Raw genomic sequence first — 144,179 nt, 5'->3', positions numbered from 1 at the left:
CATCACGGGCAATGGGAACATCAGAATCCAGGCAGCCAGGCGTCTCCCTCACGGTGGGTCATCACAGACTCCTGTAACAGGTCCGGGGGATCCCCTTAAGGTAAGCCAGTTGTTCCCTTCTCCAGGAAAAAACCTCCTCTCAGGATGGCAAAAGTGCTTTCTCTATGGGAGTGAAAGCTCCAGATAGGAGCCCCAGAAAACAAATGCCCAGAATAGTGTAGTATGTTCAAAATCTCAGGTTTAATCATCAAAATAGCAGCAGGGCAGTAAGCATATGGTACATCATGATATGTGAAGTACATAAAGTAAACAAATGCAGTACTGACCCCCAGTGGTGTAAAACGCCGGGCCTCCTCGTGGCTCCGGCGGGTATAAGACGTCACGCTCTGTGCAGTTCCTCCTTAGGCCTTTCGTGCTAGAGGCACATCATCAGAGGGGAGACTGCACAGCAGCGTGACTGACGCCAGTGTAAGAAATAAGGGAACTGGCACATGCGCAATGAGCCGCGGCCATTTTCCCGAAGACAAACGCGCACTGCGCATGCGCGAGCACGGCAGCGCCATTTTGCCGTGGATCCGCGATCTACCATGTAATGAGGAGGAGACAGAGAAGTCTCAAAGTAAAAACCCAGACACGATTGTTAACTATGTCACAGACCCCAGGGAGTGAACTGTAAACAATATGTCACAGACCCCAGGGAATAAATAGTAGATGCTATACCTTTATAGGGAGTGAAAGTGCCAGTATCTGTAATCTTAACAGTGCACAAAAATGAACTATGGGGTATAGAGATCCCCTCAGTGAATGGCATAAGTTATATAACGGACCACGGCAAGATGCAGGATACAAACGCATACATGCTACAAACTTTAGATATAAGGAAATAAGATGAGGATATAAAATTTTAAAACACAGATGTTAAATATATCGTGTATTGGATCTGGCAGAATAGCATATCCAATATCTCAGTGCCAGACCCAGTCAGGATAACGAATAGAAGTCCCATAATAAATATATATGGAGACAACAGAAAGTCAGGATAAAAAGAGGTAAAAAAACCCAAAACACTTTAAAACCAAAAAAATGAATAGAAACCGTATACTCCTTCCTATGCCCGTCGCCCAAATAAACGCAAGAAACAGGGCGGGAGGAGGTAATTAATGATAAAAAAGACTGGTGTAACAGTCAGATTAGATATATGCTAAAACGCCAAATACTAGAAGTTCATACATAAGGAAAAAAATCTCCCATGATACATTTCAAACGCTAAAATGTTATACACATAAATGATATATGCTTGGGAAAATAACTCTCATGCTGGAAATAAACCCAAGGTAATAGTCCAACATAATTAAAGCATAATGTGCAAAGAAAACTCAAATCACAATATATGATTAAATAAAAAATAAAAAATATAAAAGATATGAAATGAGACCGTCAGTTGTTAGCAATGAAGCAATTGACGTCTACCTCAATGTTGTGGCCCAGAGGATGTAAAGTTTGGAGCTCAAACACCCATTTGGTTTCGGCTTGGGAAACTGCCCTGGTTTTATTAATACCCCTCCAATGGTTATTGATTACATCAATCCCAATGAATTTAAGTGAGGAAGGGTCTTTATTATGGTGGAGGCGGTAGTGGTTTGATAATGAGTGCTCCCTGAAACCCTTCTTGATATTGGAGACGTGCTCGCGTAAACGGTCACGTAGACGTCTTGTTGTCCTGCCAATATATTGTTTTTGGCAGGGACATTGTAGTAAATACACTACAAATTTGCTATGACAAGAGATGAAATGTTTAATGTTATAAATTTTTCCAGTAACTGATGATTGGAATGTACTGATTTTCCTCTTTCTGGTATTGTCACACTTACAGATGATGCATTTATTACAGGGGTGAAATCCTTTTAGATCCTTAAACAGAGAAATGTTATTAGGAGGATCCACAACATTTGGTGCAATCATATGCCTAACAGCAGTTGCCTTCCGAAATACAATTTCCGGTTTCTCCGGTAGTATTGCTGTTAGAACCGGGTCCATTTTTAAAATACCCCAATTGTTATTCATTATTTTATTGATTGCCTTATATTGGGTTGAAAAGGATGTGACAAATGGGCAGATTTTTTTCCTTTGATTGTTCCTTGTTTTATCAATCAGCATGGTGTTTCTATTCATCTGCGCCACTACCCGAATAGTATGATCAAGGGTTGTCTCACTATATCCCTTCTCCAGAAACCTGTGTTTTAAGATATTGGCCTGAACGTGAAAAGTCTCATAATCCGAGCAATTGCGCCTGATCCTCATTATCTGTCCTTTAGGGATATTAGACAGCCATTTGGGATGATGACAACTCCCAAGAGGAATAAAGCTATTGCGATCTGTTGCCTTAAAGAAAGATCTAGTGGTAATCCTGCCCATGTAGTTGACAAGAGTCAAGTCCAGGAAATTAATCTCCTCCCGGCTATAAACATATGTGAGTTTGATGTTAAGGGTATTATTATTTAATGAGTTAAAGAAGTTTATGAGAGACTCCTCCTCCCCATTCCATAGAAGCAAGATATCATCGATATATCTTTTGTAAAACAACAGTTCAGGCCAATCTCTGGCAAAAATAAGGTCTTCCTCCCACCTGGCCATAAAAAGGTTTGCCAGGGAGGGGGCAAACTTTGCCCCCATTGCCACGCCCCTTATCTGCAGATAGTAGTCTTTATTAAACCAAAAATAGTTCTTTAACATAGCAAATTCTAAAAGCTCTAGAATGAAATTCTTCTGGGTGACAGGTAAGGGACTGTATTGTGTTAAAAAGAAATCAGCCGCTTCCATGCCATCATTATGGTTAATGTTTGAGTATAGAGAAGCGACATCCGCTGTAACCAGAAAGGTGTTGGGAGAAGTAACTAGGGAGCTGACCTCATTTAGGACCTGTTTGGTGTCCTTTAAATACGCTGTAGTTTGTAAAACGAGTGGCTGGAGGAAAAAGTCCACATATTCACCAATTCTAGAGGATAAAGAACCAATACCGCTTATTATTGGCCTCCCCGGTGGTTTTATGGGGTCCTTATGAACCTTCGGTAATATATACAAGACTGGTAACTGTCTCCTCCTCATTACATGGTAGATCGCGGATCCACGGCAAAATGGCGCTGCCGTGCTTGCGCATGCGCAGTGCGCGTTTGTCTTCGGGAAAATGGCCGCGGCTCATTGCGCATGTGCCAGTTCCCTTATTTCTTACACTGGCGTCAGTCACGCTGCTGTGCAGTCTCCCCTCTGATGATGTGCCTCTAGCACGAAAGGCCTAAGGAGGAACTGCACAGAGCGTGACGTCTTATACCCGCCGGAGCCACGAGGAGGCCCGGCGTTTTACACCACTGGGGGTCAGTACTGCATTTGTTTACTTTATGTACTTCACATATCATGATGTACCATATGCTTACTGCCCTGCTGCTATTTTGATGAATAAACCTGAGATTTTGAACATACTACACTATTCTGGGCATTTGTTTTCTGGGGCTCCTATCTGGAGCTTTCACTCCCATAGAGAAAGCACTTTTGCCATCCTGAGAGGAGGTTTTTTCCTGGAGAAGGGAACAACTGGCTTACCTTAAGGGGATCCCCCGGACCTGTTACAGGAGTCTGTGATGACCCACCGTGAGGGAGACGCCTGGCTGCCTGGATTCTGATGTTCCCATTGCCCGTGATGCATAATCACACATGCGCATAACCCATGCGTTTCCGGTGAGTGCGCATTTCTGTCATTCTGATAAAGTGGAAGCCGTGGGATTCCGTACCTCTACAGTACACCATTGTGATACCAGATTATCACTCTATTGACTTTTTTCTTCTTAGCGCTGCACTTCATTATTTTAGTTTGACTGTTTATATTTAAGGCATTGTGGTTGCCTATTGTGTTCTAGCTGCTGACATCTATTAGAGCGCTCACTACCTATTTTATATGTACTTCTATTTTACCATTATCAGTTTGTAGCTGCTCTTCATTTGTTTTTACAGAGTATCCTACTATAATATGGGGGACATTTTTGATCTCAGATCCTCAAGGGGCGCAATCCCTGAGGATTTCTATACATTAGATAATGATGACAGTGATGACTTAAAGGGACTCTTTGTACATCTAAAAAATTTAACTACTGCCGAAATTAAAACCTTATGGGATGTATCTTTCTTGGAAAAGTATATTAAAGAACAGATGGTTCCCAGATCACTCCGGTGGGACGTACGCCCAGATTCGGAGGATCCCAGTAGCCATTTTGAGTGGTACCAATTTTTTAATAACACTGGTATTGACCTTCTAAAGTTTCTCATTATACGCAAAAAGAAAAAGTTAGCATATTTGGATAAAGAAATCAATTTAGTGCGAGAGAAATTAACCCCCTTTAAAGATAATGAGAAATATAAATTTGAATCCGATAAATTAAAGGTTCATATGGAAGGGGTGGAAAAAGAACAGAAAATTAAAAAGAGGAAAAAATATAATAGAGATTATAAAGATTATTCTGACAAAATGGTTTTTGATTGGCAGAAACAATTAGACCCTGTTAACCAACCAGTCCCTAACCACATACCTCCTATGATGGGACCGAATAAAAATCAAAGCAGGCCAATTATGAGAGATCATGAGTATCAACATTATGATCTACCCACCTACAATAGATATGAACCTTTGCAGAACGTTCATGATGAGAATATAGGATCACGAGATTTCCGTTGGTATTCAAATACCACTAATGCTCGATCTGACAATCACCATCCCTATCCTCATAATGAATATGATAGGTCGTATGGGAATCAATACCCCTCGGGGTCGTATAATTATGACCAATACCAACCTCAACAGTTTAAAGGGCAACATAAAACGCAATACTCATCTCCCAGGAATAATAAAGGGGGTAAAAACTACAACAAAGGTACTTACCATAAACCCAAACATGACAACTCCCGATCAGGACCAGCTAATTATAATAACAATAAGAACAATAATAAACCATTTAACAACAACTTTAGACCACCACCTAATTCGGATTACTATTACAACCAGCAACAAAATCCTGATTATTATCAGCAAACTACCAATTATCCCCGTCAGCCTTTTTTAGGGGTGAGCAATACAAGAAAAAGAAGGGACACAGGAGGGGAAAGAGAGGAGGGAAGAGAGCAAACGGACACTCCAAAGAAAAGGAGGGTGTAAAGACACAAGGTATCTTTAACCTTAGTGGAACTAACCTTACAGAAAAAGAGCTTCACTTGCTTGATAAAGGATTGAAATATGCTCCATCAAAAAGCCTTAATAAGTTTGAAACCTATATGGACATACATAAGTTCGCACGACAATTGTCCCTGAAAAGGTATTTTGCGAATAATCCTATCAATGGGGATGTATCGATTGGAAAATATACTCATTCTAATCTACGCAATGCATCCACCTATAACCCTCCCCCACAAACTCACTCGTATGTGAATCTATTTAGAGACAAGGTCCTGAAAGAATTGAGGGAAATACCATTTAAGAGACCTTTTGACAGAACAGGCGATACTAAAGCCATTAAATCATTATTAGAAAGGAAGAATTTGGTAATAAGACCAGCAGACAAAGGTGGGGGTGTAGTGGTTCTCAACAAGGAAGACTATATTAATGAGGTTAACAACATTTTGAGCGATAATACCACTTATGCTCGTTTACCTAAGGATCCTAAAATAGAGTACAAACGTTCTCTTAAAAACATCATTAACAAGGGGTATGTAGAGGGTATTCTGAATAAGAAAGAAAAGTCCTTTTTATGTCCAACAGCACCCAAGTTACCAGTCTTGTATATATTACCGAAGGTTCATAAGGACCCCATAAAACCACCGGGGAGGCCAATAATAAGCGGTATTGGTTCTTTATCCTCTAGAATTGGTGAATATGTGGACTTTTTCCTCCAGCCACTCGTTTTACAAACTACAGCGTATTTAAAGGACACCAAACAGGTCCTAAATGAGGTCAGCTCCCTAGTTACTTCTCCCAACACCTTTCTGGTTACAGCGGATGTCGCTTCTCTATACTCAAACATTAACCATAATGATGGCATGGAAGCGGCTGATTTCTTTTTAACACAATACAGTCCCTTACCTGTCACCCAGAAGAATTTCATTCTAGAGCTTTTAGAATTTGCTATGTTAAAGAACTATTTTTGGTTTAATAAAGACTACTATCTGCAGATAAGGGGCGTGGCAATGGGGGCAAAGTTTGCCCCCTCCCTGGCAAACCTTTTTATGGCCAGGTGGGAGGAAGACCTTATTTTTGCCAGAGATTGGCCTGAACTGTTGTTTTACAAAAGATATATCGATGATATCTTGCTTCTATGGAATGGGGAGGAGGAGTCTCTCATAAACTTCTTTAACTCATTAAATAATAATACCCTTAACATCAAACTCACATATGTTTATAGCCGGGAGGAGATTAATTTCCTGGACTTGACTCTTGTCAACTACATGGGCAGGATTACCACTAGATCTTTCTTTAAGGCAACAGATCGCAATAGCTTTATTCCTCTTGGGAGTTGTCATCATCCCAAATGGCTGTCTAATATCCCTAAAGGACAGATAATGAGGATCAGGCGCAATTGCTCGGATTATGAGACTTTTCACGTTCAGGCCAATATCTTAAAACACAGGTTTCTGGAGAAGGGATATAGTGAGACAACCCTTGATCATACTATTCGGGTAGTGGCGCAGATGAATAGAAACACCATGCTGATTGATAAAACAAGGAACAATCAAAGGAAAAAAATCTGCCCATTTGTCACATCCTTTTCAACCCAATATAAGGCAATCAATAAAATAATGAATAACAATTGGGGTATTTTAAAAATGGACCCGGTTCTAACAGCAATACTACCGGAGAAACCGGAAATTGTATTTCGGAAGGCAACTGCTGTTAGGCATATGATTGCACCAAATGTTGTGGATCCTCCTAATAACATTTCTCTGTTTAAGGATCTAAAAGGATTTCACCCCTGTAATAAATGCATCATCTGTAAGTGTGACAATACCAGAAAGAGGAAAATCAGTACATTCCAATCATCAGTTACTGGAAAAATTTATAACATTAAACATTTCATCTCTTGTCATAGCAAATTTGTAGTGTATTTACTACAATGTCCCTGCCAAAAACAATATATTGGCAGGACAACAAGACGTCTACGTGACCGTTTACGCGAGCACGTCTCCAATATCAAGAAGGGTTTCAGGGAGCACTCATTATCAAACCACTACCGCCTCCACCATAATAAAGACCCTTCCTCACTTAAATTCATTGGGATTGATGTAATCAATAACCATTGGAGGGGTATTAATAAAACCAGGGCAGTTTCCCAAGCCGAAACCAAATGGGTGTTTGAGCTCCAAACTTTACATCCTCTGGGCCACAACATTGAGGTAGACGTCAATTGCTTCATTGCTAACAACTGACGGTCTCATTTCATATCTTTTATATTTTTTATTTTTTATTTAATCATATATTGTGATTTGAGTTTTCTTTGCACATTATGCTTTAATTATGTTGGACTATTACCTTGGGTTTATTTCCAGCATGAGAGTTATTTTCCCAAGCATATATCATTTATGTGTATAACATTTTAGCGTTTGAAATGTATCATGGGAGATTTTTTTCCTTATGTATGAACTTCTAGTATTTGGCGTTTTAGCATATATCTAATCTGACTGTTACACCAGTCTTTTTTATCATTAATTACCTCCTCCCGCCCTGTTTCTTGCGTTTATTTGGGCGACGGGCATAGGAAGGAGTATACGGTTTCTATTCATTTTTTTGGTTTTAAAGTGTTTTGGGTTTTTTTACCTCTTTTTATCCTGACTTTCTGTTGTCTCCATATATATTTATTATGGGACTTCTATTCGTTATCCTGACTGGGTCTGGCACTGAGATATTGGATATGCTATTCTGCCAGATCCAATACACGATATATTTAACATTTGTGTTTTAAAATTTTATATCCTCATCTTATTTCCTTATATCTAAAGTTTGTAGCATGTATGCGTTTGTATCCTGCATCTTGCCGTGGTCCGTTATATAACTTATGCCATTCACTGAGGGGATCTCTATACCCCATAGTTCATTTTTGTGCACTGTTAAGATTACAGATACTGGCACTTTCACTCCCTATAAAGGTATAGCATCTACTATTTATTCCCTGGGGTCTGTGACATATTGTTTACAGTTCACTCCCTGGGGTCTGTGACATAGTTAACAATCGTGTCTGGGTTTTTACTTTGAGACTTCTCTGTCTCCTCCTCATTACATGGTAGATCGCGGATCCACGGCAAAATGGCGCTGCCGTGCTCGCGCATGCGCAGTGCGCGTTTGTCTTCGGGAAAATGGCCGCGGCTCATTGCGCATGTGCCAGTTCCCTTATTTCTTACACTGGCGTCAGTCACGCTGCTGTGCAGTCTCCCCTCTGATGATGTGCCTCTAGCACGAAAGGCCTAAGGAGGAACTGCACAGAGCGTGACGTCTTATACCCGCCGGAGCCACGAGGAGGCCCGGCGTTTTACACCACTGGGGGTCAGTACTGCATTTGTTTACTTTATGTACTTCACATATCATGATGTACCATATGCTTACTGCCCTGCTGCTATTTTGATGATTAAACCTGAGATTTTGAACATACTACACTATTCTGGGCATTTGTTTTCTGGGGCTCCTATCTGGAGCTTTCACTCCCATAGAGAAAGCACTTTTGCCATCCTGAGAGGAGGTTTTTTCCTGGAGAAGGGAACAACTGGCTTACCTTAAGGGGATCCCCCGGACCTGTTACAGGAGTCTGTGATGACCCACCGTGAGGGAGACGCCTGGCTGCCTGGATTCTGATGTTCCCATTGCCCGTGATGCATAATCACACATGCGCATAACCCATGCGTTTCCGGTGAGTGCGCATTTCTGTCATTCTGATAAAGTGGAAGCCGTGGGATTCCGTACCTCTACAGTACACCATTGTGATACCAGATTATCACTCTATTGACTTTTTTCTTCTTAGCGCTGCACTTCATTATTTTAGTTTGAATGTTATCCTATGTGTCCATGCACACATAGATTGGAATCAACATTGTTTGGCAGGGACATGTTTTGGCTGGAAAAAAAACCCAGGACTAGTGGATTTCTAGAGTTTTTTAGCTGTAAAAATGCTCTAACGCTGATAAACTTGGCAAAACACGGTAAAACGCCACAAACCAGGGTTTTTGGACTTTTTTTTACCAAAAAAAGATATTTTTTGGTAAAAAAAACAGCTAAAACATGCAAACGCAGACAAATGTGGGAAAACGCTGCTAATTGCGGCAAAAGCCAAAGGCTAATGTAAAAACTCTAATGTTACTGGCGTTATCAAAACATCCAGTGTGCATGAGGGCTAAATGTTCTCATTCACTAAAATGCTTAATAAATGCATTTCTTTCCTTTGACTGCATGCTTTCTGAATCACGGTAAATCATGCAAAAACAAAAATTACAGTGATAGTATCTTTTGGTGCAGAAAGGGTTGAGCTTCCTAGTTACGTATTAAGTAAGGTTGAAAAAAAAACAAACATACTGTATGTCCGTTGAGTTCAACGGATAGACAAAATAATTAAAAACCTGCAAATATATGAGTCAACCCTGTGACTTTGTAGCAAACAAAAATACCAACCATAAAGGATATAAATGTAAATTAAAAATGTTATTATACAATGTATTTAAAAAATTGAATAAAAGCTCTGGTCTCTATACATGCAATTTGTACACCTTCCACAATACAATGTATGAAGAGCATCACTACATATCAAAGTTCTTATGCACCATAGGGCTCCCAACGTGTTTTGACTATCAAATAGTCTTCATCAGGGTAAAAGTGGTAAAGTGGAAAGTGCTACTTTCCCCTGAAACGCATTGGATAGAAACCTTTCCGTATTTGGAGATTATATCTCTTTTCCTCCAGACATAAGGAGTGACCCTTGTCCTCTGTGATGACCTCAGGTTGAATAACTCTACACCGAGTTCACTATATGAACCACTGATGACAAGCAAAAGATCCAAAAAAAAAGTGATCTTTTGCTTTGAAAAAGAAAAAAAATGTTTACATCCGTAGTGAACCAGATGTGAAGTTGCTCCAGTCCGCCATGATGATAGAGGTGATCAGAGACAATAGAGTCTCTCACTGAATCTATCTTCAGACAGCTGGACCGTAGGATCGGTTCTCAGGTGCTCCGGTTTTAACAGTAAGCCTAAGAAACACAGACGCCCCCCCACCCCTGGCCCCTGACCGTGCACAATAGTGCCCACAGAGCTTTGTATCTCAGCATGAATAAACATGGGTCATAGAGATTAGCGCAGCTAGTCAGGGGCATAGCTACAGGGGTTGCAGGGGTCATAGAGATTAGTGCAGCCAGTCAGGGGCATAGCTACAGGGGTTGCAGGGGTCATAGAGATTAGTGCAGCCAGTCAGCGGCATAGCTATAGGGGTTGCAGGGGTCATAGAGATTAGTGCAGCCAGTCAGGGGCATAGCTACAGGGGTTTCAGGGGTCATAGAGATTAGTGCAGCCAGTCAGGGGCGTAGCTACAGGGGTTGCAGGGGTCACAATTGCAACCCGGCCCTCTGTACGCCTGGATAGGAGAAGAAGCAGGGGCCACTGCATATAGAGGAACCGATCTCTCCATGTTCCTCCTGCAGCAGCTGAATGCCTGTGGGAGGGAGAGAAGGAGGCAATCAGTGGCTACAGCATGCAGAGCTCTGAGCTAAGTTAGCCCTGACAGTTTCCCCCCCTCTTCCTGCATGGATTGGGACAGGAGAGAGAGCTGCGTCTGCTTCTCCTCTTTCTGCCCCTCCCTCTGCTCCTGTGTCTGCCCTGCCCACACTGCGTGATCGGGAGGTTTGAAGCCCAGGCAGAAGAGGAAAGGTGCGGCCTGACGATTCATCCATGCCCCTGTAATCTTTTTCCTTTTCTTTCCTTCCCCTTCCTTCCTTTTTAGGCCCCTGATATCTCACCTAAGCTCCCCAACGGGGCTCCTAAAAAAAATTCTAAAAAATATTTAAATAAAAAGAAAAAAAAAAAATTGACATCAGTGGAGGAACTAACGGAATCACAAAAGTCGCACTTGTGGTTGGCCACTGGACTCAGAGGGAAGGTCCCCGGTTGGGGGTCAGGGGGGCCCTTCATGATTTCTTGCACCGGGGCGCTGAAGGTTCTAGTTACGCCAGTGCAGTCAGTGTTCTCATACCCACAGGGCGGCTCCAAATCCTGTACGCGTTAAGCTCCTGTACCAGAGCTATCTTAGTGTAGCGTAACTATTTTTGCATGTCATGTATCCGTGATGATGAATACTGAGGAGGAAGGTGTAAGAGGAATAGTTGATGCTACAAATGCCCAAAAATCACATCACGGTGGTGGAGGAAATACAGCTTTATTGGATACTGAAGGACCATTATATTGTTTTGAATTAAGGGCTGTCATGTTATTTGATAGGATTGCTCTACATCATGGGGGATATTATGTTGAAGTGTGTTAGGATTACAAGGAGCATTAGTGAGAAAGTTATAGGCAGGATTAGTGTAAGGCCCCTTTCACACGGGCATTCTGTTTTTTTAAGTCACATTTTTGGGCTCTTTCACATGGGACAAACCCATTCAGTGGATCTGCTTGCTCAGCCAGGGGAGCTCCCCACTGAGCAAGCGGATGACAGCTCTGTGTCCACTTCGCTGCTGCAGAGCAGACACAGAGATGCTCGCTCTCCTCAATGGGCTGTCGGATGAAAACATCCCTTTTTGGCAGATCGGATCAGATCGTATGTCGGCGGGTGTAAACGGACACATGCAGGCCAGTCACATTCCACCACCCCAAACTCACTTATCCATGTCTTAATGGACCTTGCTTTGTGCACTGGTGCGTAGTCATTTAGGAATAGGAAGGGGCCATATCCAAACTCTTCCCATAAAGTTGGCAGCATGAAATTGTCCGAAATGTCTTGGTATGCTGACGCCTTAAGAGTTCCCTTCACTGGAACTAGAGGGCCAAGCCCAACCCCTGAAAAACAACCCCACACCATAATCCCCCCTCCACCAAACTTTACACTTGGCACAATGCAGTCATGCAAGCACTGTTCTCCTGGGGGCAACCACTAAACCCAGACTAGTCCATTGGATTGCCAGACAGAAGCGTGATTTGCCATGCCAGAGAACATGTCTCCTCTGCTCTAGAGTCCAGTGGTGGCGTGCTTTACACCACGGCATCTGACGCTTTGCATTGCACTTGGTGATGTAAGGCTTGGATGCAGCTGCTCGGCCATGGAAACCCATTCCATGAAGCTCTCTACGCACTGCTGTTGTGCTAATCTGAAGGTCACACGAAGAACTCCAGAGAACGACCCATTCTTTCTCCAATGTATGTAGAAGCAGTCTGCATGTCTAGGTGCTTGATTTTATACACCTGTGACCATGGTGGTGATTAAAACACCTGAATACAATGATTTGGAGGGGTGTCCCAATACTTTTGGCAATATAGTGAATATTGTTGCTGCGGAAAGGCTTATGTTGCTGGGGGCTCAATTATTGCTGGGATAGATCTACTGTTGAGGGAGAGGTCTATTGATGCTGGCTGCTGGGGATCTAATGCTGCTTGTGGTCTATGGTTGCAGGGAGATTTTGTTGTTGCTGGGGGATCTATTTTTTCTGGGATAGATCTACTGTTGAGGGAGAGGTCTATTGATGCTGGCTGCTGGGGATCTAATGCTGCTGGTGGTCTATGGTTGCAGGGAGATTTTGTTGTTGCTGGGGATCTATTTTTGCTGGCTGCAGAGGATCTGTTTTACTGCTTTACTTAGTACCACAAAATAATACTTGGCTCTGTATTCTCTGAAAGGGGTGGTACTGGGTAGTGGGTAGGGAATGGAACCAAGGAACAGTGCTCAGAGGTGGGTAGGGGGTGAAGACAAGGGGTGACTTAGAATTGGGGGGTACCTGCACCTATTCTCTGAGAAAAAAAAAAGCCCTGTGTGTAGCTATGCTGGTTAGGAATCAATGCCCTGATAAACTAGATGTAAACTGACAATGTGAAACAATGTAAACAATAAACTAATGTAATATAATGTCAAAATATGTAACAGGCGAATACTGTGGGTAGCCCAGAGTGCTATACAACACACTACTGGTCTAACCCTGGAAGTGCTGCTTTGATCCTGCATGGGCATGCTATGTGGCCATGGAGTTCAAGAGGGAGAAGGGAGAGAGCAGCACAACAACCATAGTCTAGCGTTAAAAGATAGATTTAATAAAAATTGTAAGTAGCACTCACAAAGTTAAAGATGGAGATCAGCCCGACAGTATCTGAGGCAGGGAACAGGCCAGCAACCAGAATACCTTTCCTTGGCGATTGGCAAGGGAGTAGAGGTGGAATGGAGACAAAAAACTGTCACTGAGGAGACAGAGCTGTGGATGAATCACAGTGCCCAGGTATAGGAACCGTCTTCTGTTGCTGGAGAATGCTGGAGCTGGAACGTGTTTCAAACCTTCAGCCTTGAGGAGTAAGTCCATAACCTAAAGGTGTCAAAATCGCTTTATTGTGAGTTTAAACACCTTAATAAAAAGAATTCTAGCTTTTATTGTATGGTGTAACACAGCCCTTGAGAGAAATTGAAGGTGGTCATATTGATTATATACCTTCTGGTACCTATTGACACAGGAATCCCAGCACCAAAGATCAGGCCCTAAGCCCTCCAAACCCTTAAACTAGATCTATGGGCAAAATGTTTTTTATCCATTTTGGATAGAGTAATGGAGGGTTATAACCTCCGTCAGATTTTTTTTTTCGCCATCTGTGTTCCATTGCAGAGATTTATCTTTACTTCTTGTCCCACAACCAAACAGCAAGTGAAAGAAAATTCTTTTGGACCCTCAGGTCAACAGAACTAGTGTCCCATTGCAGGGGTGTCAAACTGGCAGGCCTCCAGATGTTGCGAAACTACAAGACCCATCATGCCTCTGCCTTTGGGAGTCATGCTTGTAACTGTCAATCTTGCAATACTTCATGGGACTTGTAGTTTGGCAACAGCTGGATGGCCGCCAGTTTGACACCTGTGCATTAGAAGATTTCCACTCTATTACTTTTCTGGGGGCAACCCAAAATTTGTGATTTTCTTTCACTTTCAATGATAATGGTAAACAAGACAAGTAGGGGAGGGTGAATCTCCTTAACGGGGGCACAGACTGCAATAAAAACTGACAGATATTATAATTCCTCCGCACTCTATCCAAAGCAAAAAAAAAAAGTTTGGACTTTAGATATGCTTTAATTTTGGCCTTCACCGTTCCTTAGGAATAGAGTAATACTTCCCTTTCTTTAGCTACTCCTCAAGACGCTCTCCTTCTTCCATTTTTTAGATTCTGGTGTCTACATGTTAAGAGATTCATTTTGGTGTAGCTGCCTGAAAATCTGAGTTTTCATGTATTTGGTGATTTCTATCCTGTACTGTTACCTCAGAGCTCCCTTGTAGTAGCAAGGTGTTTTTGTACATTTGTCATTGCAGACTTTGCAGAGCTGAAAATAACAGTAGGAATGAGTGAAGTTATTTTTATGAAATTGATTTTGCTGCTAATTTTGCTGAACTGGCAACTCTAAAATTGTATTAACTAAACAGCTCAAATGAAGTTTGCCTAAAAAATTTTTTTTTTGGTGGTGGAGGTGCTGCTGGTGTTTTTTTTTGTTTTTGTTTTTATTTAATGTTCTTTATATTTGTGTTTTCTTCATTTGCTATGTATTTGACAATTGTTTGTGTACTGTGTCATACGCTTTTTTCTCCACTTTTTTTCCACTGATTTTTGAACATTTCTTTGAATACAGTCAATCATTGAGGCTAATTAGGGACTATTTGACCGAACAACAGATCCAGGGCCTTTAAAAAGAGCCTCTGTAAAACTCAGAAACTATTTAAAGCCCGTATCACTCTAAAACAACCACCTTTATTTTGCTACTTCCATCACCTTCAAAATATTTTGCCAAAATGGTGAAATTTAGCCCAAATCTCTAGATTTTCCCTGACTCTTTGGAAAAATTTAAACTTTCAGTTTTGTTCATCTCCATAAAAGAGATAGGAAAATTACTGGCCAGTGATCAAGAAAAAAAATGTAAACGATATATGCATTTATTGCTGGGATGTAAATACTGTTTTAGCTTGCAAGCTCATTCAGAAGTGCAATTCCAGTTTAATCACAACATTTATTTCCAAGTTTCCAGGATGTCAGTCAGTGTAATCACATCGGAGGATGGGAAGGTTTCTTGCAAAACTGCAGAGGGATCAGTGATCAATATTACCATATCGCAACGATCCATCTGGGACTCTATCAATGACCGTCTCGATAACAAGAGGAAGATTCCAAGTGAGGCCTCATCTACAGTACCAATGTCACCTACATCCAATGTGAAGGCTACTGTACTGCCTGTAGTACTTGGGGTAAGACAACTAGTGGCAGTAAATACATTAAAATCGCATATGAGCATCCTTGGGAACTTGCCAGATTAGCTGGCAATGTTAGCATTTCTATTGCGTTACTGGCTGAGCTCAGTTTTTTTACTTTAGAGATGTAAAGGTTAAAAACAAATATTGCTAAGTCAGCAGCAGTGGTGCAGTACCAAGCAAACATTTCCCTTTCCACCTCACTCGAACCAAAGTGTTCCTGTTTGACACCCGCACAATCTCAAGATTGTCATCCCTCCAACTCGTAGTGCACTGCCTTCCCGAGCTGGTAGAAGGCCAACACAGTCCACATGATCATTAGGAATAAGTTAAAGACAGGACAGTGTGTGAGAGTACCCGAATAACACAAAATAGAGGTGTGAACCTCGAGTCCAAGAGATGCCAGACTTTGGGCAATCTCTTTCACTATAAGCTTTACAGCTGTTTCCTAGCTGTAGTATGCCTAGCCTATGCTTCTAGTGGAATAGTATATATTTCTGTGCTAGTATTTATGTCAAAGAACTAAAGGTGGGCATAGTGTTACTTTTACAGACAAAATTACATTGACTGGCTACTTTATTGGGTACACCTTGCTAGTGCCAAGAAAATCTCCCCCACACCATTACACCACCACCACCAGCCTGAACTGTTGATAAAAGGCAGGATGAATCCAGGCTTTCATGTTATTTACTCCAAATACTGACCCTACCATCTGAATGTCACAGCAACTAGTCTGCCCATTCTCCTTTGACATCAACAAGGCATTTTCGTCCTCACAACTGCCGCTCACTAGATATTTTCTCTTTTTGGATCATTCTCTGTATACCCTACACATGGTTATGTGTAAACATCTCAGCAGATCAGCAGTTTTTTAAATACTCAGACCAGCCCATCTGGCACTAACAACCATGCCACATTCAAAGTCACTTAAATCTCCTTTCTTCCCCATTCTGATGCTCAGTTTAAACTTCAGCAAGTCATCTTCACCATGTCTAGATGCCTCAGTGTGGCTGCCATGTGATTGGCTGATTAGCAATTTGTGTTACCAAGCAGTTGATCAGGTGTACCTAATAAAGTGGCTGGTGAGTGTACATTTTTTTTCCTTTAAGCTCCTTTACAGGTGAATGATAATCTGCTCAAACAGGTTTTACAGGTTTGTGAACATAATATCCCAGTAACCCTAGTCATAGGGAGGAGTTGGAGAACGTTGTGTTTTTGTTCTTATATATGACCACCACACTGCATGAACCAAGAAATATCCGCTTCTAGGATACAATGCACCTGTATGGAGGGAAAAAGAAAACTAAAGTGAGCTTGATACTGTGTAGCCACTCTGTTTGTAGGGTCCGTTAATGTGACAAATATATATATATTTTTAATAAACATTTAGGTATACATTTTTAACTTTAAAAAGTATCTTCTATTGCTCTCAGCCCCCTCCAAATCTCCAATCTCTTTTTTTTCTGCTCTGATCCAATTTCCTGTTAGAGGGTGGTACATTTGTTCTCCATAGTCCCACCATTTCCCTGTAGGAACGTATCCACTCTCTCTTGCTTGCTCCCCAGATTGACTAGAGACTATGGGATTTGTAGTGTGCATAGAGCAGTGGACATGACCACAACTAATGTGTACTACTCATTCCAAACAAATGGGGGGATGGGGGGGGTAAAGGGGAACAAAAGAGGTTTGTTAGCCCAACAGGGACATTACACAGAGGTAGAAAACCTCAGTAGGAGATAATTTCAGTCTGTTACCAGGGTGCCCTCTTCTGGGTCTCCAGACACATGCTCTGGTTCAGTTCAAGACCCAGACAGAAAAAGAGTTGCTGTGATTTCGATTATTCAGTCCTGCTTAGACAGTCCCTCTTTTCCTTCTTTACTAGCAGAGGTAGTACAGTTTGATCACACACCTTCCCAAGCAGAAGGTTTCCAGTCTATATCCTCATCCTCTGCACACTCTTTATTTAATAAAGCTCACTTTATTCTCAGAATCTCATGCATTTCTGCATAGAAACCAATTGGCTTCCAGGTTTTATTGCTAAAGCTTAATTGAACAAGCTGAGGTTAGAAGCTGATTGGCTACACATGTGCTGACAAGGAACAAGAAGGGAGTAGAGGGATGAGCCCATTAGCCTACTGCTAGGAATAGGTGGTTCAGAAAAAAATCCCAGAAAGGTCAGGATTTAAAGAAAGATAGAGAAAACATGGTCAAAATCTTCGTGAGGTTCACTGATTGGGGCAAGAACTGGCTACACCAAAAGAGAAAATACTCTAGTTAGTAGCTAATATAACTGTTTAAAATGTGTTAAACATATATATTAAATCATAATATTGTTTTCTTTATTGCTGTAGGTCTCTCAGTTCCCCTTGGGCCTAATGGGTCTTGCAGTGGGTTTGATTACAGTACAGACAAGAAGCTTTCCTGTGTTCTTTACAGGTGCCCCTTTCTGGATGGGAATTCCGGTGAGTAAAACATTACCAAGCCATTTTTTCATAAGGGAACTGTCACTTTGACCATTCAGGAACCAGACAAGGTGAAGGGTTCTTTGACCATTCAGGAACAGGACAAGTTGACAGGTGCTTTAACCATTCAGAAACAAGACAAGGTGAAGGGTTCTTTGACCATTCAGAAACAGGACAAGGTGACAGGTTCTTTGGATATTCAAGATCAGGACAAGGTGATGGGTTATTATTATTATTATACAGTATTTATATAGCGCCAAAGGGTTTGCTCAGCGCTGTACAATAGCAAGGGGCACAGAACATGAGACAAAACAGTAACAATACAATACACGAGGGGTTCGAGGGCCCTGCTCTTTTGAGCCTACAATCTAGGAGGGAGGGGAAGTGTTACGGGAGGAAGTGGCTGTGAGGGATGGAGTGGTGGGAGAAGTGGAGGAGATTGGCTGTTAGGTGAGGGTGGGGTAGGCTTCCCTGAAGAGATGGGTTTTCAGGGTGTTCCTGAAGGTGAGGAGGGTAGGTGACAGTGTGATGGATTGGGGTAGGGAGTTACAGAGGATGGGGGAAGTCCTGGAGAATTCCTGCAGTCGGGCGTGGGAGGAGGAGACCAGGGAGCTAGAGAGTAGGAGGTCCTGTGAGGAGCGAAGGGCACAGGTAGGGTGGTATTTGAGTATCAGGCCAGTTAGGTAGTTTGGGGTGGCGTTGTGAATGGCTTTGTAGGTCAGAGTTAGTAATTTGAATTTGATGCGCTGGGCAATCGGGAGCCAGTGAAGGGATTGGCAGAGGGGGGTGGCAGATGTGGAGCGGTTGGTGAGGTGGATGAATCTAGCCGCTGAGTTCAGGATAGACTGGAGTGGGGATAGCATTTGTTTGGGTAGGCCAGTGAGAAGGGAGTTGCAGTAGTCCAGGCGTGAGATGATGAGGGAGTGTATGAGTTGTTTAGTAATGTCTGGGGTGAGGAATGTATGTATCTTGGAGATGTTGTGGAGGTGGAGCCTGCATGACTTTGATAGTGATTGAACATGAGGTTGGAAGGAAAGGTTTGAGTCCAGGGTGACACCCAGGACTTTGGCGTGTGGGGTGGGATTGATGGTGGTATTGCTAGTAGTGATGGAGAGGATGGGGGGGGGGCGCGGGCTGGGGGGAAAACCAGGAGCTCGGTTTTGGACAGGTTTAACTTGAGGAAATGGAGCGACATCCAGTCTGATATGTCATTCAGGAGGTGGGCAATGCAGGGGAAAGTGAGGGGGTGAGGTGGGGGGTGGAGAGGTAAATTTGTGTGTCGTCAGCATAGAGGTGATAGTTGAAGCCGTGGGAATGTATCAGTTTGCCAAAGGAGGAGGTTTAGATTGAGAAGAGGAGGGGTCCGAGGACAGAGCCTTGGGGGACTCCAACAGAGAGGGGGAGAGAGGGGGAGGTGGCAGCATTATAGGTGATGCTGAAGGAGCGTTGGGATAGGTAGGAGGAGAACCAGGAGAGAGCAGCGTCCCTGATGCCAAGGGAGTGCAGTTTTGTAAGGAGAAGGGGGTGGTCGACTGTGTCGAAGGCCACGGAGAGGTCAAGGAGCAGGAGAACTGAGTAATGGCCATTAGCTTTGGCGGTTAGCAGGTCGTTAGTGATTTTAAGTAGGGCAGTTTTGGTGGAGTGTAGGGGACGGAAGCCTGACTGTAGTGGATCAAGGAGGTTGTTATCAGTGAGGTGGGTGCTTAGGCGATTGTAGGCCAAGCGCTCAAGGAGCTTGGAAGTGAATGGTAACAGGGAGATGGGTCTAAGGTTGTTTGGGTCAGTGGGGTCAAGGGAGGGTTTTTTGAGTATGGGGGTGATGTGTGCATGCTTTAGGGGGGAGGGGAATGTGTCAGTGGAGAGGGAGAGATTGAAGATGTGGGTGAGGGAGCGAATGATGGAGGAGGGGGGTGACTGGAGGAGCTGTGAGGGGATAGGGTCCAGGGGGGCAAGTGGTGAGGCGGGCTTCAGTGAAGATCTTATTGACCTCCTCAGTGGTAGCTGGGCTGAAGGAGCGGAGCGTTGGGGAGGTGATAGTGTGCGGGGTGTTAGGTATGGTGGGGGGCAGTTCGGGTATGAGGTCGGAGGATGGGAGAGTTGAGGGGGTGATGGAGGTGGGGGGGGCTAGGTGGAGAGGTAGATTGTGAGTTGACAATGTTCTTACGGATTGTGTCAATCTTGTTTTGGAAATGATTGGCAATCTCATGGGCGGTGAGTGAGGTGCTGAGTGGAGGTGGGGGTGGGAAGAGCAGGGATTTGAAAGTGGAGAAGAGCCAGCGAGGATAGGTGGAGAGGGTGTTGATGAGGGTAACGAAATAGTCTTGCTTGGAGGGAGGTGGTGTAGGTGAGGAAGGTAGCTTTGTAGAGGGAGAACGCACTAGGGGATCTGGTTTTGCGCCATATTCGCTCCAGCGCGCGACAGCGTCGTTTGAGACATTTTGTGTCGTCGTTCTGCCAGGGTTGAAGCGGTCGGGGTCTGATGTTACGCGTGGTTAGGGGTGCCAGGGAGTCGAGGGCAGACGACAGTGAGTCGTTGTACGCAGTAGTGGCCAGGTCAGGGCATGACAGAGGAAGGATACTATCGTACAGACAGTCAGTTGCCTGGTGGAGATGGGATGGGTTCAGGTTGCGGAGGTTACGGCTGGAGATGGTTCGACACTTTGGGGGGGGTTAGAGGAGGGGGAAATTGAAAATGTGAGGAAGTGGTGCTCAGAGAGGGGGAAGGGGGTGTTAGTGAAGTCGTGGGGGGTGCAGAGGTGGGAGAAAACAAAGTCCAGGGTGTTTCCATTGGTGTGGGTGGAGGACTGTGTGTGCTGTGTGAGCACGAAGGAGGAGGTTAGGAGGAAGAGTTGGGAAGTAGCCGGGTTGTTGACCTTGATGGGGATGTTGAAGTCCCCGAGGATGATGGTCGGTAGCTCGGAGGAGAGGAAGAAAGGTAGCCAGGCAGCAAAGTCGTCTAGGAAGAGGGATGCGGATCCTGGAGGCCGATAGATTACTGCAATCCTCAGGGGGGTGGGGGAGAAGAGCCAGATGCAGTGGGCTTCGAAGGAGGAGAAGGATAGGGAGGGGGGGTTAGGGAGGACCTAGAAGGTGCTCAGTGGTGCCAGGAGCTTGCCGACCCCATCGCATCTGCGACCACTCGGTCTGGGTGAGTGGGTCCAGACGAGGCCTCCATAGGTGAGTGCTGCAGGGGAGGTGGAGTCAGTGGCTTGGATCTAGGTTTCGGTGACCGCTAGGAGGTTGAGGGAGTGGGAGACAAAGAGGTCATGGATGGCGGTGAGCTTGTTGCAAACTGAATGGGCGTTCAGGAGTGCAACCGAGAGAGGAGGGATGGATGCGGGGAGGAGGGGGATGGGTATGAGGTTGAGGGGGTTGCGGCAGCTGGCGGAGCAGGGGGGTGCCGAGAGGGGGAGTGGGGAGGTGGGGGGCCAGGGTTCGGGGAGATGTCCCCAGCGGTTAGGAGAAGTGTGAGGAAGTTGGCATCGGAACGGGATGTGCAGGAGCGTGTGGGTCTGTTAGTGGTGGCGTGTGGGTCGGCGGGAGAGTGGAGTATCAGGAGGAGGTGGTGGGAGCCGTAGTGGGGAGAAGGAAGAAGTGAAGGAGCAATGTAGAGCTGTTTTGGGGGAGTAGGGGGGTAGAGGGAGGCGATTTTGGGAATGGAGAGGAAAATGAGGAGGAGTGCAGGTGGCATGTTAGGGTGAGGGGAGTGCTGGTCAGGTCGGGGAGGTGGGAGGTTTCAATCAGGACGTGAGGATGCGGAGAGTTTGTCATGACATGACGGAGTTCATCTGTGTCCATCTGTAGGAGAAGAGTGAGAGTGGTGGGCGGCTGGGTCAGCAGCTGGCTGGTTGCAGTCTGTGGGTGCTGTAGGTCGGCGTCCGTGGGTGTTGTGGCACGGTGTCTGTGGGTACAGTGGTTCGGCGACTGGACGAGCCATAGGGCGCGGTGTTTGGAGGTGTTGTAGGCCCGGCGTCAGAAGGTGCTGGGAGCTCGGCGTCGGGAGGTGCTGGGTGCCCGGCGTCGGGAGGTGCTGAGGGCCCGGCGTTGGGAGGTGTTGAGGGCCCGGCATCGGGAGGTGCTGAGCTTCGGCGTTGGGAGGTGCTGAAGGCCCGGCGGCAGGAGGTGGTGTAGGCCGACGTCTGGAGGTGGTGTGGGCTAGGCGTTGGTGGGCGCAGTAGGGCCCGGTGTCAATGGGTGTTGTGGGCCAGTGTGTGTGGATGCTGCAGGCCAGCGAATGAGGGTGCTAAGGGGCCCAGTGTCTGTGGGAGCGGTAGGGTCCAGCGATCGTAGATGTTGTATGGCCCGGCATCAGGGGGTGCTGGAGGCTGCGTGGCAGGCTCGCCTCCGCAGGTTGGGACGGGGCTCAGGGCTGTGCGGTGGCAGGGGCACAGCTGTGTGAAACAGGGAAGCAGATGTGGTAGCGGTGGCTTACCCACTCGGGGCCGGTGGCGGCTTACCCTCTCTGTGCCGGTGGGGGTGGTTGCTGCTTCCCTACTCTCTGTGGCGGCTGTAGGTAGGGGAGGCGGTGGTGCTTCTCCTCTCGTTGGCGCGGGCGGCGGAGTCCTGGTTCAGGCGTTGGGGGGGTAGGGAGGCTTAGGCCGCAGGGGACAGGGCATCCAGTACCCCTCCTGGACGATGGCAGGACCTCCGGAGCAGCAGGTGAGGGTACCGACGGGACGGGGTTGGTGGTGGAGTCCCCTCTGGAGCGTCCCTTCTGGTGCGGGGTGTCTTGGTCCTCCGTGGTTCACCGCGGCCGGCAGGAAAGGCCGCGGCTTCAGGGGCCGTGGTAGGCCGCATATCACCGGGGCTCTGCCAGAGGGACAGAGCGCCCAGCACCACTTCTGGGTGTTGGGAGGACCTTCAGGTGATGCTCCGGAGCGGGGCGTCTCAGCCGGCGATGGTCCTCCGCGGTTCGCGGTGCTCCGTGGTTCGCCGCTGCCGGTAGGAAAGACCGTGGCTTCAGGGGCCGTGGTAGGCTGCGAGTCGTGGGGGCTCTGCCCGGTGGGACAGAGCGCCCAGCTCCCCTTGTGGGTGTTGGGAGGATCTCCGGAGGACCCTTCTACCGCCCGGATGGCGGCGGATTTGGCGGGGGCGCCGGAGCTGGCCGGAGCTGGTGGTTATGCGGCCGCTCCGGGCGCCATTTCTGAATTTGATGATTCAGAAACAGGACAAAGTGACAGGTTCTTTGACCATTCAGAAACAGGACAAGGTGATGGGTTCTTTGGCTATTCAAGATCAGAACAAGGTGACAGGTTATTTGACCATTCTGGATCAGGACAAAGTTATAGGTTCTTTGACCTTTCAGGAACAGGACAAGGTGACAGGTTTTTTGACCATTCAGAAATAGGACAAGGTGACGGATTTTTGTTGACCATTCAGGAACAGGACATTGTGACAGGTTCTTTGACCATTCAGGAACAGAACAAAGTTACAGGTTCTTTGATTATTCAGGAACAGGACAAAGGGACAGGTTCTTTGACCATTCAGGATCAGGACCAAGTGACAAGTTATTTGACCATTCAGTGCCAGTTCCCATATATGTGGATTGGATACGGTTTGAACCATATCCAGTCCACGACATGCAAAATAACATTGCTTCCTATGGTGCTTGTTCACATATGTCTGATGCACTGGCGGTGCAGTTTCAGTGCGGCTTGAAAAAGAGTCAAGTTCGAGCCATGCCTTCAGGTTCAGGTGCAGATTACAGGCTATTGACTTCTATAGGTACCGTTTCTAAACCACATATGTGAGAACAGGATAAGATTCTGAGCTAATCCTGTTCTGAACCTGATGTAAACCTGACATGAACTGCTAAACAACTACTGGGTCAATTAGCTGTGAAACCTGAGCATCAATGCACATTGGACATGTGTGAATCAGCTCTTCGGATCAGGACAAAGTTATAGGTTCTTTGACCATTCAGGATCAGGACAAAGTTACAGGTTCTTTGACCATTCAGGATCAGGACAAGGTGACAAGAACATTGACCATTCAGGATCAGGACAAAGTTACAGGTTCTTTGACCATTCAGGATCAGGACAAGGTGACAAGAACATTGACCATTCAGGATCAGGACAAAGTTACAGATTTTTCGACCATTCAGGATCAGGACAAGGTGATAAGAACATTGACCATTCAGGATCAGGACAAAGTTACGGGTTCTTTGACCATTCAGCATCAGAACAAAGTGATGGGTTTTTCTAGTCCACCCCTCCACACAGTTATTCACCCTTGCTTTATTTAGCTTGCCTCAGGAGCCCTCAGAAATGTATGGTACTTATGGGTAGGAGGGAGTATGTGGCTGTCACCTGGGGAGAGGATCATTAATAATTAATGGCAGTAGAAGCATTGCTAAAGTATCAGTGGATGAATGGTGGCTTGTCAAGAGGACCTGTCAGTTTGTGAAGTTCCTTTCCCCATCTTCCTCCTCTGAAGGAAGATTTTTGACACTTCTCGATTTATTCTTTCTTGTTACCAGCTTGTAAAGCAGCCGATCAAACCAATAGCAGTTCTATCGGATGCTTTGGAGAGCAGAGGAGAGATCTGAGGTTTAATAGACCTCAGATCGCTCTAAAGAGGACCTGTCAGGGCCCATGCTATCACAAGGGATATTGTTCAATAAATAAATAAAGTTCAATAAAAAAAAAAAGAAAATGTTAAAAAAAATAATTGTAAAAAAAACCCCAAAATAACACATTTTTAAAGCATACTTGTTATCCCATGCTCATGTGCAATTGCCAACGTAACATAGGTCCCACACGCATATGTAAATGGTAATCGCTCCACACATGAGGTATTGTCATGAACATCAGAGTAAGAGCAATAATTCTAGCACCAGACCTCCAGTTTAAATCTAAACTGGTAACCTGTAATGGCTTTTAAAGCATCACCTATGAAAATTTTGTCACCATTCCACGGGTGTACAAAATTTTAAAAAGTGTGACACGTTAGGTATCTATTCACTTATCATACCATCATCTTTTATATTTTATCCCCCCAAAATGGGCATTATATTGTGTTTGTATGCACAAAATTTCATTAAAGCATATTTTTTCCTGAAAATTTGCATTTGATAACCACTGTGTAAATATTGTACTAATTATCCCTACCATTTTATTATCTGTATCCTCTGCTTAAAAAAATATATACTGTATAATGCTTGTGGGTGCTAAGTCATTTTCTATAAAAAAAAATGGTGAATTGTACATGTATGAAAGAAATATCTGAATTGGCCCAGACTGGAGGTGGTTAAAGAAGTATAAAAAATACAGACAATGAGCCAAACCTTGCTCTTAAAGTATACCTTAAAGGAGTTTTGGCCCCTGCCACCTTCCAAAAAAAAATTAAAAGTCAGCAGCTACAAATACTGTAGCTTCTGACTTTTAATAGTAGGGCACTCACTTGTCCAGGCATCCAGCAGTGTCCTTACCACGAGTCAACTCTTCAATCGGTTGTTGGGTCCTGGCGCTGCCAACTTTACTAAGGGAAATCGGCAGTGAAGCCACAAGCCTTGTGGCTTCACCGCTGGTTTCCTACTGCGCATGTGCAAAGCATGTCATGCTTTGTGAATGGGCTACAGTCCTCTGGGACCTTGAAAGTGTCCCAGGGGGCTGTGGTGGGTGTCGAAAGTCCAGCCCAGTTCACAACGGCAAACTCAGCCAGAAGAGGGAGCGGGTACCTGTCAAAACCAGGTATCTGCTCCGCCCTCCTCCCTCCCCCCTAAAAGGTGCCAAATGTGGCAGTGGAGGCAGAAAAGCAGAGCTTCTATTTTTGGGTGGTACTGCGCTTTAAGGAGAGAAAATGGTACATGAATAGAATGGTAAGCTCCTCCAGCTATTATGAAAATATAAAGTCACCTGAGCCCTTCAAGTTCCCTATTAGTCCACAATTGTCAACACAATTATCATAGGCTTCCCAGCTGACCAACTGGAAGGCATAGATTGAAGGAATAAGAATAGCTAAGCTTCCCAGTGTTTTTTTGTTTACCTATAAAGTGGATCCTCTGCATAGTGAATCTGGATTGATAAAAATTATCCCTAGACACTAGGGATACATATGTTTTTTTCAAAAAAATTGGAAGACCCCAATATTTGTTTAACTGTTTAATTTTTGTTCCCACATTCTGTTGGGGTCATAAGTAAAGTGTATTTAAACTCAAGAAAAGAAAAAACATTGTGTAGCTTACCATTTCATAAATGTATCGAAAGTACATTTTCTGCAGGTAAAGAAATATACTGCAAAAATACTGTGTCCTTGCAACCTCTTGTACATTGAATTAAAATCTGAAATAATGTTTTCACTCTTCTCAGTTCTCTTCTGTGAACTACAGAATTTCCCCCTCAAGTTATGAAGATCAAGGGGGTGAGAAGGTGTTCTGCTGTTTTGCCCTGGGGTGACAATAGATACAGTACAGAGTAGGCATTGTCTCCCTAGGACAGTAAGAGCTCATTTAGACTTGTTGGAGGGCAATAAAAACACACAGTTGAGCCATGTTTTTAGTGCCCCCCACCCACCTCCACTAAGCTACAATGGATGTAGACAGGGGTCTTCACGTGGTACTGCTATCAAACATGGGAGGGGGGGCAGAACAAGCTTTGACCATTGGAAGACAGGTAGGCTGAGCTCCCAGCACAGCTAATAAATGGACCATGCTGGAATGGATGTGCTTCCCTAGCATGGTCATTTTGACCTAGGAAAGCAGAGAGATTGACAGGGTCACCAGGTATTTCACAAGATGGAAGAAACACAAAGCGAACTGGATACTTTTTAACACAAGTACATGGTACAGTGTATACATATTAGAAATATGAATTGTTGGGGTGACATATTCCTGCCCCCGCCCCACCCTGCCAAAAAAAAATAAAAGTCAGCAGCTACAAATGTAGTAGCTGCTGACTTTTAACATTAGGGCACTTACTTGTCCAGACATCCAGTGGTGTCCTCACCCAGAGTCGATTCTTCAGTTGGCTGCTGGTGCTGCCATCTTGACTAAGGGAAACAGCCAGCTTCCTACTGTGCATACACAAAGCGCTCTTCGCTATGTGAATGGGCCACAGTCCTCTGGGACCTGTGAAGGAGCTGTGGGGGGGGGCAAACTTCCGGCTCTGTTTGTAATGGTGAACTGAGCAGGAGTGGGTATCTGGTTTTGACCACCTGCTCCCCCCCCAAATGGTGCCAAATGTGGCAGCGGAGGGGGGAGGAGGCAGAAAAGCGGAACTTCCACTTTTGGGTAGAACTCTGCTTTAAGGCTCTTTTTTTTATTTGGTGACAGTTTAAACCCCACTTCTACCCCAGTGCCATTTTCTCAAGCTACCACTAGACATAGCCAAATGGGACAATATTCTAATTTTGCCTTAATGCAGGAACACCATTGCCTTTAACACTGAAAGTTATGTAAAAAAAATAATAATGATCACATTCAATTATTTTTAAACTTTTAGTTGATGCTCGCAGGACTGTGTGAAGTTATGGCCTACATAAAGAATCATGGATTTTGGGTAGGTAGACCTCAGTACCTATTAAATGTTCTGTTATATATGCACTTGGAATTTACCATTGTCTTATGCCTCAAACCTTAAAGTGTTTACTCCATATTCTATGTTGCTTGTTACATAGCCCTGACTGCTGTGCTGTTAGATAGTCCTGACCACTTCAGTTAAAGATTGCATTCAACTCTTCCTCACTAATAAGCAATGGAAGAGCATAAGTCAGGGACATACTGTATGTATGGTCTGCACAGAAATCCCACAAACTACGAGCCATAGGCTATGAAGAAGCACACTGCTTTTTGACCAAATAACACATAAAACCAGCGCAAGGACAATGGAGTATGATGAATGTTGGTGGCAATATCATTGCTAGCCAATATTGAACTTACGCCACTGCCACGTGATCCATTGCCACATAAAGTGTTCACCTGCATTGCTTGAGCCATGAGTACACTGTAGTGATGGTAATATATTATATGAACTTGACAGGATTTCCAGTTACAAGAAATGTCCAAAAAATGCACTTTATTGAATCAGAACAAGTGGATTAAATAAAAAGTCAGACAGGAAGCGCATCACCGATGGACAGGAAGTCCTCAGGTGGCCATTTTTCTGAAGTCCTTAATGCCAGTAAGTGTAGGGTCTCCAAGATGACATGTTTAGAGACATTGCAGCTTTCTCTAATATTAAGATTTGAGAAAGAGGCAATCAGTGATGCACTTCCTGTCTGTGACACACTTCCAGTCAAACGCTGCACCTCTGGTGTCTCTGCTGGCTTGTTTGTGGCCACATCCTTCCATCATATCCATTCTTACTTTGGATTGCAGACCTTGCTATATCTGCTGGTTGAGTTATTCACAGGAGTTAAAAATAAAAGTAGGCACTAGTCCTTTATCTAAAAAAACTTAAACACGTTATAATTGTGAAACATAAATAAACCATAACCAGCACAGTGAAGAAAATGCACACTCTCCAGCCACTTTACTAGATACACCTTGCTAGTACTGGGTTGTACCCCCTTTTGCCATTAGAACTGCCTTCATTGTTCATGGCATAGATTCAACAAGGTGTTGAAACCATTCCTCAGAGATTTTGGTCCAAATTGACATGAGTTACTGTTACTTTTCTATCATCTTGAACCAGTCCGCCCATTCTCCTCTGACATCAACAAGACATTTTCGTCCACACAACTGCTGCTCACTGGTTATTTTCTCTTTTTTGGACCATTCTGTGTAAGTCCTAGAGATCGTTGTACATGAAAAGTAGATCATCAGACCAGCCTGTCTGGCACCAACAACCATGCCACATTCAAAGTCACCTTCTTCTTCATTCTGATGTTCAATTTGAACTTCAGCACATTATCTTCACCACGTCTAGATGCCTAAATGCATTGAGTTTCTGCCATGTGATTGGCTTATTAGCAATTTGTGTTATCAAGCAATTGAACAGGTGTACCTAATAAAGTGGCCAGTGAGTGTATGAAAAATCATAAAGTTCTATATTCAGAAATGTCCATCTTTGTGAAAATTCCCAGTCACCGTGTTCTTGATTAATGAGAATATATTTAAGTGAAACCACCAATCTTCATAAATAAAGTGCTCCACCACGTGTAAGTGAATCACTCCCTTGCCAGAACCCCTTGGATGACAAAGCAGCCTCACAGCATGAAGAATCACAATCCAGGTCACCCACTCACCTTTTCCAATCAATGGGTAATAATAGACAGCTCACATCCACCAAACAGGAATAAAAAGATCCAGAGAGAAGAGACTAATAGTGAAGTACCTATTTAATTATTCCACAATAGTAAAAACATAAGGTATTGCACTCACATTGGGGGTGCCAAAAACTTTGCATGGTGGCACCCTCTCACATTTTTTTGATTAGATTATTCACAGGAGTGTCTTCCATTTACAGTCCCACCATGATAGAGATGGTGCATTTTCACTGCACACCTTGAGATGTTCAAAGCCTAGGATATTTTTCTTATACCATAACCCTGCTTTAAACTTCACCACAATTTTATCCCTGACCTGTCTGGTGTGTTCTTTGGCCTTCATGATGCAGTTTGTTCATTAATGTTCTCTAACAAACCTCTGAGGGCTTCACAGAACAACTGTATTTATACTGAGATTAAATTACACACAGGTGGACTCTATTTACAATTAAGTGACTTCTGAAGGCAATTGGTTCTACAAGATTTTAGTTATGGGTATCAGAGTAAAGGGGGCTGAATATAAATGCACACCACACTTTTCAGATATTTGTAAAAATGTTTGAAAACCATTTATCATTTTCCTTCCACTTCACAATTATGTGGCACCTTGTGTTGGTCTATTACCTAAAATCCCAGTAAAATACATTTACGTTTTTGGTTGTAACATGACAAATTGTGGAAAATTTCAAGGGGTATGAATACTTTTTCAAGGCACTGTATGTGGCACTGAATCACGTGGCAGTGGATCAAGTTCAATATTGGCTAATGTAGTCAAGCAGTTCAATTTACAAGGACATTGTCACCAAAAGTCATCATACCACCACTGTCATTGTGTTGGTTTTGTGTCTCCTATCCTCATGTGGGAATTCCTAGCAGCAGGACTTTGGGGGCTAAGTTGAATATTAGCTTCACAGGTTTTGCACCTTGGTTCATTTGCTGTGACTATTTGTTGGCCACACCCACTTTTGACATTGCTCAACAATTGACCACGCCCACAAATGTGTGCCATATCGGCTCCTCCCTTATACTTCTAGCACCAGCACAGCAAGCGCCCAAAAATGTCTGGAGCCGCTCCTGTTTGGACTGCAGCAATGTTTCCTGTTTATTAAATAGCAGCAGGGCTCAGCCCTGACATGTTTCATGCTTTCTCAAAAATTCAATAGGTGAAAATAAATTTTTACAAAGTGAGGGGAACTCCCCTCTTAGACAGCTGTCACCAGAACATGTTTCCCTCTCAGCGCTTGTTCTGGTGACAGCTCTAATATTTTGAATTTCCCATAATTTTTTGTTTTAGGTAACTAATCTCTGATTACTTATGAACAGAGAAGAAGGGGGGGGGGGGGTTCCATTGACACCAGTGAATAGGGACTCTATAGTCAGTGACACCAATAACAGGGCCCTTCCGTCACTGAATCCCTCTGTAATTGGGTAGGCATTAGCCTAAACCACCAATATAGAAGGGAAATTAGTTAAATTATTAAATTGATTTAAGTTTTTTATAATATCAACTATAGATATCGAGTAGAATCCCCTTGGGATCCCAGTGCCATTCAAATCACTGTCCACTATTACAATATATTGGAGGCATCGGTGAACAGTGTAGATGTCCCTTTTACATTGGTGGTCACTATATCACCCTTTTACTTTAAATGTCTTTTCACATCGGTGTAGTGTGTAAATACCCCCTACTATAGGGAAGGAATTTGATGAATGCCAGAAACTTATTGGGGGAGGGATCCAAGTTGTATTTTAGTCCCTTTCTGACTTTGTTTGCCACTGCCAAAAAAAAGAAAAAAAGAAGAGATGGCTTCAAAAGAGGGAAGCAAAATAAGAACACAAATTATCCTATTTTGTACACATGAAAACTTGGTGCTGTTTCCTTCATCTTTGATGCCCTAGGCAATAGGCTGCAAGTATATTTTGGTGAAAACAACACTGCATATAATACAACATAGGGCAGAACAGGAAATGCTTTACAAAATTATATGATACAACGCATTTTCACACAACATAATAGGTTTTTTTTAACAAATTACACAACCTGGGCACTGATTGGCTCTTTATTTTGTTCCGTAGATTAGCTTGCCTAACACAATTTTATTTAAAGGGACAATTTAACTTTCCCTGGTGTTTTGGGTAACAGAAACTTTCCTATAGACCAGGGGTGTCAAACTGGCATTCCCCCCAACTGTTGCAAAACTACAAGTCCCATCATGTCTCTGCCTTTGGGAGTCATGCTTGTAACTGTCAATCTTGCAATGCCTCATGGGGCTTGTATTTGGCAACAGCTGGAGGGCTGCCAGTTTGACACCCATTCTATAGAGGGTGATACTTAAAGGGATCTGTCTATAAAAAATAAATAATCATAATAATAAAAATACCGCTAATAAATGTTTTGCTTCATACTGCAGCTGTAGGTTTGTTCTGCAGAACTTCCATTTGTTCTGCCATTCGTACAGGATTGTCCAAAGACTACACACAGTGCAGAAGTCTTTATTTGTGAATGTAAATGCTCATGGTCAAATGTTCTTTTGGCTAAAAAGACTCTTAGATCTGTTAGGGAATGTTACCTTTGCTCCATTAAAAGCAACTATTACTCACCTATTACAAACATTAAGGGTATTATTCAATACCCTTGCACAAAAGTTAAGACATTAGCAAAGCAAATAAATTATAAATAGACTGTTAGAGTGTATGGAAATGCTAACAAAGAATGCATTTTTTCTTCTCTGTTCCATTTTGGTCTGTTCAATATACCATAGAAAATATTTTGTTAAATCCAATTGATAATTGCAAAAAAAACCCAACAAAAATAAATACTTCTCGATTCTGCTAGAAATCTAGGAAGCTCCTAATTTCCTTTGTTATTAGCCTGTGCTAGAATGAGTTTGTAATTTTTGGGTTTAGAGAAAGGATTTGAACTTTTCTTCATAATAGGGTTGCTACCCTGCTTGTCTAGAGCAGCTTTTTCCAAGCTTTTTATGCTAGAGGAACCCTTGAAACAATTTTTAGGTCACGGGGAACCCTTGCTAAAACCAATTCAGTGGGGAAAATGCCCCTGACATTAGTGGTCAGAATAAAGCCCTACAGCCTTGGACAGAATGCCACCACTAAAGAATGTTGGTGTCGTGCCTCTGACTGGGACAAGTGGTGTTAGCCCCAAAACTATGTAGGCTTCATCAAAGGAGATCAATCAACCACCACTGAAAAAAACCCCTAGCAACCTCTTGAGGAATCCTAGGGTTCCACAGAACCCTGTTGAGAATTTCTGGTCTTGAAGCTATTGTATGTTATTTGTTTTACATTTTTTTATTTGTATTATTTATTTTCCTTAGGTGTTCCTCTCCTATATCTGCCAGTTGCTGATTTTTTGTGTCTCTGTTGCTGGTCTTGTACTTACTGTGGACTCGAGGCTTTACGGCTTTGAATACCACACTGAAAATGACCCATGTGAAAGACTCCTAAATAATATGCAGTCTAGAACATATCAATCTTATGATCAACCGAAGAACAACTACGGCCAGTATGATCAAGATAACTCTAACCAGATCCTGAAGCTATGCCAGCAAACTTTCAATCTATTTAAGGTAACAACATTTTATAAGTAGCTTTCATTACATTACTTTTTAAGGCCAAACTCCAGCAAACATTTTATCTTTTCACTTTTGGGTAGCTTAGAAAAGAGATAAAATATCTTTCAGGCTTTTTTCTTCTAACTGGGAATTGATATCGCACAGATATCACAAAATAATATAACCATGAATTAGTGGAAACTATAGCCTTCAATTATAAATATAAAAACAGAATACAATCAAGAGGCTTAAACAGTATACGTCGCCCTAAATAATATAGCAAAACCATTATTTACATTTAAATATGATATTGAAAATCTTGAGGACCCTTATCCAAAACCATAACAAGTTTCATCTAAACCTATATAGAGGCTTATCTGTAAAACTCAATGGTGATCTCTTGACAACTAGTGATGTAATCGTACATAGCTGGACTTTGAGTGGTTATACCAGGATGACGCCTGCAGCTTCAGGCTTCATCCCAGTATTGTTTTTTCACCTTGTGGTCATCTTTCTTGTAAAAGCAGTTCTAGTGGCTAATTAGCAGCAGCTCTCTCATCTCACCAGAGAACCTGAGAGTGCAGCCAGCGATTCCACCTTCTGACCATAGAGCTGATCGGAGACTACAATGGCTCTGACCATCTCTATGGTCTAAGAAACTGGAAACGATGGGCATTTTATCACTTACAGTTTTATGGTTGTAAACAAATCCTTAGTGGATTGAAAAAAGCATCAGATCATACCAATCTTGGTATGATCCAAAGCTTTTATAGGGCAGAGTGGAGATCTAGAGCTCCCCAGATTTCTCAGTAAAGAGTAGTTTTCACTGCCTATTGCTATCACAGTTAAAATAAAGGGACAGTGTTAAAAAATAAAATAATTGAAAAAAACAATTAATGTGCTCCCCTGTTGGTCCCGCACATGCGCAAACAGCAGTTTCACCATGAATATCTATTGAGGGCAGTCAGTCTAGTATCAGACCTCCTATGTAAATTTAAAGTATAAATCTGTAAAGGCTTTTAAAACATCGCCTCATCATAACATCATTTTTATATTTTAACAAACAATTGGGCATTATATTGTGTTTTGTGCATTCAAATTTAAAAAAGTGTATTTTTTTTTTTTAAATTGTGTTTGAAAAACCACTGCGCACATACCATGTGCCATAAAAAAATTGCAACACCCACCATTTTATTCTCTCTGGGCTCTACCTTAAAAACATATCATGTTTGGAGGTTCTAAGTAGAGATGAGCGAATTATTCAAAAATTCGATTCGGCTGATTCGCCGAATTTGCGGGAGAAATTCGATTCGATGCGAATTTATTCGCTGCGAATTTAACTTATTAAAAGGGTTTCTAGGCTTCAGAGAGCCTTCATATTAGTGCAGAACACTGTACCTTTAATTTAAATGCCCTTGGAGTCTGCTGGGGAAGAGAAATAATACTGTCAGTCAGTATGACATGCAGATGAGTGCCGTCGATCTTAGAATCACCGCACACTTCACTCATTTGGGCAGTCACGGGGCACGATGAAGAAGAAGAAGAATGAAAAGAAGAAGAAGAAGAATGAAAAGAAGAAGAAGAAGAATGAAAAGAAGATTGAAAAGAAGAAGAAGAAGAATGAAAAGAAGAATGAAAAGAAGAAGAAGAAGAATGAAAAGAAGAATGAAAAGAAGAAGAAGAAGAATGAAAAGAAGAAGAATGAAAAGAAGAATGAAAAGAAGAAGAAGAAGAATGAAAAGAAGAAGAATGAAAAGAAGAATGAAAAGAAGAAGAAGAATGAAAAGAAGAAGAAGAAGAATGAAAAGAAGAAGAAGAAGAATGAAAAGAAGAATGAAAAGAAAAATGAAAAGAATGAAAAGAAGAATGAAAAGAAGAATGAGAAGAAGAAGAAGAAGAATGAAAAGAAGAATGAGAAGAAGAAGAAGAATGAAAAGAAGAAGAAGAAGAATGAAAAGAAGAAGAAGAAGAATGAAAAGAAGAATGAAAAGAAGAAGAAGAATGAAAAGAAGAATGAAAAGAAAAAGAAGAAGAATGAAAAGAAGAATGAAAAGAAGAATTAGAAGAAGAAGAAGAATGAAAAGAAGAAGAAGAAGAATGAAAAGAAGAATGAAAAGAAGAAGAAGAAGAATGAAAAGAAGAATGAAAAGAAGAAGAAGAATGAGAAGAAGAATGAGAAGAAGAAGAAGGAAAAGAAGAGGAAGAAGAATGAAAAGAAGAATGAAAAGAAGAAGAAGAAGAATGAAAAGAAGAATGAAAAGAAGAAGAAGAATGAAAAGAAGAATGAAAAGAAGAAGAAGAATGAAAAGAAGAAGAACAAGAATGAAAAGAAGAATTAAAAGAAGAATGAAAAGAAGAATGAAAAGAATGAGAAGAAGAAGAATGAAAAGAAGAAGAAGAAGAATGAAAAGAAGAAGAAGAAGAATGAAAAGAAGAATGAAAAGAAGAAGAAGAATGAAAAGAAGAAGAAGAAGAATGAAAAGAAGAAGAAGAAGAATGAAAAGAAGAATGAAAAGAAGAAGAAGAAGAATGAAAAGAAGAATGAAAAGAAGAAGAAGAAGAATGAAAAGAAGAATGAAAAGAAGAATGAGAAGAATGAAAAGAAGAATGAAAAGAAGAAGAAGAAGAATGAAAAGAAGAAGAAGAAGAATGAAAAGAAGAATGAAAAGAAGAAGAAGAATGAAAAGAAGAATGAAAAGAAGAAGAAGAATGAAAAGAAGAAGAAGAATGAAAAGAAGAATGAAGAAGAAGAAGAAGAATGAAAAGAAGAAGAATGAAAAGAAGAAGAAGAAGAATGAAAAGAAGAATGAAAAGAAGAATGAGAAGAAGAATGAAAAGAAGAATGAAAAGAAGAATGAAAAGAAGAAGAAGAAGAATGAAAAGAAGAAGAATGAAAAGAAGAATGAAAAGAAGAAGAAGAAGAATGAAAAGAAGAGGAAGAAGAATGAAAAGAAGAATGAGAAGAAGAATGAAAAGAAGAATGAAAAGAAGAATGAGAAGAATGAAAAGAAGAATGAGAAGAATGAAAAGAAGAAGAAGAAGAAGAAGAATGAAAAGAAGAAGAAGAATGAAAAGAAGAAGAAGAATTCCAGTACAGCAAAAAGTGTATCTGCAGAGAGCTCCGCTATTTCTGACAGTTCTCTGACAGTTCCTTCACATTTACAGCGGTTGAAACATTGTATCTATTTGTTTCCGAATAAAAACATCTGTATCCTAAATGGAAACAAATAGATACAATGTTTCAACCGCTGTAAATGTGAAGGAACTGTCAGAGAACTGTCAGAAATAGCGGAGCTCTCTGCAGGGACACTTTTTGCCGGCTGATCGGGGAAAATTCGATTCGTGCATCCGAAGTTTGCTAATATTCGGATTCGACACGAATCAAATTTTTCCTAATATTCGAAACGAATTCCACTTCGCCAAGTTCGATTCGCTCATCTCTAGTTCTAAGTAATTGTATAGCAAAAAATAATTTTTACAACAAAAAGTGTCAGAAAAGGCCTGGTCTTCAAGTGGTTGGTTTGTCCTTTTTATCGTTATAATAAAGGTATGGTTCAGATAATAACAGGTATGTACTATAAGTCATCTATGGCATCAAAGAAGTCATTCAATTCTTCAATCGCTGGTTTCGCTTACATTATCCATCTATACTGTGCACTAGCCTTGATCCATGGTACCTAGTGTGATTTTTGGCTGTGCTCTCCTTACTATGCTATCTGTGTGAATCACTTCTGACACTCTGCAGCACATGGAAGGTGGTGGAAAAGCTCAGCTGTACATGTTTCCCAATGAGACTGGTTAGAAAGGGGTGTGTCCAGTCCCTCCACTCAGGTCTCATATTACATTCAGCAGTGTGTAGCATCAGATTCCTGTCCACTGCCTTTTGAAGCTCAGAAATGCTGTGTAAATTCTGGACTTTGAATGTATGTATTCTGCAGATAAACAGGTACAAATTAGGAGCAGGAGGATTTGCTTCATTCCTTTGTACCATCGGTGGATAGTCACAACAGTAGTTATTTGTAAGGGTTCACAGCCACTTTAAAGCTGACCTTCAGCCTCTTTATTCTTGTACAGCTGTACAGGGAAGGCAACCTTGCTGTCCCTGGTCCCCTGCTATAGAGAGAGTTACCCTTGGGGCTGCATCACAATTTTGCTATGGAACTCCATGAAAAATTGTTTTAGTTCATTTTTTGAGGTGGCTTATACTTTCTACACATTTTTTGATTGCATTCTGTTTTTGGATTTGTATTCTCCCCCCATGACCCCATTGGAGAGATTCTTCCTCATTTATTTTCTTAGAAGAAATGAGGACATGGTTATCACTGGGGCAGAGACGAAATACAGTAAAAAAAATTACAGAAGTTCTAACTTGGCTCTACTCTGATAAAAGTATGGGTGCCCCTACTGGAGAAATTTCTCATCATTTCTTGTTAGTACAGACATTGAGGGGAAACATCCCCAAAGGGGACAGAAACAATTTAAAAAATCTAATTTATGTTCTTACATTTCCATGCTCTATCAACACTAAATAAAAAGTTTTGCCTGGAGTTGGGTTCTGAAAAAAATATTACCTTTATGAAATCATGCATGTGTGATTGTAACTACACTACTATCCTTGCCCTCTGGGCATTATCAAAAACAAGAGATTCACCCCTTCATTAGGAATTTGTTTTCATAATGTTATATGCTTATATTATTGCTTATTCATGATCCATCATCCTCCAACCAAATTCACTTCATTATGTAACACCACACATAGCCATCATTCATCACCCATTATTATTTGAGTTATGTGATTGAGGTAGCTAAAGTAAACAAGTCTTTGGCTGGCCATATACTTAGACCTTGGACAATGTACTTTTAGAGGTTTGCAGGTGTCAAAAAGAGAATCTGTAGCAAGTCTGCGTTTATATGCTTCTTTGAGAACGTCACTGGATTGTCAAGAAGTCAACATTGAGTTTTACTGATAAGCCTCCGTATAGTTTTAGATGAAACTTGTATGGTTTTGGATAAGGGTCCTTTCTGCTAAGATATTTGTTTGTGATTGGATGTCCATACCAGTGGTAAATATACAAGGGCTGTACCGATAGCAATGCAAAAGTGGGCATAGCCTTTTTATTAACTTACAGGTCGTTCAAATTTCACATGTTGTTAGAGTAACTCTTCCTTTGTAACAAGGGTCTCCAAACTTTCTAAGCAAAGGGCCAGATTACCATCCTTCAGGCTTTGGTCGGGCCGGACTGTGGTCAGTGGGAGCACGCAATGCCTCATCATTGGTTTTGAATGGTACCCCTTGTTGGTATCAGTGGGAGGAATAGTGCCCCACTGATGCTGTCAGTGAGAGAAATGGTGTCCCATCATTGGTGTCAGTTGGAGGAGCAGTGCCCCAAGGGCCGGATAAAGGCAATCAAAGGGCCACAGTTTGGAGACTACTGCTCTAGTATAGTAATAGTTCTTTTTCATTGCAGGTAAATAATTGATATCAAGCAGAGGCAAAATGCCATCACTGAGTTCTTGATCAGAGTCCATTCACACTTGTGTGACTTGCCAAGCGACTTTGGGGTCCAAAGGCACACAACGAGTCGCACCCCATGTTTCCCAAAGAGTACCATTCAAATCTGTGTGACTTCAAGTCGCATCAACTTGAAAGTAATTTGTACATACTTTGGTATGACTTTTGATGCAACTTTAATCCAGTGAATGTAAAGTCAGATCAAAGTCACACCACAAGTCGCTAATGTGAATGGAGCCTCAAGGAGGGGTGCAGGCTGTCTGACATCCACAGAAGGCTACTGAATGTTTAACCAGTTCAGGTCTTTGGACGAGAACTGTTAATCGCAAGCTGATGGCTGCTACTGCATCACCTTGTGATCCATTTGTTTAGCAGGCTGAGGACGTGAAAGTGAAAATGATGCTATGGGTCCCTAGCCGGCGATTACTTTCACACAGTGGGTGGTGTGGTCCCCCCTTTGGTTCTCAAGCTCTTCTGCGCTTACTGGGAACCTGGAACCATAACCATCAACTTCTGGAGGGAGAGACATATGAAAGCAAGGCAGATCCATGTCTCGCTCTCACAGATAAACAATGAAATCATTATCACTTCTGATTTCAGATACACCATTTTCTGGCTGGTACAGCCAGGGGACACATCTAACCAAGCAGATCTGTGCTTGGTTAGATGCTATGAAGGGCTGGGGAGACATTGAGGTCTATTAGACCCTTAATGTCTCTAAAAAAAATACCTGTCATCTGCCCAATGCTATCACATAGGTGCTTATTAACCCCTTGTAATAGCAATCAAGTGAAAATAAATAAATAAAATAAAAAAGTTAAAAACCAATAAAATCACAATAAACTGTCTAAAAAAAAATACTGCTGTAACCCATGTTGGCCTACACACATGCACAAACGTAAACGCAGCTCAGGATGTACTTAAAACCACTGTCACACCACACATGTGAGACATTTCCACGAAAGTCAGAGTGAGAACAATCATTCTAAAACAAGAGCTCCAGCTTAACTTTAAACTGATTAACTGTAAAAGCTTTTACAACGTCACCTGACATTTTGTTTGAAAGGCGTGCACAAGTTTAGGGCTTGGCATGTGGTATCTATTTACTCGGTGCAACCTTATCTTTTATATTTTACAAAAAAATAGGTAGTATTTTAAGTATGCTTGCACTAAAATTAATTTGATTAATATTTTTTGCAAAAATTTGTGTTTAATAAACAGTTGCGTAAATCTCACGTGACATAAAAATTTGTAACTATCAACTTTTTATTCTACAGGGCCTGTGTTTCCAGAAAATATATATTGTTCTGGGAATTAAGTAAGTTTATTGTCAAAAATTAAGATTTTTACACAAAAATGCCAAACTTTGCTAAAGAGCCAAACTGGTTAAGGAGATGACACCATTAACAAAAGAAATGTCTTGTCATTGGTGACTCTTGACGATGGTGTCATCTCCATAAACATTCTGTAGCCTTCTGTAGAGGTCAGTCTGTATCCCACCTTTAGCAAGAATGAAAGCAGTGGAGTCACTAGGGTTGGTATCATTTGGAGTGGTGGAGTCAAACCCCTCCCCTTGATGGCCTGCCACAGTGCTCTGTCCTGCCACTGCAGAGTGACATTAGAACAGGCAGTAGGGCACTGAGCAGGCTACCACAGCTGCGTGGCTCTCCCCCATTTACCTGCCACAGTGCTACTTGATGGTTCGGCCTGAATCCCCATAGAGGTGCCACTAAATGACAGTTTGTTGCTTTTGCTTGCTCATGCTTTTCCTTGAGTTACTATAGAAGACAAGTTACTTTACCAACATGTGAAATTTGACCAACCTATGTAAATTAACAGTTACGCCCACTTTTGCATTACTTTCGGTACAGTCGTTGCAGTTTAGTGGTGGCATTGGTACTTGCTGTTTATTGTTCAATAATTTTTATTGAGTAATTTTGTCAAAACATAGTATATCAGTACGGTTCATGTTAGATATAACAGTATAGTTTAGTGTGCTATAAGTTCCCCACCAGTTGGCTGGGGACAATATATAAGTATATTGCATTGACATGCGATGTATGTTTTGTTTGATCTGAACTGTGTTGAGGTGAGTAGGCTATATCGAAGGGCTAAAGTACAGGGATGTAGGGAATGATGGGGGAGAGGAAAGGGTAAGGGGGTGGGAGAGTGGGGGGGGGAATGCACCAGTCTAGGGGTAGGAGTCTTGGTAGTTTACAATTAGATTATCAGGAATTTACGGAACAGTTTGGATTTTGTAGCCAACGAGACCATTGAAATTTAAATGAGTGGCAGGTGGAATTATTCAGGGCTGATCTTCTTTCCATGTCACATTGGAAGTTAAGGTCTGTTATCAGTGAATTGAGGGAGGGGGTTTTAGAAGTGTTCCACAATTTGGTAATATTAATCTTGGCTGCCGCTAATGTGTGGAAAATGATGGTACGAGAGTCTTTCGGGAAATTGGCAATTCCAATGTGGAAGAGGGCTAGAGCAAGGTTTGGGGTTACTGAGGTTACAGTTAGTGTTGAGAGCAAATGGAAGACGCTATTCCAGAAAGATCTGAGTGATTTACACGTCCATAATATATGGAATGTGGAGCCTCTTTCACTGCATTGTCTCCAGCAAGAGTGGGAGTGTTGTGGGTAGTAAAGCGAGATTTTGATGGGTGTTAAGTACCATTGGTGTAAAATTTTCATGTATGATTCCCAATGGGAACTGCATCTAGAAGCTTTATGGTACTTGCTGTTTAAAGGTTCATTTAATTCAAAAGTGTTATTTTACAGTTATTTTCCAAACAGAGTTGGGAAGCTCCTAGCTCTTCAGTAGTATGAAGATTTCACTTGCACTTTCCAGAGAGGAAAGCATTTAGATTTTTCCATTAGAGGACTACTCCTTTTTATAAAAGGGACACAGTTGCTTTAAAGTGGGCATGTAGTTAAGCCCTCAGATATCTCAACTTGGAGCTCCACTCTTTCCCTTCTCGCCATACACATGGCCAATTCTGAGGCTGTCTCATTGGCCAGAATAATGACAGATACTGGTAGGGAAAATGAAGATGGCAGTTACATGTATGCCCCTGGAATTGGACATCACCTCAGAGGTTTCAAAATTTGCAGCCATTTGTAGACACTTGCAGATACATATATTTTCTTGGAGGAGAAGGGGATTAAGGTGTTGCACCATATTATGCAGGTGCAGAGGCATCCCTAGGGTTGGCGTCACCTGGTGCAGTAACACGTGGTGTTACCCCCTCCAGAGAGGAAGGAGTGGAAGAGAGGAAGGTATCCCCTGAAGCAACTGCGTATGTGCCAGTTTCAGACCAAAGGAGCTGATCTCCGACTTTAGCAAAGAGCAGCCACAGTTAACCCCTTACAGGCTGCAAACCGCTGAAGCTGATCCCGCAGATTACTATGGTTTGCAAAATCAGTTAACCATGTATAGGTTGAACCTATATGGGGTTAACTGATTTTGCAACCCTTTGTGATCTGCGGGATCAGCTTCAGAGGTTTGCAGCCTGTAAGGGGTTAACTGTGGCAGCTCCGTGCTAAAGTCGGAGATCAACGATCGCCTTCATCGGCCTGAAACCAGCACATGAGCAGTTGATTCAGGGAATACATATCTTCACGGGATACTCATTTTACCACCACACTGGGGGCAGCTGTCATGGTGTTGGGAATCTGGGTTCACCCCAAGAACTGGCCAAGACCTTCACAAAGCCCAGAAACTCTGCTGGCATCCTGCTCCTGCACCCCCTGTGATGGTGTCACCCGGTGTGGCCCGCACGCCCCTAGGGACACCACTGTGCAGGTGATCAATCTCTGTCAAGCCCCCATAATGGTACAGATATGACAGTAATCCAGGAATTAGAGGTAGGTCTGCAGCAAGAAAAGACAGCATCAAGGAAAGATAGAAAATTAGGTAAGAGTTTTAGCAATGAATTTTGATTGTGTGGTTACAGTGAAGGACAGAATTGGGTGAGAAAAAATCAGTTCTCAGGTGTTCTATAAAACCAGTGAGTGGGTAAACTTACTAGTCAACACAAAAAAACTCTCATTTATTTAATTAAGTTTAATTCCCTAATATTTGTGTTGGCAGAATCTTTCATATGGAGTCCTGATCGTGCTGCTGATCATCGGTTCCTGGGGAGTGATCTCTTCCTCCATTACTATCATCTACAGACTGAAAAGGCTGTGTGAATTCTGCTGCTCATACAAGGTACAAGACATATGTAAATGCCAAAACTCCCTATGCTGCTATCACCAGGATTGCCCATCACTACAGAATGTAAGATCTAACAGTAGAAACCTCACAGCATGTAGCAAGAGGAGCAGGTATTTGACACAAATATTGTCAAAGTATTTGTAGGTGATGAATACCTGCAGCCGCTCAGGGAGTAGAAAAGCTACAGAACTTGAAGGCATAGGCCAGTGGTCTCTAAACTGTGGCCCGGGGGGCCAGGTGTGGCTCTTAGCTTGCCTTTATCTGGTCCTAGCAACACTATTTCACCAACTGATACCAGTGATGGGCCACCATTCCCCTACTGACACCATCAATGGGGCACTTCCTCCCATTAAAACTAATTGTGGGGCACTGATTCTGGGGGAATGTTCTACACCCACTAGCTACAGTCTGGCCCCCCTAAAGCATGAAGGACAGTAAACTGGCCCTTTGATTAGAAAGTTTGGAGACCCTTGACATAGGCCATCAGAAAGGTAAGTATGAAAATATTTCTGAAGTAAATTAAGAAAAAATCTGAGATGTGTTTGATGGCAATGGACTGTTAGAAGTGGGGATATGTTCTGATGAATACACAGTGGAGTGCATGCTCCTTGAAATGAGCTGATCTATGATTCTCTATCTATCTATCCATTCAGTTGTATCCGACCCTTGGTGATTGCATGGACCGTCACTCGTAAGCAACTTTTTCCATGAATTCTCTTAGCAATTATTTTAAAGGGTAGGTTGCCAGGTCTTTCCCAAACCCCCACCATGCAGGAGATCCAGCATGGCCAGGGATGAAACTAGGACAATTTAGACAAGAGTACCCGGAGTACCCAGAGGAAACCCACACAAGCACAGGGAGAACATGCAAACTCCATGCAGGAGGCACCATGGTCAGGAATTGAACCCATGACCCATTTACTGCAAGGCAGATGTCCTAACCACTAAGCCACTGTGATCTATGATTAGACAAGTGCAATTTGTTTTGAAATTTGGACGCAATTTTCATTATTCAGAGATTCAAATGTATCCGAATTTCCGAACCACAATAGTAATTTCACAAATCCAAAATAAATTATAATGAAATTAATTATCCGAATTCAAAAATGAATTTGAATTTGCAAAATGAATTCAGAATGGAAACATACTGCAATAAATACAGTAAGGTATAAAAGTGAAATAAAATGATGATTCCAAATTAGGCTGCTTTATAAAATAGAATAGAAAAGAGTAGAAAATGGGGAAACAGAAATACAAAATAAAGAAATAGAATTTAAAATAATAGAATAGAAAAGAATACAACAAAATAGAAAATAATAGAATAAAATAGAACAAAGATAGCCATCTTCTGAAATTTGAATTTCAAATCGATTTTAAAATAACGAAAAAACAAAATGAATCCGAATCAACAAAACAAATTCCAAAACTAATCATTCCAACATAACAAATATGACAAAACAAAATTATTAACTTAACAAACGAATGCGAAAAAAAAACCAAAACAATTTTTCCATCGTGCACATGTCTATCTGTGATAAAGGAATAGTGTGGGTGGACCTGGTTCTGATTCTAGGCTGCTATCCATCAGTGTGCTCAGTGGATGATAATAAACTCTGGGTGGGTACTACGTAAGACCTCGTACAAAAGAGGTCTTTTTGAAATGTTTATTGGTTTAAAGCCAATGTGTTTTAGAGGAAAGTCCTTCCCTTGCTCAAGGCTTAAGCAGTGGATGTTATCACGAGATGTAATAGAAGACCTTTGTTAGAGCTTGATAAAGACTGTCAAATGTTACTACACCCTGGACCCTGCATTCACTATATCTGGTCTCCCCGGACCCTGCATTCACTATATCTGGTCTCCCCGGACCCTGCATTCACTATATCTGGTCTCCCCGGACCCTGTATTCACTATATCTGGTCTCCCAGGACCAGTATTCACTATATCTGATCTGCCCGGACCCTGCATTCACTATATCCACTCTCCCAGGACCCTGCAGTCAGTATATCTGGTCTCCCCGGACCCTGCAGCAGGGGCAGACAGACAACTCATGGGGCCCCCGGGCAATAGGGGATCATGGGGCCCACTGTGTTCTTGCCCTAACTCAAAAAAGCCTATGAAAAAGGTACCAGGGGCATCTCATGGTACTGACCCCTGGGCCCCCGGGGCCCTTGGGCAGTGCCCAAGTTTCCAAATGATCAGTCCGCCCCTGCACTGCAGTCACTTTATCCGGTCTCCCCGGACCCTGCAGTCACTTTATCCGGTCTCCCCGGACCCTGCATTCACTATATCCGGTCTCCCCGGACCCTGCATTCACTATATACAGGTGAAACTCGAAGAATTAGAATATCGTGCAAAAGTTAATTTATTTCAGTAATGCAACTTAAAAGGTGAAACTAATATATGAGATAGACTCATTACAGTACATGCAAAGCAAAATAGTTTAAGCTGTGACTTGTCATAATTGTGATGATTATGGCTTACAGCTCATGAAAACCCCAAATCCACAATCTCAGAAAATAAGAACATTGTGAAAAGATGCAATATTCTCGGCTCAAAGTGTCCCAATCTAATCAGCTAATTAAGCCATAACACCTGCAAAGGGTTCCTGAGCCTTTAAATGGTCTCTCAGTCTGGTTCAGTAGGAATCACAATTATGGGAAAGACTGCTGACCTGACAGTTGTGCAGAAAACCATAATTGACACCCTCCATAAGGAAGGAAAGCCTCAAAAGGTAATTGCAAAAGAAGTTGGATGTTCCCAAAGTGCTGTATCAAAGCACATTAATAGAAAGTTATGTGGAAGGGAAAAGTGTGGAAGAAAAACGTGTACAAGCAGCAGGGATGACCGCAGATTGGAGAGGATTGTCAGGAAAGGCCATTCAAAAGTGTTGGGGACTTTCACAAGGAGTGGACTGAGGCTGGAGTCAGTGCATCAAGAGACACCACACACAGACGGATCCTGGACATGGGCTTCAAATGTCATATTCTTCTTGTCAAGCCACTCCTGAACAACAAACAACGTCAGAAGCGTCTTACCTGGGCTAAAGAAAAACAGACCTGGTCTGTTGCTCAGTGGTCCAAAGTCCTCTTTTCTGATGAGAGCAACTTTTGCATCTCATTTGGAAACCAAGGACCCAGAGTATGGAGGAGGAATGGAGAGGCACACACTGCAAGATGCTTGAAGTCCAGTGTGAAGTTTCCACAGTCTGTGTTGATTTGGGGAGCCATGTCATCTGTCACCAAAACCTGGATCAATGACCGTGGGATTACTGTGCTTGATTGACCAGCAAACTCGCCTGACCTGAACCCCATAGAGAATCTGTGGGGCATTGCCAAGAGAAAGATGAGAGACATGAGACCGAACAATGCAGAAGAGCTGAAGGCCGCTATTGAAGCATCCTGGTCTTCCACAACACCTCAGAAGTGCCACAAGCTGATAGCTTCCATGCCACGCCGCATGGCGGCAGTAATTGCTGCATAAGGGACCCAAACCAACTACTGAGTACTAATGCATGCTTATACTTTTCAGAGGTCCGATATTGTTCTATGTACAATCCTTGTTTTATTGATTGCATGTAACATTCTAATTTTCTGAGATTGTGGATTTGGGGTTTTCATGAGCTGTAAGCCATAATCATCACAATTATGACAAATCACAGCTTGAATTATCTTGCTTTGCATGTAATGAGTCTATCTCATATATTAGTTTCACCTTTTAAGTTGCATTACTGAAATAAATGAACTTTTGCACGATATTCTAATTTTTCGAGTTTCACTTGTATGGTCTCCCCAGACCCTGCATTCACTATATCTGGTCTCCCAGGACCCTGCATTCACTATATCTGGTCTCCCCGGACCCTGCATTCACTATATCTGGTCTCCCAGAGGACACAGAACATGGAAATGTAATTATTTTAGCAAAAATAAACCGCTAGATACCTTTTCTCATCAGCAGTTAAAGCTTGTAGGAGGCGTTTTCATTTTGCTGTAGGAGGATGCAGAACCACTGACATCTGCCTGGACCTTGCTGATTGGCCCTGTGCTGATCACATGCACTCTCCCAAGAAAAAAAAAACATGTCTCTAGCGATACACACCAAACTGAGCATGTGCAGAGGGACTCCACACATTATGTCTTATCAGTAGATAAGAGGGGGGCACTGGAAGAATGGGAAGATCAGAGAAGACAGGATCAAACAGCCTTTTTACACAATGCAGCATATTAACCCCTTAGGTTCCACAGTGACTATAACAAGAATGCTTTACTACATAGACAGACTGATTTTACTGTTGTGGGTTTAGTAACACTTTAACTTCTAGCTGGATTTCTGGCACAGGACCTGAAAGGAAATCTTCCAAATAACACAAATTGTAGACAAAAAAAATAAAACCGACAAGAGTTTTACCTATTCCCTAAACCATACTCTCTCAACCAGAAACCCCAAGGTTTCTCCAGAGCAGGGGCAGACTGACAACTCATGGGGCCCCTGGGCAATAGGGGATCATGGGGCCCCTGTGTCCTTGCCCAAACTCAAAAAAGCCTATGCAAAAGGTACCAGGGGCATCTCATGGGGCATCTCATGGGGCCTCGTACTGACCCCGGGCCCTCCAAATGGTCAGTCTGCCCCTGCTCCAGAGGTTTTTAAGGGTTCATTGGGTAGTGGCAATTTTGTCTCCTTTCTGCAAACACCACCAATTTCCCACGAACATCCAATGTAGGTGAATGCCTTCACTCTAACCGCCAATGTAAAGGGGCTTTTTTACTCACCATCATTGTAAGAGACACTTATCCAATGGCCACTAGTGTAAAGAGACATTACAGTTTTGGAGGTCTACATTTCATTTTTGCCCATTATTATTATTAGTTTTATATTAAGCGCTTTACTGCCGCCCTATAGCAGAAATACTGCTACAGGTACGGCAGCGGTGCGCAAAATAATGTTATGCATTCGCAGCCTTGGCTGTCAATCACTAGGTCCCTGCCGGTGATTACTTGCCGGCACCTGGTGATTTCCGAGCATCTCCGATGGGGGGGAGGGGGAGAACTGTTTGCAAACAAAACAATTCTTTCCAGTCAGCTCCTGCACACTGCTTTGCATGGCTGTACACAGTACAGCCATGCAAAGCAGTGTGCTTACACTGAAGCACACACAGTACACTTAGTAAAACGGCACACAGCACACAGTTAACCCTTTGATCGCCCCACATGTTAACACTTTTCTGCCCAGTGCCATTAGTACAGTGTCATTGCTTTTTATTAGCACTGATCACTGTAATGGTTTCACTGGGGGTGTCAGTTACACCAAGTCAGTCCCCTCCCCATGTCAGAATGTCCGTCGTAGTCCCACTATAAGTCGCTGATTGCTACCATTACTAGTAAAAGAAAAGAAAAAAATCCCAGTATGTATACTGCCATTTGAAAACACTATAGTTTTCACGTAAACCAATTCATTTACACGTATTGGGATTTTTTTTTAGCAAAGACATGTCACAGAATACATTTTGGCCTAAATTATGAGGAAATTTGATTTTTTACATTTTTTTTACTGGACATGTTTAATAGCAAAAAGTCAAAAATATATTTCTTTCTCAAAATTGTCATTTTTTTTTTTAATAGCGCAAAAAATAAAAACCACACAAGCGATCAAATACCACCAAAAGAATGCTCTGTTTGTGGGAAAAAAAGAACGTACATTTCATTTGGGTGCAGCGTTGCATGATCGCGCAATTGTCAGTTAAAGTAACGCAGTGCCGTACCGCAAAAAATAGCCTAGTCAGGAGGGGGGGGGGATAAATCCTCTGGAGGGCAAGTGGTTAAGAATTGTATAGAGTGTGATATAGAGTGGGGAGTGGTGCAAAATGCCCTTCTCTGGTTGTCAAATATATTAGCCATGTCACTTCCTTATCTTTGTATTTTGAACATTAAACCAATTACTGAACATGTTAATATGTCATGAGCTATAGATAAAAAAAATACTTTGCAGTGCTTCCCTGAGACCTGGAAATCATTTCAAGGGTTCCTCCAAAGTAAAACAGTTGAGAAAAGCTGTACAGATAAAAAAAAAAAATTTAAAATATGAAAACTTTTTTTCATTTTTACATATACTTTAACCACTTGCCTACCAGGCACTTCTACCCCCTTCCTGCCCACTCCAATTTTTAGCTTTCAGCGTTGTTACACTTTGAATGACAATTGCGCGGTCATGCAACATTGTACGCATATAAAATTTGTATCCTTTTTTTCACACAAATAGAGAGATTTCTTTTGTTAGTATTTTAATCACCACAGGGTGTTTTTTTTTTTAATCTTTTTTTGCATTATTATAAACAATAAAAAGATAGAAAACTTTGAAAAAAACTGTTTTTCTTAGTTCCTATTATAAAATTTTGCAAACAGGTAATTTTTTGCCTTCACTGATGTACGTTCATCAGGCTGCACTGATAGACAGCGCTGATGGGCACTGATAGACAGCAGTAATGGGCACTAAGACAGCACGGAAGGGCACAAAATGGCAGCACTGCCAGATGGCATTAACTGGCGGCATTGATAGGCACAGATTGGCAGCACTGTTGGGCACTAATGGGCGCTTGCCCTGATTATCAGTGTAGATGTCTCCTTTGACAGTTGCTGGTGATCGGCAGTACTTTCCTCACAGCTGGTCAGATGGTAAAAGGCAACTATGATTGGCCTATACTATGTTATGTGATCAGTTGTGTTCAAAGGATACATCGATCACAGAGAGTGCTGGGTGAACGCCACTAGGGACACATCATATGATGCCCTCCCAGACCTGGACGACCACACTGTAGCAGTCATTTGGCTATAGCGTGGTCAAGAAGTGAATATGGAGCGTATTTATAAAATTGTAATAATCACCAAACAATCACTAGTGGTGAATCAAGCGCATACACCAGATTCACCTGAAATGCATGTTTGGTGAACGTCAGAACAACTACTTTAATAAATATGCTCACTATAGCTGTAGGAGTAACATGGAGGTTCATTCTAGGGTTTCCAATGGTGGTCATACTGCATAGTAAATAATAAACACACAGTATTCGTTACTGTCTATTCACATAATTTGCTGTTTTTTTCCCATATGACAATCTGACAAATCTGTATTCTTCCTTCTTCTTGTTTATTAGGAACTTGCTGAAGAGTATAACGAACCCCTGGAGAAGACTGCTCCTGCTGCCATCACTGTGTAAAGGAAAGAATTAGAACCCATAACAGAATATCCAGTTATACTTGCTGATATTTTTCATATATTATTCAAAATTTAAATAGTTAAATCAAATAATGAATGAATCAAAATTTTCAAATTATATATATATATATATATATATATATATACACAAACTATATAAACAACTTAAATATGTATTCTGTTATAGACAATTTCACATCTTTGTTTAATGTGATAATAAAAGATGGTTTTGTCATCCTATATGTTTTTTTAAGTCGTGACACCTGAATAGTCTCACTTTAAAATGCTATTTTTATAATTCTATGCATAATAATCCAATTTGGACCTTCTAAGAAATATTTAAAGATGAATTCCAGGCACGGTATATGTTTACATATCATGTACTGTATATACCATACCTGTGAAGAAAGAAATGTTGCACTACATATCAAACAAGCATAATATAAAATGTAAATCCTAATAAACAATCATCAAATATAGTGATAACAAATGTGATCCACCTGTGTATGTAAATAATAAATGATGTTCAATCCAGTTTGTGTCCAACAATCTTATCTTCCAAATTTCATATCAATTCCAAAAAACAATATCCAAACATATCCATAAATCCATGAAAGACTTAGAAAAATCCATAGTGTCCAAAAAACATCATAAATGATGTAATGTTTTCCACAAGCATTGAAAAAACTTAAATATTTGTGTTCCTGTGAGCCCAGTCACCACTCACATGGGCATACTCTTACCTGAAAGAAATGACCTTTCAGCAACAAGGTCTTGTAGACAAAACCATTTTAGAGCCGGGATAAAGGCTATCAATTCTCCAATGGTGGTAAAGATGATGAAGCTTCCAGGACGTAAAACCACGTAGACAAACTCAAGGAAAACACAAAAGGAACAACACAGTGCTCACCGCATAAAATGCACTTACATCTCATAGTGGGATCATTAATGCAAGAGTGCCTTTTTAATTACATGTAACACTCGGAAAGCTGCACATTGAGCCAGGCTATGTGTCTTTCAGCTTTGCGCAGAGCTGGTCTACTCCCTCTCAGGGCAGTTCCTTCTCACTCCAGAGTCTTTGCTTTGCTCTTTCCAACGCATTTTGTCATAATGATTACCTTCTCTTAATGGTGCCCTTGCTGAGTAGTTGACTTCTCATGTTCACAATACATCAGGCTGGCCACTCAGCACTACAAGAAAACACTGCAAGAGAAAGAAGCCAACCTGAAAAGGGAAACCTGGGGCAGCAGTCATGGCACAATGAAACATAGGCAAGAATTAAATGATAAAGGAGCTCAGCTTGATTACCTCAGCTTGAACTGCAGTCAATGGGAACACAAATCACAATAAAAACCCTATGGAACAATAATGAAGTTCCACACCATTTGTTATAAGTCCAAAACCATAATAATGTATTTCTTCATATTCTCATATAAATATTTTAGTTTTGGACTTGTACCAAACTGTGTGGCACCTGATTGACCATCAGTGTGTATTTGACTTAAAGTACCCTCTTGTGCCTCTGTTCTGCATTCGGAGCTGCCTCACCAAGGATATTATAACTCCTGCCCCATAGATTTCCTTTACTAAAGAAGAACTCAACACAATGCTGCGTGTTGTGGATCCATCACCTCCCACAAACCAGACCACAAAACAGTAAAAACCTGACTTAAAGCCCTGCATCAGGCTTGAGCTGAAAATAAATGTTGATTTCCTGCAGCGCCTGCATATAAATATACTTATTGTGTCATTGGGATTTTATTAGAGACACATATTTATCTTATACCTTGGTTCCACAGATGGCCTACCGGTCTTCTTTTCTCTCCTCCTTAAAGTCATTATGTACTATGCAAAGCTGCTTAACTTTCATTGTTCATGATATGGGTGAGGATGAGGTCACATAAATGACAAAGAGGAGGGGCTTTGGGTGAATGGCCTTCCAGCATATAGATGACCTGTGGGGATGTGGAGTATGGTATGTACTGCACTCTGTTAAAGTGTATGCCCAACCAAAACTTTGTTCTTAGTTTATGGTGAAGTGGATAAGGGTCACAGTCCATGCTGGGTTTTTACTGCTGTTGCGCTACCCCTGTAGGAACTACTGTTTAGGATGGGTCTAAAGCTCTTTGACTCAATCTCTTTAAGGATTTCAACCCCTCTGACACACTAGTTTGAGTATACAAAGCATGCAATATCACATAAAATCAATGAAAGTAATACTTAGTATCCAGTAACAGTACTACATCAAAGTGATACTAAAGTCTTGTTTTTTTTTTTTTAATAATAAACGTCATACTTACCTGCTCTGTGTAGTGGACTTTCACAGAGTAGCCCCAGTCTTTCTCTTCTCTGGTCCCCTGCCAGAGCTCCTCCCTCCCCCCTCCTGTCAGGTGCCTCCACAGCAAGCAGCTTGCTATGAGGACACACGAGCAGGTGCGGCTGCAGCTAGGGGAACATGTTACATGTTCCACCCTAAAAATGGGTGGAACATGTAACATGTTCCCAAAGGTGAACTAATCCTTTATAATGACACTTGGGGGTTTATTTACTAAAGCTGGAGAGTCCAAAATCAGACTCCCTTCTGCATAGAAACCAATCAGCTTCTAACCTCAGCTTGTTCAATGAAGTTTTGGCAATGAAACCTGGAAGCTGATTGGTTTCTATGCAGAAGGGAGTCTGATTTTGGACTCTCCAGCTTTAGTAAATAAACCCCTTGGTGTCCAGATCAGCATAAACAGAACACAGGAACGATACTGCCAAAGTGGATTGATGGCGATCAAGCTAGGTCTAGACCAACTGGATATGCATTGTCCATAGAAATTAAGGAAATGGGAGAAGGGAACAAAGGGGATTTGCAGGATGGTTTTACGGGAGGGGTAGATCTTTATTTTGTTCTTGTGCCAGTTATCAGTGGAGCTCTTTAAGAAACATTGATGCGCTTAACAACAGTTTAAGTAAACCAGCATGCAGTATATATGTGGTAAAGGTGCAGAATACTTAATGTCCTGCCTATGGAAACGCGGTCCTTCCTAGCAGTGTGAACAATGGGAAGTGCCCTCTCACCAGTCCCTGTGGTATAGAAAGGGTGGGGCCCTCAGTGTTTCCACAGAATTCATCCAGAGATTCAGGGGATGTATCACTGTGATAAATGATGAAGGGTATTATCACAGCTTATCGGCTGTTTTTTCACAGATTTTTAGTCAATCGTTTATTTTTTGCATGATGCAAACGTTCTCCTTTGGTGGCTAAGAAGCAGATCTAAAGTCACCCAACAAACTAAACAGCAAGGTGCTCTAGCATTATCACAGCTCAGAAACACGTTTGTATTGCAAGGAATAAAAGATTGAACCTGAGGGTCAAAGCCAGGCAGATAGTATGTGCTATCACGCTTAGATTTTTATAAGTAACCAGCAAAACCATGACTTTTGTTGAAAGCCATGAATTTAAACACAGCAACACACACAAAACAATTCTAAATGCATTACATTTTTTACAATGGACATGAGACACACAATTTGGGGGAAGATGTAGTTGAAAACAGGAGATGCTGCACCTGGATTTTAGGAGATGGAGGTCAGAAGCTTTACTAGATCCATCACTCTGAGATGGTAGAGAGGAAGGGCAGTGAAGTGTAACAGTTGAAAGTATACAATAGACCAGTCTTTTTCAAGCATGGTGCCCTCAGGTATCTTCAGGGGTGCCTTGGCAAAATGCCTCAAAATTGCCCAAAAATGTTATACAAGCCAGAGGGTGGATCAAGCATGCCTTTTAGTTACACAAAGCCAGAGGTTTTCATTGTGCACCATTACAACTCTGTAGCCGCCAACAACATAAAAAACAATGATGTTGTCAGTTAAGAAGGACATCGGGCACCTGCACAGCATCCTTGCATGCCCCTCCCCTGCCCCTCTCCTTCAGCACTGGGGTCACATTAGCTGAGTGAGAGAGAGAAATTGAGGGAGAAGAGAAATGGAATACTAGTCAGTACCAGTGTGAAAATACTTTGGAAAAATAAATCACCTCTGACGTTGGGTGTCCCACATGTTGATGCATTCTGTAAAATTATTAGTTTACATTTTTTACATTTTGTAATGGGTGCCTCGAGAATTTTAAAGGGTGCCTTGACTGAAAACAGGTTGAAAACCACTGCCAGAGACCATCCGAGAGGCAAAATGAAATCTTAATGAGGTGTTAAGCAGCATATACAGTATATAGTATGTGAAAAAATATTTTACACTCTTTCCCCACTCTGTCTAAAACTAATTCCTTTAAAAAAAATTCCTTTTTGGTTATGGTTGAGCTTTAAAGATTTCCAGCCCAAAAATATTTTCAAGGAATTCTAATTACTTCTGAGTCACATAAGCTGCTTTAGCTTGTAAAATGTGACCAGTTTTCCTGCCTCACCATGTGGTCTCTGTTGTCAGTGATCCACCTCCTGCTGTCCAAAAGTGGTTATAATGTCTCAATGGTCATCCAAACAGTGCACCTTGCTTGATCATTTCGCAGAAGTGCTGAAGAAATTTTGCATGTCCAAGGAGCTAATTATGGTGCTGTTTGGAGAATTGCAATGTTTTCTGGAACCCCCCACACAGCACAGCTATGCAATTCCACCAATGACCAAGTTGTTGGCTTTCTCCACTTTCTTGGAAAGGCCTCATTTCAGATGGTTGCTGGAGAGGTGGTTGGAGCATACCAGTATCATTTCAGAGTATCCCTCCTTATTAAGACCTTGCAGGGTTTCAGGCAAATTGCACTCAAGTATGTTTACATGCCTATCACACATCATGAATTGAATCCAATTAAGAAAGATTTTTATGGGATATTTGGTATTCCAAATGTCATGGGTGTAATATATGACACTCATGTGCCTTTTTTTGCTCCATCTGTAAAAGAGCACATACACACACCGACCACTTTATTAGGTACGACTTGCTAGTATTGGGTTGGACCCCCTTTTGCCTTTGGATCTTCCTTAATTCTTTGTGGCTTGGATTCAACAAGGTGTTGGAAACATTCCTCAGAGATTTTGGTCCATATTGGCATGATAGCATCACACAGTTGCTGGAGATTTATTGGCTGCACATCCATGAACCATTGATACAAGGCAGGATGGATCCATGCTTTCATGCTGTTAACGCCAAATTCTGACCCTGCCATCTGAATGTTGCTGCTGAAATCCAGATTCACCAGGCCAGGCAACATTTTTCCAATCTTCTATTGTCCAATTTGGACAATTTCAATTTGAATGTGAATTTTAGCCTAAGTTTTCTGTTCTTAGCTGATAGGAGTTGTACCTGGTGTGGTCTTCTGCTGCTATAACCCATCTGCTTCAAGGTTTAACGTGTTGTGCATTCAGAGATGGTATTCTGCATACGTTGGTTGTAACAAGTGGTTATTTGAGTCTGCCCATTCTTTTCTGACCTTTGACGCACATTGTTAAAGTATAACTAAAGATATTTTTTTTTGGGGGGGGGGGGGATTTTTGATAGAATAGAGAGGAATTAGAACACCTGTAAGGCTTTTTTTGCAGTCTGTGCCCCATTAGGAAGATTCACCCTCTCTATTTGTCCTGTTTACCTTTATTATTGAAAGTGAAAGTAAAAGTAAATCCCAAATTTTGGGTTGTCCCTAGAAAAGTAATAGATGGGACATCTTCCAATGGGAACACTAGTCCCCAAGAGAACTTTTTAATTTGCAGGGCTTTCCTCTCGCTTCCTGTATCAGCTATGGGAAAGGAAGTGAAGGTAAATCTTTCCATTTGGACACAGATGGCAAGGCCAAACTTGATAGGGATTCTAATCCTCCCTTACTTTACCCAAAATTAAATTACAATAACTATAAAACTGAACATTCCTACAACCCCCTTTTGTAACACCTATACTAACTACACAGTGTAAGAAGAGTTATCTCACAGAAAAAGCCACTCCAGGTCTGTGAGGAGTGCCTTCTACCCTGTGTTAGGCATTACAGAAAAGTGTTCACAATGCCTGGTCAAGAAGCATAAATTTACCATGAAGACTTCTTTGCACAAAAACTAGTTTGTAATGCTGTTTACTCCACATGTGGCTGCATCTGTCTGATAAAGGGTGCATCACTAGAATAGAAGGTAAGTAATTAGGAATAGACATGTATTCTTACAATGATAAGGAACTTGAGCTGTTAGGAGAGAGGTGTCATCAATTTGACAGATGGATACCAGAGTAAGACTTTCAAGATCAAGAGAGAATGACAATTACTATTTTCTAGGAAGACAGTGCCTGCTGGAGATAGGACCAGAGCTAACCCCCATTTATGCAAATAGTTTTGTGTACTTTTTAAACATGAAATATGTTTACTACATTGTGCCGCTTAAAGGAAGAAAGTGAAGTCAATGACATACTGTAGTGCTAGTCAATCTATGTGATATATGAGGCCTCTGGGGCAGCCCTTGATATCAACAAAGAGCCAAGCATTATATTCAGTGTGTTTGTAATCTTACAGAAAACTGTCAGAAACTGCTGGAATACTGGAGTACATGGTAAGTGATGGTGGGCCTGCTACAGGAGATGATCAGAAACAGCAAACATGCTACTGGTGTGGTTCCAGATGAAAGACTTGCTGCATTTTACCAGAAAAACACCCACCTCAGAACCCATAGATTAATCAGGATTGGGACCCATGTGGTATTGAGAGTGACCAGCTTTTCCCCATGTGGAGATGGAACATTGTCTCCAGCTGCATTCAAAGAAGGTTGTGTGGTTCCCCCACCACAACCTCACCAGATGTTAGTCATTTTTTTTCTTTATTTTTTTTGTTTGTCATACATGAGGAAATAACTAAATAACTACATTTAGATGATTTAGTAGTGGACCTAATTGTTCAGTGCTTATCTGTTCCTGTCCTAATTTATGATGCTGGCCAGCTTTTGGAATGTGCGCACATTGGAAGGGACTCACGCTGACACACAAGTTCAGTCTATGAATACTTCTAGTTTATTATAATGAGAAAGTGAGCTTATATATGCAGAATGATGCGAGAGTCATGTGACAACAGCATAAGCATTATATTAGTCTTTGATTGGTCATTTCCACACAAAAACAATCTCCATCATGGTATAGGTGTGATCTTCTTCAGTCTTATCTCATAGAGAAGAAAAACATTCCTTTGTTTCCCAAATCACACGGTGGGAGGGGGTCTGTGTGTGTGAGCAGACATTTCTTAGGCAAGGATTTCTTATAGTACCACAAAGCCCAGCAGGCAGAAAATATTCACACAACATATGTATTAAAGTAGAAAAGTAAATATTTATAAAACTTATAGAAATAGCGTATATATATATATATTCAATAGGAAACGAAATAGGCATTTTACCAAATCCATCACATAGATATATACTACTCTATAAGGGATCCCCCAGCTCTCCCCTCCCTTTTTTGGGTGGATTCCTTGAGTTTTTTAATGGATCTTTTTTTTAGTCTCACCTCTCAGATCTATGAGACCAACACTGCCTGAATCTTAGATTTTGTTCATATGGCATTTTGTGTGGCTTTGTCATTTTTCACCTTTTTATTATAGAAAATACAATGTCTTAGACACAGTATTATTATTCAAATGCAAGTCTAAAGTAAACTGGCTGGAAAATCCTAACAAAAGAGGAAGTAGGAAGATTTTAACTAAAAAGCTCAGATATCTGACACCTGAGAAAATAGTGGTTTCCTTCCTTCTCCGCCTCTGCAATCTCTACATTTTTTATTCCAGGAAGACAACAAGAGGCACAAACACAGGTACATGTAAGCCACCATTTGAAAGAACATAATAACAACCGAGACTATTTCAAATGTGAGTATATCTATTATAGAATTTAAGAGTGTCACCAGATATATAGAAGATGTACAGGTATCTTTTGGTGCAGAAAGGGTTGAACTTCCTAGTTACATTTTAAGTAAGGTTGATAAAAGTCATATTGTATATTTTGTTTCATTTCTAGTGGTAATACACTGGAGGGGAGGACGAGGAAATGAAAGGCTTTTGATATCCTGGTGCTGTAACAAGTGGCTAACACACCATCTGACTGGTCTGTGGAGAGAAGAAGGTGGAGGGAGAGGAATCTTTATTTGTTAAAGAGAGTTCTAATAGATCCATTTACTGTTTAAGGGGTCAACAAAATCTGGTAAGTGTTTTTACATACAGGGGTGGTATGATAAGCACTAATAAGGAGAACCATAGCACAAATAAGGAAGAAGAGAGAAGATTAAATCACACAGGACATTACATTTAATTTTGAACAAATACTTTGCCACATGGATTTCTGATTGTAACACAGCATGTATAACAAGTTTATTTGAAGGCACAGGAATTTGCACATTATATATTGGTGTATGATAAGCAGTGCTACCCCATAAGGACAGGTGGATATCGCTCGTCCTCCTGTGCTGCCCTGACTCAGCCCTTTTGACACTCTAGGTTCTGGCATGTTGTGTACCCCTTTAAATGAACCACAGACACAATGTAAACTGAACACAACAGACATCTGTATTGACCAAAGCAAAACAATGGATTTGAAGGTGTTAATCAGCCAAACCCTGGGACAGCATCCATGGCTGGCTGGATGGAACTCCAGGTAATTAAGTGCTTTAGCATAACAAAAGCAAACAGTAATGAACAATAATGCTTGAATATGCAGAGAATGGCAGATACTAAATAGCTGAATGTACCCAGAGGACTTACTGGTGGGAGGGGAGTTATAACTAGAGAGGGGCTTGACTGCAGGGAATCCTAATCCTATGGTGATGGATTAAGCTCTATTTGGGCCAGCTCACACTCTGTAGATAAGTGGATATGGGTAGTCCAAGTATTAGGCCTGAACACAGTCTTCACTAGCACATTGGAGATCACTGACATTGAAGGGAAAATCCTCAGAGGTGGGGGAGAAAGAGTTAAGAAGCCAACAAACAAGTATATACTTGAGTAAAGCAAAAGTGGCAAGTTCCTTTGCAACATAGTTACATAGTTAGTCTGGCTGAAAAAAGACAAAAGTCCATCTAGTTCAACCATAAAAATAAAAAAAAAGTTATTATCCTATACCCACAGTTCATCCAGAGGAAGGCAAAAAACCCAGCAAACCATGATCCAATTTGCTCCTGCAGGGGAAAAAATTCCTTCCTGATCCCCCGAGAGGCAATCGGATATTCCCTGGATCAACTTTACCTATAAATGTTAGTATCCAATTATATTCTGTGTATCCAATAAAGAATCCAGGCCTTCTTTAAAGCAATCCACTGAGCTGGCCAGAACCAACTCTTGAGGGAGTCTATTCCACATGTTCACAGCTCTCACTGTGAAGAAACCTTTTCGTGTTTGGAGATTAAATTTCTTTTCCTCCAGACGTAAAGAGTGCCCTCTTGTCCTCTGTGATGACCTCAGGGTGAATAGCTCTACACCGAGTTCACTATATGAACCACTGATGTATTTATACATGGAGATCATATCCCCCCTTATGTATTATACATGGTGATCATATCCCCCCCTTCATCTCCTCTTCTTCATAGCTGAGCTCCTCCATGCCTCTTATCAGTTTGGTTGCCCTTCTCTGTACTTTCTCCAGTTCCCCAATGTTCTTTTTGTGAATTGGTGCCCAAAACTGAACTGCATATTCCAGATGTTGAATTCTGAACAAAATTTCTTTAGAAAATTGGAAATTTTGTGCTTTTAGTAATCCAATGGTGCCACCATTGATTTCGAAGTTTCGACCAACCAAGCTTTTAATTTCACCTCATGTTGCTACAGAAAATAATTTTTGTGGCCAAGACTTTTTTTCTTTCCAGGTCACAGCTAGAGTTGCCACCTCATCTCTTTAAAGCCGAACACATATTGATTACACAGGTTTTGAGGATAATTTAATGCAGATAAGGCACTAAATTAGTTAAATTACCACCTTACACAAAACCTGTGTAATTAATACTTGTTTGGTTTTAAAGGATGAGGTGTTCATTTCTTTTTCAATTACATTTCTCGCACGATTCTTCCATCATTGATTAGAAATTAATTAGCTTTTTTAAAAATTTCCAACATGCCCGATCACTCAGTTTCGACAGTTTCTCAAAAAGCGGCCAATACTGTGGCCCACTGATGGTGTGAAATTCAAATGTAAATTCTTAGAAAAGATTTTCAAATGAAAATTCTTTCGGAATTCGACCCATGTATGTATGGCTGGCTTTAGATTAACCACTTCCGTGCCGCCCTATTGTAGAAATACTGCTACAGGACAGCACGAGTGCGCAAAATCACGTATATATACGTGAGTCGCGCTTCCGCAGTTTTCACACCCCTCCCAGCTCGTGTCAGATTGCTCGTCAGTACACCAGTAATCAGATTTAACACCTTGATTGCAAGGAACACGCTCACATACACAATAAACCTCCAATGCTAGTATAGTGTCTTAATGGATCAATATCTTTGACCAGATCAGCACTATACCAGCGTTCACATTAGTATAGTGTCCCCAAAAACGCAGCGTTAGCGGGATCAGCCCCGACACCTACCAACACCTGCGTTTAGCCCCTAAGCTTAGCCCCCCCCCCTTCTCCCCCAGCAAGTGCAGTGTCAGTAGATCACTGTCACTTGATACATTGCACACAAAACCACAGTGATCGCAGAATTAGGCCTGATCTCTATTAGCACTTGCAGGTAAATTGTCCCGCAGCCACCAAGAATTCACACACAGGCCCATAGAGCCCCTAGTATCCTTCTGGATTGCTTGCAAATCTCGATTGGTAGCCCACAAATTCTGCAGCACCCATACTTCCCCCATTACTACCCAACCTGGAATTCAGGTGGAAACAGCAAATTTAAATACTCCCCTTGATTTTTTGGAGCTGTTTTTCACGGACGATCTGTATGCATTGATTGTGGATCAAAGCAATTTATATGCACAACAGTTTATCGCCGCCAACCCAAATTCAAACCTTCCCAGACCATTCTCGCATGGAAACCCATTACAGTTTCCGAATTTACATTTTTTGGGGCCTAACCCTCAAAATGGGCATTACTAAAAAAAATGAATTGCAGTTGTATTGCTCCACAGATCCGGTTCTTCATATGCCCGTGTTCTCTTCTGCCATGGCCAGGCATAGATATGAGAGTATAATGTGTTTTATGCATTTCAATGACAACACACTCTGTCGTCCTTGGGGTAACCCTGAATTTGACCGGCTCCACAAAATTCGGCCCCTCATAAATCACCTTAACCAAAAATTTGCAGATGTCTATACTCCCCAGCAAAAGCATCTGCATTAATGAGTTCCTCATTAATTTTTCTGGCTGCCTTCCATTCAAACAATTTCTCCCCAACAAGCATGCCAGATATGGGATCAAGATGTATAAGACCTGTGAGAGGACAACAGGCTATACATATAAGTTTTAGATTTACGAGGGAAAAGATAGTCACGTGGAGCCCCCTGAATGCCCATACTACATGGGGAGCAGTGGCAAGATAGCTTGGGACTTGGTGTCATCCTTTTTCCATTTGGGATACCACTTAGACGTGGACAATTTTTATTCAAGCGTGCCACTATTTAGACATTTGTACAATCTTGGAATTGGCGCATGTGTTAGAAAGGGGGAAAAAACCTTCTTGAGAAATGAAGATGTCATTCAGCTGGAGCAACGACTTGTTTATTCTGACAGCAACAGGGTCTTGCTCTAAGAACATACATAAGTCAGTGTGGGCAGTGCTGTTGGATGAGACTTTTTAACCGCAGTTAAAAAAAGAGCATATATGCTGGAGCATGGGGGCCTGGGGTGGCCAGTCGGTGAATGGCCCCTATTCTTTGGAATATTATTATTATACAGGATTTATATACCACCAACAGTTTGCTCAGCGCTTTACAATATAACGGGAGACAATATAGCAAAATTACAGTTCAATACAAGAGGGATTTGAGGGCCCTGCTCCTTGGAGCTTACAATCTAGGAGGGAGGGGCTAGTGGTACAAAAGGTAGTAACTGTGGGGGATGGACTGGTTGGAAGAGTAGGAGATTCCAGTATTAGCTGAGGGCAGGATAGGCTTCCCTGAAGAGATAGGTTTTCAGAGATTGCCTAAAAGTGAGCAGAGTAGGCAACAGTCTGATAAATTGGGGTAGAGAGTTCCAGAGGATGGGGGAAGCTCTGGAAAAGTCCTGGAGACGAGCATGGGAGGAGGAGACAAGGGAGCTAGAGAGTAGGAGGTCTTGCAAGGAGCGGAGAGTACGGTTTGGGTGATATTTAGAGACAAGATTGGTGATGTAATTTGGGGCAGAGTTATACATGGCTTTATATGTTATTGTTAGTGTTTTGAATTTTATCCGTTGGGCAATGGGAAGCCAGTGGAGGGACTGGCAGAGAGGGGTGGCAGATACAGAATGGTTAGTAAGGTGTATGAGTCTGGCAGCAGCATTCATGATGGACTGAAGAGGGGATAGCCTGCGATGAAGTAGGCAAATGAGGAGGGAGTTACAATAGTCAATATATATTTGTAGTATATTTTATAGTATTTTTTGACCCACCATTAGAAGTGAGTGGATGCAGGGCAGTATATTCAAATGGTGGGCATACCACACACTTTTTCTAGCAGAGATTCCTTCTCTTTTTTTCATTTAGCCCACAAAAAAGAACATAGCATATACACCCAACAAGGACCAGCGACGTACTGGTACATCACTGGATGTCAGGGCTCCGGGTATGACCAGAGGTCTGTGGACTGACACAGGGAAACGCAGGCTTCAGATATAGTATAAACAATATAATTTATTTAAGACTAAACAATACATAAACGCAGTGAAAGACTAAACATAAACACAGTGCAAACAAACCAAACCAAAACCCCCAACAGATAACAAAAGAACAATACTAAGCGTAGTCGGGAAGGCCGGGTCGGTAGCAAACGGGCAGGCAAGGTACAAAGGAGCAGGCAGAGCGTAGTCAGACGGGCCGGGTCAGGAACAATCAGGCAGACAAGGTACCAAAGGAGCAGACTGGAGAGTGGTCAGGAATAGCAGAGGTCAGGACAGGCGGAGTTCAATCAAAGTCAGGGATCAAGCAGGATCAGACAGGAAGCAGACAGGATGCAGGTACAGAGGCTCTTTGGAAACATACACCAAGGCCCTGATAGCAAGTCTGGCCATTCCTTATATGCACCTCCTGCAATCAGCCTCAGGTGTTTTGGTTGACGGCAGGAGTGAGCCTCTGGTTGCTGAGAGCACCCGCTGGCCAGTCCTGGTACTGCAACCCACAAGGCAGGTGAGTCCCACCACTATTGGCGAGTCCATTCCTGACAGTACCCCCCCCCCCCTCAAGGAGCGGCCTCAGGACGCTCCAAACCGTCCTAAATGGGCAAAATGTTCCACCGCCCGGATCCGGTAATTGGCGGGATATCAAGGACTGGTACACCGGGCAGAGGCACATCAGGCTGGGCACCGGACGGAGGCACATCAGGCTGGGCACCGGACGGAGGCACATCAGGCTGGGCACCGGAAGGAGGCACATCAGGCTGAGCACCGGACAGAGGCACATCAGGCTGGGCACCGGGCGGAGGCACATCAGGCTGGGCACCGGACTGAGGCACATCAGGCTGGGCACCGGACAGAGGCACATCAGGCTGGGCACCGGACAGAGGCACATCAGGCTGGGCACCGGACGGAGGCACATCAGGCTGGGCACCGGAAGGAGGCACATCAGGCTGAGCACCGGACAGAGGCACATCAGGCTGGGCACCGGGCGGAGGCACATCAGGCTGGGCACCGGACTGAGGCACATCAGGCTGGGCACCGGACAGAGGCACATCAGGCTGGGCACCGGACAGAGGCACATCAGGCTGGGCACCGGACAGAGGCACATCAGGCTGGGCACCGGACAGAGGCACATCAGGCTGGACACCGGACAGAGGCACATCAGGCTGGACACCGGACAGAGGCACATCAAGCTGGGCACCGGACAGAGGCACATCAAGCTGGGCACCGGACAGAGGCACATCAGGCTGGGCACCAGACAGAGGCACATCTGACTGGGCACCGGGCCACCAGGCAGAGCAGCAGGCACCGGGCCACCAGGCGGAGCAGCGGGCACCGGGCCACCAGGCAGAGCAGCGGGCACCAGGCCACCAGGCGGAGCAGCAGGCACAGAGTCATTTGGCAAGACAGCGCGCTCCAAGTCATCTGGCAAGACTGCAGGCACCGAGTCATCTGGCAAGACAGCGGGCACCGAGTCATCTGGCAAGACAGCGGGCACTGAGTCATCTGGCAAAACCACGGGCACCGAGTCATCTGGCAAAACAGCGGGCATCGGGTTGTCAAGCTCGACAGCAGGCACCGAGTCATCTGGCAAAACAGCGGGCATCGGGTCGTCAAGCTCGACAGCGGGCACTGAGTCATCTGGCAAGACAGCGGGCAACGAGTCATCTGGCAAGACCGTGGGCACTGAGTCATCTGGCAAAACAGCAGGCATCGGGTCTTTAAGCTCGACAGCAGGCACCGAGTCATCTGGCAAGACAGCGGGCACCGAGTCATCTGGCAAGACTGCGGGCACCGAGTCATCTGGCAAGACAGCGGGCACCGAGTCATCTGGAAAAACAGCGGGCATCGGGTCGTCAAGCTCGACAGCGGGCACCGAGTCATCTGGCAAAACAGCGGGCACCGGGTCATCTGGCAAGACAGCGGGCATCGGGTCATCTGGCAAGACAGCAGACACCGAGTCATCTGGCAAGACAGCGGGCACCGAGTCATCTGGCAAAACAGCGGGCACCGAGTCATCTGGCAAGACAGCGGGCTCCAAGTCATCTGGCAAGACAGCGGGCACCGAGTCATCTGGCAAGACCGCGGGCATTGGGTCTTTAAGCTCGACAGCGGGCACCGAGTCATCTGGCACGACTGCTGGCACCGAGTCATCTGGCAAGACTGCGGGCACCGAGTCATCTGGCAAAACAGCGGGCATCGGGTCGTCAAGCTCGACAGCGGGCACCAAGTCATCTGGCAAGACAGCGGGCACCGAGTCATCTGGCAAGACAGCGGGCACCGAGTCATCTGGCAAGACTGCAGGCACCGAGTCATCTGGCAAGATTGCGGGCACCGAGTCATCTGGCAAGACAGCGGGCACCAAGTCATCTGGCAAGACAGCGGGCACCGAGTCATCTGGCAAGACAGCGGGCACCGAGTCATCTGGCAAGATTGCGGGCACCGAGTCATCTGGCAAGACAGCGGGCACCAAGTCATCTGGCAAGATAGCAGGCACCGAGTCATCTGGCAAAACAGTGGGCACCGGGTCATCTGGCAAGACAGCGGGCATCGGGTCGTCAAGCAAGACAGCGGGCATCGGGTCATCAAGCAAGAGAGCGGGCATCGGGTCATCTGGCAAGACAGCGGGCATAGAGTCATCTGGCAAAACAGCGGGCAACGAGTCATCTGGCAAAACAGCGGGCACCGAGTCATCTGGCAACAGGTCATCTGGCTCGACAGCGGGCACCGGGTCATCTGGTTCGACAGCGGGCACCGGGTCATCAGGCATTGGATCGTCTGGCTCGACAGCGGGTACCGGGTCATCTGGCTTGACAGCGGGCACCGGGTCATCTGGCAACAGGTCATCTGGCTCGATCAGTTCAACAGGCTGGGTAGGAACATCAGGCTGGGTAGAACCATCAGGCTGGGTAGAACCATCAGACTGGGTAGCGTACACTGGGTCATCAGGCATCAGGGTATCAGGCTGAATTGCGGGTGCTGGGGCATCAGGCTGAACCACGGAAGGTGGGTTCTCAGACGGCAGGCTGACCGGTTTGGATACTGGCAGGATGGTACTGGTTGGAAAGAATTTTCGCTTTTTCCTGGTTTTAGTTATTGGAGCACAGGAAGTAAGCGCAGGTTTGTAAGTGGATAGAGCAGCTGTAGGCAGAGAAGAGCTGGGGGATGGAACAAAGGAGGGAGCAGTTGCTACAGAGGACTTCTTTACAGGGTTAAAGAAAGGATAGGTGCAGCGAGTGGGAGCAGGGGACTGATATGTGGTAGTTAGCAGAGTATACTGGGCCGTCACTGGGGGTGCTGTCAGGGATGCAGGAAGAGTGCCTTGAGCAGAGGAATGACGTTGCAAGCTGACTGAGGCTGGGTGCAACAAGTCTGACCATGTCTGCAGTATGGGTTGAACAAAGCTCAGCTTACACAAAGCCTGTCTGGTCAAAGACTGCACTGCGTTTATACAGTCTCTTAGTACCTGTTGTGAACATGCAGAATAACGCTCCAGAAAGTAATCCACATCATCCTCTAATAACCATTCCAGGGACTCTACCTGGTCGGCACTAAATAGTGGCAAAAATTCATCCCTGCTTTCGGGAGTACCAGATGAAACCAACTCTGCACAAACCTGAATCAATGGTTGCATCTCAGAGAACTCTGTGCCCTGATCTACTAGGCAATGAGTGATCCTTATGCACTCTAGTAGTTGATCCCTGGTATACTCCTTCAGAGTCTGATAAGCATAATCTCTGTCATCCAACACTAGCAGAGACAAATACACCACCTCATCAAGATTCATCCTTCCCAGCAACAATAAGCCAAGATGGCTTCCCTGTGCAGCCACTTCTGGTCAGGATTGGCCTTGGTGTAATGTCAGGGCTCCGGGTATGACCAGAGGTGTGTGGACTGACACAGGGAAATGCAGGCTTTAGATATAGTATAAACAGTATAATTTAAGACTAAACAATACATAAACGCAGTGCAAGACTAAACATAAACACAGTGCAAACAAACCAAACCAAAACCCCCAACAGATAACAAAAGAACAATACTAAGCGTAGTCGGGCAGGCCAGGTTGGTAGCAAACGGGCAGGCAAGGTACAAAGGAGCAGGCAGAGCGTAGTCAGATGGGCCGGGTCAGGAACAATCAGGCAGACAAGGTACCAAAGGAGCAGATTGGAGAGTGGTCAGGAATAGCAGAGGTCAGGACAGGCGGAGTTCAATCAGAGTCAGGGATCAAGCAGGATCAGACAGGAAGCAGACAGGATGCAGGTACAGGGGCTCTTGGGAAACATACATCAAGGCCCTGATTGCAAGTCTGGCCATTCCTTATATGCACCTCCTGCAATCAGCCTCAGGTGTTTTGGCTAACTGCAGGAGTGAGCCTCTGGTTGCTGAGAGCACCCGCTGGCCAGTCCTGGCACTGCAACCCACAAGGCAGGTGAGTCCCACCACTATTGGTGAGTCCATTCCTGACACTGGACTTTGAGTGGTTATAGCAGGTATGCAGCTGTAGGCATCATCCTGGTATCGTTTTCAGCCGGCGATCGGTTTTCATGTAAAAGCAATCCTAGTGGCTAATTAGCTGCAGGATTGTTTTTACAAGCAGTTGGAGAAGATGCCCCCTCCCCCACGGCCTTCTCGGGCAGTCTCGTGCCATCAGGGGAACCTGAGAATGCAGCCGGTGTTTCTGCCAGCTGACCATAGAGCTGATTGGAGACCGGAATGGTGTCAATCATCTCTATAGTCTAAGAAATCAGAAGCTACGAGCCAAATACTCACCATGCCTTTTTTTTAAATTCCTTGGGGTGTCTAATTTCCAAAAAGGGGTCATTTGGAGAGATTTGGTGCTATCCTGGCATTTCAGGGCTTCCGAAACTGTGATAGGTAGTGAGGAAGTGAAATGAGGAAGTAACGCACCTTCAGGCTTTCAAAGTGCTCATTGGATTTCAGGCTCCTGTATGTAGCTAGGCTGCCAAAAAGTCTCACACATGTGGTATTGTCATGTACCTGATAGGAGAATGAAATGACGAGGTCAGCCTCACTTGTGTCACTAGCCCTGACCCCGCTGGAAGTGGAACAGAGGGGAACAAGAGTTCCAGTAGGTGTTTCCTGAAGAGCTTGCAGCTGGAGTCCTGAAGAGACTGACAAACCTTCGGTTCAGGAACGGTAGCGATGTTTCGGAATTCCACCGGGGTTAAAAGGGCGCTCTGCTTGCACAACCGGATCAGGATAAGTGACGTGTAAGCTCTCCCAGCTGGCTTGAAGCAGGAACAGTTTATAGTGTGCAGATCTGGTATAAAAGACAGCCAGGTGGGCAAAAGAGAAGGACAGGAAGCTGGGATCGGAGACAGGAGCAAGGTTACAGGAATAGCCAGGGTCATCAAGGGGCGGGCATCGAGATACCAAATCATAAGCAAGCCAAAGTCAGGAACAGAGCCAGGGTCAGGAACTAGCAACAAGGCAGGAGAGGAATCAGAGTCAGGTCAGGAACAAGCTGGGTCAGCAACAAGGGGATCATGCAGGAATACAGCAGGACACAGGGAAACGGCTGAAGACCAATCAGCACTAAACACAGGCAGAAGAATAATTTAAATAGTCCTTCTGGAGCCAATATTCACTGTTTGTGTACGTGCTTGTGCACGATTGTATGCGCACGTCTGGTCACAATTCTGCGGATATTTCTGTGCGCATGCACATTTCTATTAGCCAGCCGTCTCACAGGAATTCCCTTACAGGTATCCTCATACTCGGTATACAAGTAGCAGAATGTATTTTGGGGTGTAATTCCACATATACACATGGCTTGTGTGAGCAATATATCATTTAAGTGACAACGTTGTGTAAACAAAAAAAAAGAAAAAAAAAGTTTTTGTCATTTTCCAAAAACTTGTGGAAAAAAAAAAATCTTCCATAGAATTAATATGCCTTTCAGCAGATAGCTTAGGGTGTCTACTTTCCGAAAAGGGGTCATTTTGGGGTGTTTGTACTATCCTGGTATTTTAGCACCTCAAGAAATGTGATAGGCAGTCTGAAAGTAAAAGCTGTGTAAATTCCATTATCTATACCATAGATTGTAGATGCTATAACTTTCACACAAAGCAATCAATATACACTTATTGGAATTTTTTTTTGCCAAAAACATGTAGCAGAATACATTTTGGCCTAAATTTATGAAAACATTTGAGTTTTTTGGATATTTTTTTTTCACAATTTTTGGTCTTTTTTGTTTATAGTGCGATATTTCGCACAGGTGATCAAATACCACCAAAAGAAAGCTCTATTTGTGTGAAACAAAGGACATAAATTTCATTTATGTATAGCATTGCATGACCGAGCAATTGTCAGTTAAACTAGTGCAGCGCTGTATAGAAAAAATGTTGTAAATTGCAGTATCTATACCATAGATTGTAGACGCTATAACTTTCACACAAAGCAATCAATATACACTAATTGGGATTTTTTTTACCAAAAATGTAGCAGAATACATTTTGGCCTACATTTATGACTAACTTTGAGTTTACTATATATTTTTTATAGCAAAATTAAAAAATTGTTTTTTTTCAAAATTTTCAGTTTGTTTTTGTTTATAGCACAAAAAATAAAAAGCGCACAGGTGATCAAATACCACCAAAATAAAGCTCTATTTGTGTGAAAAAAAGGAAATACATTTTGTTTGGGTACAGCATTGCATGACCGCGCAATTATCAGTTGAAATAGTGCAGCACTGAATAGCAAAAAGAGGCCTGATCAGGAAGGGGGGTAAATCCTCAGGATGGCAAGTGGTTAAGCTGTTTAACACTGACTGGGCTCACTCAACCAGTCTAGGTCTACTGTAGCATCACAGCCATTAGGACTAGCTGACAACCTAATTTTGTCTTTGCTAAATAAGTTTCACATGTTGCTTAATCAGTGTTGTGGGTGGTATAGCTACTGTTTATCCTGATTAGGCACTTTTACACCATTTATGCCTACCCACTTCTCCTGATTGGTAATTATACAGTGCGCTGATATTGTAACTGTGACCGTTGTTGGTTTGCCCATGCTTATCAATCATTTTTTTTCTAATTGTTATGTATTTGATCATTGTTTGTGTACTATTGCTTACTTTTTTATTTTACATTTTTTCCACTGACATTTTAAACATTTATTAAAAAGTCAAATAATGAAGCTAATTAGGGACTGTTTTTCACAGAACATGTCCAGGATAGGTTAAAGAGCTTTTGAATCCTCAGGTGCCATTTAAATCCCATTGCAGTCTAAAACAATCAACAACTTAATTTTGCTTGCCTTTAACACATTTTACCAAAATGGTGAAATTTGAACTTATTTTCATGTCTAGTGGACCTGTCCGGTAGACCAAGCCTTTTGGGCCGAACCTTTTAATATGTTATCCCTGCTCTTTATAAAGTCAATACCGCCGGAACCAATTGCAGCCCTCTTAAATCTGCACCCTCCCTCTATCGCCAAATCCCAATTTAAAATCTTCTTGCAAGTCACCACTGCAGCTAAACAGATTGTGGCCAAATTGTGGAAGTCTCCATCTTTGTGTATTCTGGCAGTCAGGAACAAGGTTACACAAGCTAAGATTCATGCCAAAGTGGAAGCCACCATCCTAGATTATGTTCTTAGGTTTCTGTCGATCTGGACCCCATGGGTGGACTGTTTCCTCCCACCGAACTTTGATGATTCGTCGCTCCTTCCTTGACTTCCCGTAATCCCACATTGTGGCAATCCTATATGCCTAGTTATACACTGATATGGTCCCGAGATTATATATTCCCTTCTGGAAGTCACACATCCTTTCTTTCTCTCCTCTATTCCTTCTTTAAGTCTCTTCTATTTTTCCCCCTTCTTTTCTACTCACTTCTGTCTCCCTCTCTTCGCCTCAAGTGAAACCTTCATATGGTTTCTGGGATCAGTGCTCCCTGGTCTGTTACATACTCAGATTTTACCTTCCCTTTTACCATTGTATCCCTTCATATTTTTCCATGGTTCCTTGTAACATGTTTTTATCTGATACTCCCCCTTTCCCGTAGGACAAAATGTTTTCCTGTATATGTACATGGATTGTCCTAAGATCTGAAAATTAGTAAAATGTTTGAACAAGAAAATAGTGAATTTTATCCAAACTCTCAAGATTTCCTTTGAAATTCTGGAAACATTAACTCACAATTTTGCTCATCTCCATAGAAGGTGTTAAAAATGGTAAAATCATTGACTGGTGACAAAGTGAAAAATGTAAACAATATATAGTGGTGTGATGTGTATACTGTTTTAGCTTGCAATCTCACTCAGAGGTGCAATTATACATTATTCACAATATTTATTTCTAAGTTTCCAGGATGTCATTCAGTTTAACCAAAACCAAGGATGGGAAGATACCTTACAAAGCTGCAGGGGGATCATTGATCAATATTAACATATCACAAGGAATTTACTGGGACTTCTGGGACCGTCCCAATACGTTGGGTAAGATACCGAGTGAGGCACCACCTACAGCACCAATGCCACCTACGTCCTATGTGAAGACTACTGCGCTACCTGTAGTACTTGGGGTAAGACAACTAGTGGCAGCAAATACATGAAGATCACTAATAGTGAGCATCCCTGGGAATGCCGACTCATCTATTGGGTTACTGACTTGTTTCCAGTCAAGCTCAATTTTTTGGCTTTAGAGATGTATGTTTGAAAAAAGTATTGCTAAGACAGTGACAGTGGTGTATTACCCAGTAAGAATTTCCATTCCCACCTCGCATCAGAAGGCTTCCGTTTGCCACTTGCACAATCTCAAGATTGACAACCCTCCACCCAGGGGCGGTACTAGACTATTTTGTGCCCTAGGCAAGATGAGCTACTTGCACCCCCCACCCAAAAAAAAACCTGACTGGGGAGCTGGGAGAAAGTGATGTTGCACGCAGCATGGCTTTCGCAGCACCTCATTGGCTGGATAACTCTTCTTCCCAGATTGGCTGAGGTTTGCAGGAGATGGCTTCGTCTCCAGATAACATCATCCAATCCTGAAGCACAGCAGTCATAGTTGCCAACATGCCAGCTTTTAGGGACACCTTATTTTGCCACTATAGAAGGGGGATTACTTTAATTAAGGGTGGGGTATTAATTTATTGTGGGCATGGCTTTACAAGAAAGAAGTGTGCTACCACGAAAAAGTGGGCGTGGTTTAAGTTACGGAAAATATTGGGTGTGGCTTAAATGGGTGTCCTTAAATATAGTCAAGGATGACTTACAAGGTGCAGAATGTGGTGTGCAGGATGGAGATTACCCTTTGAGAGCTCTGATAATATTAAAAGTTATAATATGAATAACAATAGTTATAATAATACTCGCAATCTGAGCTTTTTTGGTCAGAAAATAGGTTCAGGAACTCAACCACGATCCCTCAAAAACCCCCTTCCCTACATACACACCCTCCAAACAATGGGTGTGATCAAATTTCACTAACAGTGGGAGGGTCTTAACGGGGTATTAAATACCAGGAGTGCATTATGTGCAGAGTGCAGAGTTTGGGGGAGTTTACACATAGAGTGCACAGTTCAAGGGTGAGCTATGTGCAGAGTTCGGAGGTGCACTATGTACAAAGTGCAGCATTTAGAAGTGTGCTGCATACCGAGTGCAGAGTTCAGCCTTCTTCCACAGCTGCTTACCTCTGCATCCCCTATCCACGTCATTTTCAGTTCTGACCTCTGCATGCAACCCTCCTCCCTAAATGCTTCACCATCTTCCATGTCTTACTTTTGTTGCTGTAATAATCGTGAACACCCAGCAGGCTCTTGTACCTCCCCAAACACTGTAGGGAGATCATCCAGTAGGTGTGTCGGCATTCACACTGCACCCTGGGCACCTGCTTCTCCCTCGTCCCCATCCTGCACTCAGATCATCAGATATGTGGAAGCCATTGGGAGACAATCCTTTATAATTATCTATGCAGTATAGATCAGAATGGGAGAAGGAGGGTTAGCCTAGGACCCTATTAGATATGCTATATAAACATGTCCTGACAAAGAACAAAGAGGGAGTTGAGAGATGAGTCCATCAGCTTACTGCATGGAGGAGGTGGTCTAGAACAGAATCCAGAAATACTGTCTATAGAGAAAAATGTATTCAAAACTTTAATGGGATCACCAATTGAGGCAAGGATTGGTACACCAAAAGAGAAAATACTCCAGTCCATGGCTATTATAAATGCTTAATATGTCCTAAACCATACTCGGTATATTAAACCATAATATTGTCTTCTCTACTGTTGCAGGTTTCTCAGTTTCCCTTGGGTGTCATCTGTGTTGTAGTGCATGCCATTGTATTGGCTGCAAATTTAGATGAATTCCCTGTTTTTTTTGCAAGTGCCCCAATATGGATGGGAATTCCGGTGAGTAAAACCTGCATCACTTTTACATGGAGAAATGATCACTTTGACAATTCAGGATCAGGACGAAGTGATAGGTTGTTTGACCATTCAGGATCAGGACAAAATGATAGGTTGTTTGACCATTCAGGATCAGGACAAAGTGATAGGTTGTTTGACCATTCAGGATCAGGACAAAGTGATAGGTTGTTTGACCATTCAGGATCAGGACAAAGTGATAGGTTGTTTGACCATTCAGGATCAGGACAAAGTGATAGGTTGTTTGACCATTCAGGATCAGGACAAAGTGATAGGTTGTTTGACCATTCAGGATCAGGACAAAGTGATAGGTTGTTTGACCATTCAGGATCAAGACAAAGTTCTCTGGCCATTCAAGATTAGGACAAAGTGAGATTTCCCTTGACCATTTAGGATCAAGACAAAGTGACATTGTCCTTGACCATTCAGGATCAGGACAAAGTAAGAGTGTTTTTGGCCATTCAAAATCGGGACAATGTGACAAGTTTGTTGACCATTCAGGATCAGGACTACGTGACAGGTTCTTTGACCATTCATGATCAGGACAAAGTGATAGCTTATTTTATCCCCCCCCCCCCTCCACACACTGTTATTCATCCATGCTACGCACCTTCACTCAGTTTCTCTTCAGCACCCTCAGAAATGTATGGTACTTCAAGGTAGGAGGGAGTATGTGGTCTTTTACCCTTACTCACAAGATGCAGTGCTTGGGCCTGGAGCAGCAAATCACCAGGCTGTCACATGGAGAGAGGGTCAATAAAAGTTAAGGGTGATAGAAGTATGACAAAAGTATCAGTGGGTGAGGACTGGCCTATAAAAAGAACCTCTCACTTTGCACTGACAGATTCCTTTACAGGAATATAAAAACATAGACAACACCTTGATCTTAAACTGTACCTTACAAAGATAAAATGGTACATAGATAGAACAGTTGCTGCTTTATTATGTAAATACCAACAAAGTCACTGGATCCCCTCATGTTCTCTATTAGTCCAAAACTGGCATGGGCTTCCCAATTGGAAGGCATAGATTGAGGGAATAGGAATAGCTAAGCTTCACAGTTTTTTCTTTTTGCCTATAGAGTGGATCCTCTGGATAGCAATTCTGGGTTGATGTAAATTAGGACTAGACACTAGGGATTAAATAAAAGTTTTTATCAGAAAAAGTGGAACACCCCATTATTTTTTTAATCCTTCCCACAGTCTGTTGGAGTCATAAGTAATGTATATCTAAACTCAAGACATATATGTTGTAGCTTACCAGTTCATAGATACAGTGGGGCAAAAAAGTATTCAGTCAGCCACCAATTGTGCAAGTTCTCCCACTTAACAAGATGAGAGAGGCCTGTAATTGGCATCATAGGTAGACCTCAACTATGAGAGACAAAATGAGAAAAAAAATCCAGACAATCACATTGGCTGATTTGGAAAGAATTTATTTGCAAATTATGGTGGAAAATAAGTATTTGGTCAATATCAAAAGTTCATCCCAATACTTTGTTATATATCCTTTGTTGGCAATGACAGAGGTCAAACGTTTCCTATAAGTCTTCACAAGGTTGGCACACACTGTTGCTGGTATGTTGGCCCATTCCTTCATGCAGATTTCCTCTAGAGCAGTGATGTTTTGGGGCTGTTGCTGGGCAACACAGACTTTCAACTTCCTCCAAAGATTTTCTATGGGGTTGAGATCTGGAGACTGGCTAGGCCACTCCAGGACCTTGAAATGCTTCTCACGAAGCCACTCCTTCATTGCCCGGGCGGTATGTTTGGGATCATTGTCATGTTGGAAGACCCAGCCACGTTTCATCTTCAATGCCCTTGCTGATGGAAGGAGGTTTGCACTCAAAATCTCACTATACATGGCCCCATTCATTCTGTTCTGTACATGGATCAGTCGTCCTGGTCCCTTTGTGGAGAAACAGCCCCAAAGCATGATGTTGCCACCCCCATGCTTCACAGTAGGTATGGTATTCTTTGGATGCAACTCAGCATTCTCTCTCCTCCAAACACGACGAGTTGTGTTTCTACCAAACAGTTCTATTTTGGTTTCATCTGACCATATGACATTCTCCCAATCCTCTTCTGGATCATCCAAATGCTCTCTAGCAAACTTCAGACGGGCCAGGACATGTACTGGCTTAAGCAGGGGGACACGTCTGGCACTGAAGGATCTGAGTCCCTGGCGGCGTAGTGTGTTACTGATGGTAGCCTTTGTTACGTTGGTCCCAGCTCTCTGCAGGTCATTCACTAGGTCCCCCCGTGTGGTCCTGGGATTTTTGCTCACCGTTCTTGTGATCATTTTGACCCCACGGGGTGAGATCTTGCGTGGAGCCCCAGATCGAGGGAGATTATCAGTGGTCTTGTATGTCTTCCATTTTCTAATTATTGCTCCCACAGTTGATTTGTTCACACCAAGCTCCTTGCCTATTGCAGATTCAGTCTTCCCAGCCTGGTGCGGGTCTACAATTTTGTTTCTGGTGTCCTTCAACAGCTCTTTGATCTTCACCATAGTGGAGTTTGGAGTGTGACTGTTTGAGGTTGTGGACAGGTGTCTTTTATACTGATAACAAATTCAAACAGGTGCCATTGATACAGGTAATGAGGGCAGGACAGAGGAGCCTCTTAAAGAAGAAGGTACAGGTCTGTGAGAGCCAGAAATCTTGCTTGTTTGTAAGTGACCAAATACTTATTTCCCACCATAATTTGCAAATAACTTCTTTCCAAATCAGCCAATGTGATTGTCTGGATTTTTTTTCTCATTTTGTCCCTCATAGTTGAGGTCTACCTATGATGTAAATTACAGGCCTCTCTCATCTTTTAAAGTGGGAGAACTTGCACAATTGGTGGCTGACTAAATACTTTTTTGCCCCACTGTATATGCATTAGATTAGGATGGCTGCATTAGATTTCTATTTTCTAGCTAAGTAGATTCCCTGCAAGTAAAGAAAAATACTGCCAGAAATCTGGGGTCCTTGCAAATTCCTTTGCATTGGATTGAAATCGGAATCACTCTTCTCAGTTCTCTTCTGTGAACTAGTTCCCCCCCCATGTTATGGAAATTAAGAGGGTGTGAAGGGGTTCTGTTTACTTGTCCTAGGGTGACAATAGGTACAGTACAGTGAGTGAGCATTGTCCCCCTTGGACAGTAAGGGCTCATTTAGATTTGTTGTTGGGGGGTGTTAAAAACACATGGTTGAGCCACATTTGTAGTATTCCTCTTAAGCTACAATGTTCTTTGGTTTGTATACACTTTAGCACCTTCCCTGCAAGTAAAGTGGAGAGAAAGAAAGTGTTTGTTTTTTGTTACCACAATGTAAACACTATCCTACCCAAGTCCTTTTGGTAAGGGCTGGAGCATTAAGAAGACAGCAGCCAGATAAATGCATAGTGATTGCTGATGGCGAGGACACTACTGCTATTAGTACAGTCCCCTGGGATTCCTTTTCTTCCTGCAATATGCTGAAAATAACACCATGACTATTCTTCATGCTTTAATAGAAGGTGTGTAGTCATATTCTACCGATTTACTCCTGTAAAGGGCAGGGGAACCTAACAGAGGTTTGGAAAGCATGTAAGCATTCGTTGTCGTGAGAATTATTTAGACATGGATCACCAAAACCTTGTGGATTTCTGGCTGGTCTCAGGAAAGCAGGGGAGTAATACATTCTACCTCACCACACTGCTTCACAGGACAGGGGACAGCTGAGGGTCAAGGAAGGTCAGAAGATTGTCCCAAACTGCCACTAGGGATAGCCAGATGTTCTAACATTGCTTCAAGGCAGGAACATCCTTTCCTTTGACACTGTGAAAGTTAATTTAAATAATAATCAAGTTCAATTATTTTTAAACTTTCTAGTTCATTCTCTCGGGACTGTCTGAAGTTGTGGCTTACATAAAGAATCATGGCTTTTTGGTAAGTAAACCTCATATTCCTGTTAACTCTTCTGAATTATATACAATATGTTCTAGGCAATTGACCATTGTCTTGCTCCATATTCTATGTTGCTTGGTACATAGTCCTGACTGCTGTGCTGTATATGTTAGATAGTCCTGACCACTTCAGTTAGTGTTTGCATTTAACTATACTTAGCTAATAATCAATGGCAGAGGGGAGTCAGAGACATAGCTATGGTCTTCAGAGTAATCCCCATGGGTCATAGAGCATCAAGAAACATACAATTTTAGTCACACCCACTTTTGACCACTCCTGCAAGTTGGACATGCTCACAAATGGGCCCTGCATCAGTTTTCCTCTTATACTTTCAGCGCCAACACAGCTTTCCCTCAAAAAACTTTGTCTGGAGCCACTCCTGTTTGGACTGCAGCATCGTTTCCTATTTCTCGAATAGCAGCAGGGGGGAGCCCTGAGAAGTTTCACACTGAAACATGCTTTTTCAAAGATTAAAGAAGTGAATGAAATATTTACAAAAGGGGAATTCCCCTTTCGGACAGCTGTCACCAGAACAAGTTTTCTCATAGGAAGATTTCCCCTCTTGTTTTGTGGCAACACGAATATTTTGAATTGCCCATCATTTTGTTTTAGGTAGCTAAACACTGACCAGTTATGAATGGAGGAAGGAAATTCAACTAACACCAATGAATAGACACCCTATACCCCGTGACACCAATATATTGGAGCCTTCACTGACCAAGTACCTGGGCCCATCTTTCACTGAACACCTGTGTAATGAAGCAATGACCAATGTAACAGGGAAGTTAATACCAACCACCAATGTAACAGAAGGATTAAGGCTCCATTAACATTTGCGGCACTTTGAAGTGTAACTTTGATGCAACTTTAGGACCTTTCCAAAATAATCTAGAGTGGGTGACTGGGGACAAAGTGAAGGCTCATTTATTAAATACCTTCTTCAGCTCTGTGTATACAAAAGAGCATGGGGGAGCTCTTGTCCATAATGGGCATGGTATTGACACAAATGATCCACGATGGCTCAAAATTGACATGGTCCAGAAATATTTAGACATAATAAAGGTGAATAAAGCACCTGGACTGGATGGCATACACCCAAGGGTCCTTCATAAATTGAGCTCTGTCATTTCAAAGCCATTGTTTCTCATTTTTAGGGACTCTTTAATGACTGGCATATTACCAATGTGGTGCCTATATTTAGAAAAGGGTCAAAATCTTTACCAAGTAATTATAGACCTGTTAGTTTAACTTCTATAGTTGGGAAGATACTGACGAGTTTAATAAAAGACCACATAGATGAGTTCTTGTTGGAAAAAAATATTTTAAGAAACAGACAGCATGGATTCATGAAAGACAGAAGTTGTCAAACAAATCTGATTTATTTTTATGAGGAGGTGAGCAAAACCTTTGGGATGGCAGTGGACGTGGTATACTTGGATTTTGAAAAAGCATTTGACACAGTTCCCCACACACGGCTAATGTGTAAGGTAAAGTCTACGGGCTTGGAAAAATCAGTATGTAAATGGATAGAAAACTGGATAAAAGATCGTATTCAGAGAGTAGTGGTTAATGATTCATACTCTGAATGGTCTGGGGTCATCAGTGGTGTACCCCAAGGTTCAGTGTTGAGACCCTTACTTTTTAATATATTTATAAACGATATAGGGTCTGAGATTATACATACCATTTCAGTCTCTGTAGATGACACCAAGCTGTGCAGTGGAATAACGTCCTTCCAGGATGTCTCCAACTTACAAGCCGACCTCAATGCACTGTTTAATTGGGCAACTATGTGGCAAATTAGGTTTAATGTTGACAAATGAAAGGTTATGCATTTGGGGGCTAAGAATATGCATGCATCATACATATTGGGGGGGGGGGCAATTGTGGGAATCAATGGTGGAGAAGGATCTGGGGGTTCTGGTAGATCATTAGCTTAAAAATGGCATGCAATGCCAAGCTGCAGTTTCCAAAGCGAGCAAAATCCTCTCTTGTATTAGGAGAGGTATAGACTCCAGAGAGAGAGAGATATCATTTCCCCCAATACAAATCATCGGAAACACCTCATCTGGAATATGCAGTTCAGTTTTGGGCACCAGTTCACAAAAAGAACATTGAGGAACTGGAGAAAGTACAGAGAAGGGCAACCAAACTGATATGAGGCATGGAGGAGCTCAGCTATGAGGAAAGATTTGAGAAACTGAATTTATTCAGGAGATTAAGGGAGGATATGATCAACATGTAAAAATACATCAGTGGTTCATATAGTGAACTCTGTTTAGAGTTATTCACCCTGAGGTCATCACAGAGGACAAGGGGGCACTCTTTATGTCTGGAGGCAAAGAGATTTAATCTCCAAATACGGAAAGGTTTCTTCACAGTGAGAGCTGTGAAAATGTGGAACAGACTCCCTCAAGAGTTGGTTTTGGCCAGCTCAGTGGATTGCTTTAAAAAAGGCCTGGTTTATTTCCTAGATACACAGATTATAACTGGATACTAACATTTATAGGTAAAGTTGATCCAGGGAATATCAGATTGCCTCTCGGGGAATCAGGAACAATTTTTTTCCCCTGCAGGAGCAAATTGGATCATGCTTTTCTGGGTTTTTTTCCTTCCTCTGGATTAACTGTGGGTATAGGATTATAACATTTATTCATTTATTTTTTATGGCTGAACTAGATGGATGTTTGTATTTTTTCAGGCAGGCTAACATTTCAGGCAGGCAGACATTCAGGTATGTGAATATGGACTTAATACATTCTGCTTACTGTGCTTTCTTACTTGAATACCTAGTCTCTACCTGAGCAAAGAGCCCATCTTCAGCCACCACTCCTAGGAGAGCAGCCTAAAGATAATCATTCCCCTTTTTAAGGGGGCATTTATACTTACCCCCAATGTGACAAGGGCATTTGCACTAACTATAATTTACTGTAACCACCGATGTAACAGGGGATTTACACTGGCTACCAAAGTATCAGATGCATTTACAGTGGCCACAGATGTATCAAGGATACTGTATATATACTGGTTAGCAGTGTTAGGGGGTATACTGTCCACTATTATAACAGGCAATTTACAATGACCACCATTGTAACAGAGATATGTGCACTGACTTCTCTTATTTTGGATATACCAGCTGCTGAAAGAGATTGAGACTTTTAATGTACTATTAAACCTACAACAGTAAAATCAGTCTGTACATGCAGTAAAGCATGCTTGTTATAATCTGTAGAACCTAAGGGGTTAATCCTCTGCATTGTGTAAAAAGGCTGTTTGATCCTGTCTTCTCTGTTCCTCCCCCCTTGTTGTTTTTGGCCACATGACCTGTGGTCATATTCTCTGGTAAGAGGCTGTGAGTGGCGAAGGAGGAAGATCCTCTTATCTTCTATTTGGTGGCACATTACCCTCCTAAAGATATGGGCGCCTAAAGATATAAAATACAGTCACATTTTTTGGACTTTTTTGAGGACTCAAATTTATTGCCATATTATATTTTGTGTAAGAGCGGGGTGAATACGCGGTACATATTGGTTTTTGTAATTATATCTGATAATACTACATACAGGTGGTGAGTTACATGGCTGGGAAAATTTTGGGGCACATCCATTAATATATTACAAGGCTAATATTCATGTTTATATTCTCTATTTTTCATTTATTTACCTGTTTTGGCGGGGCATATAGTATCTAGACCCCTTGAAATGTGAATCGTCCAGTAGTCCATATGGGAGAGGCTCTATGGGGTAGTTTGCCCTCTTTATATGCTCCTGCATCCACCCCCAAGACTTGTTAACATTTGATCATTTGTGATTTACAAGATGCCCTCATCAGGCAAACATGCATGAATATTTTTTATTTGTGCTACTACATGTACCGTATAATATAAAATAGAATCTATTTGTATATTTACACTTGTGTTATACTCTACAGCAGGGGTTGGCAACCCGTCGGTCGTGATGAGCCTACAGGTTGATCATGACCATGGTTCTGCCTCCTCCAGCCTCCGCTACTCTCATGTTACAGGCAGAGAGAAGAGCAATAGGCAGCATAGTGCTGGATGGAGGGTGGGGTCAGGGGCAGGAAAATGCTCAGTGATTGGTTGCTAGGCTGTCCTAGTAACCAATCACCAGCTTGGCAGCTCCTGCTTCTGCCTTCCACCAAGCACTGTGTTCTCTTCTGATCTCCGCTCTGCTCTACATACACTGACAGGTAGGCAGTATTACCTGTGAGTGTGATATGGGGGGGGGGGGACAGGAGACACTGTGTGGGGAAGGAGCTTAGGAGGCATTGACACTGTGGGGGGAAGGATACAGAAGACACTGTGGGAGGGGGGGTCTTAGGACACACTGTTGGGGGTGCTTAGGAGACTCCATGGGAGGGGAGACAGAGTAAACTACAGTGGTGAGGGATTTTGATGACAAAAGGACAGTGGACACTGCTTTGGAGGATGGGGAGGCAAAGGACACTTTGTGGGGGGCAGAGGACACAGCTATGGGGCAGGATAGAGGACACTACACAGTTGGGGGATGATGTGAAGGGGTGAAAGGACACTGGTTTGGGGGGTACAGAACACTACTGTGGGGGGGGAGGGTGGCAAAGGACACTGCATTGGGGATACAGGACACTATGTTGGTGAGTGATGTAAAGGGGGCCAGAGGACACTACTGTGTGAGGGTGTTTGTTTTTTTATTTTTTAATGGCCACCAAAAATGACAGAGTGCGGTCAGGGGATCTTTGCTTTACTTCATGTCATCCAGGAGGTAGACCTCATCCTCTGAAAGGTTGCCCACCCCTACTCAACAGCTTTTCACAACATCTACCCAATCTTATCCTGAAGAAGCCAATAAAGTTCGCAAAACGCATTGATATATATAAGTATGGAGAGGCTGGTGATATCTTTATTAATGTTAATCATATTCATGTTCACCAATTCTACATTCTGATGCTATTTTGGCATGTAATATTGGTATGAGTAGTCCAGTACTCCTCCTCATGGTTGGGTATTTTGTCACCTTAAATGCAATCGACAAAATGGTGTTGCATTGATTTTAATATATTTTTATGTCAATTGTTTGGAAATAAAAATTGTGATTTTACAAATTGCCTCGTGTTGTACTGATAAAGTCCACCTTTTGAGGAACATATTGTTTCTAAGCTATTTGTATTGTATGATGTGGTATTCCAATTGAGGGAATACAGTGCCTGGCTGTATTGACCAAATACATGGCCAGGGACTTGTCGTAGGATGATCTGAGGGGAAAAGAGTGATGTGGAAGGTTTTGGCTGGGAGTATAGCCTAACATATAGGTAGTAACTTTAGCAATATCATCATCTACCTTCTTCCAAACAGGTTGCAAAACTGGGCTGGATCACCACAGATGAAGGAGGGAACCAGGTTCCGATCCGCATCTGCAGCACATGGGTGAAGAGGGGGAAAATTTGTTGAATTGCATAGGATTCAACATTTTGGTGTGGTGCTCAAATTAATTAATCCAACCTTAGTCCTGAGGTTTTCCATTGCTGTATGAAAGCAGCCTACACAGCAAAAATGACTTATCTCAGACTCCTCAGCAATGAGCATGCATGCATGCTGATGTCAAGGCTTTCAGCTCTGCCCCAATGCATTTTGTCAGCAATTACATCATCATGCCCCTGATGATGTCATCTCTGACGAAATGCATTGTTGAAAAAGCACTTTGCTCACCAGAAGATTCTGCAGTTGGTGCAATGAACTTTAACTTTATTTCTATGGAGTTATTTTAGATTGTTGGTCATTTATTTATTACTTTATACATTAGTCACTATTGAAGTGATGCACTATGGTGTATTTTGTATAGTGTATCCTATATTGTGTGCTAACTGCTATTTACATCATTTTTTCCCTTTGTTGCGCAGCATTTTTGACTTTGCAGTTTTTCATATTGTATGTTATTTGTTTTTTATTATATAATTTGTATTTTTTTCCTTAGGTGTTCCTCTCCTTTATCTGCCAACTGCTGACTTTTTGTGTCTCTGTTGCTGGTCTTAAACTTACTGAGGAAACGAGGAAATTAAGCACCATGTTCCTTGTAAGAGGTGACCCATGTGAGACACTTCTAAATAAAGCTCAGCCCAGCAGCTATCAATTGTATGGTTTATCGACGAGCAGCTACAACCTGTATGTCAGCTCCGAGCAAACGTATGCCCTGAATCAATGCCTGCATGCTATCCAAATATCTAAGGTGACAACATTTTATAAGAGGCTTTCATCTTTACATTCTTTTTAAAGCTGAACTCCAGCAAAAATGTTACCGAGTCACTTTCAGGTAGCTTGGGAAAGAGTTAAAATATATTTCAGGATTTTATTTCTAAGTGGGCATTGACATAGTACAGATATCACAGATTAAAATAACCATGAATTCGTAAATGTGGCGGTGGAAACTGTTGCCTTCAATTATAAATATAAAAACGAAATAGAATAAAAAGGCTTAAGCAGTATACACCACCTCAAATACTATAATAAAAATATTATTTACATTTAAATATAATATTGAAACGCTTGTGGAACCAAAACCATAGCAGGTTTCATAAAAACACCATTTTGGTGTATCCTAGTTATCCTTTTAGTAAGCAATACTGTAAGTTGATCAGATAATAGCAAATGAGGCAGAATGTAATCAAGAAACTATGTATAGTGTCCTGATGAGCCCTGGTCCCTTGTAATATACAGTACTGGCTATACTGACATCTCTCCTGCTGTCTGTTCTTGATTTAGGTATATTTAAACACACTATATTGCCAAAAGTATTGGGCCACCTGCCTTTACACTCACATGAACTTTAATGGCACCCCAGTCTTAGTCCATAGGGTTCAATATTGAGTTGGCCCGCCCTTTGTGGCACCCCAGTCTTAGTCCATAGGGTTCAATATTGAGTTGGCCCGCCCTTTGCAGCTATAATAGCTTCAATTCTTTTGGGAAGGACGCCCACAAAGAAGATGTCTATGAGAAGGTTTGCCCATTCTTCCGGAGTGCATTTGTCAGGTCAGGGATTGATGTCGGTTGAGAAGGCCTGGCTCGTAGTCTCTGCTCTAGTCATCCCAAAGGTGTTTTATCGGGTTGGGGTGCAGGCCAATCAAGTTCCTTCACCCCAAACTCACTAATTCATGTCTTTATGGACCTTGCTTTGTGCACTGGTGTGCAGTCATGTTGAAACAGGAAGGGGCCATCCCCAAACTCTTCCCACAAGGTTGGGAGCATGAAATTGTTCTGATATACTGACGCCTTAAGAGTTCCCATCACTGGAACTAAGGAGCCAAGCCCAACCTCTAAAAAACAACCCCGCACCATAATCCCCCGTCCACCTAACTTTACACTTGGCACAATACAGTCAGGCAAGTACTGTTCTCCTGGCATCCGCCCAACCCAGACATGTCCATTGGATTGTCAGACAGAGAAGCATGATTTGTCACTCTAGAGTCCAGTGGTGGCATGCTTTACACCACTGCATCCGACGCTTTGCATTGCATTTGGTGATTTAAGGCTTGGAAGCAGCTGCACGGCCATGGAAACCCATTCCATGAAGCTCTCTACGCACTGTTATTGTACTAATCTGAAGGTCACACGAAGTTTGGAGGTCTTTAGCTATTGACTCTGCAGACAGTTGGCAACTTCTGCGCACTATACGCTTCAGCATGAGTTGACCCCACTGTCATTTTTGGTGGCCTACCACTTGGTGGCTGAGTTGCTGTTGTTCCCAGTTGCTTTCATTTTGTTTTACCACAAACAGTTGACCTTGGAATATTTAGTAGCCAGGAAATGTCACGGATGGACTTATTGCACAGGTGGCAACCTATCACGGTACCACGCTTGAATTCACTGAGCTCCTGAGAGCGACCCATTCTTTGACAAATGCTTGTAGAAGCATTCTGTATGCCTAGGTGCTTGATCTTATACACCTTTGGCTATGGAGGTTGTTGGAACATCTGAATCCAATGATTTGGAGGGGTGTCCCAATACTTTTGTAAATATAGTATATGTCAGGGGTTTCCAAACTTTTGAAACAAAGGGCCAGTTTACTCCCCTTCAAACTTTAGGGGGGCTGGACTTGGGCCAGTGGGAGCAGAAAATGCCCTGGCAATGGTGGGAGTAAACATGGCGGTCAGTGGGAGTTAAAAAAAAACTTACATCATTGGTGTCAGTGGGTAGAATAGTGCCCCATCATTGGTGTCAGCGGGAGAATAGGGTCCCCATCTTTGGTGTCAGTGGAAGGAATAGTACCCCATTTTTTGTGTCAATGGGAGGAATGATGCTCTTGATTTGGGACTCCTGGCCATTCCATTTTGGCATTGTGATTGGAGGCTGTCTAGAATGGAGACCCGGCATCTTCCTCTGTTCTTTCTTCCTCCCCCTCCAATCAGTTGAAGGATCATTCAAGACATGACAATGTCCCACAGAGAGAGAGTGCCAGCCTGTGCTGCTCTCAGGTGCCCTAGGCGGCCACCTAGTTTGTCTAGTGTAAGTACTGGCCCTGATGGTACTGCTATTGATTCACAAAAATAAGGTGTAGTGTAAAAAACTGACAGAGTCTTTGACAAGTCCTTTATTAAATACAAAAATAAAAAAGTGCCCCGAAGTAGATCCAATGTCAATCACAATGCCCGCCACCACCGCCGCCCCAGAATTTAAAAAAAGGCTTCACTCTTGACGCTGATTCCCAGCCGTCTGACAGCTGAGCCGGCCTGACAATTCTTAAATACTAAAAGGGCAGAGCCACCCATGCGACCACGCTCCTTTTGATGTCATCTTGTGCTGTGATTGGTCAGGTGTAGAGATGAGCGAAGAAATGAAAAATTTGATTCGACTGATTCGGCGAATTCGTGGACAATATTCGATTCGAGTCGAATAAATTCGCTGTGAATTTAACTTAAAAAAGGGTGTTTCTAGGCTTCAGAGAGACTTAATATTAGTGCAGAACACTGTACCTTTAATTTAAATGCCCTTGGAGTCTGCTGGGGAAGAGAAATAATACTGTCAGTCAGTATGACATGCAGATGAGTGCCGTCGATCTTAGAATCACCGCACACTTCACTCATTTGGGCAGTCACGGGGCCAAAACCAGAGTGTGGAGCCACAGTGTGGCGGTGGAGGCAGCAGCAATGGGAGGCCATACAGCACCCTATGACAAAAATGGAAACCACCAGCAGTGTGAGGAGACCTGAAAGTGGCACATGGCAGAGTGTGGCGATAGAGACAGCAGCAATGGGAGGCCGTACAGGGACCCATGACACACTCTGGACCTGGCAGCAGCATGAGGAGGCGGTACAGGGGCCCATGACAGATTACGGGCCTGGCAGCAGCATGAGGAGTCGGTACAGGGGCCCATGGCAGATTACGGGCCTGGCAGCAGCAATGGGAGGCCGTACAGGGACCCATGACACACTCTGGACCTGGCAGCAGCATGGGGAGGCGGTACAGGGGCCCATGACAGATTACGGGCCTGGCAGCAGCATGAGGAGTCGGTACGGGGGCCCATGACACACTCTGGACCTGGCAGCAGCATGAGGAGGCGGTACAGGGGCGCATGACAGATTACGAGCCTGGCAGCAGCAACTTGGACAGGAGGACGTTCAGCTTCTGCACCGTCGGGTGCGTGCTCGCAAACTGTTGTCTCTTGGAAACGGATTCCAAGAAAGACTGCTGACGGAATCCGTGAAGAGGAGTAGCAGGAGAAGGAGCATCTGAACGAGCGGAATATGCCAACAAGCGACAACAGTGGCCCATGACAGATTACGGGCCTGGCAGCAGCATGAGGAGTCGGTACGGGGGCCCATGGCAGATTACGGGCCTGGCAGCAGCTATGGGAGGCCCGTAATCTGCCAGCACCCTATGACAAAAAATGGAACCCACCAGCAGTGTGAGGAGACCTGAAAGTGGCACATGGCAGAGTGTGGCGATGGAGACAGCAGCAATGGGAGGCCGTACAGGGACCCATGAGAGACTCTGGACCTGGCAGCAGCATGAGGAGGCGGTATAGGGGCCCATGGCAGATTAGGGGCCTGGCAGCAGCTATGGGAGGCCCGTAATCTGCCAGCACCCTATGACAAAAAATGGAACACACCAGCAGTGTGAGGAGACCTGAAAGTGGCACATGGCAGAGTGTGGCGATGGAGGCAGCAGCAATGGGAGGCCGTACAGGGACCCATGAGAGACTCTGGACTTGGCAGCAGCATGAGGAGGCGGTATAGGGGCCCATGGCAGATTAGGGGCCTGGCAGCAGCTATGGGAGGCCCGTAATCTGCCAGCACCCTATGACAAAAAATGGAACACACCAGCAGTGTGAGGAGACCTGAAAGTGGCACATGTTTGGGGCATGATTCATGGCGGATTTAGTCAGTTGTGTCAGGAACTGGTGGTTTGAAATCCAGACTAATCCACGCCTGATTCATTTTCACAAACGTGAGTCTCTCCACACTTTGGGTGGACAGTCGTGTCCTCCGCGGAGTTGCAATACCTCCTGCCGCACTAAACACGCGCTCCGATGCCACGCTACTGGCCGGGCATGACAGCCTTTCAAGGGCAAATTCAGCTAGTTGGGGCCAAAGGTCAAGTTTCGTTGCCCAGTAGTCAAGGGGATTGTCTACCTCGGTTGGCAGGGTGCTGTCCAAGTAGGCCTAAGCCTGTTGTTTGAGGTCCTGCTCCAGGTCCACCTGATGCTGCTGCTGCTGCTGCGGCTGGTTAGTAGTTTCCTCACTGCGCTGGTGAAGAAAGCTACTCATCATCGACTGCAGACTGAGGCAGCCGCTGCTGGTGGAGCTGCCACTGCTCCTACCACCCCACCCCTCCCCTGCTGCCATGGCAGCGGAACACGAGCGCACAGGGCCCACAGTGTCTGAGGATGGACGTTGGCGCAGACAGGCAGAGACCAGCTGACTACATAGGTGTTTTTTATAGTACGTTATTTTGGCCTCCCTCTCAGCAGGTGTGAAAAAGGCCACCATTTTTGAACGGTAGCGAGGGTCCAACAAGGTGGACAGCCAAAAGTCATCCCTCTGTCTGATGGTTATTATTCGGCTGTCGCTACGCAAGCAACCGAGCATGCTATGGGCCATTTGTGCCAAGGAATGCGAGGGACTCCCTGCCTCCATCTCCACAGCATACTGCCACGGTGCGTCTAGGTCCTCTGTCTCCTCTTCCTCCTCCTCTACCAGATGCTCCTGCTCCTCCACTCCTGTCCGCTGAGTGGAAAAACCACCCATTTCACTCAATAATTCCTGAGCACCAATGTCCTCCTCTACCTCCTCCTCTTCTTCCAGTCCTGCCCCCACAGGGGCCATGTGGCGTTGAGATCTGTGCGCCACGTCTACCGCACCCTGACCAGCCATTGTTAACAGCATTTGTTCCAGGACGTGCAACAGAGGAATGACGTCGTTCATCCCATAGTCCTGCCGACTCACGAATAGCGTGGCCTCCTCAAAGGGCCTGAGCAAGCGCAGGTGTCACGCATGAGCTGCCAATGGCTGACATCTAAGTTACACAGGGAGTACCTTTATCTGCTTTTAACATCAGGAAATCTGTGATGGCCTTTTGCTGTTCGTAAAGGCGGTCTAACATATGTAGGGTTGAATTCCACCTTGTTGCAACGTCACAGCATGAGGAGTCGGTATAGGGGCCCATGGCAGATTAGGGGCCTGGCAGCAGTTATGGGAGGCCCATAATCTGCCAGCACCCTATGACAAAAAATGGAACACACCAGCAGTGTGAGGAGACCTGAAAGTGGCACACGGCAGAGTGTGGCGATGGAGACAGCAGCAATGGGAGGCCGTACAGGGACCCATGAGAGACTCTGGACCTGGCAGCAGCATGAGGAGGCGGTATATAGGGGCCTACGGCAGATTAGGGGCCTGGCAGCAGCTATAGGAGGCCCGTAATCTGCCAGCACCCTATGTCAAAAAATTCAACACACCAGCAGTGTGTGAGGAGACCTGAAAGTGGCACATGGCAGAGTGTGGCGATGGAGACAGCAGCAATGGGAGGCCGTACAGGGACCCATGACAGACTCTGGACTTGGCAGCAGCATGAGGAGGCGGTATATAGGGGCTTATGGCAGATTAGGGGCCTGGCAGCAGCTATAGGAGGCCCGTAATCTGCCAGCACCCTATGTCAAAAAATTCAACACACCAGCAGTGTGAGGAGACCTGAAAGTGGCACATGGCAGAGTGTGGCGATGGAGACAGCAGCAATGGGAGGCCGTACAGGGACCCATGACAGACTCTGAACTTGGCAGCAGCATGAGGAGGCGGTATATAGGGGCCCATGGCAGATTAGGGGCCTGGCAGCAGCTATAGGAGGCCCGTAATCTGCCAGCACCCTATGTCAAAAAATTCAACACACCAGCAGTGTGAGGAGACCTGAAAGTGGCACATGGCAGAGTGTGGCGATGGAGACAGCAGCAATGGGAGGCCGTACAGGGACCCATGACAGACTCTGGACTTGGCAGCAGCATGAGGAGGCGGTATATAGGGGCCCATGGCAGATTAGGGGCCTGGCAGCAGCTATGGGAGGCCCGTAATCTGCCTGCACCCTATGTCAAAAAATTTAACACACCAGCAGTGTGAAGAGACCTGAAAGTGGCACATGGCAGCAGAGTGTGGCGATGGAGACAGCAGCAATGGGAGGCCGTACAGGGACCATGACAGACTCTGGACTTGGCAGCAGCATGAGGAGGCGGTATATAGGGGCCCATGGCAGATTAGGGGCCTGGCAGCAGCTATGTGAGGCCCGTAATCTGCCTGCACCCTATGTCAAAAAATTTAACACACCAGCAGTGTGAAGAGACCTGAAAGTGGCACATGGCAGCAGAGTGTGGCGATGGAGACAGCAGCAATGGGAGGCCGTACAGGGACCATGACAGACTCTGGACTTGGCAGCAGCATGAGGAGGCGGTATATAGGGGCCCATGGCAGATTAGGGGCCTGGCAGCAGCTATGTGAGGCCCGTAATCTGCCTGCACCCTATGTCAAAAAATTTAACACACCAGCAGTGTGAAGAGACCTGAAAGTGGCACATGGCAGCAGAGTGTGGCGATGGAGACAGCAGCAATGGGAGGCCGTACAGGGACCCATGAGAGACTCTAGACTTGGCAGCAGCATGAGGAGGCGGTATATAGGGGCCCATGGCAGATTAGGGGCCTGGCAGCAGCTATGTGAGGCCCGTAATCTGCCTGCACCCTATGTCAAAAAATTAAACACACCAGCAGTGTGAAGAGACCTGAAAGTGGCACATGGCAGCAGAGTGTGGCGATGGAGACAGCAGCAATGGGAGGCCGTACAGGGACCCATGAGAGACTCTAGACTTGGCAGCAGCATGAGGAGGCGGTATATAGGGGCCCATGGCAGATTAGGGGCCTGGCAGCAGCTATGTGAGGCCCGTAATCTGCCTGCACCCTATGTCAAAAAATTAAACACACCAGCAGTGTGAAGAGACCTGAAAGTGGCACATGGCAGCAGAGTGTGGCGATGGAGACAGCAGCAATGGGAGGCCGTACAGGGACCATGACAGACTCTGGACTTGGCAGCAGCATGAGGAGGCGGTATATAGGGGCCCATGGCAGATTAGGGGCCTGGCAGCAGCTATGTGAGGCCCGTAATCTGCCTGCACCCTATGTCAAAAAATTTAACACACCAGCAGTGTGAAGAGACCTGAAAGTGGCACATGGCAGCAGAGTGTGGCGATGGAGACAGCAGCAATGGGAGGCCGTACAGGGACCATGACAGACTCTGGACTTGGCAGCAGCATGAGGAGGCGGTATATAGGGGCCCATGGCAGATTAGGGGCCTGGCAGCAGCTATGTGAGGCCCGTAATCTGCCTGCACCCTATGTCAAAAAATTTAACACACCAGCAGTGTGAAGAGACCTGAAAGTGGCACATGGCAGCAGAGTGTGGCGATGGAGACAGCAGCAATGGGAGGCCGTACAGGGACCCATGAGAGACTCTAGACTTGGCAGCAGCATGAGGAGGCGGTATATAGGGGCCCATGGCAGATTAGGGGCCTGGCAGCAGCTATGTGAGGCCCGTAATCTGCCTGCACCCTATGTCAAAAAATTAAACACACCAGCAGTGTGAAGAGACCTGAAAGTGGCACATGGCAGCAGAGTGTGGCGATGGAGACAGCAGCAATGGGAGGCCGTACAGGGACCATGACAGACTCTGGACTTGGCAGCAGCATGAGGAGGCGGTATATAGGGGCCCATGGCAGATTAGGGGCCTGGCAGCAGCTATGGGAGGCCCGTAATCTGCCAGCACCCTATGTCAAAAAATTCAACACACCAGCAGTGTGTGAGGAGACCTGAAAGTGGCACATGGCAGAGTGTGGCGATGGAGAAAGCAGCAATGGGAGGCCGTACAGGGACCCATGAGAGACTCTGGACCTGGCAGCAGCATGAGGAGGCGGTATATAGGGGCCTATGGCAGATTAGGGGCCTGGCAGCAGCTATGTGAGGCCCGTAATCTGCCTGCACCCTATGTCAAAAAATTAAACACACCAGCAGTGTGAAGAGACCTGAAAGTGGCACATGGCAGCAGAGTGTGGCGATGGAGACAGCAGCAATGGGAGGCCGTACAGGGACCCATGAGAGACTCTAGACTTGGCAGCAGCATGAGGAGGCGGTATATAGGGGCCCATGGCAGATTAGGGGCCTGGCAGCAGCTATGTGAGGCCCGTAATCTGCCTGCACCCTATGTCAAAAAATTAAACACACCAGCAGTGTGAAGAGACCTGAAAGTGGCACATGGCAGCAGAGTGTGGCGATGGAGACAGCAGCAATGGGAGGCCGTACAGGGACCATGACAGACTCTGGACTTGGCAGCAGCATGAGGAGGCGGTATATAGGGGCCCATGGCAGATTAGGGGCCTGGCAGCAGCTATGTGAGGCCCGTAATCTGCCTGCACCCTATGTCAAAAAATTTAACACACCAGCAGTGTGAAGAGACCTGAAAGTGGCACATGGCAGCAGAGTGTGGCGATGGAGACAGCAGCAATGGGAGGCCGTACAGGGACCATGACAGACTCTGGACTTGGCAGCAGCATGAGGAGGCGGTATATAGGGGCCCATGGCAGATTAGGGGCCTGGCAGCAGCTATGTGAGGCCCGTAATCTGCCTGCACCCTATGTCAAAAAATTTAACACACCAGCAGTGTGAAGAGACCTGAAAGTGGCACATGGCAGCAGAGTGTGGCGATGGAGACAGCAGCAATGGGAGGCCGTACAGGGACCATGACAGACTCTGGACTTGGCAGCAGCATGAGGAGGCGGTATATAGGGGCCCATGGCAGATTAGGGGCCTGGCAGCAGCTATGGGAGGCCCGTAATCTGCCAGCACCCTATGTCAAAAAATTCAACACACCAGCAGTGTGTGAGGAGACCTGAAAGTGGCACATGGCAGAGTGTGGCGATGGAGAAAGCAGCAATGGGAGGCCGTACAGGGACCCATGAGAGACTCTGGACCTGGCAGCAGCATGAGGAGGCGGTATATAGGGGCCTATGGCAGATTAGGGGCCTGGCAGCAGCTATGTGAGGCCCGTAATCTGCCTGCACCCTATGTCAAAAAATTAAACACACCAGCAGTGTGAAGAGACCTGAAAGTGGCACATGGCAGCAGAGTGTGGCGATGGAGACAGCAGCAATGGGAGGCCGTACAGGGACCCATGAGAGACTCTAGACTTGGCAGCAGCATGAGGAGGCGGTATATAGGGGCCCATGGCAGATTAGGGGCCTGGCAGCAGCTATGTGAGGCCCGTAATCTGCCTGCACCCTATGTCAAAAAATTAAACACACCAGCAGTGTGAAGAGACCTGAAAGTGGCACATGGCAGCAGAGTGTGGCGATGGAGACAGCAGCAATGGGAGGCCGTACAGGGACCATGACAGACTCTGGACTTGGCAGCAGCATGAGGAGGCGGTATATAGGGGCCCATGGCAGATTAGGGGCCTGGCAGCAGCTATGTGAGGCCCGTAATCTGCCTGCACCCTATGTCAAAAAATTTAACACACCAGCAGTGTGAAGAGACCTGAAAGTGGCACATGGCAGCAGAGTGTGGCGATGGAGACAGCAGCAATGGGAGGCCGTACAGGGACCATGACAGACTCTGGACTTGGCAGCAGCATGAGGAGGCGGTATATAGGGGCCCATGGCAGATTAGGGGCCTGGCAGCAGCTATGTGAGGCCCGTAATCTGCCTGCACCCTATGTCAAAAAATTAAACACACCAGCAGTGTGAAGAGACCTGAAAGTGGCACATGGCAGCAGAGTGTGGCGATGGAGACAGCAGCAATGGGAGGCCGTACAGGGACCCATGAGAGACTCTAGACTTGGCAGCAGCATGAGGAGGCGGTATATAGGGGCCCATGGCAGATTAGGGGCCTGGCAGCAGCTATGTGAGGCCCGTAATCTGCCTGCACCCTATGTCAAAAAATTAAACACACCAGCAGTGTGAAGAGACCTGAAAGTGGCACATGGCAGCAGAGTGTGGCGATGGAGACAGCAGCAATGGGAGGCCGTACAGGGACCATGACAGACTCTGGACTTGGCAGCAGCATGAGGAGGCGGTATATAGGGGCCCATGGCAGATTAGGGGCCTGGCAGCAGCTATGGGAGGCCCGTAATCTGCCAGCACCCTATGTCAAAAAATTCAACACACCAGCAGTGTGTGAGGAGACCTGAAAGTGGCACATGGCAGAGTGTGGCGATGGAGAAAGCAGCAATGGGAGGCCGTACAGGGACCCATGAGAGACTCTGGACCTGGCAGCAGCATGAGGAGGCGGTATATAGGGGCCTATGGCAGATTAGGGGCCTGGCAGCAGCTATGTGAGGCCCGTAATCTGCCTGCACCCTATGTCAAAAAATTAAACACACCAGCAGTGTGAAGAGACCTGAAAGTGGCACATGGCAGCAGAGTGTGGCGATGGAGACAGCAGCAATGGGAGGCCGTACAGGGACCCATGAGAGACTCTAGACTTGGCAGCAGCATGAGGAGGCGGTATATAGGGGCCCATGGCAGATTAGGGGCCTGGCAGCAGCTATGTGAGGCCCGTAATCTGCCTGCACCCTATGTCAAAAAATTAAACACACCAGCAGTGTGAAGAGACCTGAAAGTGGCACATGGCAGCAGAGTGTGGCGATGGAGACAGCAGCAATGGGAGGCCGTACAGGGACCATGACAGACTCTGGACTTGGCAGCAGCATGAGGAGGCGGTATATAGGGGCCCATGGCAGATTAGGGGCCTGGCAGCAGCTATGTGAGGCCCGTAATCTGCCTGCACCCTATGTCAAAAAATTTAACACACCAGCAGTGTGAAGAGACCTGAAAGTGGCACATGGCAGCAGAGTGTGGCGATGGAGACAGCAGCAATGGGAGGCCGTACAGGGACCATGACAGACTCTGGACTTGGCAGCAGCATGAGGAGGCGGTATATAGGGGCCCATGGCAGATTAGGGGCCTGGCAGCAGCTATGTGAGGCCCGTAATCTGCCTGCACCCTATGTCAAAAAATTTAACACACCAGCAGTGTGAAGAGACCTGAAAGTGGCACATGGCAGCAGAGTGTGGCGATGGAGACAGCAGCAATGGGAGGCCGTACAGGGACCATGACAGACTCTGGACTTGGCAGCAGCATGAGGAGGCGGTATATAGGGGCCCATGGCAGATTAGGGGCCTGGCAGCAGCTATGTGAGGCCCGTAATCTGCCTGCACCCTATGTCAAAAAATTTAACACACCAGCAGTGTGAAGAGACCTGAAAGTGGCACATGGCAGCAGAGTGTGGCGATGGAGACAGCAGCAATGGGAGGCCGTACAGGGACCCATGAGAGACTCTAGACTTGGCAGCAGCATGAGGAGGCGGTATATAGGGGCCCATGGCAGATTAGGGGCCTGGCAGCAGCTATGTGAGGCCCGTAATCTGCCAGCACCCTATGTCAAAAAATTTAACACACCAGCAGTGTGAAGAGACCTGAAAGTGGCACATGGCATGAGAGACTCTGGACCTGGCAGCAGCAGGAGGAGGCGGTATAGGGGCCCATGGCTGATTAGGGGCCTGGCAGCAGCTATGTGAGGCCCGTTATCTTGCAGCACCCTATGTCAAAAAATTTAACACACCAGCAGTGTGAAGAGACCTGAAAGTGGCACATGGCAGCAGAGTGTGGCGATGGAGACAGCAGCAATGGGAGGCCGTACAGGGACCCATGAGAGACTCTGGACCTGGCAGCAGCAGGAGGAGGTGGTATATAGGGGCCCATGGCAGATTAGGGGCCTGGCAGCAGCTATGTGAGGCCCGTAATCTGCCTGCACCCTATGTCAAAAAATTTAACACACCAGCAGTGTGAAGAGACCTGAAAGTGGCACATGGCAGCAGAGTGTGGCGATGGAGACAGCAGCAATGGGAGGCCGTACAGGGACCCATGAGAGACTCTGGACCTGGCAGCAGCAGGAGGAGGTGGTATATAGGGGCCTATGGCAGATTAGGGGCCTGGCAGCAGCTATAGGAGGCCCGTAATCTGCCAGCACCCTATGTCAAAAAATTCAACACACCAGCAGTGTGAGGAGACCTGAAAGTGGCACATGTTTGAGGCATGATTCATGGCGGATTTAGTCAGTTGTGTCAGGAACTGGTGGTTTGAAATCCAGACTAATCCACGCCTGATTCATTTTCACAAACGTGAGTCTCTCCACACTTTGGGTGGACAGTCGTGTCCTCCGCGGAGTTACAATACCTCCTGCCGCACTAAACACGCGCTCCGATGCCACGCTACTGGCCGGGCATGACAGCCTTTCAAGGGCAAATTCAGCTAGTTGGGGCCAAAGGTCAAGTTTCGTTGCCCAGTAGTCAAGGGGATTGTCTACCTCGGTTGGCAGGGTGCTGTCCAAGTAGGCCCAAGCCTGTTGTTTGAGCTCCTGCTCCAGGTCCACCTGATGCTGCTGCTGCTGCTGCGGCTGGTTAGTAGTTTCCTCACTGCGCTGGTGAAGAAAGCTACTCATCATCGACTGCAGACTGAGGCAGCCGCTGCTGGTGGAGCTGCCACTGCTCCTACCACCCCACCCCTCCCCTGCTGCCATGCCAGCGGAACGCGAGCGCACAGGGCCCACAGTGTCTGAGGATGGACGATGGCGCACAAAGGCAGAGACCAACTGACTACATAGGTGGTTTTTATAGTACGTAATTTTGGCCTCCCTCTCAGCAGGTGTGAAAAAGGCCACCATTTTGGACCGGTAGCGAGGGTCCAACAAGGTGGACAGCCAAAAGTCATCCCTCTGTCTGATGGTTATTATTCGGCTGTCGCTACGCAAGCAACCGAGCATGCTATGGGCCATTTGTGCCAAGGAATGCGAGGGACTCCCTGCCTCCATCTCCACAGCATACTGCCACGGTGCGTCTGGGTCCTCTGTCTCCTCCTCCTCCTCCTCTACCAGATGCTCCTGCTCCTCCACTCCTGTCCGCTGAGTGGAAAAACCACCCATTTCACTCAATAATTCCTGAGCACAAATGTCCTCCTCTACCTCCTCCTCTTCTTCCTGTCCTGCCCCCACAGGGGTCATGTGGCGTTGAGATCTGTGCGCCACGTCTACCGCACCCTGACCAGCCATTGTTAACAGCATTTGTTCCAGGACGTGCAACAGAGGAATGACGTCGTTCATCCCATAGTCCTGCCGACTCACGAATAGCGTGGCCTCCTCAAAGGGCCTGAGCAAGCGGCAGGTGTCACGCATGAGCTGCCAATGGCTGACATCTAAGTTACACAGGGGAGTACCTTTATCCGCTTGTAACATCAGGAAATCGGTGATGGCCTTTCGCTGCTCGTAAAGGCGGTCTAACATGTGTAGGGTTGAATTCCACCTTGTTGCAACGTCGCAGATCAGGCGATGCTGTGGAATTCCGTTCTGCCGCTGCAGCTCAATGAGGGTGTTCTTTGCGGTGTAGGAATGGCTGAAATGCATGCACAGTTTACGTGACATTTTAAGGATGTCTTGCAGTGGGATGGTGGATTTTAGGAACCGCTTGACAACCAGATTGAACACGTGAGCCATGCATGGCGCATGGCACAACCTTCCTTGACGCAGAGCAGACACCATGTTCTTTCCGTTGTCAGTCAACATGGTTCCGATTTTTAGTTTGCGCGGAGACAGCCATCTGTCGATTTCTCTGTTCATTACACTCAGCAGTTCCTCCCCTGTGTGACTACGTTCGCCAAGGCATACCAGGTGCAGCACAGCGTGACACCGTTGCGCCCTGCACATGTGATATGCCGGTCGGGTAATGGGACTTGGCACGGGGGTGGCGGCTGAGGACACGGCGGAAAAAGAGGTGGTAGAGGCGGACATGCTTGCTGGACCAAGGACGTGCAAACGTGGAGGCAAAAGCGTCGTGACCTGTCCAAGTTGCTGGTGCGGCTGTGCCGGCACCACGTTCACCCAGTGGGCCGTAAATGACATGTACTGTCCCTGACCGTAGTTACAGCTCCACACGTCGGCGCTGCCGTGCACTTTGGCAGAGACCGACATGCTCAAAGACTGGCCCACCATCTCTTCTACATGTGAATGCAGGGCTGGCACTGCCTTTTGGGCAAAGAAATGACGGCTTGGCACTCTCCACCGCGGCGCGGCACAAGCCATCATTTCTCGGAAAGGTGCTGAGTCCACCAGTTGGAAAGGGAGGGACTGCAGCACCAGCAACTTGGACAGGAGGACGTTCAGCTTTTGCACCGTCGGGTGCGTGCTCGCAAACTGTTGTCTCTTGGATACGGATTCCAAGAAAGACTGTTGACGGAATCCGAGAAGAGGAGTAGCAGGAGAAGGAGCATCTGAACGAGCGGAAGATGCCAATGAGCGACAACTCCCCTCAGCAGAGGTGTTGGAGCCTTGACTGGCTGATAGAGGGCGATTGACGACGTCGGGTGACGGAGCAAGTAACGGAGCGGGTGATGGAGCGGGGGCTGGGGCAGGCAGAACCGACGTATGTTTATCACGGTTTTCCCAGGCCACCGAATGGTGACGCTGCATATGCTGACGCAACGCTGTAGTCCCAACATGGGCCCCCTGGCCACGCTTGCATTTCTGGCCACATAGTCGACATACGGCTACGTTTACTTCCTCGGGCGGCTTGAGGAAAAATTGCCACACCACCGAGTAGGAAACTTTGCCCCCGCTACTCTTCACTGGCTGACTGCTACTTCCTCCGTGCGCACCGGCACCACTACTGGCCGTGGTGGTAGGCTGCAGTGGAGCTGGTGCTCTACTCCGTGGACGTTTGGCTCCACTGACACTGATGCGACCCTGCTGCTGTCTCCTGGGCAACCCACCGACTGTTTTGCTCGCTGCCAAGCTGCCACCCTCTTCTCCTGATGATGCGGAAGAAATTGCCTGATGACGACGAGGCTGCCAAGTGCGATCAACCTCCTCATCATCAAGTAGGGTCTCCGCCTCACTACTAGCCCCCTCGGCTGCGTCTGGGTCAGGAGACAGACCTGTCTCTAGACCGGCTACCGAGCCACTCTCCTCGCCAGTACTTGTTCGCTTGGCTGCTGAAAAGGCCGATGTCTCCCCCCGTTCCTGACCGCCCTCTGTTAGCTCTTCCTCACTGTACAGTGGGGCTGAGCCCACAGCATGCGATACTTCGCTTGGTGAGGGAACAGCAAAGGACAGGGGCAGGTAGAGGACACGTGATTTCAGTGGGCTTGGTCCCGGGCCATGCCAACTAACGGTTGTGTCTGACGTACCCACCGACCGTTGGCTGTAGGTGTCAGAGGTGACCTGGGAAGAGGAAGACGACCGAGCCAACCAATCAATGACGGCAGGGTTGTCGGTGGAGACACGACCGCTGGATGACACCGGGAGCACTGGCCTCTGGCTGCGAATACTGCTGCCTCGACCCCTTCCTCTGCTGCCACGTCTGCTCGCTCCTAAAACATTGCCTCCTCTGCCACTCCTCTGCATGTTGTCTGACATACTATTTAATTCAACGATTAGGTGTCCCTGAGTAACAATTCTCTGGCACTCAGTAACAATTCTGTCTGTCCCTGAGTATGAATTCTGTGGCCCTGAGTAACAATTCTGTGTCTGTGCGAGTAACAATTCTGTGTCTGTGCGAGTAACAATTCTGTGTCTGTGCAAGTAACAATTTTGTGTCTGTGCGAGTAACAATTCTCTGGCACTCAGTAACAATTCTGTCTGTCCCTGAGTAACAATTCTCTGGCACTCAGTAACAATTCTGTCTGTCCCTGAGTAACAATTCTCTGGCACTCAGTAACAATTCTGTCTGTCCCTGAGTAACAATTCTCTGGCACTCAGTAACAATTCTGTCTGTCCCTGAGTAACAATTCTCTGGCACTCAGTAACAATTCTGTCTGTCCCTGAGTAACAATTCTCTGGCACTCAGTAACAATTCTGTCTGTCCCTGAGTAACAATTCTCTGGCACTCAGTAACAATTCTGTCTGTCCCTGAGTATGAATTCTGTGGCCCTGAGTAACAATTCTGTGTCTGCGCGAGTAACAATTCTGTGTCTGTGCAAGTAACAATTTTGTGTCTGTGCGAGTAACAATTCTCTGGCACTCAGTAACAATTCTGTCTGTCCCTGAGTATGAATTCTGTGGCCCTGAGTAACAATTCTGTCTCTGTGCGAGTAACAATTCTGTGTCTGTGCAAGTAACAATTTTGTGTCTGTGAGAGTAACAATTCTCTGGCACTCAGTAACAATTCTGTCTGTCCCTGAGTAACAATTCTCTGGCACTCAGTAACAATTCTGTCTGTCCCTGAGTATGAATTCTGTGGCCCTGAGTAACAATTGTGTGTCTGTGCAAGTAACAATTCTGTGTCTGTGCAAGTAACAATTTTGTGTCTGTGAGAGTAACAATTCTCTGGCACTCAGTAACAATTCTGTCTGTCCCTGAGTAACAATTCTCTGGCACTCAGTAACAATTCTGTCTGTCCCTGAGTATGAATTCTGTGGCCCTGAGTAACAATTCTGTCTCTGTGCGAGTAACAATTCTGTGTCTGTGCAAGTAACAATTTTGTGTCTGTGAGAGTAACAATTCTCTGGCACTCAGTAACAATTCTGTCTGTCCCTGAGTAAGAATTCTCTGGCACTCAGTAACAATTCTGTCTGTCCCTGAGTAACAATTCTCTGGCACTCAGTAACAATTCTGTCTGTCCCTGAGTAACAATTCTGTCTGTCCCTGAGTATGAATTCTGTGGCCCTGAGTAAGAATTCTCTGGCACTCAGTAACAATTCTGTCTGTCCCTGAGTATGAATTCTGTGGCCCTGAGTAACAATTGTGTGTCTGTGCAAGTAACAATTCTGTGTCTGTGCAAGTAACAATTTTGTGTCTGTGAGAGTAACAATTCTCTGGCACTCAGTAACAATTCTGTCTGTCCCTGAGTAACAATTCTCTGGCACTCAGTAACAATTCTGTCTGTCCCTGAGTATGAATTCTGTGGCCCTGAGTAACAATTCTGTCTCTGTGCGAGTAACAATTCTGTGTCTGTGCAAGTAACAATTTTGTGTCTGTGAGAGTAACAATTCTCTGGCACTCAGTAACAATTCTGTCTGTCCCTGAGTAAGAATTCTCTGGCACTCAGTAACAATTCTGTCTGTCCCTGAGTAACAATTCTCTGGCACTCAGTAACAATTCTGTCTGTCCCTGAGTAACAATTCTGTCTGTCCCTGAGTATGAATTCTGTGGCCCTGAGTAAGAATTCTCTGGCACTCAGTAACAATTCTGTCTGTCCCTGAGTATGAATTCTGTGGCCCTGAGTAACAATTGTGTGTCTGTGCAAGTAACAATTCTGTGTCTGTGCAAGTAACAATTTTGTGTCTGTGAGAGTAACAATTCTCTGGCACTCAGTAACAATTCTGTCTGTCCCTGAGTAACAATTCTCTGGCACTCAGTAACAATTCTGTCTGTCCCTGAGTATGAATTCTGTGGCCCTGAGTAACAATTCTGTCTCTGTGCGAGTAACAATTCTGTGTCTGTGCAAGTAACAATTTTGTGTCTGTGAGAGTAACAATTCTCTGGCACTCAGTAACAATTCTGTCTGTCCCTGAGTAAGAATTCTCTGGCACTCAGTAACAATTCTGTCTGTCCCTGAGTAACAATTCTCTGGCACTCAGTAACAATTCTGTCTGTCCCTGAGTATGAATTCTGTGGCCCTGAGTAACAATTCTGTGTCTGTGCGAGTAACAATTCTGTGTCTGTGCAAGTAACAATTTTGTGTCTGTGCGAGTAACAATTCTCTGGCACTCAGTAACAATTCTGTCTGTCCCTGAGTAACAATTCTCTGGCACTCAGTAACAATTCTGTCTGTCCCTGAGTATGAATTCTGTGGCCCTGAGTAACAATTCTGTGTCTGTGCGAGTAACAATTCTGTGTCTGTGCAAGTAACAATTTTGTGTCTGTGCGAGTAACAATTCTCTGGCACTCAGTAACAATTCTGTCTGTCCCTGAGTAACAATTCTCTGGCACTCAGTAACAATTCTGTCTGTCCCTGAGTAACAATTCTCTGGCACTCAGTAACAATTCTGTCTGTCCCTGAGTAACAATTCTCTGGCGCTCAGTAACAATTCTGTCTGTCCCTGAGTATGAATTCTGTGGCCCTGAGTAACAATTCTGTGTCTGTGCGAGTAACAATTCTGTGTCTGTGCAAGTAACAATTTTGTGTCTGTGCGAGTAACAATTCTCTGGCACTCAGTAACAATTCTGTCTGTCCCTGAGTAACAATTCTCTGGCACTCAGTAACAATTCTGTCTGTCCCTGAGTAACAATTCTCTGGCACTCAGTAACAATTCTGTCTGTCCCTGAGTATGAATTCTGTGGCCCTGAGTAACAATTCTGTGTCTGCGCGAGTAACAATTCTGTGTCTGTGCAAGTAACAATTTTGTGTCTGTGCGAGTAACAATTCTCTGGCACTCAGTAACAATTCTGTCTGTCCCTGAGTAACAATTCTCTGGCACTCAGTAACAATTCTGTCTGTCCCTGAGTAACAATTCTCTGGCACTCAGTAACAATTCTGTCTGTCCCTGAGTAACAATTCTCTGGCACTCAGTAACAATTCTGTCTGTCCCTGAGTAACAATTCTCTGGCACTCAGTAACAATTCTGTCTGTCCCTGAGTAACAATTCTCTGGCACTCAGTAACAATTCTGTCTGTCCCTGAGTAACAATTCTCTGGCACTCAGTAACAATTCTGTCTGTCCCTGAGTAACAATTCTGTCTGTCCCTGAGAATGAATTCTGTGGCCCTGAGTAAGAATTCTCTGGCACTCAGTAACAATTCTGTCTGTCCCTGAGTAACAATTCTCTGGCACTCAGTAACAATTCTGTCTGTCCCTGAGTAAAAATTCTGTGGCCCTAATAACGTTTCTGTGGCCCTAAGTAACAATTCTCTGGCACTGAGTAACAATTCTGTCTGTCCCTGAGTATGAATTCTGTGGCCCTAACTAGCGTTTCTTTGTCCCTAAATAACGATTCTGTGGCCCTCATTAACAAGTCTGTGTCCCTGAGTAATGGTTCTCTGTCCCTAAGTAACTTCTCTCTGTCCCCAATTCTCGTTTCTGTGGCCCTAACTCTGTCCCTGTCCCTAGTACAGAGCGGTCTGCCTCTGTTCAATGACTGCAGGCAAATGAAGATTTCCAAAATGGCCGCTATATATACCTCGACCATTACACAGTGCTGGCTGGCTGGCTGCTGATTGGCTGATGCGATCACATGTCGTTGAGGAATGCATTATGGGGCAGCGCGCCTTGTCTGCGCGCCTTCCCCGACATCCCCGCTCCGTCGCCGCACATGTCAGCCGCCATTTTCTGAAAAATTTCGATTCGCGCGTCCGAATTAGGCTGTTTTTCGGATTCGGCACGAATCGAAATTTTTCCGATATTCGACTCGAATTCCACTTCGGATACTTCGATTCGCTCATCTCTAGTCAGGTGCATTGCTTTGGCCAATCACAATGCACTGTCAGCGCGGAGTGCATTATGGGGCTCAGTGGGCAAACGCTCTTACCTTTCGTTTGTTCGCCGAAGCTAGTTGCATGTATACACCCGACATTGGGTATATCTTCAGATAAACAGAGGCTTTAATATGTGCAGCCTATTGCAGATCCTTGTGGATGTATTCATATAATTTTTGTGGGGAGGGAAGTTAAGGTATTGCACCAAATTATTCTGGCGATCAAGCTCTGTTAAGTCCCATATTGGTCCAGACATAAAAGTAATCCAGGAATCAAAGGTAGGTCTGCAGCAAGAAAAAAAAACAAGTAGAGACAGCAAGGAGAGACAGAAAAATAAGATTTTTAGCAATTAATTTGGTTACAGTGAAGGGCAGAGTTGGGTAAGAAACATTTCTGTTAGGAGTTTTGTAAATCCAGTTAGTTGGTGACCTCACCAGCCAACTAAAAAAATCCACATCTCTCAGTATTAATTTCATTAAGATTAATTTACTAATATTTTTTTGGCAGAATCTCACATTTGGGCTCCTGGTTGTGCTGTTGATTATCGGTTCCTGGGGAGTGATTTCATCCACTATTAGTGTCTTCTACAGACTGAAGAGGCTGTATGAATCCTGCTTCCCATATAAGGTTGGTGCTGTAATATAAAACACATGAAAATGCCAACACTCCCTATACTGCAATCACACAGGCTTGTACAACTCTACAGAATGTAAAATCCAACAGTAGAAACCACACAGCATGTGGCTAGAGGAGCAAGTATTTGACAAACCTTAAAAAGGATTGAATATCTGCAGAGGCTCAGCGAACAGAAAAGTTGTAGAGCTTGAAGACATAGGATATCGGAAAGGTAAGTATGCAAATATTTCTAAACTTTCTAAGATGATAAAAAGTCTGATATGTGAGTGATGTCGTAGGACCATTAGAAGTGAGACTTGGTTCTGATGGCTATACAATGGATTGCATCCCCCTTCAAGGAAGCTGATCCAGAATGATGTGTGTGATGTCGCTGGACCATTGGAAGTGAGACTTGGTTCTGATGGCTATACAATGGATTGCATCCTCCTTCAAGGAAGCTGATCCAGAATGAAGATATAGTTTAGGTAAACCTTGTTTCGGCTTAACCTCCCTAGCGGTATGATTATTTCAGATTTTTGGTGCTAAAAGCGGTACCATTATTTTGCATGGAAATATGTAGTTTTTTTTATTGTAGGCTGTAATATTTAGGAATAACTCACTGAAATCTGTCTGAACAAGAGTCTATTAAACATCCCGGGTAGGATAAAATTTGAAACACAAAATCATAAATTATAATTTAATAAATAATCATAAAAAATAATAATATAATAATAATACATTTAATTCAATAATATAATCAAACCAAAAACACTGAAATTTGAAATATAGCGCCAAGTTCGCACATTGCTGAGCAAAGTCGCAAAATCGTTTTCAGTGTCTGATGACGAATTTCCCCACGAATCATTATCACTCAATTCTGCAAGTGGTTCTGATTTACTATCGCTGTTCTCTAGCTGATCTAAACTGCTTTTGACCTAAAGGGACGCTTTTTGGACGCCATGGACGTTTCTCAGTTTCCAGGCAGAAAGAACAGACAAAATGCAGGCAGGGCACAGGACAAAGCACTAGGGACAAAATGTATGTGAAATTGGTTGAGGCAGCAATGTTTTACTATGTAAAATGTTAAAAAAAAAAAATGACATTATTTACAATTTTTAAATTTCCCGCCGCCGCCGGCGCCCGTACGTCCCGACGTCACAGGGACAGGACACAGAAGCCGGATGCCGGCATCGGCCGAAGGAGATGGCCGGGGACGCTGCAGGGGACACATTGTGGGAGCGCAGGGTAAGGTAAGTGAAGAACAGATGCCGGAGCAGTGCCGCATGGTATTCCCGAGTGTAGCTCGGGGTTACCGCTCTTGGTACTGAAATGTTACCCAGAGCTACACTCGGGAATACCACCAAGGAGGTTAAGGCTCATGTACATAGGGAGTTTGAAAAACTTTTCTGACTGCTGGAAACTGACTGCTAGAAAACGTAGGTTAAAAACATAAGTTCAGCTGCGTTTACCTACCGCGTTTATGCGAGTTTGCATTCAGAAGCCTTTTTAACAGATAACTTCAGGAGACCCTCCCAAATGCCCAGAATGCACTGAAAAATAGTGAATGATTAACTATTTCAGACATTTTGTGAGAAATAGAGAGAGCAGAAGCAGAGAGCACTATTTCTGATGGGTGTTGCAACTGTAGCAAAAGTGACTTGTGAAACATGCTTGGCACTGTGGGAGGAGCTACATAGTGCTGTAATGCCTGCAATGCCTCCGGATGCATTCTGGAGTGCACACAACACTCGTATGCTTTTTTGCTGTGTTTTGATGTGTTCCAGTACAGTTCTGTGCAGAAATAATGCAGAATGTTCTACCATTTTTTCCTGCACGCAAAACCTGGTACTGACTACGCTGGTGTACTAGGACCATTTGAATACATGGAAAATGCTGTGCATGCATTTTTGAAGAAAAAAGGCTCTGGACAGCATCTGGATATGGACCAGCCCAAAAACGTGTCTAAACGCAAACTAACATAGATGCGTTTATACACGGTTACATTTGAAATGCTGGTAAACTGTACTTCTGAACGCGATTTTTGTGCTTTCAAAAAATGCCTGTAACCTCAACTGTCTGTAAACTACTGTAAATGGCTATGTGTACATGGACGCATAGGAAGACATAAAGGAGGGTTCAGGGGCTGCTGAAAAAAGATGCACAACTGCTCCTAAACTTCAGTTTAGCAGCTGCATTGTACATGAGCCCTTAGGCTGCTACATCTCTGATCACAGTAAAAAGAGCACTCAGCAGGTGATTAACTCTGCGGTGGGTATTACATAATGCCTGGCACAAACGTTCATATCACTTAGAGAGGCAGGCTCAAACTGGGACAAAAAAATGACCCCGGTACTGTAGACTGAGCAGCCTGGGGGGGCATTCGCAGGGGCAGTTGGTGACGGATTAGGGGTTCCAGGATATGTGAATTCGGGGTTCCAGGATGTGTTGATTCTATTATGAGTACCTTTTTTAGTTTAATGTGACAGATTGTGGCCAATTTAGGTAAGAGGTGCCACATGATGCTGTTTTTGTCTTGCTTAACCTCTTGGCGCCGGCGCCTCCTGGCCCTTTAAGAGTTTCAGAAGCCGGGCGGCAGGGTAGGGTTTTAGGGTCATGCGACCACCATGATTTGCCGTCACATGAAGGAAAAGGTCCCAATCAAAAGGGGAGATCTGGACCTTTCCAGGAGTAGCGGACCTATGTGCTGGGAGAGCGCATTCTCAGCACATATGTATTTTTTAAATGTTGAGAGAATATTAGCGAGCGCTACTTCAAAGAAATAGCCGCTTGTACACCAAAGGTAACCAAAAAACACCCACAAATATAAATATACTGTCTTGTCTTAGCACTGCACCTTACTTCAATATTTATATATATTTTTTAATTGCACACAAATATGCAGACGCTCGACATCAAGGCCCATATTTGCATGCGATCTGCGTCAAGGGGTTAACTCCGGTTCTAATGGTGGAGTTCTGAAATTAGTATGAAGCAGCACAAGATGTGGGTTGCTCTAATCCGTGGCTGTGGGGCGCCAGGACTTTTGGTTCAGCGGCAGCCTAGGTTGCCTTGGAGGAGCTTGGTGGGTGGGGGAATAGAGAGACTCTTTCTGCTCCTCCCATCACCACCAACCCCTGAAAAATGCCAGGTGTGCCTTATGGCCAATCCGAGACTGCTTAGAGGTCTTTTTGAAATGTTTATTGGTTTAAAGGATCAAATACAGCCAATATGTTTCAGGGGAAAGCCTTCCCCTTCCTCATGTCTTAAGCAGTGGATATGTTTTAGAATCATAATAATAAGCAATAGAAGACCTTTATTACGCTTTTATAAAGTCTGCCAGATTTTAATGGCACCATAAACTTCCAGTTGGTTTACCTGCACAGAACCCGAAAGGAAATCTCCCAAAATTTTCTTCAAAAATGTACCAAAACCCTGACAGGCATTTCAACTATTTCCTACACCAGGCTTGCTCATCCAGGGTGCCGTAGCACCCTAGGGTTCCTTCAAAGGTTGCTAAATGTTCCTCAGGTAGTGACAAATTAATCTCCATTCTAAAAACATCACCAATGTAAGAGGGGAAATTTCTCATTGACATCCAATGTAATGGAATACCTTTATACTGGCCACCAATGTAAAGGGAAAAAATGTATCTCCTTTCTAAAAAAAAAAAACCCACCACCAACGTAAGAGAGGAAATATCCCAATGACATCCAATGTAAAGGGACACTACACTTTTGAAGGCCCACATTTTATTTTTTACCAATATTATTATTATCTGTTTCATATTAAGATTTATATTGTGGTAAAGAGTGGGGGTGTTGTAAAATGTCCCTCTGTGGATGTCAAATACTTTAGCTATGCTACATTCCTTATTTCTTTTATTTAAAACTTTACAAAAAACTTACCGATCTTACTAATGTGTCATGAGTAGAGATGAGCGAATCGAAGTAGGCGAAGTGGAATTCGTTTCGAATATTGGAAAAAATTTTCCTAAAATGGCGGCGACATGTGCGGCGACGGAACGGGGATGTCTGGGAAGGCGCGCAGACAAGGCGCGCTGACCCATAATGCATTCATTAATGACATGTGATCGCATTAGCCAATCAGCAGCCAGCCAGCCAGCACTGTGTAATGGTCGAGCTATAAATGGCGGCCATTTTAGAATTCTCCATTTGCCTCCAGTCATTCAAGAGAGGCAGACCTCTCTGTATTAGGGACAGAGTTAGGGCCACAGAAACGTTACTTAGGGACAGAGAAACGTTACTTAGGGCCACAGAAACGTTACTTAGGGACAGAGAAACGTTATTTAGGGCCACAGAAACGTTACTTAGGGACAGAGAAACGTTACTTAGGGCCACAGAAACGTTACTTAGGGACAGAGAATCGTTACTTAGGGCCACAGAAACGTTACTTAGGGCCACAGAAACGTTACTTAGGGCCACAGAATCGTTACTTATGGCCACAGAAACGTTACTTAGGGCCACAGAAACATTACTTAGGGCCACAGAATCGTTACTTAGGGACACAGAATTGTTACTCAGGGACAGACACAGAATTGTTACTCAGGGACACAGAATTGTTACTGAGGGCCACAGAACCGTTACTTAGGGCCACAGAAACGTTACTTAGGGCCACAGAATTGTTACTCAGGGACAGACACAGAATTGTTACTGAGGGACACAGAATTGTTACTGAGGGCCAGAGAACCGTTACTTAGGGCCACAGAAAACGTTACTCAGGGACACAGAATTGTTACTGAGGGCCACAGAACCGTTACTTAGGGCCACAGAAATGTTACTTAGGGCCACAGAATTGTTACTCAGGGACAGACACAGAATTGTTACTTAGGGACACAGAATTGTTACTGAGGGCCAAAGAACCGTTACTTAGGGCCACAGAAACGTTACTTAGGGCCACAGAATTGTTACTCAGGGACAGACACAGAATTGTTACTCAGGGACACAGAATTGTTCCTGAGGGCCACAGAACCGTTACTTAGGGCCACAGAAACGATACTCAGGGACACAGAATTGTTACTGAGGGCCACAGAAACGTTACTTAGGGCCACAGAAACGTTACTTAGGGACACAGAATTGTTACTCAGGGACAGACACAGAATTGTTACTCAGGGACACAGAATTGTTACTGAGGGCCACAGAACCATTACTTAGGGCCACAGAAACGTTACTCAGGGACACAGAATTGTTACTGAGGGCCACAGAACCGTTACTTAGGGCCACAGAAACGTTACTTAGGGCCACAGAATTGTTACTCAGGGACAGACACAGAATTGTTACTCAGGGACACAGAATTGTTACTGAGGGCCACAGAACCGTTACTTAGGGCCACAGAAACGTTACTTAGGGCCACAGAATTGTTACTCAGGGACAGACACAGAATTGTTACTGAGGGACACAGAATTGTTACTGAGGGCCACAGAACTGTTACTTAGGGCCACAGAAACGTTACTCAGGGATACAGAATTGTTACTGAGGGCCACAGAACCGTTACTTAGGGCCACAGAAACGTTACTTAGGGACAGACACAGAATTGTTACTCAGGGACACAGAATTGTTACTGAGGGACACAGAATTGTTACTCAGGGACAGACACAGAATTGTTACTCAGGGACAGACACAGAATTGTTACTGAGGGACACAGAATTGTTACTGAGGGCCACAGAACCGTTACGTAGGGCCACAGAAACGTTACTCGGACACAGAATTGTTACTGAGGGCCACAGAACCGTTACTTAGGGCCACAGAAACGTTACTTAGGGACACAGAATTGTTACTCAGGGACAGACACAGAATTGTTACTCAGGGACACAGAATTGTTACTGAGGGCCACAGAACCGTTACTTAGGGCCACAGAAACGTTACTTAGGGCCACAGAAACGTTACTTAGGGCCACAGAATTGTTACTCAGGGACAGACACAGAATTGTTACTGAGGGACACAGAATTGTTACTGAGGGACAGACACAGAATTGTTACTCGGGACAGACACAGAATTGTTACTCGGGGACAGACACAGAATTGTTACTGAGGGACACAGAATTGTTACTCAGGGACACAGAATTGTTACTGAGGTACACAGAATTGTTACTCAGGGACAGACACAGAATTTTTACTCAGGGACACACACAGAATTGTTACTGAGGGACACAGAATTGTTACTGAGGGACACAGAATTGTTACTGAGGGACACAAAATTGTTACTGAGGGACACAAAATTGTTACTGAGGGACACAGAATTGTTACTGAGGGACACAGAATTGTTACTGAGGGACACAGAATTGTTACTCAGGGCCACAGAATTTTTACTCAGGGACAGACACAGAATTGTTACTCAGGGACACTGAATTTTTACTCAGGGACACAGAATCGTTGAATTAAAAAGAGTATGTCAGACAACATGCAGAGGAGTGGCAGAGGAGGCAATGTTTTAGGAGCGAGCAGACGTGGCAGCAGAGGAAGGGGTCGAGGCAGCACTAATCGCAGCCAGAGGCCAGTGCTCCCGGTGTCATCCAGCGGTCGTGTCTCCACCGACAACCCTGCCGTCATCGATTGGTTGGCTCGGTCGTCTTCCTCTTCCCAGGTCACCTCTGACACCTACAGCCAACGGTCGGTGTGTACGTCAGACACAAGCGTTAGTTGGCATGGCCCGGGAGCAAGCCCACTGAAATCACGTGTCCTCTACCTGCCCCTGTCCTTTGGTGTTCCCTCACCAAGCGAAGTATCGCATGCTGTGGGCTCAGCCCCACTGTACAGTGAGGAAGAGCTAACAGAGGGCGGTCAGGAACGAGGGGAGACATCCGCCTCTTCAGCAGCCAGGCGAAGAAGTACTGGCGAGGAGAGTGGCTCGGTAGCCGGTCTAGAGACAGGTCTGTCTCCTGACCCAGACGCAGCCGAGGGGGCTAGTAGTGAGGCAGAGACCCTACTTGATGATGAGGAGGTTGATCGCACTTGGCAGCCTCGTCGTCATCAGGCAATTTCTTCCGCATCATCAGGAGAAGAGGGTGCCAGCTTGGCAGCGAGCGAAACAGTCGGTGGGTTGCCCAGGAGGCAGCAGGGTCGCAGCAGTGTCAGTGGAGGCAAACGGCCACGGAGTAGAGCACCAGCTCCACTGCAGCCTACCACCACAGCCAGTAGTGGTGCCGGTGTGCACGGAGGAAGTAGCAGTCAGCCAGTGAGGAGTAGCGGGGCAAAGTTTCCTACTCGGCGGTGTGGCAATTTTTCGTCAAGCCGCCCGAGGAAGTAAACGTAGCCGTATGTCGACTATGTGGCCAGAAAGTCAAGCGTGGCCAGGGGGCCCATGTTGGGACTACAGCGTTGCGTCAGCATATGCAGCGTCGCCATTTGGTGGCCTGGGAAAACCGTGATCAAGATACGTCGGTTCTGCCTGCCCCAGCCCCCGCTCCATCACCCGCTCCGTTACTTGCTCCGTCACCCGACGTCAATCGCCCTCTATCAGCCAGTCAAGGCTCCAACACCTCTGCTGAGGGGAGTTCTCGCTCGTTGGCATCTTCCGCTCGTTCAGATGCTCCTTCTCCTGCTACTCCTCTTCACGGATTCCGTCAGCAGTCTTTTTTGGAATCCGTTTCCAAGAGACAACAGTTTGCGAGCACGCACCCGACGGTGCAAAAGCTGAACGTCCTCCTGTCCAAGTTGCTGGTGCTGCAGTCCCTCCCTTTCCAAGTGGTGGACTCAGCACCTTTCCGAGAAATGATGGCTTGTGCCGCGCCGCGGTGGAGAGTGCCAAGCCGGCATTTCTTCGCCAAAAAGGCAGTGCCAGCCCTGCATTCACATGTAGAAGAGATGGTGGGCCAGTCTTTGAGCATGTCGGTCTCTGCCAAAGTGCACGGCAGCGCCGACGTGTGGAGCTGTAACTACGGTCAGGGACAGTACATGTCATTTACGGCCCACTGGGTGAACGTGGTGCCGGCACAGCCGCACCAGCAACTTGGACAGGTCACGACGCTTTTGCCTCCACGTTTGCACGTCCTTGGTCCAGCAAATATGTCCGCCTCTACCACCTCTTCTTCCGCCGTGTCCTCAGCCGCCACCCCCGTGCCAAGTCCCATTACCCGACTGGCATATCACATGTGCAGGGCGCAACGGTGTCACGCTGTGCTGAACCTGGTATGCCTTGGCGAACGTAGTCACACAGGGGAGTAACTTCTGAGTGTAATGAACAGAGAAATCGACAGATGGCTGTCTCCGCGCAAACTGAAAATCGGAACCATGTTGACCGACAACGGAAAGAACATGGTGTCTGCTCTGCGTCAAGGAAGGTTGTGCCATGCGCCATGCATGGCTCACGTGTTCAATCTGGTTGTCAAGCGGTTCCTAAAATCCACCATCCCACTGCAAGACATCCTTAAAATGTCACGTAAACTTTGCATGCATTTCAGCCATTCCTACACCGCAAAGCACACCCTCCTTGAGCTGCAGCGGCAGAACGGAATTCCACAGCATCGTCTGATCTGCGACGTTGCAACAAGGTGGAATTCAACCCTACACATGTTAGACCGCCTTTACGAACAGCGAAAGGCCATCACCGATTTCCTGATGTTACAAGCGGATAAAGGTACTCCCCTGTGTAACTTCGATGTCAGCCATTGGCAGATCATGCGTGACACCTGCCGCTTGCTCAGGCCCTTTGAGGAGGCCACGCTATTCGTGAGTCGGCAGGACTATGGAATGAACGACGTCATTCCTCTGTTGCACGTCCTGGAACAAATGCTGTTAACAATGGCTGGTCAGGGTGTGGTAGACGTGGCGCACAGATCTCAACGCCACATGACCCCTGTGGGGGCAGGACAGGAAGAAGAGGAGGAGGTAGAGGAGGACATTTGTGCTCAGGAATTATTGAGTGAAATGGGTGGTTTTTCCACTCAGTGGACAGGAGTGGAGGAGCAGGAGCATCTGGTAGAGGAGGAGGAGGAGGAGACAGAGGACCCAGACGCACCGTGGCAGTATGCTGTGGAGATGGAGGCAGGGAGTCCCTCGCATTCCTTGGCACAAATGGCCCATAGCATGCTCGGTTGCTTGCGTAGCGACAGCCGAATAATAACCATCAGACAGAGGGATGACTTTTGGCTGTCCACCTTGTTGGACCCTCGCTACCGTTCCAAAATGGTGGCCTTTTTCACACCTGCTGAGAGGGAGGCCAAAATTACGTACTATAAAAACCACCTATGTAGTCAGTTGGTCTCTGCCTTTCTGCGCCAACGTCAATCCTCAGACACTGTGGGCCCTGTGCTCTCGCGTTCCGCTGCCATGGCAGCAGGGGAGGGGTGGGGTGGTAGGAGCAGTGGCAGCTCCACCAGCAGCGGCTGCCTCAGTCTGCAGTCGATGATGAGTAGCTTTCTTCACCAGCGCAGTGAGGAAACTACTAACCAGCCGCAGCAGCAGCAGCATCAGGTGGACCTGGAGCAGGAGCTCAAACAACAGGCTTGGGCCTACTTGGACAGCACCCTGCCAACCGAGGTAGACAATCCCCTTGACTACTGGGCAACGAAACTTGACCTTTGGCCCCAACTAGCTGAATTTGCCCTTGAAAGGCTGTCATGCCCGGCCAGTAGCGTGGCATCGGAGCGCGTGTTTAGTGCGGCAGGAGGTATTGTAACTCCGCGGAGGACACGACTGTCCACCCAAAGTGTGGAGAGACTCACGTTTGTGAAAATGAATCAGGCGTGGATTAGTCTGGATTTCAAACCACCAGTTCCTGACACAACTGACTAAATCCGCCATGAATCATGCCCCTGCCATGTGCCACTTTCAGGTCTCCTCACACTGCTGCTGGGTTTCATTTTGTCATAGGGTGCTGGCAGATTACGGGCCTCCCATTGCTGCTGCCAGGCCCCTAATCTGCCATGGGCCCCCGTACCGCCTCCTCATGCTGCTGCCAGGTCCACAGTGTGTCATGCCATGTGCCACTTTCAGGTCTCCTCACACTGCTGCTGGGTTCCATTTTGTCATAGGATGCTGGCAGATTACGGGCCTCACATTGCTGCGGCCAGGCCCCTAATCTGCCATGGGCCCCTGTACCGCCTCCTCACGCTGCTGCAAGGTCCACAGTGTCTCATGGGTCCCTGTATGGCCTCCCATTGCTGCTGTCTCCAACGCCACACTTTGCCATGTGCCACTTTCAGCTCTCCTCACACTCCTGCTGGGTTCCATTTTGTCATAGGTTGCTGGCAGATTACGGGCGTCTCCCATAGGTGCTGCCAGGCCCCAAATCTGCCATGGGCCCCCGTACCGCCTCGTCACGCTGCTGCTAGGTCCACAGTGTGTCATGGGTCCCTGTACCGCCTCCCATTGCTGCTGTCTCCATCGCCACACTCTGCCATGTGCCACTTTCAGGTTTCCTCACACTCCTGCTGGTTTCCATTTTGTTATAGGTTGCTGGCAGATTACAGGCCTCCCATAGGTGCTGCCAGGCCCCAAATCTGCCATGGGCCCCCGTACCGACTCGTCACACTGCTGCTAGGTCCACAGTGTGTCATGGTTCCCTGTACTGCCTCCCATTGCTGCTGTCTCCATCGCCACACTCTGCCATGTGCCACTTTCAGGTCTCCTCACACTCCTGCTGGTTTCCATTTTGTCATAGGATGCTGGCAGATTACAGGCCTCCTATAGGTGCTGCCAGGCCCCAAATCTGCCATGGGCCCCCGTACCGCCTCGTCACGCTGCTGCTAGGTCCACAGTGTGTCATGGTTCCCTGTACTGCCTCCCATTGCTGCTGTCTCCATCGCCACACTCTGCCATGTGCCACTTTCAGCTCTCCTCACACTCCTGCTGGGTTCCATTTTGTCATAAGTTGCTGGCAGATTACGGGCATCTCCCATAGCTGCTGCCAGGCCCCTAATCTGCCATGGGCCCCCGTAACGCCTCGTCACGCTGCTGCTAGGTCCACAGTGTGTCATGGTTCCCTGTACCGCCTCCTATTGCTGCTGTCTCCATCGCCACACTCTGCCATGTGCCACTTTCAGGTCTCCTCACACTCCTGCTGGTTTCCATTTTGTCATAGGTTGCTGGCAGATTACAGGCCTCCCATAGGTGCTGCCAGGCCCCAAATCTGCCATGGGCCCCCGTACCACCTCGTCACGCTGCTGCTAGGTCCACAGTGTGTCATGGGTCCCTGTACCGCCTCCCATTGCTGCTGTCTCCATCGCCACACTCTGCCATGTGCCACTTTCAGGTCTCCTCACAATCCTGCTGGTTTCCATTTTGTCATAGGTTGCTGGCAGATTACAGGCCTCCCATAGGTGCTGCCAGGCCCCAAATCTGCCAATCTGCCATGGGCCCCCGTACCGCCTCGTCACGCTGCTGCTAGGTCCACAGTGTGTCATGGTTCCCTTTACAGCCTCCCATTGCTGCTGTCTCCATCGCCACACTCTGCCATGTGCCACTTTCAGGTCTCCTCACACTCCTGCTGGTTTCCATTTTGTCATAGGTTGCTGGCAGATTACAGGCCTCCCATAGGTGCTGCCAGGCCCCAAATCTGCCATGGGCCCCCGTACCGCCTCGTCACACTGCTGCTAGGTCCACAGTGTGTCATGGTTCCCTGTACCGCCTCCCATTGCTGCTGTCTCCATCGCCACACTCTGCCATGTGCCACTTTCAGGTCTCCTCACACTCCTGCTGGGTTCCATTTTGTCATAGGATGCTGGCAGATTACAGGCCTCCCATTGCTGCTGCCAGGCCCCTAATCTGCCATGGGCCCCCGTACCGCCTCCTCATGCTGCTGCCAGGTCCACAGTGTGTCATGCCATGTGCCACTTTCAGGTCTCCTCACACTGCTGGTGGGTTCCATTTTGTCATAGGGTGCTGTATGGCCTCCCATTGCTGCTGCCTCCACCGCCACACTGTGGCTCCAAACTCTGGTTTTGTCCCCGTGACTGCCCAAATGAGTGAAGTGTGCGGTGATTCTAAGATCGACGGCACTCATCTGCATGTCATACTGACTAACAGTATTATTTCTCTTCCCCAGCAGACTCCAAGGGCATTTAAATTAAAGGTACAGTGTTCTGCACTAATATAAAGGCTCTCTGAAGCCTAGAAACACCCTTTTTTAAGTTAAATTCACAGCGAATATATTCGACTCGAATCAAATTTTTCCACGAATTCGCCGAATCAGTCGAATCAAATTTTTGAATACTTCGCTCATCTCTAGTCATGAGCTGTAAATAATGTAATATATATCTGAAAATTATTTCAAGGGTTTCTCCAAGGTAAATAGGTTAAAGCAGAGTTCCCCTCAAAAGGGGAAGTTCTGCTTTAAGGACTTCTCCCCCGCTCCCCATTAAGGATTGGCACTTTTGGGGGGAGGGGGGGGAGCGGGTACCCGAATTTGACAGGTACCTGCTCCCACTTCCGGTCCGATCGCCTAGCGGAAGGTGTCCTCCCTCCCTCACTGTAGTCTTTTGGGACACGTGACAGGTCCCAGAAGACTACAGGACTGTTGGTTCTATTGACCCTTAGACCCCTGGTCTAAGTTCTCTGTCACTCGTTCTGTCTCCTCAGGCCTGGAGAAGCATTGGTTACAAGTAATCACACATGAGACCGTCTTGTAAGTAACCAAAAACTTCTAATTTATTCCACAACGAAAGCTCTCTTATATAGTACAATATAGCGTTAACTTTCTCAAGAATAAGGAATGTCTATAATATTACATAAAAACTTATCTGCTACATACAATAGAATCTGGCTAGATACTTTTCAAGGCTGTGAACATGATCTTTCTCAGGCATTTGTAATTAGTTATAAGTAACAAACAATTATTTTCTCATGGAACAGAAATATTTGACATTTAATTGTATCATAACAGAAACAGGTGCTTGTTAATACAAAGAAATAGTTGAATACTTTCTCCGTCTCTACCAAGGCTAAGCTAAGATAAAAGATAGAAGAATGTTGTGAGTGTAGTTCTGTAATACATAACTGACATAGCATATTTTCATTAACTCATTCTGGTTATAATACAAAACAATTAATCAACATGGAATATAAAATGGAGTGGGAAAAACAAAATGACAGACCTAAAAGACATACATTTCCCTTCAATCCCCTCTTAAAATCATTATTTACATATATGATTTTTATTCTCCCTTATACAACATAGTTCTTTTTCTGCTTCTTTTTGTATTTGGCTAGATAACTATTGTACTCTTTGGGTTTTGGGTTCAGTGGGGCAGTTTGTTCTTGGATTTCTTCCTCGTACATAGTCATATCTATACCTTTGTTCATAAGCTTCTTAATACACGGAATCAAACAGCACACTATCAGGGCTAGAAGTATCAGGGTGACTACAATAATCACTCCTATTTGTGCTAGCATCTGCTTCCATCCCTTGAGCCATCCAAAATATTGATCCCATGGATCAGTGATCCCTGAATTCCTTTTCAACTCTTCCGACAGATCAGACAGTTTTTTTATAGCCATAGTGACCTTGCCATTTGGCCCAGTGTTGTCTGGGATGTAGGTACAACAAGTACCTGTTCCTTTTATCATTGCACACACACCACCCTTTTCTGCAAGCATCATATCTAAGACCATACGATTTTGAAAGGTCATGGTGGAATCAGCCTGCAACTGCTCCGCTATCCCCTTCAATGCATCCCTGGTGTAGTTGACAAACCTCTGTTGATTGTAATATATATAATTTATCCAATCAACATTCTTATTGACTGTGATGATTGGAATGATTGACTCAAAACCTGCTTTGACCTGGTCCCTGGCCTTAAACTCATCTGGGACCCCTCTTGGAACCCCTATGGCGTCTATATACACATGTGGGTCAAAACTACCCATCGGGGCCTCCCTCTTGTACCTCTGAGTACCTCCTGTTACATCTTCAGGGATCTCAGAAGGAGTTTCACTAAAAATATGCAGGGGCATAATAGCTTTGGCCAAAGCACACTCACCAGACCACTCCTTCTCTAATCTAGACCTGATCATACCATCACCACAAATCCAGTAGATATCACCTAAAGATTGTGTCTGATTCTGTAAAAGCCTAGATGAGATGTTGCTGTATGTGTGACAAAAACCTTTTGTAAAATTTCCAAAACTTCTTTTCCTTGCCACTCCTCTATAGCAGGTATAATTCCCTGGGTAAATTTGCAAACCTTCGCCTGGTTTGGGGTTTTTTGTAACTATGGGATACTTTGCTTTCCAGGTTTCACAGGAAGCATTCTTGTCATGTGCTCCTGTAAAAAGACTTAGAAAACATTCTTCAACATCTTCAGGAAGGTTTAGTGGCACTGTTCCCACATGGGGTCTGGCTGCTCCACAGACATAACAATTAGACTTGTTGTACTGCAGGGCACTGTACCTCATCCATTCTAACCAAAGATTTACATCTGAAAATCCCGTCTCCGCTGCTACGGTATCTTCGAAAGAAGGATCAGCAATGGCAATCATATCCCTAATAGTACTGATACGTGGCTTCAGGGGATTGTAATTATTGTTATTATGCATGTCTTGTATCCTAAATTTCGCCCTTGTGCCTGATATACCTCCTCCCCAGTATAACCCAAATACATACATTCCCGAATCACTAGGGCTGGGATTTTCTATGGTAAGTGTATATTTGGCATTGGGCTTAGTAAGAGTCATTCTGTTTATGAGGGATTTTCCGTTCTTGTCCTTCTTATTTATGGCTGTGTCAGGTTTGTATCCCCAGTCAGTTCCTATGTTCCATCCCACTGCTCCCCAATAATCACAGTTACTCCCCCAATAATCATCAGTTACACAAATGTAACCTATTCCCTCCCTCTTATGCGCCCTTTTCCTGCTACTCTCTTCATCCCCTTTTTCTGTTAGATCGTCATAGGTGAAAGAAAAGGTAGCAACATAGGTATTAGAAGAGTCAAACCACAATGTAATAATCTTCCCCTCTCTGGTAATAGCAACCTTTGGTTTCTGTGCTGGTACATTGGTTTCTCTTTTGGTCCTAGTGTGTATTGGGTGTGCGTTTTCTGAGGTGTTTTTATCAAATGTGTGTTTTTCTGAGGTGTTTTTATCATTGTTGTTGTGACCACATATAACCTGAACAGCACCCAAATCCTCTGGGGAGTATATACAGTTAGTCACTGTCCATATTGGGGTGAACACTAAAAATGTAATCACTCCCAGCAGAATCCATAGTTTGCCAGAGTCCTTGGCTAATAGAATGCTCATCTTGATTATTTTCAGAGGCTTTGTTACCAGCTTCACTCACTCTTCGAGGATTTGTATCACCTGCTTCACCTCCTTTAATAAACAGCACCTTGTCCTGTTCGAGGTCAGGGCTTTCTGCCCCCGTTAGTACCTCCTTTTCTTGATTGTCCTGTTCGAGGTCAGGGCTTTCTGCCCCCGTTAGTACCTCCTTTTCTTGATTTTCCTTGGGTCTGGTCCTTTCTCGACCAGCTTTGCTCTGGAAGCATGGATCCAGGTGGAACTATGTTCAGTGAGGACTGCTGTTCTGGTTACTGCTACAACCGTAGTTTCTGGTCCATAGGCGAAATCCTGCTGTTTCTTGTTTCTCGTCAGCTGTTTCACCACAATACGATCTCCGGCCTGGAACGGGTGGGTATTTTCCTGTAAAAAAAACGGAAACTTGCAGATAATATCGTTCTCTTTTTGTGGAATACATTTCTGGCCATCGGGGAAAACACATCTGTGACCACACAAGCTGGTTGTTGTCCTCCCTTTTGTTGGGGTATGTGTGTAAAGTCAATTTGAAGATGTTGTGTAAAAAGTGTTGTGGGGTGAGACAGGTTTTGATGCATGGCTTTATTTGGGTTGTTTGGGTTACTCCTGATACATGTGATGCATCTTTTCACAAAATCTTATTCTAACTTGGCCATTCCTGTGATATAAAAATCTTTTGGAGTTGTTTTAGGGTTGCCTTCCATCCTATATGTCCTATCCCATGGTATTGTGCAATGTATATCGGGGCGCTACACCGTGGGATGCATGGTATCCCCTCTTTGCAGATTAATCCAGTCCTTGGATTCTTCTGTAAAATAGGGTAGCACCAGTCTTCGAGCTCCTTTGTGAAAGCTGACTGCTGCAAGGTTGTGATCAATTGAAAATCATCTGGGAGGATGGGGCATAAAGTGGGCATCTGCAGTAAAGCAAATTATTACTGAGCTACCTTTTTTGCTTCATAATCTGCTAGGGCGTTACCTTTTGTTATATCATCGTCCCCTTTGGTATGTGCTCTGCAGTGTATGACAGCAAGTTCCTTGAGAAGTGTGAGAGCCTTAAACAAATTGGCTACTAGTTGGGAATGGGCAATCCTTTTTCCCATCAGCTCCTATGTAGCCTCTGAGAAACCATAATACACCATGGTCATACACTGTTCCATAGGCATATTAAGAATCTGTGTAAATAGTGACAGACTGATCTTTGTACAATTCACATGCTTTAGTGAGAACAATCAATTCAGCAGCCTGGGCTGATTGAAAAGGGATTGGTCATTTGGTCTAGTACAGGAGCCATCTATGAAAACAACATCAGCATTTGGAATTGGAATCTTTAATAAATCCAGTCTGGGTGAAATATTAGCTTCAATGGATTTGAAGCAGTCATGAGCCTCGGGTCCCAGATCGTTTGACAATTTGAGACCCAACAATGCCTTTAGGATCATTGCTGGACCTGAGTTGTTTGCGCTATACTTGATATGCAACATGGGGTTGCTCATCAAGATAACCTCATATCCGCTGAGTTGTTGGAAGAACATGTGCTGAGTGTGTATATTTCTTAATAAAATAACTACATTATGTGTAGTGTGCAATATCATAGGGTGTCCTAAGGTGAATAACATAGACATCTCCACAGCCATAACATAAAATGCCAACACTTAGAGACACGCAGGCATGCCTTGGACCTGAACTGGCACCATTTTTGAGAAAAAAAATAAAAACTACAGGGCGAAGTCTGCCTCCATGCTCTTGGGCGAGTACACCAGCCATGGTCTTACAATTGTCCCTTGCATACACATGAAACATTTTTACATAATCAGGAAGGCTAAGGCCTGGGGCAGTTACCATTGCATTTTTCAAATACACATATGCATCAACCATGTCATCTGACCACTTAACAATTTCTGACATTTTCTGGGTTGTGACTTATCATAATAGGAACAGTCAGGTATCCACTGGCGGCAGTAACCAATGGCTCCAAGAAAGGAGAGCATGTCTTTCTTGGTTTGTGGGCGGGCAAGTTTCAGGAGAGCCACAGCTCTCTTTGGACTGACTTTCCTTTCCTCCTTTAGTAAACACAAAACCCAGATATTCAACACTTGCTTTACACCATTGTAGTTTTTTCTTTGACACTTTGTATTCACTTTCAAAGAAACATTTCAACAAACTCTCCCCATCCCTCAGGCCGGCCCCCTTAGTGAGACTGCAGAGACAGATAACATCCGTGTACTGCAGCAGGACTGACCCATAGTCCGGTGTCCACCCCCTCAGAGTGGCTTGGAGAACAGTTGAGTAGACTACAGAAAATCTACAAAAAACCCTGAGGCATTAAACAGAAAGCAAAAATGGGCTGTGTCTCTGCATCAACAAGGACGCTAAAAAATGCATTTGCTAAATTAATTACTGAAAAACATTCAGCATTAGACGGTATGGCTGCAAAAAAAAACGGAATGTCAAACACCAACAGAACAATATTTTGTAACACAGTCAATGTCCTCTATTTCTAAACATTTAATTATTAACGTGTCTCCTACAGTGAGAAATTGACATTGCTTGGTTTATATCGCCACCTTGTATCTGGTTCTACCTGCCTTTCCAGGACTGAAAATTTTATCTATTCCTGCTTTATTTGCCAAGTCTACTAATAGGGACCCTGATATTTCTTTTAATCCTTCAGCAGAAAAAGTTTCCTCATTCTGTGTGGAATCAGGAATTCCTTGGGTGGGGGTTAAGGTTGGTCTTCCACAGCGTCCTGGACTGGGACGGGGGATGGAGCTGTGGATTGGATTTGCTGCTGTGCTGCAATAAAAAAAATCACGTCCTCTTTGGAAAAGGAGGGATATATTCTGACAGTACGGAGCTGACAGTACAGAGTGGGTCTAGTAACACATAACCACTTATCACTCTCAACAAAAGACAGACAATAAGAACTTAAATATTGACTCTATTTCAATAACTTTAACCCGTTCACTTACCAACCAGGTTCACTTATTTGCATAAACAAATTATCTTATACTATATACATTTGATAGTAGAAGCAAAGAAAAGAAAGTTGGTTACCCTCAACAGACTAGTTAAGACTCTGTAAATTATACCTAGACCCCGTCTAGGTATTTCAAATGTAGACCCCGTCTACATAAATCACCTTTCCTTATCTGAGTTTCCCGGAGACTCAATGAAGTATTCCGGAATACAATTGAAAGGTTGTCCATAGCCCCTGGCTATCAGTCTTTATAGTCAGTTTCAGGTAAGGACGCGTCGGGGAGATTGACTTCATCTCAGAAAAGACAACAGACATACACATATACACAGTGATAGGTAAAATCAATCTCTCAAGTTTATTAGCGGGAAGGAAATTAATATAAAAGAAAAAAAAGAAAGGTGGGGGCACAGAGTATCAAAAAGCTGAGTTGTCAGTAATTGATTGGATGAATACAACAAAAAAAAACATTGACGTCAATTCTAAAAAGTGATGAGAAGCGGGGTTTCATTTTCCCAACAATAAAGAAAGTTTCTACATTGTTTTAAAACACTTATTTTCCCATTGCCTCAGTCCAACCGGCCAAATTATCTACCCATGGGTCTACCAAGTAATAATCGGACCCGCATACCCGGGCGACATATGTTTTACATGTCTCATCAGGGAATGGGGGAGGGGGCGGTTTTGACTGATGGGTCCCCATTATTTAAAATGTGCACAAATCCCAAGAAAGCGTCTATGAAATGTTTTAGGGACCTTATCGTTTTTCCTTCAAAGAAATCAGGTACCTCAAATGGTAAATGTTTCTGATATAGATTATGATCTAAAACTTGTATACCCTCCTGACAGTTAGGGATTGGATCTGGATTGGGGACAATGTGTTTTATAATGTGTTTATCTATATCCTCAGTAATGTATTGTATTATAAGGCTAGTTTTACAGTCTACACAGGCCATAAAGTATCTTCCTACACGTGTCTATGTTCTATAAGATGTTCAGTATCCTGAGGATTACCAGTCTCAGATAAAAATTCCCTTAGATTCTCGATATATAGGTTCAAGTGGTAAATGGTTTGACCCTGAAATATATCGGGTATCTGGAAATGGTAATTTTTCCTATAAATTGACCTCTTTATGAAAATATTACCGACTGTTGGAAAATTAAAAATTGCAAATGGCTTATGGGATACTGTCAAAATGAGATCAGAGTTCTCCTGTCGACTGTCTTTCTGAAAAATCAACCCACAGACACAATATTTGCAAGTCATTTACCAAAAATGTCTTCTCTCAAAATATCTTAATTGTCCTAGAGTTTGGCCTATAAAAATATGTGGTACTGCTAAATGACAATTAATTTTATACAAATGACCCCTTCTGGTATATACCTCGACTTGGTTATAAGGCCTATTTACAATATCTACAAGAACATGTCTATTACTATCACGACCTTTATAATGTATCAGCAACCCACATTTACACAATGTACATGTCATTACATAGACCTCCCAGTTGGTGTCACCATGCGTTCACCTTTCTCAGGTCAACAACCAATAAGGTCTAGCTGAGAGGGTGGTGCGTCTTACACCTTCTGACAATAGGTCTTCAGTGATTTCGGTCTGTACACTTACCACCTCAGACTTACTACTCATACAAAACAAATTATCTTATACTTCTATATGTAGAAAATAATAAACTTTAGACACAGAATGAGTGACTATAGGCAATCTCCCTGAGATTGCTTAGTCTCCCTGAGACAATTTTTTCTCCCTGAGATTTCTTAGTCTCCCTGAGACAATTTTCACTAACACTCCCGGAGTGTTGTGTTCCCAGAACACATATTGGCTTAAATGGATATCGGACTAATCAGAGCCTCCCAGTTTCCTTATATCCAACTTGTACAGGTTATATAGAAAATAATTCTACTTACCGGACAAGTGGATGGTCACTGAGCGGGTGATTCCGATATCCCGGGCGAGCCCCCAAAACTGTTGGTTCTATTGACCCTTAGACCCCTGGTCTAAGTTCTCTGTCACTCGTTCTGTCTCCTCAGGCCTGGAGAAGCATTGGTTACAAGTAATCACACATGAGACCGTCTTGTAAGTAACCAAAAACTTCTAATTTATTCCACAACGAAAGCTCTCTTATATAGTACAATATAGCGTTAACTTTCTCAAGAATAAGGAATGTCTATAATATTACATAAAAACTTATCTGCTACATACAATAGAATCTGGCTAGATACTTTTCAAGGCTGTGAACATGATCTTTCTCAGGCATTTGTAATTAGTTATAAGTAACAAACAATTATTTTCTCATGGAACAGAAATATTTGACATTTAATTGTATCATAACAGAAACAGGTGCTTGTTAATACAAAGAAATAGTTGAATACTTTCTCCGTCTCTACCAAGGCTAAGCTAAGATAAAAGATAGAAGAATGTTGTGAGTATAGTTCTGTAATACATAACTGACATAGCATATTTTCATTAACTCATTCTGGTTATAATACAAAACAATTAATCAACATGGAATATAAAATGGAGTGGGAAAAACAAAATGACAGACCTAAAAGACATACATTTCCCTTCAAGGACCATTCACGTAGCGCAGCGCTACTCGCGCATGCGCAGTGGGCACCCGGCTGTGAAGCCTCAAGCAGTCAAAGCCGGGTGCCCACACTGAAGATGCCGTCCTCCTGGAATACAGGACGGCCGGTGAAACGGGCTGCGGGGGACACACCACGGGACCGAGGGACAGGTAAGTGGCTGTTTTTTAAAAGTCAGCAGCTACAGTTTTTGTAGGTTCTGACTTTTATTTTTTGATAGGTTGAGTGGAACTCCGCTTTAAGAAATTCTGCTCTACACTATACAAATAAAAAAACTTACAAAATCAAAAAAAGTTTTGTCTTTAGATATACTTCAAGGGACATATTTCTAAAGTTGTGAAGGTAACGTTTGCCATGCTTTCAGTAGCGATGAACCAATCACACCAGAAAGATTCTTCTGAAGTGAATGTTTGGTGAATGCCAGATCAACTGCTTTATAAATATATCTAAGGGTTTCTTTTAGTTTTTTCCCTCTGTTATAGCTCTTGGGGTGATATTGAGGTTTGCTCTAGGGTTTCAAATTGCAGTCATACTGTCCAGTAAACAATAAACATATAGTATTTGTTACTGTCTCTATCTTTTTTGCTGCTTTTATCCATATGACAATCTGATAAATCTGCTTTCTTCCATGTTCTTGTTTGCTAGGAACTTGCTAAAGAGGATAATGAATCTCCAGAGAAGGCTTCTCTTGAAACCATCACAGTGTAAAGGAAAGAACCCATAACAGATTATTCATTAGTTTTTGCTGATTGTTTCATATATTATTTAGTATTTAAACAGGTAATCAAATCAAATAATTAACTAACTAATCAAACCCTTTCAAATAATTCATCATATACTGTATGTACGGAAACAGTATAAACAACTACTATGTATTCTGTTATGCACTATATAAAACCTTTTTATGTGATAATAAATACACTAAAAGAGAAGATTGTTCAGATATCTTTAATGTTTTTAGTTGTCAATGTAACACCTGAATAGTCCCTCTTTAAAATGCTTGTTTTTTTGTAATTCTACACATATTAACCACTACGGAGGGCTCCAGAGGATTTACCCCCCTTCCTGACCAGGCCTTTTTTTGTGATACGGCGCTGAGCTACTTTAACTGACAATTGCGCGGTCATGCAATGCTGCACCCAAATGAAATTTATTGTCTTTTTTTTTTACCACAAATAGAGCTTTCTTTTGGAGGTATTGGATTGCCTGTGCGGTTTTTATTTTTTTGCGCTATAAACAAAAAAACCCCGACAATTTTGAAAAAAAATATAAAAACTATCAAAACAAGTTTCCTAGTGCAAAATCCTATAAATATTGAAAAGAAAAAGGACCGAACTGCTAAGTACGGTAAGGCATTGGAATTTTTGGGCACAGTAAGAGACCACACAATAAAATACATATAGCCATTTATTGACATAAAAGAATCATATGTCCATAATGGGACCCATATTACAAAATATACTATTCAAAAGAGAAGATAAGAACAAAGCAAATCAAGTTGAGCACAAATGTATAGTACAAAATAACCACTCAGCACATGACAACATATATATTTTAAAATGTGGTCAATGCGTTTCACCTGTGCACTTGGCTTCTTCCGTAGCTTGAATATGAGAGAAAGTAGTGCTACTGCATAAAGAAAATACAAAATAAATATACAAACATATAGATGTATATGAGGTGGACACAATATACATACAAGAAATGAGGCTGAGCTTACGTGGAGAGGGTAAGTCAGTGGCATACAGTATGGTTGAACAAAACACTCAGCTAGTCCCTATTTGTTGGTAAGAAGAATGCTTCTCACTTTGGTTTTCAGTGGGAAGAAATCCCCTTATATTGGTGATCAATGGAGATAATGCTCCTTACATTAGTAATCATTTGGAATAATGCTCCTTACAACAGGGGCCAATGGCAAGAATGCCTTTTACTTTTGTGGTTAGTGAGAAGAATGTCCCTTACATTTAGTGGTCAGTGGAAAAATGCTTCTAACTCAAGTGGTTCTTGGGGAAGAATGCCACTTATATTAGTGGTAAGTGGGATGAATGCTCCCCACTTAAGTGGTCAGTGGGAAGAATGCCCCATGATAGCTATAAAAGTTGGTGTCATTAGTTATTTATATGAACAACAGAAACGGCTCATTGCTCAAGAACTCCCCAGAACCCTAGGATTTTAAGAAACCATGGCTGAGAAAGGCTGGGGGGGGTAGGGAGGAATACATCTGGTCAGTGATGGAGCAGGATCTGGATGTCCTGATAAATCTTAAACTTAAGGCAGAACTAAAGCCACTGCAGGTTTCAACATTTGTGAAAATGTATAGGGATTTAAAGCACATATTCATATTATGGTGGACTTAAACCCTACCCTCACATTGTGCCATCCTTTAGTAATGCAAGGTTTTCACCCCTTTAGCCTTTGCCGATTTGTTCACCATCACTCTTTTCGCTCATCAAAATTTTCTAGCAGACAGATAAGAGATTTTTGGCTGAAGAGGCATATAAAGTAAAAAAAAATGAAAGAAAAAGTAAAGATAAAAGGCGATTATAAGGGAATAAATGGTAATACATTTAAAATCATTGGAAAGTTGTCCACTTTATTGCCATCACAGATGACAAGGAGCACTCATGCCTGGAGGTAAAGGAGATCTGGTCTTTGTGTACAGTGCACACAGAAAGACTTCTAGGCAGTAAGAGCCACGAAAATGTGGAATAGACTAATTTTATCCAGCTCTGGAGATTGTTTCAATAAAAGGGTTAGATACTTTTCTAAATGCTGAAATATAACTGACTCCTAATAATTAGAAGAAATAATACTGTACATTGTTGATCCAGGGAGTATCCTATTGCAGTAGGGGGCTGGGAAGATTTAGGGGTCTGAGGATGCAATTTACTTTAATTTTATTAACATTTTTTGTTGTTTGGATGAATATGATGGAAGGTGTATATTAAACCTAACTATGTAACAATATAATGACTTTATATTAGTATTATAATAACTTGATTCATTTATTTGTAACATTATAATAATATTATAATGAATGTATGTATTTCTAGAAACTGTAGATTAGAATATACTGGTGTGAGCCATATAATATAGAAGGATCTATGAACTTGCAAATCAGTACAGTATTTCCTGAGCTTGAAAAAAAAAAAACACAGATAAGCAATTTAACCCATAAAACCAAAAAGTTTAACAACTTATATCTTGAGTAACAATAACTGCAGCTGAGCTTATCAGATAACTGGGCACCTGAGTTCACCAAGAAAATGCTTTGTGTAACCACTGCCATTGCTGTAATCTGTAAGCTTATCGCAGAAAAATTTATGTTAGTTATTTTTTTTTATTATATGCAAGAAATGTTCATCTTAAATAGTGATGTATTATCATTATTATACTGTATCTTCAGAAATGTGTGTTTCCCAAAACAATCAATTGCCTTGGGAGATCAAGAAGATTATTTTCCCCGTAGGAGCAATTTGGACCTCTCCATTAAATAATTGTTGTTTTGGATGAACTTAATAGACTTTACAATACAGGTGTCAAACACAAGTCCCTCGGGCCGAATTTGGACCTCCAGGCCATTTCATGTGGCTCTTACATCTCTCCTGCAGGTACCCCCTTGTCTCCGCTCCCACCTTGTCTCAACAGTCGGCAGCAGAGAAGAGAACTCCTCTGCCAAATCCTGCACCTCTCAGTGCAGCTGCAGCACCCCCTCATCTCTGCCTCCCCTGGTCTCAGCATTCAACAACCGACTCCACTTCTCCTCTGGTCCTCCTCCAGCCCCTGCACTTTCTGCTTTTCAGCTCTGCCCCCAAAAAGGAGGTGCATGGTGATATTAGGGAGGGTGTGGGACTCTTGACATCTGATGTAATGGGGTGGGGTACTCTGAACATGTAGTCTTACATATACAACCCTTTGAGAGCAACCATAATGCTGATACAGCCCGCGATGAAATGGAGTTTGACAGCCCTGCTTTACAACATGACTATTTAACTGTGTAACATGTATATCTCAAAGTATACAACTCCAAGGGATAAATTTAGAAAACAGTAAAATGTAACATTCACCAAACATTCATTGCAGGTGAATCATCCTAGTGCATGTGTTATTGCTTTTGCTACAATTACCTAGTCCAGATCCCTAATTTTAAGGAGAATTCAATATACAGTATGACTATGGTATTTTAGCACAAAAAGGACACATTCACTGCTTTATAAATGTGCCCTCGACTGTGGTATCTAAAACTATCATTAACGCTGGGAGACACAGTAAAAAAATAAAAAATAGACTATATAGTGTATTTAAAAATTGATCACATGGTTGGTTTAGAAAAAAAAAAATCTAATTATTAATAAGATATTATCAGATAATTATTATTAAAACTCATCAAAATCAAAATTATAGGCTATAGATGAACCATTATAAATAGGATAGCAATAAAAGTGAGCGCTCTATGGAGTAAGCTGCTGGACACTCAAGGAAACCAAAATAAAGCCTTATAACAGATACAAATAAATAGTGCAGCGCTATAAATGTAATGCAAATTGATATGCAAATTATAAACCAAATGACTATACGTACAGTAAAACAGTCCATATGTAAAGAATAATAAAATATTGAAAAAATAACAAATGTTCTGTATTGTCACTAATGACTAATGGATAATCTATATAGTGCTCTCCTTATAATCCGTGATAATCTTCCAAGTAATGTAGAGAGATTGTGCACTCACCAGATGCACAATGTAAATGTGCATTAAGTAAAATCCACAGAAGCCTCCTTTAGGGTCTTGTCTGGGATAAGGGAAGATATCCTCCCTCTAGGTGGTTGGTCTGGTCAGGAACACACGGAAATGATCCTCCCTCTAGGTGGGTAGTGGTGGTGGGAGCACACAGGATAGTAAGGAAAGGATCCAGCTAGCCAGAGGTCCCCTTAAGGGATAGGTGGGTGCATTGAAGTGCTGAAGCCAGCTACCGCAGTGTCTTCACCAGGGAAGCCAGCCTGCGAATCCCTTCAACGTCACCAGGAAGGCCCTCTCATTGAACCTATCACATGCCCCATGTGAGGCGGAGGGGCGTGGCGTACAGTTCAGTGGCTCCGCTTCCGGATTTGCTTGCGGTTGCCAGGGGAGGCCTGGGCTGCGGCATAGCAACGAGAGCGGAGAGACGCCTTCGGACTGAGAGATCGATGCGGTGTGCACGGGGCTCCGGTGGAGTTATTTATTCATAGCACCTGCCTGATCCAGCAACATTAAGGATTCCAGAGAAGGGAGATCCTGTACCCAGGCAACCTGCACCCACCTATCCCTTAAGGGGACCTCTGGCCAGCTAGATCCTTTCCTTACTATCCTGTGTGCTCCCACCACCACTACCCACCTAGAGGGAGGATCATTTCCATGTGTTCCTGACCAGACCAACCACCTAGAGGGAGGACATCTTCCCTTATCCCAGTCCAGACCCTAAAGCAGGCTTCTGTGGAATTTACTTAATGCACATTTACATTGTGCATCCGGTGAGTGCACAATCACTCTACATTACTTGGAACATCATCACGGATTATAAGGAGAGCACTATATAGATTATCCATTAGTCATTAGTGACAATACGGAACATTTATTCTTTTTTCAATATTTTATTATTCTTTACATATGGACTGTTTTACTGTACGTATAGTCATTTAGATTATAATTTGCATATCAATTTGCATTACATTTATAGCATTTCACTATTTATTTGTATAGATGAACCATTCCACAGCACAAAAAGCATAAGAGCGCTCCATGCGTAATAGTAGTAATCCAATTAAGGGGTGAGGAACAGAGAAATTAATAATGGTAGAATGTGAGAACAAATAACAATCAAAAGCCTTAGGAGATCCAGAATTCATCAAGTTTTATTAGTGATGCCATACACCAATTGTCATCTGGAAAGCATCTTGATGCGTTTTGCTTGATATGTGCTTGTAGGAAGGTTGCCTACAATAGTTAGTAAGTTCTGGCTGGCCCAAAACAGGGGAAAGAGTCAAAACCTTTTGGTCCTTTTTCCCAGGCTTTATGGACCCAGGCTACCCACCCGGGGCTGCTAATATAGAAGGGAAGGTCAGTAACCAGGAGCCCTCCCATGAGTTTTGTATCTGTGTACCTGCTGCTTGTTGAAGCTGTGCCTAGTTCTTGACCGTAGTACGGTCCCCCGTTGGTTATGTTGTGACAGCATTTTGTAGTGGGGGACTGCTGGGCCCTTCAGTTAGCCCAAAAATGTCAACCCATTCGGACAACTGCCAATACTCACCAGTGCTGGATTTTTTCCTATTAAAGTAATGCCTGGGCATCTACCAGTCAGTTAGGGTTAGGACGTTTATGGAATTGGGTTGCAATTTATTCTGTTACACTGCAGAACTTTCAGTAAAGTTGATAAACGTATCCCAAACCTGGTCTGAAGTTACTAAAAAGGTACATGAGGGTTAAATGGCAGATACACTACACTATTTTGGGTCAGTTAAGCACATACAGGGTATGAAGAGAATCAGTTGCAAGAGGTTATCTCAGCAGTAGAGTCAAAGAAGAGAGTAGCTTTTATGGACAACCAAAGGACTGCTGTAACATGAATAGCAGCCTGTCATAAAGCGTGGTACCTGAGTAAGGTGAGGTGTCCTTTATTAGGGATGGGGTTGCTGATTTTGACTCCCTGCCTAAAGGTCTGTCTTCCATAGCAACTGGGAGCAGGCCATCATTATGGAGACCCTCAGCCTTACCGCACAGTATGGGAGAGAAGAAGAAGGAGTTAAAGTGCACACATGAGGTATGCACAGGTGCATGGCAGGACTCTGTTCTGTAACTGTGTCATGTACCCTGGTTGGAGGCTGAGTTGCTGAGAGGGCTTCCCTTGCAAATCTGGTCCAAGCACCCCTGAATGTGTTGACAGAGGTACAAGGCTCAAGGAAGCAAGGGTGCCAGTAGCTTGATAGCAGGTGCCTGCTACGGTCAGGGATGTAGTCAAGGTGAGCCATGACTACATAGTTATACACAGTGAGACAGCAGCATGGTCAGTAAGCAGGCCTGGGTTGGTACCAGGGAAGTAGCCAAAGCGAGGTCCAGTAGCAAGCTGAAGTCAGCAAAAGGAGATCAGGCAGAGCGAGATCCAGTAGCAAGCTGAAGTCAGCACAAGGAGATCAGGCAGAGCGAGGTCCAGTAGCAAGCTGAAGTCAGCACAAGGAGATCAGGCAGAGCGAGGTCCAGTAGCAAGCTGAAGTCAGCACAAGGAGATCAGGCAGAGCGAGGTTCAGTAGCAAGCTGAAGTCAGCACAAGGAGATCAGGCAGAGCGAGGTCCAGTAGCAAGGTGAAGTAAGCACAATGAGATCAGGCAGAGCGAGGCCAGTAGCAAGCTGAAGTCAGCACAAGGAGGTCAGGCAGAGTGAGGTCCAGTAGCAAGGTGAAGTCAGCACAAGGAGATCAGGCAGAGCGAGGTCCAGTAGCAAGGTGAAGTCAGCACAAGGAGATCAGGTAGAGCGAGGTCCAGTAGCAGGCCGAGGTCTCGGCACAAATGAACTTACTGGTGGGAAGCCATGTAGAGGTGCGGCTTGTGCTGTGCTCTCACTCCTGTCAGTGAAGCGATCCTCCATACAGCACGACACAGGATTGCTCTTGGATCAGGCTGTATACAGTTTGATTACCCCACTCACAATCTCCTCCAATGACTGCTCATTTCTTGGCAGCAAGGAGCCAGGGAAGGAATCAAACACTAAACATGCCGATTAAAGAGTGATCCTGTGTCATCTGCTTTATGGAGGATCGCTTCTTTGACAGGAGAGGAGAGCACAGCTCGCACCTCCTACCTCTCTCCTGTCATTTTTTCTTTGGAAGCTTCACTGCTCCAGGCTGCTCCCCCAGGGTGGGTATGGGGAAAGGCACTCGCCAGGCACTAAAGACCTGGGGGAGGGAACAACTGAAATCTGGGGGGCATAGCCCACCCCAGCACCCCCCTAGATCCAGCCATGGCTGAGAGTAGGAGACCAGCGACCATAGCTGCACCCTAGGTGGAATTCCTAGTTCACCCAGTGATAGCACTGGCCCCCCTGGATAAAATTCACTTATCTGTGTGTTTTTTGTTTTTTTTTAGCTCATGAAATACTGTATTGTTTGGTAAGTTCATAGTCTCTTCTATAGTATAGGGCTCACAATAGACATGTACAGTTCATGTTGTTCAGAATCAAAATTTGTATCCAAATTTCGGAATTACAATAGTAATGAATTTAACCAAATCCAAAATAAAGAAACATTTCGGCAGAAACTCTAATTTGAATCAAATTAAAAACACAAATTTGAAATATAAACATTTTGCTGAATATTGCTGATTTCCTTCAAAGACTATGTGTATTAGTGTTAGAATATAGCCATCTTCCCAAATTCAAATAAAAAAAATAAATAAAATAAAACGGAATAGAATAGAGAATAAAAGAATGGAATAAAACAGAATTAAAATAGATTTGAATAGAATAAAATGGAAAGTAGAATGCCATCTTCCGAAATTCAAATTTTGAAAAGAATAGAATAAAACAGAATAGAAAACAATGTAAAACAGAATAGAAAAAAAAAAGAATAGAATAAAATAGAATAGAAATAAAAGAAATGAAATAGAAAAAATATAATAGAAAAAAAAAGCTGCAGGCTTAGCAATGAAAATAAACATTACCTCCTGCTTCTGGGTTTGGGGCGCAAGCGTGCACACCCCCTGCTGACCCAAGCTTTGATTGGACATGATTTTCTTAAAAATAACAACTATACTTACCTGCTCTGTGCAGTGGTTTTGAATAGAGCACCCCGATCCTCTTCTTTTTGGGTCCCCATCAGCTCTTCTGGCTCCTCACCCTCAAGCTGGGGAAGCCTATCTCCCTAGGGGCACCGCTGCGTGCTCGTCCCGGCTGCTACAGGGCGGCACAGGTGCGCAAAATCACGTATATATACGTGATTTCGCATTTCCAGGTAGGGGGCACATGCGAGCCGTGCGAGTCCTACCCGCGCCACTATTCGTGGCCTCAACTGTCAATCACCGGGTCCCAGCTGGTGATTACTCGCTTTTGGAGCTTTACCGACGGAGGGAGAGAACTGTAATTAAACAACACAGATCTCTCCTCTGTCAGCTCCTGCACACTGCTTTGCATGGCTCTGCATAGCAAATAAAATATAAAAAAATAAAATAAAAATGTCAATTTTTTTTTAAAAATCTAGAATTTTTGGTTATAAACTAAGTTGGGGTTTTTTTTTTTTTACTAAAAAGATAGCTGAATAAATTTTGGCCAAGATTTATGAAGAAAAATTTGCAAAATTTTATAAGAAAAACACTTTTTTCAAAAATGTTTGGACTTTTTCATTTATATAGCAATAAAATAAAAATCCCAGTGGTGAATAAATACCACAAAAATAAAGTTTTATCTGTTTCAAAAAAATGCTAAAAAATTCATATGGGTACAGTATTTCATGACCGCGCAATTGTCATTTAAAGTGTGATAGCGCTGAAAGCTGAAAATTGGCCTGGGCAGGAAGGGGGTGAAAATGTCCAGACTTGAAGTGGTTAATAGCAAAAAGCCAAAAATATTTTTTTTTTCTCAAAATTGTCAGTCTTTTTTTTTTTAAAGCACAATAAATAAATTCAGAGGCGATCAAATACCACCAAAAGAAAGCTTTATTTGTGGGGGAAAAAAGGACAAATTTAATTTGGATGCAGTGTTGCATAACCGCGCAATTGTCAGTTAAAGTAACGCAGCACCATAACGCAAAAGGTGGCCTGGTCAGGAATGAGGGGGGGGGGGGGAATAAAAATCCCCCGGAGGGCAAGTGATTAAAATTGCGCATGCATCAAACTATGTAAATTTTACTGTTCATAGGGGATGCTTTAAACGCCTGTACTGGTTATCACTTTAGATTTACACAGAGGGTCTAGTGCTATAATTACTGCCCATCATCTGATAATCGCACCAATGCCTCATGTGTGGGATGAACGCAGTTTGCGTGCATGCGGGATCGACACATGCGTTCGCCTTTGCACGGGAGGGAGCGGGGCACTTTTTCTTTTTTACACTGTCACTAACTTTTTTTTTTGTGATCACTTTTATTGCTGTCACAAGGAATGTAAGCATCTCCTGTGACCGCAATAAGCCTGTGACAGGTACTCTTTAAGGAGGGATCTGAGGTCTATAAGACCCCACATCCCTCCTCTGCACTTGAAAGCATTCATAACATCAAGATCATTTTTTTTTTTGCTTTCAGATTTTAAAAAATGGCGCCAAAAGCTTCGGAGTAAACCGGACGTGATGTCAGGTCATTGCTTCCGGTTTACAATACAGGAGAGCAGATAAAAGCTGATTCTGGGTTTGTTTGGTTGTCCGGCCAACCAGAAAATGCACCATCTGGTCTCTTGGGACTCCCATTGGGACAGGAAATCCTGAGAGAGCGGAGGAAGGGTGTGGGGGTGGGTTTGGGATGTCCCTTTCCGCTGCTCTACAAGCAATTAAGAGGCTAGTATATTCTCCAATTACTTGTACAAGAGAGCCGACCACTGGCTCTAAAAAAAAAAAAAACAGTATTGGGGTGATGCCTGTAGCTGTAGGCATCACCCCGATATAACCAACGTCCAGTGACATACGGGTACATCGCTGGTCTGGAAGTGGACAAACGACTGTGTGTGTGTTTTCTTCTTTCAAGGGAGAGTCATCTGGGTTGTTTTCCTGGAGTTCTCGCAGCAGGACATGTGAGAGAAATTCCACATTGGAGGAGCCATTCTTTTGACCAGATCCTTCGCCGGGACCTCTGTTTAACCTCTTGCCTACAGGGCACTTATACCCCCTTTCTGCCCAGGCCAAATTTTAGAGCTTTCAGCGCTGTCGCACTTTGAATGACAATTGCGCGGTCATGCGGTCACTGTACCCATATTAAATTTTTATACTTTTTTGAGACAGATAGAGCTTTCTTTTGGTGGTATTTAATCACCTCTGGGTTTTTTATTTTTTGCTAAACAAACCAAAAACTGAAAATTGTGGGTAAAAAAAAGTTTTTTCTTAGTTTCTGTTATAAAATTTTGTAAATAAGTGATTTTTCTCCTTCACTGATGTGCACTAATTAAGCTGCGGTGATGGGCACTGATAGGTGGCACTGATGAAGAGGCACTGGTAGGTGGCACTGATGGGCATTGACAGGCATCACTGATGGGCACGGAAAGGCAGCACTCATAGATGGCACTGATGAGGAGGCACTGGTAGGTAGCACTGATGGGCATTGACAGGCATCACTGATGGGCACTGAAAGGCAGCACTCATATATGGTACTGATGAGGAGGCACTGGTAGCTGGCACTGATGGGCATTGACAGACATCACTGAAAGGCAGCACTCATATATGGCACTGATGAGGAGGCACTGGTAGGTGGCACTGATGGACATTGACAGGCATCACTGATAGGCACTGAAAGGCAGCACTCATATATGGCACTGATAGGCGGCACTGACTGGCAGCTCAGATGGCCACTGATATGTGGAATTGATGTGCACTGGTAGGTGGCATTGATGGGCACTGACAGGTGGCATTGATGGGCACTGACAGGTGGCACCGGTGGGGCTACACTGATCATCAGGTCACACTGATCATCAGTGCCCTGATCATCAGTGTACATGTCCCCTCTGAGTAATGCCGATTACCGGCATTCTTAAGCTGTCATTTCCTTTTTTACATGCGATCAGCTGTGATTGAACACAGCTGATCATATGACAGAGCCGACATTTTCGGCTCTTTCCGTTGATCAGTGATCCACTGTGTCCCAGGGATGGGCACGCACATGGGATCAGAGTGGGAGGATGTCATATGACGTCTTCCCCGAGAGAACAGCCTTGCGCCCGTCATTTCCTTATATGGCAGGCAGGATACGGTTAAGGACACTTTGAATGGCCAATATTCCAATGCTGGAATCTAGCATTTCTGGAAAGGGGAGATCCATAGTTGCAGAACGAACGTGCACTCCTAATAGGGTTGCCACCTCATCCCTTTAAAACCAAACACATAATACTCCAACAGGTTCTGAGGCTAATTTATTGCAGATAAGGCACTGAGTTTAATTACCACCTTAATCAGCCACAGAACCAAAGTAATTAATGTGTTCAATTTTGAAGGGACAAGGGCAAACCTAACTCCTAACGAAGAGTGTGAGGATATGAAAACTCTTTGGAATTATGTTTGTGGATACTGCAGTTGTGGCTGAAAGTGCCACACACATATTACATCACTTTTGATATTTATGTTCCAACGTAGTATGCAGGAGGGGAGGTTGTTTGGTGTCATACAAAACTTGTAATAGTGAGCAACTGATTCTGCTTCATAAGGTGACTAGCAAGCCAAAAAATTTGGACAATCTTTTGTCCGATTTTCTGATCATTCTGATTGTACAAGTGTTGGCGTTGATGGCCAGTAATTATCAAAAGGTGAAAAGAGCTCTGCTCTACAAACTTACACCTATCCCTCCCAATCGGAGAGAAAAAGAGCCTATACAGGAGCCCCACTCTGAAACAGAGGAAAAGGGAGGGGGATTTTCCCTGCAAAACACAGAGCTAGAACTACGGTAAGAGGTGCAAAAGTTATCCAAATGTATAAACCATGGCAATAAAGGAACAATAAATGTACTGACTTGTGAAAATTATTTCTCATTCAAGGACTTCTATAATAATTGAGCAGCAAAGGTACTGTGACTGATTAAAGCGGCAATTAATCTCACTTAGTGCCTTTTCTGCAATAGATTAGCCACATAACCTGTGTAATTATGTGTTCGGTTTTAAAGGGATGAGGTGGCAATCAAACCCATATGGAAGTAAAAAATTATTTGAAATATATTTTAAAAATATTCTCTCCAAATATATTGACATATATTTGAAATGCTACAATTTTGGCCATGATATATATATATATATATATATATATATATATATATACACATACATACATACATACATACATACATACACACACACACACACATATATACACACATACTGCATGTTGAAATGCATTTTTATTTCAAAATATGAAAAATATTTTTAAAAATACATTTCAAATATACTGTATGTCTTTAAACATACAGATTTACAATTTTTTAATGCATTTACAAATATATGTAAAAATATGTTAAAATGACTTTTTTATATGTTAAAAATCTGAAGAATATATTTTAAAAACTATAATTTTTAAAAATATATATATATTTTTAAATATACTCTTCAGATTTGTTTTAAGATATAAAAAAGTAATTTTAAAAATGTTATATATATTTGTAAATGCATTCCAGAATTGTAGATTTGTATTTGTAAAGACACCGTATATTTGAAATGTATTTCTAAAAACAATTTTTCATATATTTTGTAATAAAAACGCATTTCAACATGAATGAATGAATATATATATATATATATATATATATATATATATATATATTGAATATGGACAAAATTTAAGCATTTCAAATACATGGCAATATATTTGAGAAGAATATTTTTTAAATATATTTCAAATATATTTTTCTTCCATGTGAGTAGGTACCAAAAGGTTTTCAGGATTTCTAAATAAATTAAACGATACCCTTTCTCACCGGCTTCACCTAACCTAATGAATAGACAATGGAAGTTGGCTGCCAAAACTTCAGAAGTTGCTGGATAAATTGCTACAATCATATCTGCCTATGATAATTCTAAACACTGCCTGGATAGGCTATGAATAAATAACTGGAATCCCTAACACAATCTTTCAGTATAGAGCGCTCAATAATATGCCATTATAATGGTCTCCAAATCTGCCTGCTTATCAGGTAAAGTCTCTCCTTCCAATAGGCTGGCTATAGGTACATATAGTACTCTGGAGTACCTCCATTCCTCTGTAATAGTCTCCAAAACTGCCTTCCTAAACTCTCTTTCCAGTAGACTCGATTGAAGTACCTATTTTGCTCTGGAGTAACTAAATTGGTATATCTTGCTACCTCAAAAGCTAGCTAATCTCAAGCTACTAAAGCTGCTGACAGTCAAATACCAAAAACATAAACCAAACTTTCCTCCCCATTAAACCCCAAAAAGAGACCCCAAAAATAAACAAAGGTTTCCCATCCTCCCCCCCAAAAAAAAACCCTACAAATTTCACTCAAGAGATTTTTCAGGGGTATTTAAATAAAAATATAAGAACCACAAACATAAAGGGAGGCTAAACCATCCCCACATGGTAAAAAATGGCTTCTGGCTCCTCTGGCCATCTATTTATAATATTTCTCCAAGATTGCCACCACTCTACCAGGGTATACTTTTGTATTATCGCCATCTTGTGGAGGGAAGACAAAAGGCAGGTTCTCCTGATGGGAAAAAAGTGAATGTATGGGAGTATTTATAAACAGGACTTATACATGTCATCTTAAAATACTTCCAGTAGCCCATAGAGGCCCTCTGTCATGTAACATGGTTGGAGGTCAAACTAATGAGAGGGCTTCCCTTGCAGCTCTTGTCCGAGCACCCCTGAAGGTGGTGACAGAGGCACAAGGGTCAAAGAAGCATGGGTGCTGGTAATGTGGTAGAAAGTATCTGCCAGGGTCAGAGATGTAGTCAGGATGAGCCAGGGTCATACACGAATCATGGTCAGCTAGCAGGCCGGGGTCAATACCAAAAGAAGAAGGCAGAACGAGGTCCAGTAGCAGGCCGAGGTCAGAACCAGGCAGAGAGTAGTCCAAGCAAGGTCAAGAGCTAGCCGGGTCAGCAATGGGAGATCAGTCAGCATAAGCAGAAACACAGGCAAGGAGGAGCTGAAGAACATCCATCGATTAGCACACACCAGGGTTACCTTTAAATAGGCGGCTTGGCACCAATGCACGTGGACGTGTGTGCCGGAGTACAGAGATACGCATACGTGTCAGTGCATGCTGGATATTAGCCCGAGCTCGTTTGTGTGCTGATACATGTGCAGTAGCATTAGCTCCACAAGAATGAGCATTATCTGTATTAACATTAGCTGTGCGAGTATTGTCCTCTGACACCCTCCTTTAGTCTGCCAACCTTGATATTACCATGTTGGTTGCTCCATACTCCACATCACCATCTCTGCATCCTGTAATTTACACAATCAGTATATACCAAAATAATATAACATATTTGAGGCATCCAGAACACTACACAAATGGTAGATAAGGGGTGCCCGTAGCGAAAGAAAGAGAAGAATAGCGCAGGGCAGACATGACTAGGTGAAGAGAGAGAAAAGACAGGAAAGGGTTAAGTCAAAGAGGAAGGGTTACAAAAGATAGTAAGGTTAACTGATTGGTGTTAGTAGGTTTGGGTGGGATCATCCTGAATCTTGGGGGAGTGATGGGGGGGTCAGACGAGCCAATGCTGGTTAGCAGCTGAAGAAAGAAGTTCCCGCCCGCCCTCCCCTGGGGTGTTTGTTCTGTTTGGCTTGTTTAGTTTGGTGGCAGTTGTTGGTCTTGGTAGGTTGTTAATGGTTTGTGATGATAAGTGTATGGTTGGGACCCATCTGTGGTATGGTGTGCCCGGGTAAATTCCAGCTAACTGATGTTTAACTGGAACGTGGAGGTCTACCTGCGGAAGGTGTGTCCTTGTCTCCGAGTCGGTGCGTTGTGGCTGGAGGCCTAGTAGGAACATTAAGGTGAAGGTTCCACAGGGGGAGATCAGTATTGTTTTGGGTGCCTGCCTAGACCAACAACTCATTCCGTAAGTTTATGGAGGTTTCTGTTTTAAGGAATGTTTTCTGTATCTTTAAGTTAAACTGTTAATAAAAGGCCGTGAAGGGCATTTTACTCCAACAAAGTGTGGTCTCCTTTTATAGGTGGAGGGAGTGTTGGGAAATGGTTTTTTTTCGGAAGTTGGGTATGTTTTTGGGGGGTGTTAGTATTTGACAACACATCTCTTCTACACTAGTCATGTAAAGCCCTCATTCAGATCATGTGGAGAGCATGAGTTGTGACGAAATATCCACCTTGCCTCAGCTTTTAACATGATTTTATCTAAATCTCCTTTTCTCAGCCCAAGTTAAAGTTGTTCAGTTACCCAAAACTTCAAGCAATCTTGTTTTCCTCCATGTGTTTGCCACGTGTGTCTTGCTATAGGTCTAGCCTTCTTTAATAGTGTGTCATTTACATGCTCCAGGACACAACGCTTAAACTGTCGAATTGTCTTCCCCAAATATAAAAGTGTGTATTGACATTTCACAGCATGTATCACCCCTTCTGAGCTACAATTGAAAAATGTCTGTAACCTGATTATTTTATCATCCTTTGGGTTCAAAAATTCTTTTTTTTTTAGGTATATAGGAACAGGCCTTACGATGCCCTCACTTATAACACCCCATCAGTTTTTCCGGTAGCCATGTAGGTTTTTTCCATTGTACAGGAGCGTTTACCAAGTGTCTATGCACAAGAACATCTTTCAGTCCCCCCCCTTCTATATGTGAACATGGGGTTTCTTGGAAGGATCTTTGATAAATCTTTATCGTCATGTAACACACTCCAGTAGCATTTAATGATGTTAAAGATCTGACCAGACTGATTTGAATATATTCCAATAATACGTGTACCTTCTTGGGCATGAATACTTTTCTGTTTGTGGCTGAGAAGAGATTCCCTGGGGATATGCTTTACTTTGGCAAAGGATCTTTTTAGGTCATATACCTTATAATTCCTCTTCCTAAAATGTTCCACTAGTTGTAGACTCTCTGTACAAAATACTGCACCAGTGGAACAATTTCTCTTTGCCCGCATAAACTGTCCAGTGGGGATCCCAATGAAGCAGGTTACTGGTTGAAGTGGGTTTACAGTAAATTGTTGTACTAGTGACTCCACTTTGATTCATTGTAATTTTGAGATGCAAGAAGTAAATACACTCATACTGAATCTCACCCGTAAAGTACATCCAAATATCGTTCTCACTTAAACAGGCTACAAACTCAGTAAAGCTTTCTCTTGGGTCCTAAAGCAATCAATGAAGCATACCCAAAAAAATATTCGGGAGATGTATTCCTCCATATTTTCAATGAATACTTGGATTCATTCCCACCAGCCTAGAAACAGGTTGGCATACGTGAGTCCATTGTTGTCCTTTTCCGTAGTTTGTATGTTTTGCCATTAAGAAGGAAGAAATTATGTTCTAGCACAAATTTCAAGATTTGTTAAACAAGAACAGTATGGGGTTTATTTACTAAAGCTGGAGAGTGCAAAATCAGACTCCCTTCTGCATAGAAACCAATCAGCTTCCAGTTTTCATTGCCAAAGCTTCATTGAACAAGCTGAGGTTAGAAGCTGATTGGTTTCTATGCAGAAGGGAGTCTGATTTTGGACTCTCCCGCTTTAGTAAATAAACCCCTATGTGTCTGGAAAGCAATACCCCTGGTTTTCAGGAAAAACTTGCATACCTGTAAACCTAGTTGATGCCCAATGTTGATGTACAGTGCTTCAACATCTAGGCTGGCAAGCCAGATGTCCTCATTCAGGACTCCGTCAACCAATTTGTTCACGAAGTCCTGGGTGTCCTTTATATATGAAGATAAGTCCTGCACAATGGGCGCATAACAAAATCAATGTACTGGTTTGCTTCTTCAGTCAGGTTTTGATTCCCAGACACTATTGGGTGTCCAGGAGGTTTTTCCTGACTTTTATGCACTGCATAATGGAGATAGTGGACCCATATTCTCGGTGCTGCCTCCCTCACTCTCATTTTGTAGTGACTCCAGAAGCCTCAATGCGCCTATATCCTTAGATGTCATAATTTCTGTATGTTGGGTGGGTTTGTTTTTATGTTCTTTTTCAGCACTATCTTCCCGGCAAGTAGGTTTATATCTTTTACTCATTTAAACAGATTGAAATCTTGCATGGGTTAGACTGTTAGATGGTCTTCTGTCAGTTGTATTTCAGACAGACTATAAATCTGCAAATCATTGTTAATATCCTGACTGGGGGGGGGCAAGGAGTTCATAAGTATTTGTTGCGCCCCCTGGCTCCTGTATAACCCCAGTTCTCCTGATTCCTCAATTGTTGGGAAGATGTCCGGAAAAACATTCTCATTCACCCTGGGGGGACTTGGCCTTCCTCTTCCTCTCCTGCGTTGACCTCTGGTGTACATGCATTTATATTCTCTTCTTCTACCATTGGAATCACTCGCTCTCTCGCTATTTCCCTCAGTTCCTGAACTTTCTGATTCTCTTGATGTATCTGAATCAAGTTTTGAATTGATATGCTGAGCTGATCCTGTCACCTTCCGAGACCAGTTATAGACCCTTCTGTTTGCAAAGGACTAAGAGTCAATAATAAAGTCCTTATGTTTTTTAACCCCTGGCACCAGCACCTCCCGGCCCTTTGAGGGGTTTGTGATGCCAGTAGGTGGGGCAGGGTTTAGGGTCCTGTGACAGCAGTGATTGGCTGTCACGGCGGTCACATGATCGGAAAGCTCCCGACCACAAGTCACCTTCCGTGAGGCGCCGGTAGATGTGCTTCTTCTGTTTACAATGGATACGCAAATATGCGGCGCCAGGGCCCAGCCACCAAGAGGCCGCATATTTGCATGTGCTCGGCGCCAAGATGTTATCAAGATGTTAATGGATTCCTTATGTAGTTAAACCTGTCTCTGCAGTCTCTACTCTAACCTCTTATGGTCTATAAATTGGAGAATATTGTTCTGTTCTTCCTTAAGCTATTTTTTTAACTGCTCAAACTGAATTTTCTCAAAGTCCAGCAGATACTGCATGGATCTTAGAGTATTTCAGCTTGGAGTTTGGCCCAACCTGCCATAAAACAGGGATTGTCAGTAAAAGAGTGTGGTCTAGTCTGGATCCTAAGTCCATGGACTGTATTGTTTTATTGTGTCTAAACTGACCACTTCCCACCAGCATCTTGTGTGCTTTTTGTAAGTCCTCAGTGTGCACCTGAATACCTCATTAGCATTACACCCCGGTCACACCAAACCCGAATTTGAAATTGCGCGACTTACAGTGAAGCTGCATGATTTCAAAGTCAGATGACATGCTGATTTCAGGTGCGATTTGCAAGATATCTGACACATGTCTATGCAAATTGCACCAAAAGCAGTGCATTAGAAATTGGTGCGGCTCTGACCAAAGTCGGAACCGCACCGATATGACCGCTGTAATTGCGGACAATAGGGTGCAACTTGGGATGCGATTTTCAAATCGCATACAAATTTGCATCCAGTGTGACCGGGGACATATTCTGATTAGGTGTTACAGATAGCTCATTTGAAAACGCTTGGCTTGCTTCCAGGGATAGAAATTCAAAATCTTTTTCCTTCTCAAAGAACCCTGCCATTTTCACAAAAAGACCCAGGCTCGGGTCAAACTAGATGTAAAAATGAATTACTTGCAACAAATGCCTTTCAAAAATTACCTTCGTAGCAATTACAATTTGTAAAAAACGAATGCGGGTGTGTTTCCCTATGCACCAAACGCCATTGGTATAAAATGTAACCTTTATTAAGGATTTTTTTAAATAAATTGTAAACAGCTGTGTGTATTTTTTTAAAAGAAGAGTTCAAAGGGTTGGTGATGAGTTTTTCCTCTCAATGGGGGCCTCCATCGGTTATCGGGAAATGAATTGCACACAATGACACAGTCCGTTGCAAGACACTTCAACTTTATTGCAGAAACATCAGCGTATATATAAATCTGTAGTCTCTAGGCAGATTATTAATGACCAACTTTTAATATCAACCAATCAAATCCATGCATTTATCTTTAATATTTGCACCGTAGTTGTCATCAAACTTTGCAGAACTATTGTCTGGACAGATGGTTGTAGTCAGACTAACTCATGATTTTGGCGCTAAGCCCGGACTTTGGTTACTGTCGTACCGAAAGTTACCTCCTCAAAAAACTTGCAAACATAGTTATCTTCCTATAAAGCATACATACACACTTTTCATTTAGGGTGTATAAAGATCGCAGATTATAAAGCAAACATACTATAAAACAAAATGGAGTTGATTATGTTATTCTTTCAGGCCATACATGGGTTACATAGTTAGTCTGGCTGAAAAAAACAAAAGTCCATCCAGTTCAACCATA

At 44.0% G+C, this 144,179-nt stretch overlaps 3 protein-coding genes across 6 annotated transcripts in view; 2 read left to right on the top strand and 1 right to left on the bottom strand.

Annotated features, from left to right (window-relative positions):
- The window catches only part of LOC149452178 (transmembrane protein 176A-like), a 50,827-nt gene extending 631 nt beyond the window's left edge, over nucleotides 1-50,196 (top strand). Inside the window, exons 2-7 of the mRNA XM_089689712.1 lie at nucleotides 15,258-15,481; nucleotides 17,836-17,946; nucleotides 27,387-27,443; nucleotides 32,487-32,738; nucleotides 42,331-42,450; nucleotides 49,601-50,196. Coding sequence (XP_089545838.1) covers nucleotides 15,266-15,481; nucleotides 17,836-17,946; nucleotides 27,387-27,443; nucleotides 32,487-32,738; nucleotides 42,331-42,450; nucleotides 49,601-49,663 — 819 coding nt within the window. The 5' untranslated portion in view covers nucleotides 15,258-15,265 and the 3' untranslated portion in view covers nucleotides 49,664-50,196. The remainder of the gene's footprint in view (nucleotides 1-15,257; nucleotides 15,482-17,835; nucleotides 17,947-27,386; nucleotides 27,444-32,486; nucleotides 32,739-42,330; nucleotides 42,451-49,600) is intronic.
- Nucleotides 50,197-57,341: 7,145 nt separating this feature from the next.
- On the top strand, nucleotides 57,342-125,025 carry LOC149452176 (uncharacterized). 4 transcript variants are annotated; one of them, XM_089689709.1, is made up of 8 exons: nucleotides 57,342-57,425; nucleotides 57,629-57,811; nucleotides 70,732-70,952; nucleotides 72,665-72,781; nucleotides 76,655-76,711; nucleotides 82,699-82,950; nucleotides 103,204-103,323; nucleotides 124,739-125,025. In XM_089689709.1, the coding sequence occupies exons 3-8, from the start codon at nucleotides 70,740-70,742 to the stop codon at nucleotides 124,799-124,801; spliced, it is 822 nt and encodes a 273-aa protein (XP_089545835.1). In that variant the 5' UTR covers nucleotides 57,342-57,425; nucleotides 57,629-57,811; nucleotides 70,732-70,739; the 3' UTR covers nucleotides 124,802-125,025. The 4 variants fall into 4 exon arrangements, with proteins under 4 accessions (XP_089545835.1, XP_089545834.1, XP_089545837.1 ...); XM_089689708.1 differs by having other exon boundaries at nucleotides 57,389-57,480; XM_089689711.1 differs by lacking the exon at nucleotides 82,699-82,950 and having other exon boundaries at nucleotides 57,389-57,480.
- On the bottom strand, nucleotides 115,888-124,071 carry LOC149452177 (uncharacterized). Its single transcript, XM_089689707.1, has 2 exons — nucleotides 123,416-124,071; nucleotides 115,888-118,900 (listed from the first exon to the last, which is right to left on the bottom strand). Exon 2 carries the CDS (start codon nucleotides 118,499-118,501, stop codon nucleotides 116,429-116,431), a length of 2,073 nt encoding a protein of 690 aa, XP_089545833.1. The 5' UTR covers nucleotides 118,502-118,900; nucleotides 123,416-124,071; the 3' UTR covers nucleotides 115,888-116,428.
- Nucleotides 125,026-144,179: the final 19,154 nt, after the last annotated feature.

This window comes from Staurois parvus, unplaced genomic scaffold, assembly GCF_062004578.1.
Source record: "Staurois parvus isolate SC_StPar_1 unplaced genomic scaffold, SC_StPar_1.0 ptg000493l, whole genome shotgun sequence".
Lineage (NCBI taxonomy): Eukaryota > Metazoa > Chordata > Amphibia > Anura > Ranidae > Staurois > Staurois parvus.
Note: the sequence above shows the minus strand (reverse complement) of the source record. Positions and strands in the feature narration are given on the sequence as shown.

Excerpts from the sequence above, each read along its gene's own strand:
- LOC149452176 (XM_089689709.1), top strand. The coding sequence starts at position 70,740 with ATGTCATTCAGTTTAACCAAAACCAAGGATGGGAAGATACCTTACAAA. Across the intron at positions 72,782-76,654 it reads CAATATGGATGGGAATTCCG|TTCATTCTCTCGGGACTGTC; the intron begins GTGAGTAAAACC and ends TAAACTTTCTAG. Across the intron at positions 82,951-103,203 it reads ATGCTATCCAAATATCTAAG|AATCTCACATTTGGGCTCCT; the intron begins GTGACAACATTT and ends TTTTTTTGGCAG.
- LOC149452177 (XM_089689707.1), bottom strand. The coding sequence starts at position 118,501 with ATGAGCATTCTATTAGCCAAGGACTCTGGCAAACTATGGATTCTGCTG.